Raw genomic sequence first — 144,179 nt, 5'->3', positions numbered from 1 at the left:
CAGATGAGAGAGAAAGCAATGGTCATGAAATATGATTAATGGAAACAATTCTTCAAAAGGTCTGGAGCAGATGCACCGAATGGGAGATGGATTTAATGATCTCTGTTCTTCAGTACAGTATATGTGTATATGAAATGGGAAAGTGTATGACTGAGAGAGTGACAGTATGATGGAAAGGCATGACTGGTGATGACAGTCTGAGCAAGAGCTGTCAGAGAAAAAAACTCACATCACAGGAAATTTGGTTTTGTGTTTTCGATGGCCAAAACTGATATGTTATATATTGAAGCTGCTGATAACACATATATTATATACTATGATGTATATACACTGTATGTGCAATAGGAAAAGACTGGAAAGACAGGCATAGCAACAAGATAATATGTTCCCTATGATTATTAACATGTTTAGTGCAAAGAGAGCATTGTACGGTTAATGTCTGTAATCACTGTAATATTTGGTATGCTTAGGGTCCAAATGTGCACATTAATGCAGTTTGGCATTACATGATGCAACTAGATCAGATGTAGCACCTGGATCTGTATCAGTCCCAGATCACCATTGATTGAATTGTGGCATTTATACAATTACTTTATGTTACTGAAATCCTTCCTTCTTTTAAGCCAGAGTGGAATAAATAAGAGCTCTTTTTGAAGCTTTACGGGTGTTAAATACATGATGTGCAGTACAGTTGAAAATACAATGGAATAGACTAGCGTGAAGTTCTTACCCTGGGACTGCTGAGAGGACTGGAGGACAGACCTGTGGACGCTCCACTGACTGAGCGAGACCTTTTTGAAGGCAGCAGACAGTAACAATCAATAAGACTCATCAAGCTGAATGAGAAGCTTTATGTGTAACGATAAAAAAAGATATTCTGTAGTTTATAAGTTTAGCTTGTCACACCAAAATATCATGCTTAACCTTGTATGTACTTGGCTACTGGCCTTAATTTGGACCAATTAAAAAAACGTCATGATGTGTCAGTGTTGGTTGGTACCTCTGGCTGTGTGCATTAGTGTCCAGTGCCCTGCGAGGTGGGGTGGGAGACCCCTGTTCTGTGACACTGAGGACCTCCAGGCTCTTCCTCTCTGGACGACAGCGTCCGTGACGTGTCAACATAGGGGAGTCCACGCGCTTCCTGGGTGGGTCTTGGAGGACAAAAATGAATATTTCAAAACATTAAAAGCAAAGTTCAAAGGACTAATGTAAGATTTGCTCTCATAATTAAGATTTTTGTTCTGCTGTTGTTGGGTTAGACCATCAAAAAGGTTAACTGTCTTCACCGATGTCATTTCTAGGTGGCAGATCCTCGTCCTCACAACTGGGGTATCGCTCCTTTCTGTCCAACAGGAGGTAGTAGATCATCTTTTCCTGGTTCTCCCTGCAGTAATACACAAAAAACAAAGCTTATAAAGAGAAAGAGAACATACAAAAATACTCTGCGGTGGCTGGCAGAACTGGAGAACAAGTGGGAGAACACTTCAAATCATCAAATGTTTATATTTTTGTCAAATGGCATTGGTGGAGGCTTTTCAGGTTCGTCACAAATCTCCTAGTTGGCAGCATCCATGTGTTAATAATGGCAAAAACTGTAATTGTTGTTCCAGTCAGATCATACAATAAGTAAGGTTTGATAAATTGTTCCTAAATAAGGTGAATGAGAGACACTAAACGTATGCTTTGTTTCCTTATTATCTGTATAGTGCACTATATTCATCCACTGTCATTTGAGTATCCAGATTCTGAGTGCCCTCAAAAATACCACCATGGGAAAAAAGTAGCGTCCATGGATGTGCAGTACTTTCTGCTAACAATGCAATATGCTGTATTTTATAAATGAAAATGGTCCAACTCAGTCTAAAGAATCAAGAGTCTTAAAATCTTACTGCTCACTAATGAGTAAACTATTGTCTCAAGAGTTGTCAATGATTTTGGACACAGTGTTAGACTTTGTTCAAAGTTGTCAAGTCAAGTTGACATTTTGTTTATCTTTGTTAGCTAGCTATTTAGCCCTCAAGGCAATTAAGCAAAGTTTGGGGGTTTATTTTGCTAACCTTAACGAAAGTCAAGCACAATTTGACTTGGGGGTCAGGCCAACAAACTGTACATACCACACAGACATACTGTCACCTTGACATGGCAAAAATGTTAGCAAACAGTTGACTATTAACACATCCAGCAGATACGTAGCAACAACAGCATTCTTTTGGCGTCGTGCTATCTCAGGACCCATTGGTTATTGTCTGATTTAGCTTCTAGGGGTAACGGCTAATGTTTCATGGCTTATCCAGGCCAAGACTTCCTCTTTAATGGAGTTGGAGTTGAGAACCTTTGTTCAAGGTATTTACTTGACAAACATTTGGAGGTGGTTTAGGTCCAGATGGCATTTCAGCCAGTGTGTTCCACCAATGTCTTTCACTCGCTATAAATGGACTGTTTACCTGCATCAAACCAAACCATGGTCCTATAGAAATCTACATTTAAAGTGTCACGCATGATCTTGCCCCTTGCCTTCAGATTCTGCCTTCATATGTCTTTAAGGGATTAGAAGTTGTGTTTCTCACCAACCGATGAATTTAAGTACAATATTCTCTCTGTTTCCTTTTAGGGCTGGTGATCGTTAAAAAAATTACAATTCCAGTACCAATCCAAGTACCCCTCAATTGACAATGAAACCAATTGAGTACTTCATTCGATACCCATCATTGTTTTATCCGGCATAACAGGCGTGTAGTGTAGAGTGTTTAGGTTTGCAGGTATTGTTTAACAGGAGATGTTACAATACAACTTGATATCGATTTATTTCGGTTGATACCTTAAAATGTATCAAGTACTGGTACCCAGCCTTAGTCTCTACCACCTCCTAAAGGAAATATCTTTTTTGCTGCTAAGTGCTCCACTACTTTATGTTCACTAGCTAGTTATTAACTTTGTCTGTTGTTTTGTGTTGGGAAACTACTGAAAACAGCTGCCTGCCGTGGCTGGTAAAGGGTTTAATGAGAGTTGTGAAACTCAGTCAGACAGGAAGGAGCAACCGCTGTTGCATTGTGGGCAGAGAAGAGGCCACATCAGTGTTGTAGAGAGAGGGGAGGAGTGGAGAAAGCAAGAGAGATAGATAAAGGAGACCTTGTTTATTTTGTTGCTCTTGTTCCTGACATGTCAAGCAGATTAATGATGAAAGTAATTGACTGTCAATGAGACAAAAAGAACACTGTGAGAGAAAGAAAGAGAAATTACCTGCACACACTATTATGCAATTGGTTTTTTTCAGCATACATACAAGCAGAGCTGTGTGTGCAAATGTTCTTGTGTTTATATTTGTAATTCTTTCATTTGTCTTTTCATATTTAACCATTTTGACCATTTTAACATTGATGTATTGCAACTGGAAAACAAAGTGGAAATGTTTTGGTTGTATTTACTCACTCCTCACTTGTAAGGTCCTGTGTGAGTTTGACCCGGTCTCTGAAGCACCCTAAAGAGTACATGCTTTCCAGGACGTCAGGGTCCAGCTCGGTTAAGGACAGGATCCTCTTCAAACACACCCGGCGAGGGGGCGGCTGCTCTGGGCAAGGCTCATTACGACCACCCCTAATAGGAAAACATCAGTGTATGTAGTTAGCATATAAAAAAACTTCTCAACATTTACAGCACTGAAAGACAATGGGTCATTACACAAGTTTAATGTCTAGACTCTAGAGAAAGATCATTTCTCACAGTCTGACATTATGGTATATGGTATGGTATTATGGTACAACGTTGTTGCTGACCCTGTTTTAACATATTTGACTCCCATGAAGAATCCTCTCAACCAGAATAAAAGTACAATTCTAGTAATAACATTGCAAACTTGTCACTTTAAACATAAAAATGACCATAACCAAATTACAGCCTTTAGTTATTTTCACTTTAGTGCAAACTCATACTGGAGGATGAGCCATGGTAAGCCAAGTATTTTGGACTAAAATACACAACAAACCAAGGTGGTGATTTCACAAAGTAATGCAGGTAACTCAAGACTTTTTTTTCTTTTTTTAAAAAACTTTAATAACAATGAAAACACAAGGTTAACCGCTGATTAAAACTTGGTATAATCCATGCTTTGAGGCTTGGAATTACTTTTTGTCTCTGTACTTTCACTTTTAAGATAGAAGTGACTATCAAATCTAGCAGCACTGTTAGTCTAACTCATAACATACTGTATGTGCAGTACAGTATCCACCCTGTTGAGTGTTATAATATTGATTAACCAACAATGGAGAGAGGATGACATAGTTAAAGTGAGAGTGTGACATTGGAGAATAATGCATAAGGGTTTTATGGGTATGATACACATTAGTACCTACATTTACAATAAATTCAGTTCATGCCATTACTAAAATTGTGTCACGGTCACAACTTCACTGTGTCATTATATTATGTCATGGTTGTTTACTTTCAACTCAAAATGAGCAAGGCTGAAGTAGAGAAATTACAGGAAATAGAGAGGATTTTTTTCTTGATGTAAAACTGTTATCACTCTGTTGATATCAGTATAGATAGCTGTAGCATTTTGAAGTAATTGCTGGGTGGAGAAGCGAAAGTGCAGAAGCCAGGGAGATAGAAGGGAAGAAAAAAAAGTTAGATAAATGAATGTACTTACTGGTACCAGTTGTGTTTCTGTATTGCTTCTAGCTGTAAGCGACACAAATAGAAGATGATATCAAAGCACTGATCAAAACATGTCCTCTAATTTTTACAACCATTTTAACCCTTTTGAAAGATACATCTGCCGCTCAATTGGATTCTGTGTAAAGTCCTGACTCAAACTAGTATTTTTTCTCCTGCAAGGCTAAATCCACTGAGTCAGCATTGCACTTAGACTCATAATTCTAAATTTAGCTGCCCTTTTTCACAGTGATGGTCAGAAAGTCACAAATGTGTTTCAGGAATTATCCTGTCTCAGTGTTTTAATAGTCTCTATGAACCATGCACTATGCTTTTGTTTGGGATTCTATTACAGCTTTAAAGTCCTAAGCAGTCCTACATGTCTCTCCTACATCTACATCTAGTGGACATTGCTTTACAACATTGTAACTCTGTAAAAGTCCCCTTTCTGCATTAGGACTACATACAGTGGCAGCCATTGCATCAATACTGCACAGTATCTCTTGGGGCGGGTGGGGTAATGGAGCAGCTGCGGTTCTGCGGGCATGCAAAACGTAAAAAAGTGGGCCTGCTGTGCTGTGAACGCTGTACAAGTACATCTGCAGAGAGGAAACTAGCGAGAGCTTTGCAGGAGACGCTCCAACATTCTGGTTTCCGATATGAATATCATGAAAAGGGGTGAAAAGTGCAGATGTGCTGTGTTAAGAATATATTTCTGTGCTGGACTGAACTCTGCCTTCTTGCGTGGTAGGCGGTTTCCATGGAGGCAACTAGCAGACAGGCAGAGACAGAGAGAGACAGTCTGACCTGGTTTCAGGCTCCATTAATCAACAGCTCATCAGACGAATCCACAGCTTTGATTAAATCTGCTGTGTTGTAGCTGAAAGACTAACTGACCAGACTTTCTCTCTTCATCGCCGTCTTTATTTTACAGCACATTGCGGACCGCATTATCACCCTTCCCTCTGTCTCTCTGCATCGTAGCCAGGGGTTCATTTCCACCCCACATGCCTGCTTTATCCTGGCTTCAATGCATGACCCAAGTGCAGTAGAATTTCCTCTAGCTCTCCATTCATTCACTCACTCATTTATTCATTCACTATCCTCTAACTCTCTTTCTCAACTGCCAGGTTCTTTTCAAGCTTTGCTTTCGGGGTAGACAGCTGGCATTTAGGTGAAAAGGAAGAGAGGACTTTGACTCTTTCACCCTAAGTGCCTATATCCTTCTTTCCAACCACTGATAAAGCCACTTGTCCATTCTTTTCAAATTGTACATACATACATATACTATGCTTTCTACATCTTGCATTCCACCAGTCTTTTTTTCATTTTAAAATCCTAACTTTTGTTTGAGGGTGCAAATATAAACTGACAGCTGACTGCTTTCCTGCCTTTAAGCAATACCTTCAACCCACCCCTCTGCTCTGTTCTTTCTGCCTTCCTCATTTCTCCTCCTCCCTCTGTAAGGTCTTGCGTCAGGGTGAATTTCTGTCACATCTTGAAGCAGAGCCTGGGGCTGGGTCTTTTCTTTTTGTTTTTCCTGCCTTCTAAATGCCTGTTTCATGCTTCATGCACTATAGAAACTCATCTAGTTTAATGTGAGCAGCAACAATTGACCATTTGCTCAAGCTAGCTTACTTACTGTTGCCACACCTTTCCGTTCATGCGGTTTATAATAACAGTGGCACATTTACTGACCAAATTTGTAGTTATTTTTGAAGCAAAGGGTCCATTTTAAGCGGCAAAGGTCAATTTCACCGGCTAAAATAACAACTGTCACTGATGCTATCCGCAGAAGCTAATTACAGTTAACATTAGCTCCATGGCTGGTTGAAAACACTGTCTCCAGCTGACTTATTAATGTTTCCAGCTCACTTGTTTTCAAAGGAGAACACTGTAAAAAGGTCATAAATATTTACCCCATGGCTATAGTATGTGCTAATAGACTGAAGTTAAAGTGGCAAAAAGTAATTCTTACCAGTTCATGATGGAACTGAAGAGACTATTGTTCATGTCTTGCAGCGTAGAACTAGTCAAAAATGTAAGACCTGTAAGATGATTCAGTCCAAACCCTGTCTGACTGATTAGCATAATTATTTTGGCATTCTTTTATTTTTAAAAGCTACAGTATATTTCTACTTTAAAAGGCTTTTAAGATGAGGGTGAACCGCTGTGTTTGCGTAACGTAACGCTATCATGGGGTAACGCTGGTTGGAATAGTGTAAACTTCCTGAAATCTAATAAAGAGCAGTGGATGCTAACATCCAGAACTGGTGCTAGAAAAGGGCAGCACTAGTGGAAATACTATTTGGTCTTAGATCTAATAACGGACAGTTACTACTGTGCTGTAGGTTAGAGCTGAAAAACACACTATTAATCTTTGCACTCTAACTCCTGTGTGTTTAGTTTCGGAAAGGCTGAAGAAGACACCATGCTCCAAACTCCATATAACTCTTTACAGCTCTCTTTATAAGTTATTATTTCTCTTAGGTCTACTACAACCCCATCCACACTGATTTGGCATGTGGACAAATCTCAAGCTTGACAGGCCTGCCAGTTGCTAAGCTATGATTGGATCAATCACTTTTCGTAGGAAGGGTCCTTTGAATGGTTATGTTCAGGGTCCGCTATGAAGAAGAAGAAATATACCTCCAATAAATATGTTTGAGTGTAATTTTTTCACTTGTTCAATCAAGTAATACTGAAACAATCAGCTCAACATAAGCAGACATTGATTTTTCCAGTGACCTCTTTGATGAAAGCCATATCTCGTCAGTGCACTGTGCTGTGTTGACACTACTGTAGTAGAGATGTGTATCTCATCAGCTTCTACCGGGTTTCTACTTGGTGTTCAATTAATGTGTAAAAACATACATCCACATACAATTAGGGACAATTTTATGATTTCAAATTAATACAAATGTATCTCTATAACAGGAAAAAGCTAAAACAGCTAACAAAATGATACCCATAAATGTATAAATTATGGTACCCATAAATTCAAATTATTGTTTTTAAGATGCCCATTTTTGCCCATAGTCCCTCCCTCCTCACCGTGAGTCTCTTGTCAGGGTTGACTTCTATCATTCCTTTGAGCAGTGCTTGGCAGTCTGGAGGTATAAAGTGTGGCATGTGGAACACCCCGCTCTTCACTTTCTCTAAAAGCTGCCGCAGGTTGTCGTGGTCAAAGGGCAAAGCACCCTGGGAAGATTGAAAGAAAAATAGTTTTAAAGGATAGAGGTAAAGAGATAAAACATGGTTGGTATATGAGGATCAAAAAGAGACACAAAGAGTTGAAAAGAGTGTAGGCGGTTTTGTCATTTATCCTAACAGAACCATGTAACCTCCTCCAATGAATGTAGTACCCTGTGGTGTTTACTTGTAAACAACAAGTTAGTGTTTTTCACCATTCATCATCTTTCCCTTAGGTCTGACATCTGTTTTGATTTTGCTAGCTAGCAGTCACAGTGTTACCTGAATTTTGAAGGAATATTACAACGTTTTTTTTTTCTAGCATGCTACAAACACCAAATTGTCAATTAATGGAAACTGTGAAACCATTAACAGTCATTTATTATGTCACTCATGTTGAGCACAGTAGAAATATACAAACAAAACAGTGACCCACTCATCACAACATTGCTCCATGGCGCCACTAGTGGTCAAACATTTCACAGGGTACCAGATTTAATGCTGATAAATTGACAGACTGACTTAAGAGAAAAGTGTGTATGAGGTTCAAAGTGAATAATGTTCATTGTGAAATTAATCATGGGAATCGAAGGGCAGAGAGGAAAGTGACTAAAAACTGAAGGAAAAAGAGAAAAGAATAAAAGAAAGGATGAAGTTCAGAAGAGACCAGTGAGAAGCAGAGTGGATCTTCTTACCACAAGAAGAGCAAAGAGGATGACTCCACAACTCCAAACATCTGCCCTGCGACCATCATACTTTTCACCCTGAAACACAATGACCCATTGTCATTAGACATGCACAAACACACATACATACACTGAGAGGGAAGTAACTTACCCTTATGACCTCTGGGCAAGCATAATGTGGAGATCTAACAAAAAAAAGAAAGAAAGAAAGAACAAAATTATTTAAAGATTTAACCAGATACAAACACAAAGAGGAGGTGGTGAGTTCATGTATTGTGTTTGCTGACTCATGGAAAAAATACTCCAGCCCGAGTGCACACAATCTGAGAACACCTGCTCTTTTCCAGAGAATAGATTGAATAGGTGAATCCAGGTGAAAGCTACAATCCCTTACTAATTTTATCTGTTAAATCCACATCCCTCCTGATGGGCAGATGGTGTAAAAAATGCTTTTAATGAAAACAGCCACCGATTATGTAAAAAGAAGCACAATAGAGCTTTGAGAGGATGTTCCTGGTGGTTTTGTATATATCACTAAAGTCTAAGTGCTCAAGCCATTTAAATACTAAAAACCACTAGAAAGATTATTTTAGGAATGTACATATCCTCTTTATAGAGCATTTACAATACAGTTCAGTTCAGGTACAGTTCAGTACCTGACTAAAGAGCATTAATAATGAGAATACAAATCAAGGGTTCAAGGTTCAAGATACCCTTGAACCTTGAGTTGTATACATACAAAAACACGTTTAGCCCCAAAGAACATTTTTTTGAACCCTGTTCTCACCCGCAACTGGTTTCCAGCAGGCTGTCTCCTACTTGCAGTGAGGCCATGCCAAAGTCTGCTATCCTGATGTTGTTCTTCTCATCCAAGAGAAGATTCTCTGGCTTCAGATCTCTGTGACTGAACACACACAAACACACACACACACACTCAATCAAAGTACCAGTCTTTTTTTTCCCAGACCATAAACAGTAGCTAAAACTTGGTACACTGTGCATGGAAAATTCTTGACTGAATAGGAGATGTGCTATTTGTTAAAGCAGATCCCATCATTGTTTCAATGTACATATGGGAATTTGAATTGAACAGCTGTGAACCAATCCTTTAAACTTATCTGATGTCATCATTTAAATACAAGTTTGAGGCCCAAAGAGGTAAAATGATCCAACACTTCACCCCCCTTGCCCATATCCCCTAGATTTATCATATAATAAAGGACTGGACTAAACATGCTAAGTAAGTGATTAAAAAACATTTACTTTTGACATCTGAAGTACAATTTGCTGGTAGTACTTCTACTTCACTAGGGTTTTGAATACATTTTCTTACACTGGAGTGTTTTTACATCATTGCTTTGGTACTTCGACTAGTCATTTCTGTCTAACATGGTTTTTCCACAATAAAGTTCAAGTACCCCCTTAAAAATCCATAAAATGACTCTAAAATGTATCTAATCCTCCGCCCTCACTACAAAGTCTAGAATCTATGAATATATAAATGTTTCTGTTTCAAAAGTTTAACTGTTGGACATAAGATGCCTCTAACTTCACTGTGAAGTCCATTTTCAGTGTTTGAGCACTGGAGGCTTCAAGTTTCCACATCACACTTGTGCAAGTTTCATGTTGGATCACAATAGGCTCCAAACATGTCACACTCATAAGTAAACACCGTAAACTCAGATTTAAGGTGAGCATAGAGTAACTTCACACTTTTACCAGATGTATGGTAACCCTCCTGTTGTCTTCCTGTTGACTGTGCAATGTTTATTCTCCTGGGTCAAAATTGACCCGTATGGTATAAATTCACCCATTTCTGTGTTAGACCTTTTAAGCCAACTTCATTCCAACTTCTTACCACAGGTTTTACATATATTTTTTGGAAACTATGGTCAAAAAGAAGAAAAACACATTTTTGAGTGGAAGGAACAGATTAAACCAGCTTTTATAGTCTTTGAGTGGTAAGGTATTTGCTTGTCAGTATGCATAACAATGTCATCTACCAATATGTTAACTCGCTTCTCACAGACCATATAGAGTGATTGTGGCAGAAGTCGAGGGCGGAGATAATTTGTCTGAAGAACTTCCTGGCCTCTTTGGGAGTCAGTCGGCCCTTCTTCACCAGGTAGTCGAATAACTCTCCGCCAGACACATGCTCCAACACCAGGTACCTGAGGGACATAAGGCAGAGAGGTCAGAGTAATGAAAACAGGTGAAGACAAGGAAGGATCCTTGGAAACTAAAATGTGTTTAAAAATAACCGCCATCAAAATCCATACACACAAGTCACAGATACTTCTTCCATACATGGAAGCTCATACACGCTCAGGCACACACAGCATATCTTCAATGTCATATAGTTATCCATCTCTGTTTTCTCTTACAGAACCTGTTTCTTCCCTTTCAGATTCAAGGTTGTTTCTGCTCTGGCAGAGATCCAGAGGCAGAGAGGGAAGATTAAAAAAAAAAAGTCAGCGGAAAAGGCGAAAGATGAAGAGATACTCACAGGTATTTGTTATTCTCATAGACATCATGCAGCTTCAGAACGTGAGGGTGCTCTATTAGTTTAAGAATAGCTATTTCTCTCTCCACCTGGATAGACAGAGAGAGGGCCGAAGGATGGAGGGAGAGGTGTGGAGAAAGGTTAAAAGAGAGGGAGAGAGAGAGAAAAGAAGAAGAGGGAGGTTAAAAAAGATGGAGATTGAAATGTCAGAGGGACGTACAAGATAAATATGATGTGAGGGAAAGAGAACGAGAGAGGAAGCATTTATAAAGACAGTGGAAGTTAGCAGCAGGAGGAAACTGTATGCAAGTATTCATTTCAAGGTTGAGGTGCTAAAGCTGGGCAACATGAGAAGTAATAGTTGTAGACAGAGAGGAGACAGGGTCAGCATTTAGTAAATAAGTACATCATTTTGATGACAAAGTGCATTTTAAAATGAATGTTAAAGAAGATGAAAGATTATTATAACATTCAACGCTCTCACTGTCAGTTTATCATGTAAAAGATTCAGGATGAGTTAGCTAGCTAGCTAACGCTTACTGTCTTGACTTGTACAGTAGGAGTTAGCTAGCAAGCTGAACTATAGGCTTGCTCTTCTAACAAACCTAAGAGCAGGTCATCCACTAAAATCAGTGGTTTGATTCTCGGCTCCTCCAGTCCACATGTAAAAATGTCCAAATTGCTATCGATAGCTGCGCGAGCACTCTTTGTGCTAGCTTGCCACCATTGGTGTGTGGGTGTGTGTGTGAATGCGGTTTGATGTAAAAGTGCTTTAAGTGGTCGGAAGACTATAAAGAAGCTATAAGTGCAGTCCATTTACCATTTAAAGCTGCACTAATCAACACTCTATATCAACAATGAACCCAATGACAATGTAATGTAAACAGTGTTGCTCCGAGTGGTGAACCTACAGGTTTCCCTCCACTCTACTGAGTGTGTTAGCATCATTCAGCTCACTGTTTTGGCTCTTTACTGTTTTGATTGAGTCTTTCTGCTCTCATTAGCCTCGCCTCCAGAGGAAGCAGGAAGCTAGTTTCAACAAAAAAATCTCTGATAAACCAACTGTGTAACCATCTATTAGTAGGAGGACAAAGTTAGCAACTAGCTATATGTGGAGTATTTAGGAGCAAAACACCAATTTATTTCCATTTAGAGTTCAGTAGTGACCAAAACAGAACTAAAAGTACAGTGAGTACTGGGCTAACGTTTGCTAGGTGACAGGAAATAGACTCACAGAAAATAGGAGATTGTTTTATTTGACGGGAAAGTGAGGCATCGTACCGATGTGAGCGGGAAATATAGGAGAGGATAAAAAGTGTGCAGAAACTGTTACATTTCTTCTGTGTCATGTTGCAGCCATGGAGCTATTTCAGTTCCCTGTAGTTGAACGTGCGTTAGCTCGCCTTCCCAGCTTACGCTAAAAGACAGAAGTCCATCAATGCAGATACTGGTGTTCAACACAGAGAGTGGATAATGGGCAACTTTCCAATATAAACCTGAGAACACTGGTGGCATATGCAGGAGGTGAAGGGTGTTTTTTTGTTTTTGGTGCGAAAGATTTTTATTTTTATTTTTCAAATTTATCACACGCCTGTCATCTGGGCAAAGAAAGAAAGTTCTACATTTTACTAACTTAGTCAAAAACAGTTGTACAAATGTATGTTTGAGCTGCCAGATCTGACCTGACCCTTTCAAAGATTGTAGAAAGTATCAGTAATACTAATAAGAGATATTTTTGAGTAACACAAATGATGCCATTCTTTGTGCATCAAGTTTCCCTTCTTCAACATGCTGCATTTGAGTTTTAAAAAAGACAGAAAGCTGCGAGTAATCAGCCACAACACCAACATGAAAAAGCTATTTAAATTCTCTTTTCACTTCACGGTGTTTCAGCTGCAGTAGCTTTCATCGGAGGGCATAATTAGCAAAATGAAATCATGTCTATTGTTCAGTATACAGAAGCAGTGCCCACACACTCTGCAGTTCCAACTTACAACGCACTGCCGGGCTTTTCTTGACAAAAATAAAGACTCTATTTCTGCTGCCATCTCTGCAGGTCGGAGAGTGCGAGCCTGAACTCTGTAGCCTCCACAGTGGCAGTTAAGTAGACAGATGAGGTAAGTTTTGTACCTTCATTAAGACTGATTCGGAGAGTTTCTCTCTGTTGACAATCTTTATGGCCACCTTCTGCCCGGTTATACAGTGGACACCCAATTTCACCAGTCCTGAGAAATAGACAGAAATAGCCAGAGAGAGAAAGACAGTGTTTGGACGTCATAAATCATCATGTAGTGTGAAAACAGGAAGGAAGTGTCATAAGTGACACATAATGTCATAAATTATTCAAATTTTTACTGATATTGTCACAATCACTGATCAAAGCTCACACAAAGACAGACAGGACAATGTGTGAAGAGGCCTGCTGTGACATATTATACCAAATACTCAGAATAAATCTACATATCATCTGATGAATTTAAGGAAACCCTGTAAGAAGATTGAAAGGGAATAGAAATGGAAGATAAGAAGATTTAAAAAGATTAAAGCATGAGCTCTGAATATCATAAGAATGTCAAAGTGATTCTGAATGAACGAGTAACACCCTGGGATCAGCTGATGCACCTTGCAGACGTCCTATCTGCCTCGCTACAAGACTCCAGGTAATTTAGGAGGTTCCTACCTGTCTGTCCCTTCCCGAGGGTCTTCTCCAGCCGGTAAGGCCCCACATACTGGTTGGACTGGCCCACCGTCAGCTCTTTGCTGCTCATCTTTCAAGAGATGAAATTATATTCCTGATATAAGGCAGATCAAGATAGCGGTCGGTCCTGCTCGGTGCGTAATGCCGTAACGCACATCACAGGCGGCTGTACGGCGGTGGAGAGGAGAGGAGAGGAGGACTGATCGTGATCTAAAGCCGGGCCCTGCAGGCTACTCCCATGCACTTGTTTGTCATGCGGTCAGGCAGCTGCCTAAACCTGCGTGCAGGGAGTGAGAACCGGCCTGAATCCCACTCTGTAAGGCCTATAAGTCTTTTTTTTTCTTCCACTATTGGGTTGTGTCTCTTTTACTACAGCAGAGAAAGCAGCATCATTCAGAGGGAAGGTAGAAAACGTGGAGAGGACGTGTGAGGTTTGACCGGTGCCAAGTGATGGGAGATGTCCAGAATGATGCGAATAATCGCCGTCAGTCAAATGAAACCCACCCCTTGCTATAAATAACAGTAGTTTAAAGCTGATTGATCCTGTTTTTTTAGCTTATGCAGCTGGCCAAAAGTGGAGCAGAACAGAAAAATCTCGTTCAGACCTGGACAGGAAGGCTACATTTGCCACAGATTGATTTCTGTAAGTGCAGAGTCTCAAATATCCCAAGTCAGAATGCCCTGATTGAATCCATTCTCTGATCGATATCAGGGACCCCCCTCCCTCCCCTCCTAACGTCCAAAAAACAATTTCATAATCCTCACAATCACGCTCATTCCCCTTTCCGTCTCAAGTCCGGCCTCGTTTGGTCAGGATCTGCTTTTCTGTGCAGATGCGGCGTTGTCCAGATAATAATCTATTATCACAACAGCATCAGCAAGAAGAATGGGTTTTCCAATATCCGGTGCACACTTTGGCTCACCCCCTCCCCGGCCCTGCATCAGGAAACAGAGGAAGAAGGGGGAGAGCATCAAAGAGGCAAACAGCCGCGGGCAGGCCGGGCCAGACAGGCAGAACGCCCCACGGTCAGGACAGCTGCGGTGAGGTGCGCTCGGTGCGCCGGAGGAGGATCAGCGCTCAGCCCGGTGATTAATCCTGTTTCTAGAAACAAGCATCCTCAGCTGGCCTGGTGGCAGCCGACTCCCCGCCTCTCCTCCCCTCTTCCCCCCTCCCTCCCTCTCTGCCTCTCTGTCTCTCTTTCTCTCTCCCTGGCCGGCTATGCTCATGATATCACCGCATCTCCTCCCTCAGCCGGCTGCTGCACAAATAACAAAACAAAATAAGCACACACACAAAAAATCAGCCAAAAAAATCAACAGAAACCGCCTCGTAGAAGACACTCTTTCAGGGTGTCAAGAAGTTGCACCGCATCCACAGAGCTGCCCACCATTCACGGGATGGTCTCCTCCACTCCGCCGCCCGTAGGTAATATCCCCGTCTCTCTTTCTCTTCTCCCCCCCACCACCACCTCTCTCATTCCTCCTCCTCCTCTCCTGCTTCCTTCTCTTCATCCGATACGGTCAGCATCAGCATCCGGGTTCCGCTCCCCTCCCCTCCCATATGTCTCTCTCTCGCCCCCACCCTTTTTCTTTTCTTTTTTTTGTTGTTGTTTAACCACAGCAAAGTTACATCTATATTATATTATGTGCAACAACTGTGGAAAAAATGTCATATAGAGATCATACAGAGTTAAACATCACAATTTAAACCCTTGCATGTAAAAATAAGTCCCCCTCCATTCGAAACTGTGTTTTGTTCATTGTTGGATGTTTGAGCTTCAGTGTGCATTATGCAGTGTGATGTGGAACACTGAATGAGGGAGAAGGACAAGATGTGACATTAAGATTTTAAATGTAACTGAACTTTTTTAAATTTGTATTTTATATAGTATGTGTCCTTAAACATGTCTGGAGGGTATCCTTCATATAAATGATGACAATAACATAAATAGGAATGTTACAGAAATACCAGGTAAAAAGTATAACAGACCACAAAAGAAACACAGCATAATTTAGTGTTATCATTGGAGTATATGGGGATATTATTGTGTTTTTAAGACTAAATATATTTTCTGAGGGAGAATCATGAAAAACGCATCACAAAGTCTCTGCAGATGTTCAGACTTTCCATTATTTTAAAGACCCCCTCCAGACATGTTTTAATGTAGATGAAAACACTCTGCTTTGAATAATACTTTGTGACTAATATCAAAAAACCTTGTTATTATCCTTAAAATTACATCTCATGCTCCTCTTTCATTAAAAATTCAGAATCTATGAATATACAAACCATTTTAGTTTCAGAAGTTTAACTGTCGGACAGAAAAGTTTTATGCTTCTCTCTAAAGTCCATTCTCAGTGTTTGAGGCTTCAAGTTTCCACGGCATACTTGTGTGAGTTGCATACTGGACAATGACTGGCTCCAAGCTAGTCGTTATGTCACAAATCACTAACCTAAGTACACACCTTAAACTCAGACTTAAAGGTGAGCACAGAGAAACATTCCACTTTGAGCAGTTAAATGTGAAAACAGTCCTTGCATGCCAAACTCTGCACATGCATCAAGCTGTTAGTGAAGTAACAAGAAAAAAATGTAAAAGTCAAGCCAAAATTGACGAGTCCTGAGAGTGTTTCAGCATCTAGGTTTTAATCACTGAGCATACTAATGTACTTTAATGTACTCCTTCAAATATCACAATATATTGTCATATCATGATATGACGATATGTTGATATGATATCTTGTTGTCTTTTGATCCAAAATCGATAAGATGATATCTCATCTCATATCATGACATCAATATAATATTGATATAGTTTTTTGTCAGCTGTTTCCGCAGTCAAACTCAATTAAAACACTTTTTAGGACCACAGTCCACTGTTTGTACAGTATACATAAAAAAACACTTGATTTTGTTGTTTCATTTTTAAGTCTCTGTTCTATATTTGTCCTTGTTTAATATATTTGTGACATGATGTTAATACCAGGAGAGGGATGTTTAGAGGGCAGGTTAGATGTCAATATGTGTTCTGCCTGAAGATGCAAGGGGTGAATGTGGTAATACCTTCAGAGATTTTTTTTTTTTTTAAATTGCTCTTTCAATAAAAAAATCTAATAAAAAATACAACCAGAAAAAAAAGCTCTTTGTTGATGAAAAAGCCGCTGACCCCTGAGTCAGTACATAATGTGCACCAGCAAAACCTCTGGCTGCTGCATCACTGTATGCTGTGATTAAGGTTCACATTGTGATATCTGCATGACGTTGACTCACAAATCTTAATCCCCTTTAATCTTAATCTCTTGATGCAGTCAGGTTGATGTAGCTCAGATTATCTAATAGTGCTGCGTGTTAGTGTGTGTATGCACAAGTCCGTGCGTGAGAGTCCATCTCTGTGTGATTGACTGACGGTGTTCCACAAGGACAAAGCGGAAAATAGAGGAAAGAGAAGAAAATAAAAATAGCTTTGTATAACAGAAATATAGTTTTCTGCTTAATTTGACGACAGAGGAGTAAAATGCACTTCAAAACCTCTATTCATACACATTCAACATTCAAAAATGCTTCACAGTTGTAATAATGAATGTCAGACTTTTCATTATTGTAGATATATACCATATCATATTAAAATTTCAGTTTTCCATCATTAAAGTTAGTGCAGCTGCTCGTGCAGGTACATTTTCTTACCACAGGGTGGTGCTGTTACTGTTGCGTTATGCTACTGCGTGTGCTGCCATTTTCTTTACACTGCAGTAGTCTTTTCTTACCACAGGATGGTGATGTAGTGGTTGAAGTTTACAGTTACAATAAGGCTTGTTTAGTCTGTAGGTGTTGCAAGAAAACAGTTGGCAAATAATGTGCGTTTGCTTCTTTACTTGTGTCAACTCATTCACAGCTTCATTAACATGCCGCTGCTCTACTGCAGCTGTGACACAAAAACAGATGAGTCTGCATTATACTGTACACTGTCTCAACTGTATTAGACACAGGTGTTCTACATACTTCAAGAAGAAGAATCTTAATATAATGAGTACTACATGGAATAAGAGCTCCCTGAACGTTGCAAATAAAAGTAAAGGGAGCTTTGATTCAGTGCAGGTAGTTAAATGTATCCAGCACTTATCCCACTGAGGTTTTATGGATGTGCTACTCTATTTCATATAAGGTGCAAATTACCAGTGAAGAAGCTGGTGGAAATGAATCACTGTTACTATAATATAACAAGAATAGAGTGCAAGGGAGTGTTAATTTTTTAAGATTATTTTAAGGGGATTCTTTGCTTTTGAAATTCAATTCAATTCAAAACTTTATTAAGGACACAGCTCATGGGGGGTTCATATCACAATAAAATACAAAGGAATATAAAAGAGAGAAAAAAAATAAGTTGGCAGACAATATCTAAGAAAGACATTCCACACCGATCAGACATGTGCATTCAGGCAACAACGTCAATGGTTCCACAGTCTAGAAGAGAACCTGGCAGAACTCAGCTCAGGGTTAGTTAAAGTCCAAATAATACCGTTAGTAGACTCAGATCATCTGCATATACCTCTATATATAAGATTTTGTACTACAGCAGAGCAGGTAGGTACACCAACATTAACAAACATTTGGAACACTCATATATTTCACCTCTAATTTAAAAAAGGACCAACCAAACCTGGCAACTGAACAGTAAAAATACTGCCTCTTACTTACTTATCTTCTCACACTTCATGATGATCTAGTGCCTCCTGAACAACTGCATTAAATTAATAACGCTGCGCCTTATTCACAGCAGACACTTTGTCTTGTCATCGCAGGAGAAGCACAGGTGGAACTAATAACATTAACGATGGCCACAGTTACAGCGGTAAATAATAACTAAACAAAAGTTGTGCTGTCAGGGCTGTGTGCAGCACAATAGACTTACAGTATTCATCGACAAAGTCATGAGGAAATGCTTCAGGGTTTCATTTTTCCTGCTTTTCCTAATAACATTCATTTTGAACTGTTTTTTGAACTTTTTTGAACTGTTATTTGTTATTAATGCAACTCTTGAGCATTTGGCTTTTTACAGTCTAAGATCTGCCTACTTAGAATAAAAACCAAGTTGAGAATAATAATATATCTAGTCAACACATTTTACTACATTGTTTCAAACAAGAAGCATTGGAAAACAAAAGACACAGATAGATCATATAAGATTAAAATAAACTTACTTACTTCTATGAATACACAAAATCTTTGAAATATCAATATCAGATCTTTTCTTTTTCTCCTGCATGTGAAACATTAAAACATGTCTAAACAATACAAGTAGATACTGTAGATGGTGTTACTTTTTCTCTACTTCCTCTAATGTCATGAGTACCCATTACTATTTGAGACCACAGATTTTACATACAGTACCAGGAAATGAATAACTCTATCATGACTCATATAACTGAATGTGCACCAAAAATATTAAACATATGTAGTATAAAGATAATACAAGCTAATGAAATATGCTTAGAAGAGAAATTAAGGAAACAACACTGCAGGTGTTCAGGGTGCTCAACAGACTGATAGATCACGATACACTATAATAATAATACACACTTCATTAACAACATCACTCACTTGTTACATTAATAATCAGTCTTGCGTACAGAATATTAATTAAGTAAAAAGCACAGAGGCACAGACAGCATAATTTACTTCAACTATCTAAAGTAAATGTCTTGTGCGACTGATTGGCATCTGACCGTATCTTGTCATTACATATTAATACAGTGTTACTTTACTGGTGCGTTAAGAGCATTTAAATGTAAGTAGCATTTTAATGTCTTACACCAAATGCAAGACACAGCAGACTAGGCAGGCTGAACTGAAAACCAAGACTTAAATATTAACTGAACTAATAACTGGATGTGGAACAGGTGACTAGACAAGGGCAGACTAGGAGTTGATTGGTTGGGAGGACAACAGGGACAGGGCAGGGCTGATGAGACTGATACAGGACAGGTGTAGAGGGCAGGCTGGGGGGAAAAACACTGAGGGCAAAGGCAAGGTTAACAAACATGTTGCATAGAAGGGCAGGTGTGGAGGGGGAAATGGGATGTGCATGAACACAGAAGGGAAACACAGAACAAACCAGAAAACACACTGTTACACAACCAAAATGTAAATAAGCAAAACCAAATGACCACAGGGACTAATCCACATAAGTAGAAAGTAACACTAAAAACCATGAACAAACACAAAAAGTCCAAATCCCACAAGCCCATGACAGGTTTAGGTATGAATAAGTGACAGCAGCTCTCATATTTTGGATCTATTGTTTAAAAGATCTTGTCATATAACAGGAAGATTATAGTTTAAATCTATTGATGAGAAAAAATGAAACACAGAAAGGGGCTCATAATGGGTTTTTTTGCAATATTGTTTTGCTGTTTCTACTGTGTATTACATTATATGCAATGTACAAGAGACTAGAATTATACTTTTTTTTAAAAACATGCATTAACATAAACAAAGATTGAAGTGAAGCAGGGCTCTTTAGATGAAAGTCAGAGCTGCTCTCAGTTTCTAGACCACCTCCAGAGTCAGTGAGCCTCCACCTTAAAATTGCAATAAGATCCTAGCATTATGTTATACTTAATATGTAATTAGTACATCTTACAAGTAGGTAACTTTTGATCATAAAGAAAGTATGTTGTAGAAATAATCAAATATTTCTATTTTTCCTCTGTGGTCACGCTCTAATGAGATGTAGATATTATTGCTGCTGGTTCATTTTCAAGATTACTTGTTATTATGTTGGACATACATTTCATCACTTCCAAAACCATTAGAAATGGTTCAGTGTGAACTGAGTGATTTCCCTTCTTACTTCCAGCCAACAATCTTCCAATTAATGATTGACCCTATTATGAAACTGCCCAAACTGAACTAACAAGACCAAAGTGTCCAATAGTTAACTTTCTGACTGACCTACTTTAACTGAATGCACACCAAATAAATCCCATACTAATGAATTAATGACAAATCATGTTGTTGCAGTAATGGATTAATCAAATTATGCAATTTAAAGTAATACACTCCGAATATCAAGTGTATGCGTTTTCATTTTTGCTGTTTCATTATTTTCTGCAAATTGCTCAATGACAGTGTATGAGTGTATGTATGTGTACTTATACTATTGGTGGAGAAAAACTTGAGTTATCTTCTAATTAACATTTAAAAAGCTACTGGTGACTTTAAATTGAAGTTACAGAGACTGTAAGGTGTTTAAAGCCCTGACACTAAGATGAAAGCACTCATGCTTTTCCTTCTCTCATCTCCTTGAACTGTCACAACACAGAAAGTTCCACTGAAGCTTTCTCCTATTTCTGCCAAAATAAATTAGGTTTTGAATTTGAAACTTCTGCAGATCATAGAAACATCCCAGCTGGTGGGATGGAATATTTACAAAAGTTTTACATATTTTGTAAGAAGATGATATGGTTTATATGCTGCTTTTTTCTGTAAAGTAATCTTTGAAATGTAGCTTAAAATGTCTGAAAAGTAGAAAATGTGTTATTCCACCAATGAATCCTGGTAATGGGTGTGTCAGCGTTTAATAGAAAAACACAGTAAATAAAATCACTGGAAAATCAACGGAAACCGAAATGTTTTTATCAGCTGTTATTGCTATCAATGGCTAACCTGGCTAAAACTGTTTTGTTTTTTTACTCCTAAATTGAAATGATTCAAACTCAAGTCACGCCATTCCCAGCTATTTATAGCTTTTTTTTAAAGCAATGCTAAATGGCAATGCTAATGCACTGAAGTTTAGTAGGTGTTCACCTAACTTAGTTGATCATGTTAGTGCTAATTAGCACTAAACACAAAAGTGCAGCTGATAGGAAAGTTTTTTGGAAATATTTGGTTAAAAGTTAAAGATGGAAAGGTAAAGAGGATGAAGCTTTCTTTTTCTGTTCTTCCCACAACTTTCTAACAATCAATTGCAAAACAATATTTTTGGTCCTTAATTTAAAGATTGAGACTAAAATGACTTTTTGACAAGTCAAAGAATTATTAACATAGTATTTTTAGAGAGAAGTTGATGCTTTTTGAACGGGAGTTTATTGGAGCCAAGGATTTTTTTGGAGCCAGCATATAGCAGCCATTGGTGACATTGACCTCAGCATTAAGCTATGGTTGTTGCCACTTGGTGTTGCCATTCAAAAACAGATATACACATGGTCGAATATACCTTGCTTGAAAAAAGATGATCTTGTTTAGTAGCTTTGGCCAAATGATCTTGACGACATGGTCTTTGAGTCTGGGCTGGAAAAGTGTCATTTTGCTTTATAGAGACTGCACTTTTTAAATGTTTTAATAGACAAGTCATCTTCAAGGTCAGTCTGTAGCAAGTAACTGAAAGTTCCATTAATCTATTTTCATATCAACAGTGAACCAAATGACTATGTGGAATGGAAAAAGCATCATTTTCCCTAACTCTACAGTTCCCTTTTCAGCGTCTGTTTAGCTCATTGTTTCGGTTGTATATACCACAAACTTGGCTTTCATCAAACCTTATTTCTAGCAGCAGCAAGTATTTGTGAAAGCATGTTCAGAGGTGAGATAGGTTATATACAAATATACTGTATATTTAATATTAGATTACAGCATTATAATATCATAGAATCATAAGAATCATATTGTGTTTGTTCGGGAAGTGGGATTATTATTAGTATAGATTTTATTTGTGATAACTTTCCACCTAACTCAACCCCCCAACCTAACCCTTGCCCCCAACCCTAACCTTAACCATCACATGTAAATGCCTAACCTTAACCATTACCCTAAACTGAACCTAAACCCAATTATAACCTTAACCTTAAAACCAAGTCAACCTACTCAAATTGGATCTCACAATGATAGCCATACAAGTACATACACAGACACACAGACACACCAACACACACACACACACACACACACACAGACACTGTCATGCCTCTCCTTGCCCTTTGCCCTTTAGGATCTTCTCTGCAGGGTCATAAATACTGTATCCCCTCACCAGTGGAATCTTTCTCAGGCATTCAGCCAGACGCCCCTGTGAAGTGGTTGGATGGTATATCTGACTGCCACACGTGTTGCCATGTACAGCATTGAACAGGATGTGGGTGTGTAAATGATTGATTGATGCTACCAATTCTGTTGGTCAACAGTAGTCCTCTAAAGATAAGCTTAAAAATTAAGTGTTTAATTGTAGTAAGCCTATAGGGTGACCTTGCGAGCAGTACATATGTGCATATATGTGTGTGTGTGTGTGTGTGTGTGTGTGTGTGTGTGTGTGTGTGTGTATGTGTGTGTTGGGATGTAGAACATATGGTTTGTTCTGTCGCATGTTGATACCAGGAGAACATTCCTGGAAACATAGCGAACCTGTTTACACAGGGCACAAATTCTGTGTGTTACATCACATGTGGACACCATGATGGTCATATTGTGTTGTAGTGCAGTTCGTTAAAATTATGCAATGCAACTACAAAATGACCTAATACCCAATGAGTGTTGAAGGTGAAGCTCCCTCTTGTGTTCACTTCTGGATACAGTGTTCAAAAATGACTAACTCCTAACTAAATCCTAACTAAAACTGCTTGGAAATAAATATTTAGTGTACACTGTAACGCTCACTGGATGGATATATTTCATTTTCTATTTTAAGAACACTTATATATGTATATGATTATATAATGTCTTAAATTAACAACACCTCAACATCCAAACCTCAACAGCAGGACTCTGAGTGAAAGCAGAGGACAGGCTCATCTAGGAATGTGTGGGTGTGACAAGAAGAAGAGTTGAATTTACCCTCTAGAGACGGATTAGAGAAGCAAAACCGACAGCTGACAATGCTGATGTCTACTTGCGAGTCTGTGTGATGTGTGTGTGTGTGTGTGTGTGTGTTTGTGTGACCACAAGCCTTATCTTGACCACGCTGTGCAGGACCAATCACCTTTCACTTGGTTTCTCAAGGCAGTGTTTAGTGTTTAACCTGAATACCTCTCGGGAGTGTTTCTGTTGATGCATGTTGTGGAATTTACCTCATTCCACAACTTACTACTAACAGATTTGTGAGCAATGTGTCTGCTCACCAAAACACATTTTAACTTGTGGAAAGTATATTTTAACCATATGCTGTCGTGGGATTGAATTAGCAAGATGAGAAACTTTTTTCAACTTTAACAGTCTTTCAAAGTGCTCAGAAAAGCGGGAATTTGAACACTTACAAATTCCACCTCCAACTACTGCTGAAGATCTTATGATATTAACATAAAGACACAGACCAATGAAAACTTGATGAAAACTGCTGAAAACTCACAATCTTCATAATTTACTTTGACATAAATGTGCACCTCCTAATGTAGTACTGACAGTCATGGTAGCTGAAATTAAACCGGTATAGCCATTAAGTAATTATACTGGACAGAAATAATAGGTTCTGCAACTTTTACTGAACCTGCAGATATATTCATCTTCTAGTCTGTTCATGATGATATATCAGTAGTAAAAACCCCAACGTTAATATCAACTTCTCCATCACACTCCTTAAAAATGTGCAAGAAGACATGTCTGACCATGTCTGTACATGTTTCTCTTCTACCAAATTAGAAATACATGATTATGTATCAATTTTAAAGCTGTATTCTACTCAGCAGGCCCAAATATCACAATTCTTTAAAAGATTCAACCTTATCAAGTGTCTTTATCTATGTTATGTGCTCATGTTGAAAAGTATGTGGTGTATCTTTAACAGATTTTATTAAAATCTCTAATATCGATGGATGAACTATCAAAATAGACACGCTACAATTAACATGAGAGAGGAATGCAACTGAAATAAAACTAATAGGAACTGAAATGGCAATACAGTAATGTGCTAATCAGGGACCTTTGGAAAATATGGACGGTGGGTTTTGTTCCAGAGCCAAGCTAGCTGTTTCCCTCTCTTTCCAGTCGTTATGCTAAAGCTAAGCTAACTAGCTGCTGGCTCCAGCTACATATTTAGCGTACAGACATGAAAGTTATATCAATCTTCTCATCTGACTCTTGGCAAGAAAATAAATAAGTGTATTTTTCTCAAAATTTTTAACTATTCCTGTAATTTACCGTTTAGGTGTTCGTGCTCTTATCCACTTATGAAACTTCTAATTTTAAACAGGAAGTATGAGTGTAAAAGGAAATGAATGAGTCACATTTCATTTCACTCATGGGAATAATAATGTGTACTTTTCCTAGAAACAGCAAAACAATAAAAAAAATCACAATTTATTTTTATATGAATTATTTTATACTTTTATTTCCATTTATAAGTATTCATCTCAAGTCGACAATTTACATTACAGCCCATCGGCTCTCTGGAATTGTCTACAAGTCGATGTACTGTAAGTCAGCCATAGAGGGAGGGGGAGGGAATGGCGGTAAGACTGAGGGACACCAGATAAGGCTAAAACAGAGGGGAGGACAGGGGAAGGAAACTGTGGTTACTGCCACCAGATCCCAAATTGAGCCCGAATCAACACAATGTTAGTCACACCATGATCATCATCATCAACATAATCATCATCATCATCGTCGTTGTCATCATTCAGTCCAGTGCTGTTGTGCAGAAGGGAATGCTGGGAACTTGGAGGACTCAGTGCAGTGGACCTAGAAGAGAGGAGAAAGAGGTGAGATATAAGAAGGAAAGGACAATGAGATTTTAGGGTCAATCTACACTTTTTTTTGCTTGTAAGTGTTCTTGTTATCTCAGTGCTGTCAACACGATAACCCACAGACCCTAACCTTAACCCTCTAACCCCCTAAGCCTAACCCTGAGAAATGTTTTTAATGGAACTACTTCCTAATGAAGTTTTTCAGCGACTAATAAATCAAAAGCAAATGAAACCAAAATCTTTTTAGGTGTACCAACCCTTTAAAAATGCTCATTTTTGACTTGACACAGGTGTTACATTAACAACGCTCTATTGAAGTGACCCAGTAAGTCATGACAGCGTGACAGTGAGCTAGAAAACACCTTGAAACTGAAGCAGCTAAATGGAATTCAGCCGCCTTTCATTTTAATATTGCCACCTTTTCTTTTTCCTATGGTGACACACATCGAGATTTCACTCAGTCACAGAAACATCCTCTTTTCTATGCTGCAGTATTTTATTTTTACCCCAACCCAAAGCGCTCATTGCTGACTATGAATGAATCACCAAATTATGTTACCGTGCTCACATTTTGAGGTTGTAGGGGGGCGACTCCTCATGACGTCCCCTCAGCTGCGCTCTTCACACAAGCAGCGAAGGCCTCCATCAGATCTTTGCAGCCCTCGGCTCCCTTCTCTGCCACACTGGAAGAAAGATATGGGACCAATTAGATCGCAGTCCATTTTTCAAACCTCACAATTCCCCAAAAAAATGGCTGTTGCATTGTCACATTTCAATGTCACCTTCTCAAACAAATATGCACGTGACTTGGAAGAGATAACAGAGAGTGGAATGATAGAGAGAGAAAGAGAGAGATGGATTTAGTCTGGCTTTTGTTAGCAGTAGTGGACTGGACTAAGTCCCAGTTTAACTAATGCTGTTGACAAAACAGATGCTTGTTTCATGTGCCAACAGATTTTAATTGAAGTAAACGGCAAAATTGGAGTAAAAGCAGTCAGTCTGCGTCATGTTAAAGTAAGATGGACGGGGTTAAATGAATGAGGGAATGTGTAAAGGATCACTTCATGAAGTTTGATCCCGTCGACTTATCATTTTAACAGGAAATCAAACATACGCATTGAAATGTTGCAAGGACTCACTGTGCAGCTGATACATGCAAATAACAATGAAATATATTGGCTGACAAAGAAAGAAAATGAAACAAAAAGGAATGAAAGGGAAGAAGAGAGAGAGAGAGAGAGAGAGAGAGAGAGACAGAGAGAGAGAGAGAGAGAGAGAGAGAGAGAGAGAGAGAGAGAGAGAGAGAGAGAGAGAGAGAGAGAGAGAGAGAGAGAGAGAGAGAGACTGCAAGCTGAGAGATTATTTCAGGCTCCCATGCAGGAGCAAACACAGCAGCCGACACTGCCACACAACATTAGGGTGATGGAGCGAAAGGGAGGAGGGGGGAGCGAGGGAGGGAGGGAGGGAAGGAGAGAAAGAGAGAGAGGGGGCAGAGGGAGGAGTGAGGAGGAATACAGAGAGCCCATCTGTTTGGTAGGACACCAGAATGGGAGGTTGCGTGATAATGCGGAGATGACAAGACACAGAGGTAATAAAAGGGTGAACCCATATAGGAGGAGGAGGAGGAGGAGGAGGAGGAGGGGTTTCCTGTTACATGAATGTAAAGCCACCCATTGGCTCCTCCTATCACTTTATGTTGTCTACACATCCCTCTCTTCTGCTTTCCCTCTAATTCATCCTCAGTGTATCAAAAAAGCATGTTTCCTAAATATCTATCCTGACTTTTATCAAATATCTAGAGGTCATACATTAATCAATAAATCAATCCAACATTATTTATACAGCAGCTTTCATACAGGTTCATGTAGTTTAAAGTGCTACATAGCTGATTGACAAGCTGATAATAAGAGAACAAGTGACACCATAAATAAAAAGGAATAGAAATAACGAAGGAACAAATTACAAAGAAAGAGAAAAAATTGAGACCGAAACACTCAAAAATAAAAGTAATGTTTAAAATGTTTAAATAAATGTAAAATTAATAAGAGAAAAATAATAATAATAATAAAAAACTGATGAAAGGACGAGGCTGGTCTTTTTGGTCCTGCATACATCACAAAAATATAGAATAATATCAGCATTATCCCTTTAAATTATAATGCCTTAGAATTTTATGAGCTCAAATCCTATTTGCAAACAATGCATGTATGTAATTTGTAATTTGTAATATTGCTATCAGCCTTACTGTTGGCTGTTCACTCTCCTACAAGTGCATCTCAACATGAGGTGTGTTAAGTTCCCTCTGATGCAAACTGAACACTTGCTATGTTAAATGCATTCTCAGGCAGACAGATAAAACAACCCATGCTATTTTATCACTGTGGTTAGTTAAAATTTAATCAAATCCAAACATTTTTCATCTTTAAATATACAAGGAGTAATAAAACTCCTTACTCACACAACTACTCGGCTTGTGTGCAGCTTGAGAACAGATTGCAGTTGCTCCTGACAAAAGGCAGATTATTAACTGACTACTGGAGTGTAGTGTGTGTGTGTGTGTGTTAAAGAAAGAGTCAATGGGTGCTGATGGGCAAACATCAGTGCTGCATAAAAGTGTAACCCTGAGGGCCTGCAGTCAGATAATCCTGCCATGGCACAGCAGCACCCGGCTACCACAGTTTCAATTTCAATCCCAAGAGCAGCTGACTGATCCAAAGGAAAATGCCATTCTAATGCCATGTAGAACTTTTATTATGCAACACTGAAAACAGAAGCCCCTTCCTCAGCATATTCAAGTATAAAAATAGAGGAAGTGAGATCTGCAGAGACACATAAAGCTCTGAATTGGGGCTCTATTCAGATTCAGGCTTCCAAATTAATCCAATTTCACGTTTTAATGACATTTAAAAATAAATATCAGCCCCTATTTGTACTCATATGTGTATTGTGTGCACACAGTGGAGGGGGGGGGGGCTACACAGAGCATCCGTGCAGGGTGATCACATGTTCAAGTGGAGGAGGGGGGGCAATGACATCACCACCAGCGCAGCCTCACACGGTCTCCTGAGAGAAGGCACGACGACTCCAGAGCGAGGTCACGTTACAGGGTCATAGGGGCAAAACTGGGTTGTCATGGCAACTCAGGGCATGACCATTTTTAGGTGCATCCACATGGAACGCTTACAGTTACAGAAGCTTCAGAAAGAAATGTTATAAAGTTATTTGTATATTGACTATCACACACTAGTCGCATCCTGACGCAGTGATGCAGCATGTTCAAGTCTGACTGATGGGTGCTCAGGCTTTGGGTGCAGAGTGACGTCGCCCTGTCTCGGACACAATCAGGAAATGATGGTTGAATTATTTAGGCTGTTGGCTGGAGTCTGTCCTCAGGGACAAACATGCATAATAGATCACTGAGCAGGTGCGGCAGTGAAAGATGATGTAGGCGCCAAACATTAGTCAAAAGATTGTGATTAAAGCTGAGTGTGCAATGTTATTATCGGGTGGGGAGCTGAGGGTACCTCGGCGCACAGGAGTCAGTATAGTCTCATCTTCTTAGAACAGTGGTTCCCAATTGTTTTGGAAGGTGCGATCAATCCATAAAAGGACTGATTTGCTTTCATAATTTGAATAATTTGTGAAATGCCTGAATGTGCAAAATTTCACGCAGCAGGAATGTTCTGCTTACCTTCTTCTGCTTTCTCAGCCTGTTAATGATCTCTTGGCTCTCACATTTAACTTCTGACTCCCTGTGGGGACCCCTGACCTCAGTTTGGGAACCAATATTAGGAAACACAGAGGTTGCCTGGGGCAAAGTCTACCTTTGCCCCAGTTTATGCTTCTCATGCATTTCCATTACATTTCAGCTACAGAGCTAAGAGTTTAAAGTAAGGAGTATATATATATATGTATATAACTGTTGATCCAAATGTCAAATAACACTAATTGTTGTTCTAAAGGTTTTTCATAATCCTTAAAGACTGTTTAAACTATTTGTCTATGTGCTGTGATAAAATAGATGTTTAATCTGTTTTCTACTTTGCCACCACATTTCCTATTTTTCTATCCAAGTATCCGCAAATAACAAATCCTTTCTCATTTGTTACTTTATTAGTGTTACTTAGTATGAAAATATGTAATAACACAATGTAAAGTCAGTATAGACAAATATAACAGATGATAAAATGTGTGTTTGATACCATGTTTAGGAAAAAGTGAAGAATCTAGAGAAGAAGAGAAGAAGTTGAAAGATCACCTGGTATTTATTAATCCTCTGCTTTGCTCTGTGATTCAAATGTGACAGTAATACACTGAGAGGCACCAACTAGGGTAGGTTTCCTCTAAGGACATCTGGTTGAACTGGAGATTCTTGCAGTTACAAGAATAGCTTGCAGTTATCAGCATTTGTTAACCAGCCTGAAGGCACATCCAATAGAAGATTTGTCGTCTGACAAGATTCTTCATGTGACACAGAAGTGCAGAAGAATAAAATAAACTATAACTACTAAGCTTGTTTAATACGAGGATTCATGATAGGTGGTTCAGTATTGGGGAGGTTTGAGGAGGAGGGGGCACACTGGTGCCAGTTTGACACAACTACAGTACAGCACTCAGATTACTGACTTCTGCTGAGTCACCAAATTCCATAATGAAAACCAGGGCTGTTTCCACTCGCAAGCATGTATAGTACATGTCTACACATACAACCGCAGGCAATCATTAACATAGAGACAGAGTGCATGTGTGTATATGTGTGTGTGTGTGTGTGTGTATCTATGAAGGGCAAAGGACGGCGGTAAGTATGTTTATGTTAAACTCATGAAAGAGCCTGCAGTGTTTAAGTTTATGGCTTTAGTGCCAGTGAACATGTTAGCTATAGAGGTTTGAACATGGTAAATATTAGCAAATAACTAAATGTTCACCAAGTCACATATTATCAGCACGGGCGCTATGGATCTATCTGTGTGTGAGAGTGTGTGTGTATTGATTGTCCTGATTGACTGCAAAAAAAAAAAAAAAAATCATCCTGTAAAAGCATTTCTGTCTGTAATCGAGTCCTAAAAATCATATTTTCTTAAAATAAGTGAAAGAAAACAGCATGTGCAGCAAGAATGTTTAAACCTGTTTTCAATAGAAGACAGAATTTACTACAAACCAGTAAAAGTAAGTCAGGTCCCTGCATTAGAGTAAATACAAATGAAAGTATAGAAGATAATGAAACACATTTATTGGACTATTCAAGCCATACAGTTCTAGTGTTTTTCCAGCAGCTGGAGGCACAGAATTATTCATCACTACACGTAACCAGAAACCTTAATTACTAGTGCTAGAGGATTAAACACATAACTAATGTAAAAGGTAAGACAGGTTTATATAATGCACATGCATTGACATACTCATAGCCTGTTGCTTAGGACTTCTCTTTTGTGTGACTTTGCTTGTATGACCTTGACAAGGTCATGACTGCTGAAACAAAACCTGTAAAAATGTAACAAAAAAACAAAAAAAAACCCAAAAAGTGAAATGTATATATTTATATTTAAAACCTGTAGAAGTAGAAAAACTCAAAATCTGACTTTTGGGCAAGTATTTAGAGATGTTTATGACCACTACATGAAGGCCTAAATCCAATATGGCCGCCTTCATATGACTCTGAATGTAAGGCAGTGTGTCTCCTCATTCGGCTGGTTGAAGTGGGTGTCAAGAACAGTAACGTGATCTATAGTAAGGAACATGTCATGGTATCCAGCACATACAGTCTCACCCGAACATACCTCTATCCATGACTTTTAAAAGCCGCTGCCTATAAATATATACAGAAGTTCTCGTATTCATTACCCAGGCAGCCATGTTAAACCTACAGCTGTGTTGGAGCGTGGCTTGGTTGGAGTAAAATGGAAGGTTCAGCCAGGCCATGAACATGTTCTTGAAACAGCAGCTCATCGGTAGAACAGTTTTGCAGTTGGTAACACGTAAGAGCATTCATCCCAAACCTAATTATAGGATATAAATAATTAGAAAACCTGGATCCAAATGTTGCCCTTTCATAATGATCACCATACCTTCAAGCCAACATGTCCCCCAACTTCTTAATCGATGAAGAACTGTTAGCTTGACCAGCAGATTGTAAATATGTTCATTTGAATGGCACTTAAGATGGCAGTGCCCAAAGCAGAGGTCTATGTTAATGAGAGTTTACTCAGGTTTGATCTCAAGCCTGTGGGACAAGGATCCAGAGCGAGCAAGGTTAAGTATCTGATTGTCAACTGCGAGGGGCTCTAGTGACATTTACAGCTTAACATGTGTGACCCTGTTTGCTTGTGCTAGTGCCACCTGGCTTTTCACCTTTCAAAGTCATGGGTTCTGGTTATGCTGACACCAACTCTTGGTGAAAAGACCCATATACAGTACAGTAATCACCTGAAACCATATGTTGCATGAGTGACAGAACACCTTACTTTCAAACACCCTATAGAGTACTGACCTTCGCTAGATCTCCCACTATAGACCTGCTTGCACTTTTACAAGCTGCAATAAATGGCATCTCTTTCCATGCCTCTGCTGGGACTGAGAAGAAGAACAATGTGGTAGTACCTTCCAAACAAGAGCACCTAAAGTTATTTACCAGTGATGGATCAGATATATTCATAGAACCTTAACATAAAGCTGTCACAGAAAGATCCATTTAGACATTCTTATCCAAAACTGACCACCAAGTCGGTCAATTCAAATTTACTAAAAGGAGTAAAACTTTTCCAGAAGATTAGCCAATCACCCACGCCTTACCCTGCCCACCCACCCTCCCTCCTTCACCTCAACCTGCTGTCTTATCTAAAAGCTTCACACATCCACCCACACTTTATCATGACCCAACAGTCTGGCTGGAACATGCTTTTACTACCAAAAACAAAAAGTGTTTATCTTTCACAATTCTAATGAACAAAAAAAGGCCCAATTATGAAACTCCCCAAGCGTTCAAGACTGTAAAGATGCTAACAAATTGCTTATGATAATCCTTTTGATTAGAGCTCAAATTCCCAGCCTGTTAAAATGGACTCGATAGGAGGTGCGGAAGGGTGGATGGTCACTGTCTGTAGAGAGTCTAGCAAAGTGTTGTGTCACTGAGCTGCACACACACACACACACACACACACACAGCAGTAATCCATGTTGTTCTGTGTCTGCTGAGAATGTAAGCAACAAAAGCCCAAACCCAAAAATATCCTTGAGCTGGTGTCCCTGACCGTTGACACAGCAAGATGCAAGAAGTGACAGAGGGGACAACGGAACGAGCTATAGCGCAAGGTTTTCTGGGAAGGGAAGGGTAGTGACGCAAGCAGATTCCCAGCCTCCATCCATGCGTACAGACTAGCATCAAACATCACCCCGCTGCCACATATCGTTAACCCCCAAATCACTCTCCCCTACATTGGGTACCCAAAGTTTTCATAACCTTTACCCCTGCACCCTGCAAACATGTCGAATTCGGTTATATTTCAACATGCAAGAATTCAGATTCCATTCATTCTCCCTTGGCGACTTTCAGCGCCAACCCCAGTGTCCTCTGATGAGACTCCATTTTAGCATGGCGCATTTTAGGATGCTGCCGTTGTCCTTCAAATTAATCGCTAACCCCTCCCTGTTAGCCCTGTGCATTGTTAAATCAGCTCAAAATTTCTTGCAGTTTCTGCACCAACCTTGGATGCAATGCTTGCTTTCTTTTCGTCTCTTGGATATCTCGTTAGTTAATAATTAAGCACATTGCAAACGACTGAAATATTTGGGTTTTGGTTCAGGGCCTATCTACCTTCAGATGATCCCTGAACACAGAGCAGGAGACAAGGTTGAATGTTTGAACGAAAGCTTTTAAGCCAGAGAAGACACATTTAAAGGTGGACCAATGGTTGCAAGATCTTGGCGGCATTAAAAAGGACTGTTCTTGAAAGTTATGCAAAAGAAGAAGAAACACATTATGCCTTTTTCTTTTGCACATCTTTTTGCACATGCACATCATCACCTACCATTTGTCCAGGTCAGCCTTGATGCTGGCGCAAGCAGCGGGGACGGGGGCCTCAGCAGGGGCAGCGGCGGTCTCGGAGTCCGACATGTCTGTGGTGGTGCTGCTGTGTGGGTTGAGGGTGCGTGTCCTGTCCTGTTCCTGTCCTCCAAACGCCTATGGATCCAAGCGCCACCAACAGAGAGAGACAGAGACAGTGCAAAATGAGAGAGAGTTGGTGAAAGGGGAGGGCGCAAAGGAGGAGGTGGGAGGAGATAAAACATGTGACAGGGCAGTACACGTGTGTACACAGAGGTTGGGGGTGGGAGGGGAGGGGGACACAAAGGTGAAAGGGCAGTGACCCAAACTGAAGTTCAGAGGTAAAAGATTGGGAAACACATTCCAGTGGATGCAAGTTGGAAGGACAGAGGAGATATAGTAAGAGGTGAGGTTCTCTAGATGTTGGGTTCATTATGAGGTTTGATGCTCCTAGTGCTGTTACAATGACAGGGGTTCCTGGTTCCTTCACAACTATACAACTCAGACAAAGAGACGTTAGTTTAAAACTAAAGTCACTGAGACATGTGGTTAATGCCAACCTGTATTTCTACATATCAAACACTGGATGTGTCAATAGGAGCGGGAAAGACTCACACTGGCTTCACAGCCCATACGCAATGAGATGAAAGGAACTAACTGCTCTGTGTGTGTGTGTGTGTGTGTGTGTGTGTGTGTGTGTGTGTGTGTGTGTGTGTCAGTGGGCTGAAGCAAAATAGTAGTGGAAGCCAATCCTTCAACATGACCTGTCCATTGACTTCTGCCATCTAGTGGCAGCTTTGTGCTACAGATTTACACATCTTGCTAGTCCTGAAGTCTCTGTCACAGCACATGGCAGCTAGCTTCAAAGATCAGGAAATGTAATTCTACAAATGCTCAGCAACAGCAGAATCATGATTTTGTGCTAAAAAAAAAAAAAAAAGTCTTTCTTAACTGACTTTTATAATAAGTGAATTTTTGATATGTTGCATTTATTCAACATTGTGAAGAGTGGGAGCATTGGCCACATTCAGCCATATGTCCATATGTCATTGAACAAACCCAAAGTTTTTCCAAGGTCACAGAATAGTTTGGACACCAACAGCTGCAGGAATGTGATTTTTGGCTTAGTTTTTTTGGGGGGTGAAAATTGGCAACATTTTCTGCTAAAGCCCCAATATCTACTAGATCTTTAATCCTGATTCAACACTACCAATTGAGAACATGTGTGGAATGCTGATGGCCTCCAAACTGAACAGTTTTCAGTGTTTCATAACTTTAGTGGATAATCAATCAGATTTAACGTTTGGTGGCCCCTTTTTAACACAATATCAATGCTTTGTGCACCACATATAGCAACCTAAGATTTAGATTCAGATGGCTGGCTCTGTGGAGTGACCTCTGCTCACCTTGACTTGCAGAATACTTGCATTTTGTTCTGCAAACAAAGCTAAAGTGTGCATGGCTGGGGTTTTTGATGTGAGTAAACCGAGCTAATTATGACTGTAGATCATTCATTATCATGCATGTTACCCACACTTGAGTAATGTTACATCTGTCACTGCACAGACGTTATGTAACAATCTGCACCTGAGTGCTGCGCTATGCTGCTCTGGCTCTTTGTGCAAATTAACGATTAACTCCTTCACAGTGTTTGCATTGTGAAATTAAACTCTGATGAGGCACACATTTATTCGCTCCCCTTATAAAGACGCAAATCTCTTTTAAAGCAAACAATCTAAAGTATTTTAACTATCCTCACCTTGCGTGTCTCACCTGATCCGTGTTTATCAGCAGCTTTTTGTGACTTGTGACCATTGCCCCCTAAAGTCTAAAAATTGTACACAAGCCTATGAATTATGGGATATGCAGTCCTGAGTGAAAATACCTGCGTGACTCAAAGGGTTGTAGCCAAAGCAAAAAGAACCAACTGCAACTTAGAGTCAATCTTTTTTTTTGTGTGTGTGAAATCAATTGTTACTTTTTCATATCTGCGTGAAAAGCAGTAAACTTTGACTGGATGGCCTCTGCTCTTTCCTAAAATAGCAGCTCATTCATATTCCAAAAAGAGAGAGACAAAAGTGTGCAGTGTGTAAATTGCATTAGCATCAAATGTCAACCAATTAAGTCTGGGTGGAAAAACCTCTTCTTCTCACTTCCTCTTGCAGAAATAATGCTTAGTCATGCATAAATTCTCTGGCATGAGGACAAAAAATAAAAGTAAGAAAAACAGGTACAAATTATAACACAATGGCAACATGAAAAACAAATGTACTGTTAAAGTAATGTATATGTGTGATAAATGTTGTTATAAAGTTCTATACTATTTATCAAAGTACATGGTGTTCAAATCATGCTGGTTGAATGGAAATAGAAGATATCAAAGAAAAAAAGCTTCTGTGTGAAGCATATAGAAATGTGCTTCAATGGGAAGCCCATTCCTCACCTCATTGTTAGTCCATATGCACCAGGACAAGAAGGAACACCATGTACTTTAGGTAGCACAAGTGGTTTCCTGTGCAGAAACCCAACATATGAGACTGAATTCATCAAACAATCATTCATTCCTACCTATCTGCAGATGGGACGTCTTGGTCCTGAGTTAGACAGCTCAAAAGTGACTCTAAGTGTGTGAAGGAATCACCAGAAAATGCCAAAGGGGGGACCAGCGTGCTGCAACTGTTCTGTAGTGAATGTGATCTCACTGAAAGGGGGTGTGTTGCTGTGGTTGCATGCATGTGCGTGTGCATGTATGTTGCTGAGAGAGCTGTAGGGGGGAGGGGTGGGATTGGTGGCCTGGGTGGGGGTGGGGGTTAGAGACAGAAAAAAAGGAGAAAAAAAGAAATGCAGGGAAGTTTGAGCCAGGAGAGCAACAGTCTACAAAAGAAGACACTCCTGTTTAAAATTCCATGAGGGTTGAAACAGAGCTAAAGAGGGGCAACATGTGAAACACTGATGTCGGCTTGGCTGCAGTCCACTGCAGCAAGGTTGACATCTCAGACCATAAAACTGTGAAATATGGCTCCTGTGGTGCTCACAGTCTTTGCACACAGTCTTTTTCTTCATTCCAGCCTTCACTTCCTTCTTATCTCTGTCTCTTACGTGAATGTTCCTTTGCTGATATGCATAAACCCCCCAGGGGTCAACGCTGACTAAGTAACACTGTATACATGTTCAAACACCCAAAATACACACACCCTCATTTTTGCTCTGTGAGAGAAAGCCGGCACCATCCAACTGTTTTCCTGTCAACAAGTGTATATTTACTTGCAGAAACTGGTGGAACTTGGAAAAAAATGTGTGTGTTTGTATGTCTTTGTGTGTGTTCCGGGACACTGCCATTACAGGAGGTGGTACCTCACTTGTCATAGAATCAGAGGAGAATTCAAAGTCAGTCTGTAGGGTATATGCATGGGAGGCCTGCTGCGCATGTGCATGCTACTGGCACATGTGTACATTGCATGATGTGAGATGTGAGATAGATGAAAGGGAGGAGGCAGTACAGCACGGGAGGGCTGTTTAAAGCTAAGTGTCATGAGTGGTATATAGCACATGGGTGATCTCATGGCTCCTGAAGAAGAAAGTGTCCCTGTAAGGCAGAGGGCTCCTACAGTTTATTCTACAATGAAGGAATGTAAAACAGGTTTCTTGTAAAGGTAAAAGGGTTAGGGTTAGAAAGGTTAGGGTTAAAAAATAATGAATTTAAAGGATTCCCAAATATTTGTTTTCAACATTTTTTTCCCCCAATTTACTTCCAATGTTGCCCTGTTCACATCCATGTTTGCTAACTTGGAGAATTTTTCTTCACAATACCAACACTAGCATTCAACTATACAGCAGTTGTTGGTCTTATGAAGGTAGGATTTGAGGGGGAAGTACAGACATACTGTTGAGGACACTGTTAGGGCCAACACTAAGGAGATGGTTGTGGAATTTGGGAGGAAAAGGTCAAAACCTGTTCCATTTACCATTCAGGATACTGAGGTGGAACTGGTGTCCAGTTACAGATCCCTTGGAGTGCAGCTCAACAACAGGCTGGACTGGAAGATCCATATGGGCGGAGGCAAGGGTCAAAATCAATCAATCAATCAATCAATACTTATTTATATAGCGCCCAATCACAACAAAAGTTACTTCAAGGCACTTTTCACACATAGAAGGTCTAGATCATACCCTTTAATTTTAATTCAAAGGGACCCAGAATTCCCCCATGAGCAAGTATCTATCTATCTATCTATCTGGCAAAAGTTGACTCATGTCAAATACATGCACATTGAGTACATTTAGTTGTTAAAAACTGCACAAAAATTCTTGTGCAGTCCACCTGGTGGAAGCCAAATCAACAAGGTGTCATGGCTAACTTGTTTACACATCCGTCAGTCACAGAGAAATGTTTGGAATTGTGTTCCTGACACCTGGAATCATCAGGTAGAGAGTTCAGAGAAATATGTGTCATTTTAGTTGCTAAATGTTCACCAGCTAGTCACTAACAGCATGTGACATTTGATCTTTGCTGAAATGACACTAAAAATGACACACTATGAAATTGGTGAGAGTAAAGTTGCAGCCAGGCAGCCAAACAACTAAATTGAAATTCACCATATAGCTCCTTAAAACTGACAGGAGATGCAGACTAGAGTGATCATTACAGCAGTGGTATATGAGAGACTGACACCGCTGGCCTACTATTTACCACTGTGTCATATCAATGACTAAATCACTTGCCACCTTTAACACAGACACAGGGACCCCTGGACCCCGGCCCCTGTTATGCTGTGCTATAAAATTCAACCCCTTGCAAGAAACACAGAGGTTATATGGTTATATGACTTGACATGGTAGACCACGTTACATTTTCAGGACAGCTGATATTCTGGCTCAGAAAGCTATTGTTTTTGACCTATATGTTTAAAGGATTTTGTGTTGAGAAGATTATTATATTATTTATACTCTTTAAAACTCTTCTAAAGACTGTAAATAACCAATGTTCTTCATTTCAACTCTCTTAACAAAGAATTCAGATGTGAGGTAGTTTGTCCCCCTTTGTTTGGTTGTGACATTAGTGCTAGCAGTAATTTTAGTACTTTCCATGTGGCATAATAATTCTCTCCAGGTTCATCACAACCATCGATTATAGCTGCTTTCACTACAGAAAAGATGACACAGAACCATTTTTGAAACTTGAGAAAGGACATAGAAAGTATCATTATTTTTAATGGTTGACATATCTTAACCTAACTTAACATACCTTAACAGGAAGACTAAGTTAATATAGTTTCTTGTTTAGCCAACCTATTGAGCACAGAGCAAAACATAATTTAACCTAAGATGAATTTAAAATACTTGATATAATTCAAAAATTATTTATTATTCTAAAACATTAAAATTGTAGCCAGGATCAAAACGATCAAATATGCACCATAAAGGTTTAATATTTTGTAAAACTTGCTCACAGCCCAGGGAAGCAGTTTGTCTTGATTGCATTCTCTGTTTCCTCCTTGTCTTCCTCCATTTTCCTTGTTAAGTCTTTGCATTGTCATGTTGGAGCTGCCACTCCACAACTGTCCACCAGATATCCCCATTGAGTTACTGCCTCTGTCCATTAACCTATCTGTCACCTGCCCAACAGACCTTTACACATTTTGTTTAACCAGAAGAACTAAAAGAGAAATAAATATATGTGTACATGTACTTGTATCAGAATTGTAGGGCTATTTTTGTCCTGACACAATACATGGAAATTTAAAGTAATTAAAAGAAATCCCCATTCATGTGAGAAGCTACAATATCACATTAACATGTACAGTGCCATCTGTATAATAATAACTTCTAGAGCTTTGATTGTCAACTGGCGGAGCGATGAGCGAGTAGGACGCACTCTCCTGTAGCTCTTGCAGATTTTAAGTTTAAAACTCCATTTCAACAAAGCCATACGGACGAAACTTTGGGAAATTTATCCAGTAACAGTTTGAGAACTTTCATACGAGATCAGGCACGTCGAAAATGCCGAGAAAAACTAATCCGAGACACGACCTGGACGAGGAGACGGGCCCGCATGAAGCCTCGGGCTCAGCTATCGAGACGAAAGCCGGTGAGAGCGCCCAGCAGGCGGATAGCAACGAGGTGCTAAAGGCCATAACATCACTCCACACAGAGCTGGCGCGTGTGAAGTCGGACATTTGCAACAAGATCGAGGCGGAGATTTCGGAGGTAAAGTACACCTTAAGAGGGGAAATAGCGGCGCTGAGAACCGATAATGACACAGCAATATCGGCGCTTAGTACCCAAATGGGCGCGCAAGACCAAGCTCTGAAGGAGCTAGCCGATGCTGCTAACGACACTTCAGACACATTACAAGAGCTAGAAAACAAAGTTAAGAAACTCTCTGGGCAAGTTGAAGCACTATCAGAGAAATGCCTTGACCTGGAAGGCCGTTCGAAACGACAGAATCTGAGAATGGCCGGAATTAAAGAAGGGAGTGAAAATGGTCAAAAGCCGAGAGAGTTTGTGGCTCAGCTGCTAAAGGAGGTGTTAAACCTTACAGAGGCACCAGTCATAGACCGAGCCCATAGAGCCGTGAGGAAACGACCTGACAACGGTGAACCCCCTCGGCACTTTATTGCAAGGCTGCATTACTGCCACGCTTATGAAGATATAATGCAGAAGGCGATGTCCATCAGAGATCTAATGTACCAGGGCCAGCGGATACAGATCTTCAGAGACCTGCCACCTGAAGTCGCAAGACGCCGAGCTGCCTTCACCCCAGCCAGAAAGATACTACGTGACAAACCCGGGGTCAAGTTCGGACTCCTGTATCCTGCCAAGCTACGGGTGACACACAACGGGTCAGAGAGGCTCTTCACGGATCCAGAAGAAGCGCGCCAATACGCAACCCGCCATTTCGGGCCATCAGAGTGAGGTGATGGTGAGACTACAACAAGGGTCCAGATATGTGTAAATCTCATTCCTTGAGATGAACTGAATCTGAGGACTTCAACAGGTGACCAGAAATCACGGCGATTGCCGGCGTTTTGTTTACATTTAAAGCCACGATTAATGTTATTAGTCTTAGTGTGCTATAAGATATCCCTTTCACATTTTGGTTTAATAAGCTGAGACTAATATATATATATATATATATATTTTCTTTTACTGAGCTGGCAACAGGGTTAGAACCTCTCCTCACTCTATTTGGTGCCGTTTATAAAACTCTTCACGTACATTCAACTCGGCATCAGGAGAGGAACAAAATACTGTGTCCTAAGATTCTCTGTTCATCATTTGAATATGAATATTCCCAGTTATCGTTAGAATCAATATAATCACAGTTTATTAAGGCTTTTGATTGTTTACATAACTGCTGAGCTACACAGTTACTGTATGAGTAGGATAAAGATTAAGAACAGGTTTTTTGATAAGAGTTGGGGAGATGGGACCTCTTGGGAAGAGGCCTGTTTACACTCCCAGGTTTTTGACTGTAGGTTGACCCGTTGGGAGACGGGCTTTTTCTTTTTGCTGGGGCTTTTCTTTACGGAGCACATTGGGACAAGGGCAGGGTGGGCAAAAGTGCTACTTAGAATAAAATACACAGAAATAGAGACGCCATGTCAGAGATCACAGGTGAAGCAGATGTGCCATCATAGCTACACATACTGACATAGCAGGGGGAGACATGAGAATAGGGGGAAGTCTAACATTTTGCTCATGGAATGTAAATGGAATTAATGAACCGATAAAACGAGGGAAGGTACTATCTCATTTGAGACAGATCCGAGCGGATGTGATTTTTTTGCAGGAGACACATCTGAAAAATGAAGCACACAATAAAATTAGAGCCAGTTGGATAAACCAAGTATACCATTCCAAATTTAATGCCAAGGCAAGGGGAGCAGCCATAATAATCCGTAAAAATGTTCCCTTTTTGCATAAATCTACCTTAGCTGACAAAGATGGGAGATTCATCATGGTCGCAGGAGAGATACACTCCATACCAATCACATTACTGAACGTGTATGGACCAAATTGGGATGACCCAGAATTTTTTAGAAAGACTTTTAGTATGATCCCAGACATCTCAAGCACGAATCTCATTATCGGTGGGGATTTCAATCTGGTTTTAGATACCTATCTGGACAAATCATCAAATCAAAGATCACCTCAATCCAATGCTTCCAATTTTCTGAATTCATTTATTAAAAATACCAATTTGGTAGATGTGTGGAGAACCTTGAATGCATCCGGTAGAGAATATTCGTTTCATTCTCGAGCACATAATGTGTACTCCAGAATCGATTTTTTTCTGTTAGACAGCAAACTTCTATCTGGGGTGAATAATGTTAAATATCACAATATAATAATCTCAGATCATTGCCCGGTTTCTGTCTCACTGCAGCTGCTTGAGCTGAGAAGAAACTTTAGATCCTGGAGGCTTGATCCGCAGTTGCTAACAAGGAAAGGATTCTGTGAATATTTGGAGACTCACATAGCAATATTTTTTGAAACAAATGATAAAGATGACATCTCCCCAGTTCTTTTGTGGGAATCTTTCAAAGCATATATAAGAGGATGCATTATTTCCTATCAGTCCTCACAAAAGAAACGCAACAATCGAAAACAGACAGACTTAGAGGAGCAGATACGAAAACTAGATGCAGAAAATGCTGCTCGGCCCTCTGCAGAGAAACACAATAAAATCTCAGCCCTTAAATACCAGCTCAATACACTTCTGTCTGAAAAAATTTCTAAAGCTTTTACTTTTACTAAACAGACTTTTTTTGAATTTGGGGATAAACCTCATAAGCTGTTGGCTAGGCAATTGCGGAAAAGGGAAAGTGATAGAGCTATTCATAAGATAAGTTCAGGAACTGGCACCCCTGTCACATCACAAAACGATGTTAATAACGCATTTCGCCATTATTATGAGGCTTTATACAGCTCCCAGGCACATGCTCCTGAGACCATGAAACAGTTCCTAAATACATGTCAATTACCAACACTGTCAGAGAGTGAGCAGAATTCCTTAGGAATGGAAATTACAGAGGGAGATATAAAGAAAACAATTAATTCCCTAAAGAATGGAAAGAGCCCGGGACCAGACGGGATATGTAATGAGTTCTATAAAAAATTTGGTAATAAACTATCCCCATTTCTTCTCAGGATGTATAAAAAATCCTTGGAGGATGGCAAATTACCATCAACACTGAACGAGGCTACAATAACACTTATCCCAAAGAAGGGGAAGGACTTGGAGCAGGTGGGCTCATATAGACCAGTGTCACTACTGAATTCTGATTTGAAAATCTTGGCTAAAACTCTGGCTTCGAGACTCAGCCCTCTTGTAACCAAGCTGATACATCCGGATCAGACCGGGTTTATCCCAGGCAGGCACTTATTTCATAATGTTAGACGCCTACTTAATATTCTGCACTCCCCTCGGCATCCAAAAGAAGATCTTTTCATTCTGAGTTTGGATGCCGAAAAGGCTTTTGATTGTGTAGAATTCCCATATTTATATGCTGTATTAGAAAAATTTGGACTTGGAACAAGATTTATCTCATGGATAAAATTACTTTACTCCAATCCCACTGCTAGAGTTCTCACTAATCAGACAATGTCAGAGACAATTAACCTACATAGAGGCACTAGACAAGGGTGCCCTCTTAGCCCCTTATTGTTTGCACTAGCACTGGAGCCATTAGCGGAGACCATTCGTACAAATAGAGAAATCCATGGTTATGACACAGAGTACACAACAAATAAAATATCGCTTTATGCGGATGACATTTTGACCTTTATTACGGAGCCACAAACTTCAATGCCTGTTTTATTGGAGACAATTGATTTATTTAGTTCGTTCTCTGGATACAGAGTGAACTGGACAAAAAGTGAGCTGATGCCAGTGCGATGCAGTGACCCAGGTGCATTAGAACAAACTCCATTCAGACTGGCACAGGAGAAATTCACATACTTGGGGTTAGAAATTACAAAGAAATATAGTAAATTATTCGACGCTAATTATATGGCTATATTAAATAAGTTTAAAAACAAACTGGAGTTCTGGAAAACCCTCCCTATTTCCTTGATAGGTAGAGTGAATGCAGTCAAAATGGTCTGTCTCCCTCAGTTACTATACCTCTTTCAAAACTTACCCATCTTCCTTAGTAAAACCTACTTTAAAAAACTGGATTCTATGATTCTTTCATTTATTTGGAATTACAAAACACATAGGATTAGAAAGGGGCATCTTTGCAAGAGCAAAACAAATGGTGGGCTGGCCCTCCCGGATTTTGTCAGGTACTATTGGGCAGCAAATATCCGATGCATCTCCTACTGGCTAGACGAAACAGTTTTGCTCGCCAGCTGGCTGGACATAGAGCGAGAGGATTGTTTTCCATATTCGATTGGTGCTATTGTGATGTCTCCCATCCATCTTAAAAAATCATACTATAGTTACAACCCAATTATACATAGCACTATTCAAATCTGGAGGCAAATATCAAAACAACTCAAACTTAGGAAACTATCCTTTACACTTCCAATAGCAGCAAACCCATCATTCACCCCTTCTATTATAAATGGAGGCTTTGATAGATGGAAAGAATTTGGACTGTACAGTGTAGGTGACCTGTACATAGGTGGTTCATTTGCATCATTTCAACAACTACAGGAGAATTATGGTCTGTCAAAAAGTGATTTTTTTAGATATCTTCAAGCCAGACATTTTGTAAGGACACATTTGGACCATTTTGAAAATGCTACCCCTGACAAGCTAGACAGATGTCTTAGAGATTGCACGACGGAGAGGAATGCAGTTTCAGCTATATACGACTCACTTCAGGAGCTAGATCAGGTGAATACGGCATACATAAAAGAAGGCTGGGAAAAAGAATTGGGTATGACGATAGCGGAGGATATATGGAAGGGAAGCCTGAGATATATCAACACTTGCTCCCTAAATGCTAGACACTGTCTGATCCAGTTTAAGACCCTGCATAGGCTGCATTACTCAAGAGTAAAATTACATAGAATATTCCCAGAAATATCACCCATCTGTGGAAAATGTAACCAAGAGGAGGCAAATCTACTTCATAGCTACACACTATGCCCCAAACTAGAGCATTTCTGGACAGCGGTGTTTTCATTTTTCTCAAAAGTCTTCAAGACTACATTACAACCAGATCCTCTCTTGGTTATACTAGGGACATCAGGGAACATTGGGAACCTGCAGATTACACAGCGCCGCCTTTTATCCTATGGTCTCCTCTGTGGGAAAAAACTTGTTCTCCTCCACTGGAAAAAAACGGAGACACCTACTTTCAAGGAATGGTTAACGGCACTGACTGACACATTGCACCTTGAAAGGATTCGTTATTCTCTTAGTGGTAGGTTGGAAGACTTCAAAAAGATGTGGCAACCGATTATTTCTTTCTTGAACCAGGATGTAGGACAACCTGAGTAGTACTGGGTGGGTGGGATGGGGTGGGTCAGGGAGGGAGGTATTATTATTTATTTATTTCAATAATGTATTTACTTAATTTTGTATATTTTTTATTTTGTTTTTTTGATTTTTCTCCCATCTATTTTTTTTTATTTTTTATTTTTATTTATTTATTTCTTTTTTCTTTTTCTTTCAATTATTTACTTGTTCGTAGGACGCCTTTGTCACTTATATTACAAAATATTGAAGCATTGCATAAACCAAGATGGATGTACTGTATATTTGATATACTATCTGCTTCACAATAAAAACATTTGAAACTGATTGTCAACTGGTGGGTCGCGACCCAAAAGTGGGTCACAGACCTGTTCTGGATGGGTTGCAGACTGCTGGTCAAAAATAAATCGATAATATTCAATTAGTGTAAAAAAGCAAAGTCTTATTGAGAGATCTTCTTTATTTCCATCTGTAAAATAAATCCACTCTGATCCTGATCCACTTCTACGACATCTGGAAGTTGAATCTTTTATTGATAAGCAAAGACAGTTAGCAAAATAAAACACAAATCTAGATATAACCTCTTAATGTTGCTCTCAGAGTGCACCAGAATTATGCATTTGACTTAAAAATCTAAAACGTTTTCTTCTGGGAAGCAGGGAGCCATGTGGGGGTTGAAGTCAGACAGAAATAGGATCAACAAGTTTTTAAAAAAAGGCAGCATCCATCATTGGTTTGCCTCCTGACTTACAAGAGGTGGTCATGGAGAAGAGAGTATGCAGGAAACTCAGTAGCATCCTGATCAATAAGGACCATCCATTGTACAGTGTTTTTAGTGAACTGAAGAACTCCTTTAGGGCCAGATTAGTGATGCCGAAGGTGCTCTTCAGAAAGATTTAGAAGGTCCTTTATACCTGGTGCAGTGAGGTTTTTTAATTGTTTGATTGTTTGAGTGATGCTGATGTGGTGCTTTGCACTTATCTTGTACTGACTGAGTCTGTATGTTTCCTTGCTGTATATTGGCTGTCTTTGTGAGAAGGTGACATTTAATTTCCCTTCAAAGGGATTAATAAAGTACCTCTTACCGTATCTTATCTTCCCCCCGGACCTCCTTAGAGGATCAGACTGAGATGCCACCAATATAGTCTCTCAAAATTCTGTGGGAAACACTGCATGCAGTTGTCATGTTCTTCCTCAGTTTCTTAATAATGTAATCTGAAATGCACTTTGTACATTTGTATTTATGTAAACAATTAAAAAATAATAAATAACAAATAAAAGATGACATATGTGTGTTTTGAAAGCTACTTTTTAACAATACATTTGCTTGGTTTGAATTCTATAAAGGTGGGTCACGCTTAATGACCCTGGGAAATGTGGGAAATGTGGGTCCATAAATATATATACATATTTCACATATTTATATATGTTACTGTAATGAAGCCCCCCAACCAAAGCATTTCACATGACTGCACTTGTATAACCAGAGTGAAAACAAACACCTTGAATCTTGAAACACAACAATAAATGACATGCCGTTCAGGGTACTACAGGGTCATGGTGAGAGCTACTGCTACTTGTGAAGACAGTTGTATATTGTCTTATGTGTGGTAACTATACCTCATCATACTAGATTTTGTATTCATATGAACATATCTTGTCTCTTTGTTCAACTTATTTGAGCTTTTTTGACCTTTTAGTTTAAGAATGCATGAAGCGGATGGGGCAAGTACGATATGAAAAGGTCAGCTGAGTTTTCGGCTTAAACGGTCATCAGTAATTTAACCATCAAATGATGCTGTGATTGAATTAAGACACGTGTCAGAGTCTTACAAAACACTGTGTGAACATCACTGTTTTTATTCATCCACCTAATTAAGATCGAGAAGGAGCTTTTTCCATCCACACACACACACACACACACACACACACACACACACACACACACACCTACACCTACACCTACACACACACACACCTACACACACACACACACACACACACACACACACACACACACACACACACACACCTGACTGCTCCCTGTTGAATCCATTCAAATCTCCTTGACTATGTTTCTCATTATGAACTGGACCAAACAAGTTCCAAACAATTAATGCACACTCAGCCTTCTGATGCATAACCAGAGTGCTGAAGCAAAGGAACTATAAAACAGAGGCAAAATGGGGAAGAGAAAGAAACACCAACAAGGAAAACAAAGGAAGGCTAGAAACTAGGAGACAAAAGAAAAGAAAAATGGCTCACAGAGGAACCAATGGCAGCAAACTCTTCATGACAGGTGAGATGAGTTTGGTTTATCATTTTTTTCTGTCTATGTCAGGATTTAAAAATGGGAAGTTATATCTATTGTTTTGTGTTTGATCTACACAACACCATCTATTACATTACATATAGAGCAATGTATCTATTTTTAAGATGTTAATACATTTCTATGGAAAATTGTAATGAAAGTATTTAAGAAGAATTTAATTAGTTCTGCTGCTCAAATCCAAGACGTTAAGCATTGTGTACACACTATAGCAAGACTGATACATTACCAGAGTCAAATACTCTTTTCTAGTAACATCCTTACTATTCACCAAAAGTGAAAGTGAATTCTACTTTTAGTCATCATTCATTCATTCACTGAATCCTGCTGGACTTCAGCATGGAGGATGATTCAAACACGATGTCTTGAAGGAGGGTATAAAAATGCTGAGATATCATGTTGCATTGATATCAGGGTGGAAATCCAACTGTAGTTACAGCTGCTCACTAGATTGGGCAAACCAATTTTACTGTTATGGTATATGTTAACAAATAAATAATTTCTTGTCTAATGTAAAAGTAATATTCTAATTGCTGCGTAAGGAATAACACCTAATTTAGTTAGCAGGGTGTTGCAACATGGGTGATATGGCTTTACAAATATAGCTGACTAGACTGATTTGGGGGGGTCACTTTTCCATTCTTCATAGTGTTGTACATGGTGGCAGTGTGTGGTGCCATCCCCATCACCGACCTGCTGGACAGAGCCTCTCAGCAGTCTGACAAACTCCACTCCCTCAGCACAATACTTACCCAAGAGCTGGTGAGTAAGTGTTGTGTAATGCTTTACTGTAATGCTCTTGTCTTCCCGACTGCCTTGAGTTGGCAAGCCTCTGAAATTCTAAGAATTGCGTGGGATTGCTTGCTTTCATTTTGAATGAATTTGGGATAGCTGGAATAAAATAGTCCATGGAATAAATAAAGCAATTAATATGATTTTTTTAAGATGTAAGATTTTGTTAAACTCTTAAATGTTCATCGCCATGGTAGACCATGCCAGTGGTTTTAAGCTTTTATATAATTTCCAACATTCAGCTACTGGTTTCCATTCATTTATGCATCAACAAGCAGAACTGTTATGTTTTCCATCAAAGGGAAATGTTTGTCAGTTATTTTTTAGTTAATTATGAATGTACAGTACAGTAATAGTCATACTCTGCCCCCTCCCCCAGGACTCTCATTTCCCTCCTATAGGCCGGGTGATCATGCCCCGCCCTGCAATGTGCCACACTTCCTCTCTTGAGACACCCACTGACAAGGACCAAGCTCTTCAAGTGTCAGTAAGTGACTGTCACTTACAAAAACTTACAAAAATCTTTCTGATGTGATGTCCTTGCCTTTACTTCTCCGATCTACTATTTACCTCTTCCACTTCCTTTTTATCTATTTCTCTGAGCACTACTGTCAAATGTCATATCAGATCTCCTATCCTGTGGAAGTCAGGTGTCTCATCAGTGCAATGTTCCTGACTATTTTATCCCCCTAAAAGAGGAGTTCCCCCCACAAATACTAATGTTGGCCATTATCTAAACATTGTATCAGTTGGTACCAGACTGACATTTCAATGACTACAAACTAATGAGCTAAAAGAGAAATTAAAATAATCATAATCATATATCTTGTAAACCCATCATTTGGATTGTAAATCTGAAAATGTGTGTGTTGCATGGAAGCTAAAGCAGTGATCTTTTAATGTTTTATAACTTTCCAGCCTTTTTGGAATTTACTTGGTTCAATTTATAATAAATAAAATGAATTTGTATTTATTGGTAAACGGATGAATATAGATACAATTTGTAAAGAGAAAGTGCTATCTTTTAAGAAATCTGTGAGATGTGCTGACCTCTGCTGGTAAAAAATTTGAATTGCAGCATTTTTAGATACTATATCTGACACACTGTATTTTCACAGACTGCAATCCAATCCAATAGCTAAAATACCACCTCTGTAACGCTTGGCACTCCTGAAATCTTCCTGTTTCCTTTCTTTTTCTCACTGACACTTTCTTCTTTTCATCTCTTGTATTTTTTTTAACTTCTTCCCTAGGAAGCAAACCTAATGTCACTGGCTCGTTCCTTGCTCCAAGCCTGGATGGACCCATTGGCAGTCCTCTCGACTTCCGCTCACACTCTGCCTCACCCATCCCGGAACAGCCTATTCAACAAGGTCCAGGAGCTGCAGGAGCACTCCAAGAACCTGGGAGATGGCCTGAACATACTATCGGGCAAGGTCTGCAAGGGTGGGATGAAAAACACATTAAAATGTTTTGCTTTTTTACTCATTAAATCACTTTTCCTGCCTCCATTCTCTTCTAGATGGATCCAATGGCTCAGACCATCTCCTTCCTACCCTACAGAGGAGGCAACATCGGCCAGGACAAGATATCTAAATTGACCAACTTCCAATTCCTTTTGTCCTGCTTCCGTCGGGACTCTCACAAAATTGATAGCTTCCTGAAGGTCCTACGCTGCCGGGCAGCAAAGATGCAACCCCACATGTGCTGAAGAGCCAGCCAGCCAGCTTGACTCTGAGGGGACATGTTTCTCAAAGCTTATGTTGCCTAGTATAGAATAGCATGGGAATCTACAGCTAGTACACTTATTGCTATAGGATTGTAGGCATTATGAGCATTAAGAAGGTAAAGATAGGCAGGAGTTACAGTCACCCCCAGGAAATCATATTTTTGTCTGAAATAACCAAACACTGACTATAAACAGATTATCAATGAGTACATAGGTGCAAAAATATAAGGTGAAAAACATTAAAAAGGGTTTTAACCCTTTTAACCCTTAGTGAGGAAAGGTTTCTATTGGAATTTTGGAGGAATTTGGTTTAGTTCTTATTTCTTCCTTACTGACTTAAAAGTTAGAGTTTGAAACTGATTGATACATTTCAAGTAGAGGTTTGTTCCAATAAGCATTGCTAAAGGGTCCTCAGTCATTCTTGATTAAGGATAGCGCATGTCTAAACTGTACACTTCCCCAGATGTTTTCAGATGGTCTGGCGTTACAACCTGACCATAATGTGGACACACACTGCGGTTATTTGGTATGTTATCTGTGACTCCTTGTCATGCTCTCCTTCTACTAAAGCAGAATCCTCTCAAAGCCAAGCTTCCAAATGTGCATAGTTTGACTTTGAGGACCCAACTGGGGTATAATAAACTAAATCTAGACTAAACTAAACTAAACTAAACTGAAATCAAAATCAAAATTAATTTTATTCATATTGTTCATCACTTAACTGCAAATTTTGTAATTCCCTATTGTACCACCAGCCTCTCTTCAAGTCATTCTTTGCACAGGGATACAGGGCTTCACTGGAGAAGCATTTTCTCTGCCTACCTAATGCTTGTCTAATGGCAAATTGCAGCATTTGCACTTTGATTCAATGGCACTTTCTTAAAAGCAATTTTTGAATTTAATGCCTATCAACAGAAATGTTTTCTTTAAAATATATAAATAAAAATGATCTAACGCACAGTAAAAACCTTTGTATCTGTTTATTTAATACATGTGTAGTAATTGAGCAGATTTCCTGCTAAAACTGACCTGGTCACACTGAACCTCCTGGTAGTTTTTTGTCAGTGTTGTGCTACAGCAACAAACTACCGTGCGACTACCAGGATGTATCTTTCCTCTGTGGCTCAGGAAGGAAACACAAAAGGAAAAAAAAAAAAAAGTAAGTAAGTAATCGCTTCAACCAATGACAACAATTAACAGTACAACCACACAGTACATCCTTCTCAGACTGTTTCATTTCAGAGGTCTTAAGAGGTGTGTAGAATCTACTAATGTAATACTGTTCATGTAATAACTGCCAATAGCCTAATCATTTTTTACAAATTTAATGTAATAAAAGTCAATAATGTAATAACATTTCCAAACGAATAATGTATTACCTTTTTTGCGCATAATGTAATAAGTTATTTCATTATTGGCTGGGTTACAAGAGGCATAAAAATATTACTGGAGCTGATAATGTAATAATATAGTAATATCACCTTATTCAAATTTTATGTACTGGTAATCAAGTGCAATGCTTCCATGACACTTACTCTTACTTTCAAATAGTTGCTCAAACACACACACACACACACACACACACACACACACACACACACACACACACACACACACACACACACACACACACACCTACTTTGTTTCTAGGAATTATGACTACTTATTTGTGGTAGATGAAATCGACAACTTTGAAGTTGCTTTGTCTTGAAATACAAAGACCATCATTTCTTTTCATGAGAAATGTCATGTACTTATATCACTGTCTCAACCACACTATTATAGCTCTTCATCTCTCTCTCTCTCTCTAACAAACCTAACTCCTGAAATGTTTCATGAAAATGTATTACCATCAGAATCCTTGCCCTATTTACATCCTTGACTATTTGAAAACAGCCATGATAAGCTTAACAATGAGCATGGAAATGAAGCAAATGATATCTAGTTTATTCTCAAAACCTGTTGTTGGCTATTTTTAAACTAAATTGGTTGAATAACTCCTGATTTGATTGCATTGTCTCACCTCTGAAACCATATCCACATTCCTATGTAAGAATTTTCCTTCTTTTCCTTTTAATGATCTTGGTACCACTCAGATTTATCTTGGCTGACCCACATTGGGAACCACAGCCCTGCCTCCCCCAAAAAAGCCAGGACCGGCCCTGGCTGTGGGTTCGCCTTTCCCCAACACTGAGCAGCTGAGTGTTGAGTCGCTGTAGAAGCAGAGCTGCTTTCACTCTGTCAGTCTGGTAAACCAACACCTGTCAGCCACATTCAACCTCTTCCTCCTCTTCCTCCCTCCGTCTGCGAGGTGTTAGCCGGGGTTTTTTTTTCTCGGGTATGAAGAATAAATACACCCAACAGGTGAAGATCACGACTCTGAACCGACTCGACATGTCGAACTTCGACGTTTCTCTCCAGCAGCTCAATGATCTGTTGACGGACGAGAGCGGCTTCTACAGCTGGCCGACCAAACACTTCCATGAGGTTTACCCCAGGATCTACGTCGGCAATGCGTGAGTCATTGTTGTCATTTCCATAACCCTTCACACCCCCCTCCCTACACCTTTCCATTTTAATAAAGTCAATATTTTCAGGTCACTCCCTCATTAACACCCATTAAATCTGATTATTTTCTCCCTAATTTGACCAAAATACAACATGATTTAGTCACCCCTTGCACTTTTAATGATCCTCATATATTATATCATGAGGCAGAGGCTTTTGTTTAATTTTTGAAAAGGTGGAGGTATTTCATGAAGAGGAAAATGGAGCAGAGGTAAGGAGGCAGGGCTGGCATGGAGGATGGAGGAGTTGAAAATAGATCATGTGTCTAACCTGAAAGTCCTCTGTTGAATTCTAATATCCAGAGAGGCGTGCTCCACATTTCAATCTCTACGATTAAACATTACTCACTTGTCTGTGTTTGTCTCTGTTAACACTGGATGAGTCATTATGTCTGTACACACAAATACACACACATACACACATAGGCCTGTTATGTGTCCAGGTATTTATTGTAACACAAGGAAACAGATTGAGGTAAATTCACATATTTACACCGATATTCCTTGATGATGGAATAGAAGCATTCTGTGTACATTTTGTATATGCCATATTTTGAAATATAGACAGTGAGCCTGTGCTAAGAAGCAGGAATAGTTTTTTTTTTAGTTTTTTTTTAGAAAACCTGTATTTGCTTTCTTGCATGGAGTTAGGTGAGAAGATCTATACCACTCTCATGTCTGTGCAGTAAATATGAAGCCAGTTAGATGAGCTTAGAAATACCTGAAGTTTGGGAAACAGTAAGCTTGGGTTTGTCCAAAGGCAACAAAATCCACTTACCAGCACTGCTAAAGCTCACTTATTAACATGGTTCAATTTGGACTATTTTTTTGCCAAGCATACCTCGGACTCTAATGCTTCGATTCTGACCATTCTCATCACATTATGGAAGTGCATTAATCTTTAATTTTAACCTATAAACTGATATTGACTGATAAATTGTCAAAGAACTCACATTAGATTATTAGTAGGGCTGGAAATGACTTAACTGTCAATGCAAGACCATCAATAAGTATATCCCATGGTGACGATGGTGTCACTACACAGATAGCACCACTCTGTTTCGTGATCACGTAATCACAGGACAGTCAGGTATGATGTCATAGCTATGTAATTATTAAGGAACAAAGCTCATAACTTCCTATTTTATTTGCCTAATTTTCTAGAATAGGAACAAAGTGATTAATATGCATTATAATGTCTATTAACTATAAATGGGTTGTTGCTAAGCACCGTAGATTTATCATTGCAAATTCTCAGTCATTTTTCCACACAGCAGAAGTAACCAAATGCAGGATTCTTATTTTTAGCCGATGAGCATTTATTTTGTTCGTTGAACTGACAACTTGATTGAAAACTTAAAATCCTTCTCCAGCTGACTTTTTAATGTTTTCAGGAGACAAAAGAAAAGGATTTGAGTCCGAGGAGTAAACTGACCCAACCCAAATAAAAAGCAGGTCAGAGCTGCTGTTGTTACACAACACTTTGATTCCCAAGAAGTGGATGTTTCAATCTTAAACAGGTATTTTTGTAGTTTAACCAATCCCACATAATAATAATAATAATAATAATAAGCTAATGACAGGCTGTTGCTCCCTTATTTTTGGAAATAATACTAGGCTACTAAAGTACGTAGTAATCTTGCTGGACACGCTAACATTCGTGGTTCACGTTAGAGCTGATAACACACAATTAGTTACTCGTTTGATAGAGTTTTGTATGTTTTGGCATGTAGAAGAATCCAAAGCTTAGTTAGGGTTGCCAAGTTTTGATTGGACCAATATTACCAACATTGACCATAAGTTTAAAGATTTCTAAAGAATATTTTAAAGATATATAAAGGAAACTCTACTTTGAATAATTATTTGTGTCTGATATGGATTTTCCTTTAAAAAAAAAAAAGGTTTAATGGAGCGCCCTTGTAGCAGAGTGATTACCACGCATGCCATAATACCCACAATGTCCCTGGTTCGAGTGTGGCAAGGGAGCTTTGTTGCACTTCATACCCATTTCTCTCTCTCCCCTTGTTTCCTGGACACAGGATGTCTCCTACTTTACTAAAAAGTCCATTGTCAGTGTTTGTGCACAGGAAGTTTAAGGGCATTTCACACCTATTGTTTGTTTTCTTTCTAAATCAGTGGTTGAGTCGCTACTTTGTGGCATTTTGCGTTTGGGTTAGTTTGTTTTATTCTACCGGGTTAGCTTTCCAAAATGGATCGGTGTTGTAGAATTCTCCGACTCCCCTCTGCGTGAACAAGCTACTCATGATCTCCGCTTTTGTTTGAATATGTTATTATCTTTCTAACCGGATCGATACCACCTCTTCAACAAGGTCTTGGTTTGGTTGTGTTGGTCCTCAACCGAGTACAATTTCTGCTTTCACACCTTCCCAAAGGAACCACACCAAGGGGGAAAGCGCACTAAAATTCCATTTAATTGAACTCAACCAGGCAGGTGTGAATGCCCTAAGTTTCATACTGGACCAGGATTGGCTTCCAAATTAGTTGTGATGTCAAATATCCTGCTTGTAGGCCCGCCTCTTACAGTCAGTTTTTTAAAAAGCATGAAGAAACGATGAACGTGAAAACAAACATCCATCATTCTGCAAAATGAAGCTCAAACATCCAACTGCAGGAAAAAGAAGTGAAACACATTTTGAGTGAACAGAGACTTTAAATGACAGATAGAGAACATTGGGAGTAATACCTCCTGAAGGTGCTTGTTAGCATTTATTGTGTAATACGGAGAATCTCCTCCACAATGCTTTGTTTTGTCACAACCGCAGGTCTTTCATATGAGCTCACATACAGTATTGAGGAAAATGTATCAGAGGCTTTCAAGCAAATGTGTGGTTTAAATTTTAAATGATCTGAACTAAAAGCTTTATAAAGGAAACTCTTATGTACTTTTTGTCCGAGTACAGTGAGTCATCGGGGTGTATTTCAGGAGAGAAAACCTCTCAAGTGCCTCCTTTATTCAGCCTGCCCTCCTAAAAGGAGTCATAATGGACAAGGCAGATACACTAGTGTCTGTTATGGAGAGAAAATGTCCTCACAAATAGGGAGACACAAATGCATACATGCAGCTCTGTGAGGCTCGGTGGAGACAGCATGCACCCACACATCTCTCCGGGTTTGTGTTTTGATGTATCTGTCCTGGTTCCCCTGTGTAGTCTGAAAGCCTGGCAGGACTTTTTTTTTTTGCCTGGAGGCGTGATGTTGCCTTCAATATTTGCTCCAGTGTGCTTCAACTCTTTATTTTTAGCTCCCTATCTTTAAAATGCAGGAGGTGCCAAGTGGTACAGCAGTCCCAGAGGTTCACAGTGAAAAGCAGCAGATCTGTGCTCGAAACAGCAGCGCTTTTGTATGTCACAAAGAGAGGAAAGGGGGAAGGGAAAATTAGCATTATATTTCAAAGTGTTTCATCAAACTTAATACTGGCCTCAGTTGTGTTATGTAATATACTCAGTAGTCAGGACAAGAAACATAGACAATTGCCAAAAAAAGTCTAGAGAAGGCGTAGGAACAGAGTGTAAAACAATCTGGCAAGTGATTGATGCAACCAAGCAGGTATATATATTATGTGGATAATGGGTAATGAAGGTCAGGTGTGCAGAAGACCTGCTAATGCGTGAAATTCAACAGCTGTGGATGTAACAAAATGTAACATTAATTAACATACTGTACTTGGCCAATGAAGATGATTCTGACTCTGATTCTGAAAGTCAGAAAGACCACCACTGGTCCAGACTGAAATATAACAGCTGTTGGATGACATTCATGGTCCCCAGAGGATGAATGCTAAAATCTCTGGTTTTCCCCCCAGCTTTTCCTCTAGTTCCACCATGAGGTTTACATTTGTGGTTTAATATCTTAACTAAGTAATATCTGATTGACTCTGGCTGCATATTTGGGTTGTATATAGTAGCATTTTGATAGTTGGTTGTAAGTTGGTTGTAAGTTGTGAGTTAATTGTTTTGAGTTATGAAAAGGGGTTGGACCATACAAGTGTATACTTCTTCCTACACCTTTTCGAACAGGCAATATTTATTTCTGATGTTTATTTACATTGTTTATTGAGTGATTGCTGTTTATTTTATGTCATTGTTCTTTTGTTTTACTGAAATAATCAAACTATTGGATGGATTGTCATAATGAACAGTAATAACCTCAATTTATAATCTAGCGCCATCATCTGGTCCAACAATTTATGTTTTATGACCAAATACCTTCAAAACTAATGGCAGCTATTGACTGGTGTTTAATGCTAATTAGTAGCATGTTAACATTGTTGATGATGGTAGCTTTGCTATTGTGAGCATGTTAGTATTTAGTTGTTGAACCTCCCTGCCCTACTCTCCCCTCAAAGCTGCTCAGGAACCTGTTTGCTCTCTAATTTGACAGCTGCTCAGCTTTTAACATGCAGCTCCTCACCAGGAGGCCAAATCATTTGTCTCTTTAGATTTGTTGCTGCTATTGTTCTGTTGAACATTTTGAACAATAGAATTTAGCAGGATCACCTCCAGAGCTATGGAGCAAAATGTAGTCTGGTTTTAATCCAACATTAGAAAGATTAGACTGTATTGTCTTATATCATGCTAACATCAGCAGCATGTTTGAAATAAACTTGTATGTGTTTGTTTTCTCACCCTGGTGCAGATTTGTGGCGACAAACGCCATGCGTCTGAAGCGTCTGGGCATCACTCACATCCTGAATGCCGCAGAGGGGAACTCCTACATGCATGTCAACACCAACGCTGAGTTCTACGCTGGTACAGGCATCATCTACCATGGCGTGCCAGCCAGCGACACTGACCACTTTGACATTAGTGTTTTCTTCGAAGAGGGAGCGGATTTCATTGAGAAAGCACTGGCATACAAAAATGGAAAAGGTCAGAGGGAGGAAGAGAGCAGAAACTGAAACACAGTGCTGTTTGTTTTTTGATACTACATTTTCACACTTTATGATAAACTGTTACTTGTGTAAGATAATGCACTGAAACTTCAAATTTTTATAAAGGCTGTTGATTTAACGTTTGCTTTGTCTTTCTAAAGTTTAACTCATTTAATTCAATTGAATTCAGTTCATTTCAGAGTTTTTCTTTCTTTATTGAACAGAGTATACCAACAACTGGTCATTCCAGTTCATTTAATTAAATAAAAGATATATGCATATAAAGAAAACATAATAGTTGCAATAATAAAAAAAGATAAAAGAGCAAGTAGTTGCATCCATTCCTCAATGTGCACGTCCTGAGTGGAGACTGTAGAAGCGTGCAGCACCACTTAATTGGAATTAAAAGTAAATGACTCTGTCCATAAAAAAATATATATATATGTGTGTGCGTGTGTGTGTATATTTTTGTATAAACGATGAATCAAGTGACTGCATGTAATGTGAAAAGGTTTGCTCCTAGGGACAAACCACACTTTAGTCAGCTGTTTCAGCTCTACAGAATTTTTTAGCCTATGTTAGTTTATTGTTTTGCTTTTCTGGCCCTCTCATCAATCTTAATTGTTTCCAGCTATTGCAGAGAGCTGTCTCCAGTAAAAAAGTCCAGATAAACCTGCTGTAGGCGACATTTTCAGTGCAAAGTTGGCAACTTTATGGTAAACATGTGGAGCATTTAACAGCTAAAGAGCCAGAGTTGGTGGAAACTGAAACTGAGCTGAAAGGAGGGTAAATACTGGAAGTGACTTGAAGAACAACTTCAAAAGAATTCCATGTTGCTACATACTATATGTAAATAACCAAAATGTTAGCCATAATAACTCGACAAAGTCATAATATGACAAGTTTTCCCAGGTTTTTCCACTGTCCCTGAAGTGGCCAAAGAATCAAATGACCAATAAATCTTGCTTGGAAGTGCTGCAACTGGTTTTTATTTGGTTGCAATTTACAACCTCACCACTAGATGCCACTAAATCCGACACACTTCACCTTTAAACTCAAATGTTACATTTTTAAACAGCAGTTCTGATTTTGAGTTGTTTTTTCTTCCACAGGTAAAGTGTACGTTCACTGCAGGGAAGGCTACAGCCGCTCGCCTTCGTTAGTCATCGCCTACCTGATGCTTCGCCAGAACATGGACGTCCACACCGCTCTGGCCATGGTGCGGCAGAAACGAGAGATTGGACCCAACGACGGCTTTCTGCGACAGCTCTGCTGGCTCAACCAGAGGCTGGCTGCCGAGGGAAGGTTTTGGAACAAGTGAGGCGGAAAAGAGAGAGAAGTTAACACTGTCTATGAGAGGAGAAATCTCTTCTTTGAGAGCTAAAGTATGCTTAACTGCATGTCACTCTCTTTCACTTATTCGACAGCTTTAACGGGCCACAGATGTGTGAGGGAATGTTCTGGAAGTGATGAAAAATGAAAGAGTTTAACTCTTAGACTAAAGCTGACAGCACTGAGTGTATCTACACTACATGATTATACATATTACATCTTTGACACACAATATTTTAATCTTTGTGTTCAGGCTATCTACAAGATAATTCAATGTAAAGTGTAAAATCCAGGTACACTGTATTCACTGAGTGTGTTTACTTGCTCTCACTTTATCTTCCAGTAGTTCAGCTTTAACTGACAGTGAAGAATTACTGATCATATTTGTCTTGTCTTATATAGTTTTGTGTGTTTTCCTGCTACCCACTCACTCAGAGACTAACATCCAAGTATAAAGGGAATGTTAACATACATAACACTATACTCATTGTGGGAAATGGTTAAAAACATCAGTAACTGGTGTGATACTGTCATCGCCTTTTCTCACCCAGCCTTTTCTCTCTCCCTCTTGGCTTCATGCCCCTTTGTCTCCTGCAAACACTGCCAAAAATCTCTTAGTCCTAGCCTCTCCCAAAGGGGACCTCTAGTGGACAATGTGATTTTATTCCTATTTAGTCAAATTTTCAGGATGTTGTTTCTTAAGATCATGATATTTAGAGGATGATATAACATATTTTCAACGTAACATCCCCCTATATATGTTTTAGAAAGTCAAAACCTATATTGTACTCATGTAGAATCCTGCCTCAGAAGTATTTCTTTGTCAAAATGTGTCTTGTTGTTAAGGTGCTTTATAGGAAGTAATTAAGCTGGTCTGATATTATAGGAACAGCAAAGGAACTAGTAACATTTTGGGTAACTAATGTGCTTATTTGCTCTCCTGCCTGATAGATAAGACTGGCACCGCTCTCATATTTGTATGCTAAATTTGAAGCCATTTCTTAGGTTAGCATAAAGACTGGAAACTGGGAAACAGCTGGATTTATCTTGTGAGGCAGTTGGATTTGTGAGATCAAATGTTACAAGATCATTCAAGAATCTACCTTTCAAGTTTTCAAGTTATATATTTCAAGCTAATCAGCGTCCTGTGAGGATTGTTGTGTGATCTCGTGAAACCAGCTGCCTCACAAGGTAAGATGGTTATAGACAGATGAACTGGTTATATCTTAGCATAGTAACTCCTGTAACCTCTAAGCTTCAGTTGTTGTACAATTTAGCTTTAGTGTACAGATGTGAGTGGTATCAGTCGTACTCAATCTAACCATCTGCAAGAAATGTAATATTTCCCAAGATCAAAAAGTATTCGTTTATTGTCGACCTTAGCAGATCTTCGGAGAGTCTCACTTTCGTACATGGAGCAACTCTTGAAAACATAAAGATTGTTGCGCAAAAGCCAAAATTTGCTTGGACCTCTTCTCTTTCAGTATACATCCTGTCAGGTTGCTGAGGATCATCTCCAACTTTATTCCAGTGCGCGAAACCACTCAAGTCTCTGATTGTAACTAAAACACTGCCAGAATGTGAAGTATGCTTGCCAGTAATTTAGTGGTGCAGTGTGTAGAATTTAGTGGCATCTAGTGGAAAGGACTTGGCAGGAATAAAAATATAATATATACAAGTATGTCTTAATCAGAATTGTCATGTATTTGTTACTAGGATGGGCCCTTTACATTTACATAGGGAGTGGGTCCTTTTCCTTGGAGCCTGCCATGTTTCTACAGTAGCCTAGAACAAATACAACAAACACTGGCTCTAGTTTTGTAGTTTCCATAGATTCTTATACATGCTTGGAAAGGGAAGTGGAGGTGTTATCAGCTATTTGCAATCTGAAACCTCACCACTAGATGCCACTACACACTGGTCCTTTAAGCATTATTGGATTACTGAGTCAACACCTTTTGCACATTAGCGTTTTTATGTGTCCGTGTTTTGTCTGAGTAAATGCAGTTTTATATTGTACAGCAGCATGCACTGTAATGCCAAAGTGTTGTTTCCAAATCTTTGCTAGCACAGCTGTGTATCTGTGTGTATCTATCGAGTCACAACGTGTGTTATTTGTCACAATGTGCTTTATGGAAACCTGTGACTTGTGAATCATCATGTGCATGACTGAGTAGGACGTGGTGTAACTGGTCATGTCAGTAGGCTTTCATAGGGTCTCACAGATTGTGATACTGCTCATATGAACTGCACTTTTTCTAATGACACAGGTGATTGTTGTTGCTCTCTTTTCATACATTCAGTAATAAACTGTGAAAATGACATGGCTGAGTTTCTTATTACAAACTATTGATTACTGAGGTGAAGCCTATTCTAGAGTTAGTACAGTCAGTTACAGACAAGCTATTGTTGACTGTTGTCCTTTCTCATGTGGTTTCACTAGTTTCCTCCTGTAACTCTGATGATGTAAACACTTCATACCACAGTCAGTGGTAGATTCCTGGTTAGTAACTCACTTTGTCCTCTGGAGGGAGCAATAGCACACTGTAATTGTAACTATCCCATTAGCATCACACTATTAAATATATTACAATGTATATACTGGAGGAGCTTTCTAAAGCCTAAGGAAATAACCTTTATCATGACCTGATGGTTTGAGCACAGGGACCACAATTCTACACACAGTTACAAGCCTAGGTGTATACTAGGCAATGGAAGCCTAATGAAATATACCAATGAGTTGCATTACAGGAAGTGTTTTTAGAGAAAAGTCAGTCACTGTTGGATCAATACTGACTACTTTTTAAGCTTCAGTTCAGGTAAGTTCAGCTAAGTTCAGAACTAAACTGTTGGAGTGCCATTTTATAACACATTTAATAAAACTTGTAATAATAATAAAAAATACAGTTGAATAAATTAATAATTTATTACAGTTTTCAAATCAATGTAAAATCTGAATAAATTACTAATTTATTTTGTCCTGACTCATCCTGTCTTGTCACTTACCAAACATATTGATGATGAAAATAAATGAATAATTTATAATTATAGTACTGATTCATACTTAATGCGTAGTCATAGAAAGTACATTAATGGAAATGAGTTAAAATGATCCAAAATGTAAAGTAGATCTTCTCTTTTAATAAAATATGAGCCTATGATACACAGGCAACTGACTGTAATTACATTTGAGTTCAGCACAGTTCAGTTTTGATCACTGCAACTTCATTCAATGTGATAAATGGTGTTAGTTTTCAGAGTTGCCACTAGAGTGCAGGTTTGGTCTGACTGCGACACTAAAATAGAATCATAAAACATCAATTCTTAAGTCCTAACCACGACTCAGCATGTTTGTCATGATTATATATTCATTTTAAAATCTTTAAAAAGATTTATGTAGTGTTTATTATATTCACTGTGGATTACAGATTATATTACCAAAAACAATAAAAAACAAATAGATTTTATGATTCAGTATACCACAACCACAAACTAAACTAGAAATTTCTGAACTGAAAATAATTTCCCATGCATGCTAAATATATGAATATGATGTTTGTCTTCTGATTTATATTAAAGTGCAAGGAAAACTTTTTACAACTTACCATCCTCAACATGTAGGTGGTTCACCATCAAAATAAAACAAACGCCACTTGCTAGTAATCTTCCACCACTCGATTGCTTTTAATAGGCACCTCCTCTTCTCTTATTTGACGTGTGTGTGTGTGTGTGTGTGTGTGTGTGTGTGTGTGTGTGTGTGTGTGTGTGTGTGTGTGCATTCCACAGGTTTTGGAGGCTGAGCTCCGTGGTGGGGCCTCTCACCCTCCCTGATGTTTTCTTTCCTCTATGTCTTTTTATGTCTTGTTTTCCCTCTCATCTATGTTCATGCTCTCTCTCAAACATAGTCCCTACAATACTGCTGTAAAGACGACCTCATTATGCCAACTTTGCTTTTTTACAATGGACCAAACAAAGTCAGCATAATGCTGCCCTAGTGTATGATCTTAGATACCATACCAGTGTTCTAGAATCAATATTTTTTATCCTAGGATAGGCAAAGTCATGATCTGCCTTACTCTGATATTCTCACCCTAACCAATTCCTATCCTCATGCCTAAACCTAAACAGCCCAACCAATGAAGGCAACAAATACCAATGAATATAGAGTAGGCCATGACTTTGTCATCCTAGAAAATAAAATTGGTGATGGAATCAGAGGTTTGATGTAAAGCATCAGCGTCTAGTGTGATGTGTCGGGCAGGGACATGCTGCATCTGAAATTCCATACTAGCATGCTATTTAGTACACTAAAACAGTATATGAGATTTTTTAGTATGTCTGAAATATCCCATTATGCAATGCAGTAGAGACAACAACAACATGGCAATTGCAGAGAGCAACCAAGGTAGCTCTGGCGTAACATTCATGGACATTTTTGTCTTGGTTACCATAGGTTAGCTGCTAACCGTTTTTTCAGAATGTTTAAATCCCCCGGTGGTAGGTTGCACACATTACACAACCAAAATGTCACACCTCATGCCAGCTGTCACTTTTATACAGATGTCAGTTCTACTCTGTGACTACCTCTGCCACCGGCTTAGCTTAGCAGTAGAATAACAATGCAGCCCCCCTCCCCCCAACACACACACACACACACACACATTTCATGTTCATACATTTTATCCTGAACGGTGAGGCGGAATAACGCCGCAACATTCCCGCCTTGAACAGGCTGTGTAAAAGGGGCCTCTGTCTCTGTCTGTATCCTGGTTTGATACACGGAGTTGCTGCAATGACACGTCTGTGAGGAGAGGAGGGCAACACTCTTACATAACACAAGTCTGCATGAATGAATCCATGGGGGTGGAGCAGCCATGTGCTTTCAAGTGTGTGTGTGTGTTTATTTGGGGTGAGTCAGGTTTATGTGAGTGCAGTGGAGTGTAGTGAGCACCGAACTCGAACACTGTGTGCGTAGAGCAGATGACCAAATAAAGAAATCCGTCGCAAACCAACGTCATACATATCCTCAATATGTGAATCATTTCATTTGTAACTCGTAAATCTATTTTCAGTCTCTTAAATTAATCTGTCCTGCCGAAGGGTCAGTCATTACAAACTCGAACATTCTTCAAACCCAACAGAACTCAATTTTAATTAGTAATGGGGAACAAAAAAGTTTCAAAACATGACAAATATGTCAGGATGAATATTGGCAAAATGTAAATATCACATACTTATACTTCATATTTTGAATGCATAGGTTTGTTCACACTGAGCAGTATGGATACATGCAGTGCACTATGAGTACCCAGATGGTGCACTCAAAACTGCCAAAAAGTTGAATGTGTAACAACAGCTTGGACACTTGAATTCCCCTCAATTGTCGCAATCTTGGCTACGTACCTGTTGTCAAAGTGGAAATGGCGGCTGAGGACTTTGTAACTACGGTAAACATTACTGCATTATACAAATGTAAATTATACATGTTTTTTTGCACTACGCACCACCATACTGTTGTCACATATAAGCCATCAGTAGGTTTCTTGGGGTAATTTAGGTAGTGATTTGGTACCATGAAAGATACTGCGAAAGCTAACCCTAGCTTGCTAATGCCAGCTTGCTAAATATCTAACTGTCATTTCCAGTAAGTACGCAACATCTGTGTTTGATTTGAGACAACACAAACTGTTGAAATTTGTGCACCACAGAAGTAAGTACATAGTGTACACAGTATATTACACAGGAGTGTACTAACAGAAATTTGTGATTTGAGACACAGTGACAGTCTTGGGTTTGAGTTTCTCACAGTGTCAGCACTGCTTTCAATAAAGACTTGAAACCAGCTAACACAGAATGACACTGTCAGAGTGTGAGTTCAATATTTTGTGAAATATGCTTATTCACTTGCTTGCAGAGAGTTTGATGAGAATATTGATACCAATCTCATGTTTGTATGGTAAATATGTGGCTACAGCTGGCAGTGTAGTAGTTTAGCTTAGCACAAAGACTGGAACAGCTAGCCTGGCTCTGCCTGCTGCACATCTAAAGCTCACTAACATATTACATCTTGTTTCCAGACAAATCTGTTCAAAAAACAAAGTGAATAAAAAATACATGTTAGCTTTTCAGTGGGGATTTTGTGCTCTTCTGTTTCTTGGCTGGGAGCAGTGACTGTCAGTTTACATGCTGGCCTGCAGGAAAGTGGCTGGGCATATTTCCCCAACTATCAAGGGGAAACAAGGGTTAAAAATGTATCTTTGTAGCGTTATTTATCATTTAAACAGACAATGGATTTGGTTCTAAAAATAGATTTCTACCTCAGAATATATAGATCTCTTTAACAAACTAATATGATGATGATGAAATTTGTTATGTAATGAAATCACATGTGCTCCAGTCAGCAACATGCTTTTATGATGCATGCATACGAGAGAAAGCAGCATGTATGGGGCTTTTTCTTAGAAGTGGAAACATCCAAATTACAAGGGATGTCAGTGAATATGAGCATCATCAAAATACACTGTTCTATTTTTAGATTTTTTGCTGGAAGCACTTTTCCCTTAGTTGAGGGGAAAAATCTGTAATGGATGTCCCGGTCTGTCAATCTGTGTGTGTGTGTGTGTGTGTGTGTGTGTGTGTGTGTCTATCTCTAGCTTTGTCACACACAGACACACACACACCACGCCAGTCAGCTGCATGTCTGCTATGTACCAGCTGTGCCCTTCTGTGTTTTTGGAGGGGGGGCTGTGAAGGACTTTGGATTGGTGGAGAGCAAAGCTGCTCACTGTTACATCATCTCCTCCACAGCAAACCTAAAACCAATTTGACATCAACTGGCTCTCATGAGTCTCAGGGTTGGTAATAATTTAGTAGGATGTTTCCAGATTTAGCAAAAGTGCACCATAGATACAGATTGTGCAAGTGTAATGTGATAATATGGAACAGTGTTTTTAGTAATATCTCACCATGCTTCAATATTCTTTCAATTTCACTACACAGGATGATTGTTTGAACAGAATTCTCCTCTTCCTCGTCACACTCGTGTAGAGCATGGTTGACAGTTGATGACTGTCTGTGCTGCTGATGGAAAAGGAGATCCAGCTGCCGTGGGACTTGAGTCTCCCTACATCGCTTCCATTTAATTGCACCGTCAGACATGAATGACTGTAGGCGGGACACCAGTCGAGAGCAGAACCAATCAAAAACACTTAATTTCTCATGCCATGTCAAGTCAAACGCTTTCATGGAAAAACTCTTGGAAATTTAGCTCGTGCTCGAGTAGTTCATGTAGGGTTTCTGTCATTGCTCTGTCCAAAAAGGCAAAATAGATATTTTAGCTTTGTGACCACGTTGTACTTTATTTGTCAGTAAAATCTAAATACTTCATTTATAAATCAAAGACTGAATTCAACAAATTAAAAGTGCAGTCTGTATAATTTGTAGTGGCATCTAGTGGAATGGACAAGGCAGAAATGGAATATAATTTTCACAAGTATGTTTTAATCAGTATATAATCACCAGAAACTAAGAATCCTGTTTTCGTTACCTTAAAATGAGTCCTTTATATCTACGTAGGGAGTGGGTGCTCCTTCATGGATCCACCATGTTTCTACAGTGGCCCAGGCCAGAACAGGCAAAACAAACACTGGCCTTTCGCGTATTTGGAAGTTTGGTCATGACATTACATTTCCCTACATCCTTGGAAAAGGAGGGTGATGGGTATTTAAGTGTTCAACCTCACCACTAGATACTATTCACTGCACCTTTAAGTGTTTGATAGTATACCTATAAGGCTAATGCATTAAGTTTTATACTTATAAGCCCAAAATTTAGCATACTCTGAGCACCAAAAAATACACTGTTTAAGCAAAGTATACCGTCACCTCTGTACACATACTTTTGTTTGGTCTGGGATTGTTTTTTGTGGTTTTGGATTAAGCCTCTTAGCTCCAGTGAAGGGAAATCTTAATGCTGCAGCATTCAATGATATTTTAGACAAGAGTGTGCTTCTAACCTTGTGGAAACAGTGTTTGTCCCTTTCCTGTGTTACTGTGATAAAAGGCTTTTAAATCGTGCCTTTTTGGATAGGATAGCCTTTTTTTTTTTTAAGCAAATCCACATTAGAGAAATAGAACATTATTTTTGCATTAACATCAGACTAGGGCTGGGTATCGTTTAAAAAATGACGATACCAGTCCAAATTCAAGTACCCTTAAAATGATACCGATACCAACTGAGTATTTGATTAGATACCCATTCCACATTTTGTGCACTTGTTTTATCCGGTGTAACAGGTGTGTAGTGTAGCCACACTTTAGAGCGTTTAGGTTGCATCCCGGCTGCTTAACTGCTAAGCATGCTAACTCAAATTGACCGCGACTTCACCACCACAGATGGGTTGTAGCTGCTGTGGCAATGGGCCAATCACATGTTGCATTAAATTGAAGAACGCTTATGTTGATTTGCTGTGAGAAAGTCCATACAAATACTCATATTTTCTAACTCTGGGTGCAAAAAGGATAGATTGCAGGTATTGCTTGATGGGAGACGTTTCAGTACTACTTGGTATCGATTTATTTCGGTCAATACCTTAAAAGGTATTGAGTACTGATACCCAGTCCTACATTAGGCAACCAGTTCCTTGCTTTAGCTGCAACATTATTTGTTCTGTAGATGACATTAAACCCATCCAAAAGTAAAATCCACTTTAATGAGTGACAACACAGAGCTCTCAGTTCATTTTAATCATGGGGTAACTTTTTAGTTTTTGTGTGTGTGTCAGAGTTAGGCTAGAAAGAAACAAAGTAGGCAAATTGATATCAAATAATTTTATAATGCTGAAAATGAATGTCACATAGCCACAAACACAAACAGCTTTGAGTTCGAGATGCCATTCTCTGATTGTGCCATGAATGATTTGTCACAGAAAAACAAGACAAGAACAACAGCCGTGCCCATTTGAAACCCACAACCAGCATTATCATATACCATCAAAAAAACTCTCAAGTGATGGGAGGGGTGGGGGAGGGGCGCTTCAACCCACATCTCATTCAGCTTTACATTCAACACTGTGCTGTGCCAAAGAAATGATGGCTGATTGACAAACAGGAAATAGCCTTTCTGCTTGTACAGGGCCTCACATGATGTCTTTCAGATACAGTAATTAGGCCGGGCTGCATGGTACTGCATAAAAGTCACTGCTGAGTGGAGTGAAAACAAGAGAGGACATTTTCATCTTGGGAATCGAAGTCCGGGATTCAGGATCTGAAACCTTTATTTTTCAAGGCACAATTTACTGGCCTGTACTGAAGCACGTTGGACACAAATAGAAGTGTGTAATTGCATATTTGCATGTGAGGAGAACAAGGCCCAAAGAGGATCTTTTCAAAACTTTTCTTTAGAGGGCAGGAGCACAATTTTTTAGATGATTGTTTGCTACTGCAGACCATTTTTGAGTGTAATTTCGGCTTGCGTTTAAATGTTTCATTCTCCTCGAGTAGCATCCCAACTTTTGTCCGGATGAAGCTTCAGTCCTCTCTTGGTTTATCAGGGCAGAACACACGTAGAGAAGGAACACAGTATCTCAAAGAACAGCTTCATATTTCATGCTATCAGTTCCTTATAGACATAAAAAAGTAAGTGCAGTCACCTTTTTAGAGCCACAACATTGTCACAATGATGTATCTTTAAAACCTGAACAGATTCTGTACAAATATGAGCAAATGTATCCATCCTCTACGACGCATTGAAGTTTGTAGAATTTCAGTCTAGCTTTCACTTCAGAGACTAGGGCTCCACATTTTGCCAATCAATGGTGATTCTCCTTGCTTGACTCCCTCTCCTTGACTCTGGAGCAAAGCAGTACAATGAGGTATGAATAGTTGTATAAATCTCTGTATTTTATTTAATTTTTTTTGGTTTCCATTTTGTCATTTTTTTCTTTATGAATGGTGAGGCTTTTTCCCATCAAAAGCAATGTTTTTGTCGCAACATCGAGATTAATATATGGCAGATTTATACATCACACAATGAGCCCTGGTCTAAGCTCAGTAGAATTTGGAGCAGTCTCAGAGCTAAGATTAGTATGTGGGCATTTTTTTCTTTTTTTTTTAATTGACCCAGATCAGGAGTAAAAGCAACTGCCCAGCTTAGCAAGTGATACAGCCCAAGCAACTGTGGAAAACAGGATTCAGGTTCATTCACTTTCAGTTCAACTAACCCTAGAAGTGGATTATGGCTTTGGCAATACCTTAGCTTACAACTAGCTACTTACAGCAGCTCTTTTGAAATATTTGCACCACAATAATAGGTATTAACTGGATGTTTTTATTAATTGTACATCAGTATTAAATGAAAATAAACTTGAAATGTGGAAGTACACCCTATTTTGTTGGGGTATGGCCCATTGGTCCACCTTATTCGGTATTAGCATATATGTGCTAACTAAAGGTTTGGGGTACTATATTTTAACTTAACATAGGTGACTAGTATTATGCTAAAGTGACAAAATGATAAGTTAAAGACAGATTGTGGTTTCTTGTTCACTGGAAGGAAACAAAGTCTTCCTGAAAATCGTGTTCTTAGAAGTGCTAATAGCTTGGTTGTGGGAGCAGATATGATGAAGCGTTCCTAACCAGTTAATTAGTTAGTCAGTTACAACTAATCATATCCTATACACTGAATAATAAATAGACATTAAACTCCAAAGAGAGTGACCATAATTAGTTTTCTTTATAAACTAACAATTTAAGTAAAGATATCTCAACAGCTAGTTGGCTAGCTTGTTACATTAAGATGGATGTGGTGGAGTTAGCTTTGGTGGAAAAAAGGCGGGAAACAGATATCCAGGCTTCAAAACTTGAGAATTGGTTTTCAATAAGTTCTGAAAAATCTACAATATGAATCAAAACCAATGTCGATTTTCTCTAAAAGGTCTGAATAACACAATTAATCTGCAATTATGTAATATAGCATATAATGCTAGCATAAACTGCTTGACTGTGGTGCAACTCTCATGAGTTACATGTAGCCTACTGATGTAACCAATGGGCCTGTTCCAGACAAGTACTTACATAGTGTTTTGTTATGAATGTATAACACATTTAATTACAAATTTTAACATCAGAATAAGGAAAAACAAACAAAAAAACAAAAAAGTTTAAGTCCTAACTCAGAAATATGTATCCCAGAATTGGATAGCAGACATTTTTTCAATCAGCTGAACTGAATGTGAATTGAACCTCGACCCTTGTATGACATTTAAGCACAAGCTACCACTGCACCAACAATGGTCTGAAAGTGCAAACAGCCATTTTCTCACAGTAAAGCATCAACACACATAGACAGACATTCACTTACCAAGAAAATCGGATGCAAATTAATAACGACATAAAAGAATAATCATACAAAACATTTTTTTTCCTCCAATCCAAAACAGTCACTTCATTTCTTGCTTTACATTGCTCAGGGGTTTCAGTCCTCACACCACGAGTATTTTTTTAATAAACATATTATATTAAAAAAAAGAGGACTCATCAGTAGCAGTGTGTCACACGATCATGGGTTTTTAACTTGCCTGCAAACTCATCCATCCTAGAATAAGCAGAACAACGAACACTTGGTGCACAACGAAAGCAAACATCAACAACATCAAAAACAACATGTGTGGGACTTCACACCATGTCTTTAATGGTACAATTTTCAATTAATTTACATTCCACGTGTGGACATATTCCTGCAGGGATTGTCGTCTTTCTCCACCAAAGAGCTAGCATGAGTTGGGATTGGTTTATGTGAGTGTGTTCGTGTGTGGGGGAGGAGGGGGAAACACTAAGAGGACACAAAGAGTGAAATAAATAGAGAGGGGACTGGGATGGGGGATGTAAATTAGGTACAAGATGGAAAATGGAGATGCAAGGATGGGGGAAAGACAGACATGAAGAGAGAAAGAGAGAGAAAGAAAGAGAGACAGGATGTTTTCCCTGGGTAAGTAATAAAAATAGTGAACGTAGTTATTCATGGAGTTGTATGAAAGTTAAACTGCTTCAGAGTAGTTGTTATAGATTTGTGCCGGGCTGCAGTGGCAGAGTTTGGCATCAGAATTTCACATTTTAGTTTATTGTAAACGTAACATTAAACTTAACCCTAAGTTTTAATATGAAAGAGAGAGAGCAAGAGAGAGACAGAGAGTTAAAGAACAATTCTGTGGTCACTGTGCAAAAAAGACTTTTCTGGCTATTTTTGCAGCTTGGCTAGGAAGTGATACAGGGTAGAAATACAGAGCACAGCTTCCTTGAGGCAGCTCTGGAGAGCCTTGACTTTGCTGCTTTTGTCCAACAAATGCTTTTAATGACACCAGGAAACGTGACAAGTTGTTTTTTTTGACTGTGTGGGAGGCGTTTTCATTCGGCTTTGCCTGCAAATTACTTTGTATACCACCACCCAGGCAATGTTCAGACACACAGAGCATTATATTTTGTAATATTATGAATTTAGGAAAGTGTCATGGCTCTTCACATCATAAAAGTTAGAGTAAGTTCTCCGTGTCAGTTTGTTGCAGCCTCTCAAGATGTTAGTCATGCTGAAAACACACTATTATGTGCCTGGTTTCCTTGTCACTATGACAACCAAGGTTATATATGTAGGAATTGAGTATACTCCAAACCCAAATTCAGTCTAATCAATTAAATATGACACTGTTTAAAATATTTAAAGAGCTTGTCAGATTTGCCTGCTGTCTGAACATTATTATAGGAATGGCTTTTTGGTCAGGAGGATGGTCTGTCTCTCTGCTATGCTGGTGCAACTGATCATGGCTGAAGGCAGTGTGCTCTGTGGTGCTGGTGTGGTTTTTTTTTGTCTTTAAAGAGGACGAGGGGGTTGGGGGGGTTCTCCAGTGATCATTTGGCTGAAAGAGAGAGAAGTAGAGATATAGAGAGACGGATAGACAGACAGATAGAGAGAGGCTGTGCTGCCGGCTCAAATCTAAATCTCAATTCATGACGCTATGTGGATCAGCACTGATCTCATCTTTGTAGTCCCAAAAGCGGGAGATAAAGGAAAAGAGAGACATAGTCCTGGTTAAGGTACTGTTTCTGTGCTGAGCTTGAAAAAGGTGGGTAAACTCTGAAGGTTAATTGGTGATCACAACAAGGCAAACATAAGCATCGTAAAATAATCACGACGCCTATAGACTCAACTGATGCATAATATTTTACAAATATACATACAGACAGGTGGGTGAACTGCTTTCTGACGAGTCCACCCTCTGCTACATGACAAGTCACACAGATTCATGATCTGATTTGAGCAGGCAGCATCAATTCAGCCACTGATAGCTCTAATGCCACATACAACAACTGTCACATTTATTTCATATATATATATCTATCTATAAATATATGTTTCTATATACTGTATCATGTTTATTTGTATTAGCGGCCTCTGTGAGGCACATGAACATGTCAGAATTTCTAAGTCTGTGTTTCCTTGACTGAGCCCCCCCGGGTTGCAGCACGGCTTGCGTTCACAGTGATAGTGAGCAGAGTACGGTACGAACACAGCAGGCCGGGTGTGAAACTTGTACTGCTTGATCATCCTATTGCTGTGTGTGTGTGTGTGAGCTTGTGTATATCCCTGTATAATCAGCGCATATGGTTCAATTTAAATACCCTGCAAACATCGATTAGTAACACTGAGAGTGGCGACGCCAGAAAAAGGCCATGACACAGTCACTTGTTGGTTTCAACAGGTAATCCAGACATGAGATAACGGAGATAGCGGTGTGTGTGGTTTGATGTGCGTGTGTGTGTGTGCTCTCACAGCGACGGACTGAGAATATTAAGACTGCTAAAGACAGGCAGGAAAAAGAAAGATGTCATAGGAGGAGGAGGAGGGGATAAAGGAATAGGTTGAGGGGCTACTAAAGGATACAGACATTGTGGTTTTAGTGCAACAGAAAAAAACCTGATAGTTATTTGTAGTGGATGGCAATTTGGGATATGGTTGGTGGAGCTTATTTCAGCAGTGTTGAATTTATAAGTGAAAGTTTCTGGGATCGGACGGTCGCTCAGAAGGCCTTTTTAAAAATGGCTCCGTGTCCATTTCTGGAGCGACGGCGAGGGAAGGATCTGGAGAAAACAGGGTCCTTTTTTTTTGTGTGGCGGTTCACTATTGGCTTGGCCCAAGTCACATCGATACCCGCCACAGTCGTCCACACGTGCCGTTTCCCTCCTCTCGGCCGGGATGAAACCGTATCCACAGGCGAATACTGCTGACTCACTTGCTGTTTATTTCGCATACCTCCCAGTCACCACCACAAGAGTCTGTTGGCATGATGCGATCAGGCCAAAATGGCTTCCGCTGGAGTCCCAGCTTCCAGCTGTCATTGTCCCACCCGACAGCTTCCTTTAGGTTCAGTCGGCATTGTCACAAAGTCACCCCTGCCCTCAGTGTCATTTCAGGTTCCTAAATAAAAACAGAATCCAAAGTGACTGTTGGTCCCACATGGCGTGTGATAAAAATGACTTCTGCCATGTCAGCTGTCAAACGTTGATCTGTAGTGTGAACGAGCTGCTGCACGGTTGGTGAAGCGGCACACTCAACAGGTCCACGATGGCAACTCCTTTGTATTCTGTGTGTAATTATATGTTTGTATTTATATATGTGTGCATGCGTTTGAGTGTGTTTCAGACGGAGGGGCAGCTGCACTGAGATGAGAGGTGAGGTAGAATCTGTCGGTTTCAGGCGGGATTTGAGATAGGTAGAGGAGGCGTGACGGGGAGGAGGAGAAGGAGGAGGGGGGCTTGCAGAGGTAAGTGACAACATCCCCTCCCAACACCACCACCACCACTACCAGTGCTCAACCTATCACAAGACAAGTAGAGACGTGAGGAGGCGGAGCTACGGTACGTTTGACAGGGTGGGGCACACATACACGCATGCGGCCACAGGAAGTGTGGTGGTGCAGCCCAGTGGTTATTAGGGAGGAGGAACAAAACAACTGAGGTAACACATTAAAAAAAACTATTGAGTGGGTGTGTGTAATATGCATGTGTGTGTGAGGTAATGACAACAGGAGGTATGTGTCGGAGAGGTATTCTAGCAATATATAGTATAATATATTCATATACTGTATGTGAGTACTCTAGAGTACCCTATATTACTTGCCAGTGTTCACCAGTTACATGATGCATCCGTTTTCCATTCATATTTATGTATGTCATAATTAGTTTATTTTAACTAGGTTTTTATTTAAGAGTGTGACCTAGCTACTTTCTTTTAACTACACTAAATGACACTGTTCAATAATTAATCTTTTGAAAGTAGTGGAAACACTTCCTGTGCAGCCTATAACTACAATACACTTTATAAACCCCACAATTCTTCAGTATCATAACAATATGATTAGTATGAAAAGTTATAAGATGCTATGAATAAAACAGTGCTTTCTTTAAACTTAATGAAAGAAGGGTTGTAGCCATCTAATGCTTTTCTGACATCGTACAGTCTATGTAAAGTACAGTTAGAGTATGCTAATAACTACCGTTAGCAAACACACATAGATTAATCTGACAGCAAAGCCACTGAAGTAAATGTAAAAATGGCAGTAGTTGTCATGCTAACCTACTAGCAATGACAATGTTAAACTTATAGTGAAAACTAACTGTGGACGCTAACATTATTGTCAACACTTATGTGGAAGTGGTGAACTTGTTAGCAAACATTTGCTCATATTACGGAGCAACGTTAGCCACCTTGTGGCTACTTTTACCCCAGTAACTGAGATAAATAGCTAAACGCTCCACTAAGTTCACCAGCTAGTCACTAATTGTGACTTTCGTTTTTGTACAGATTAAACAAACAAAATCTATGAATTTGTTAGCTTAAAAAGTGTTTCCTCTTATTTCCAGTCTTTGTGCTAAGACAAGCTAACCAATTGGCAGCTTCATATTAACCGCACAGACATAAATGTGGTATGGCTCTTCTTATTTAACTGTTGGAATGAGAGCAAAAGATCCAACCTATTCCAACCAAGCATTTACTGTATAATTTAACATAACATAGTGTCTAACACAAGCCTCATCATCAAAGCTATCAATGCTATCTTACTGCGGCCACAACAGAAAGCACCTTGATGTTCATAGCATCTTATAACCCATTATAATTATACATATGATGTCTTTTAATTTAAGTTAGAAGACATTGTGATGCAGAAAAAATGTGCAGCAACTGTTTTTTTTGTATAGCCCAATATTACAAATTACACATTTGCCTGAGGGGGCTTTACAGTCTGTACAGCAATAGCTGTCCCTAGACCCTCAATTTAAATAAAAAAAAACTCCTTAAAAAACGGAGAAAATAAAATTTAAAAAATTGAGAAAATAATGGAAGAAACCGCTGGAAGAGCAATAGAGGAGGGTTTCCTCTCCCGCGATGGACAGTCATGTAATAGATGCTGTCTGTACAGAATAGAACACAATTAATTTGTAATATATATAGGGCTGTCAGCGTTAACGCGTTAATCGCGATTAGATTAATGCGATCCATAACGCGTTTTTTTTTTAATCACATTTTAATTTTGCAATCCTTTTTGTCCCTTCTACTCACCCGTAGACGGTTCCTCTAGCTGTAGCGCTATGCTTTGAAGTGGCCTCCTGCAGTAAACCTACCGCGGTGATGGAAAGCAAACACGGCTTGTTTAACTTTAAAAAACTTCGAGACGGTTCAGTTGACAAGTCAAAAGTAAAATGCAACCTGTGTCAAACGGAGTTTAACTACCACCGGAGTGCGTCGAGTTTGAGTTAGCACCTCCAGGTGCAGCCAAGCGAGCCTCAGCTCCACCAAAGGACCATTTTGGAGTGTGGGAGTCGCAGCAGAGCCGTGATTGATTCCCAGTTAAGACACTCTGCTTTACATTATGGGCTTAAAACTGCCTTGAAATGTAAAATAACAGGATTTTGAAACATGCAATTCAAAATGCGATTAATCGCGATTAACTATGGAAATCCTGCGATTAATCGTGATTAAAAAATATCGTTTGACAGCCCTAAATATGTATGAAGAATGTGATGGAGAGGTGCCAGAACAGAACACCTCCATCACCTTGTCTTAAACAACACATTATAGTTACAGGCTTCAAACAAAGTGTTCCCACTGTAAATTCTCCCAACACTAGCAGAGAAGTATGTAGGTAGCTGAAGACTTCATAGTTCTATGTTTTCTCATTAGACTAAGAAACACCCACACAATACATGAGGAAATACATTGTCCAAGCTATGAGGTAAAAAGTGTAGGGGTGTTTTTTTGTGCAGGTGTGTGTGTATGTGTGTGTGTGTCTCTGTGTGTACGTGAGACAGAGAGAGAGAGATAAGAGAGGTCAGTACGTGAGGGAGGTAGGTTGACGAAACATTCTTCACAGGGCCTCGGCAGACTGAGGGTTGGGCTGCACGCGCACATGGAGGACGTAGTTCGCAGTTAAGGAGATGCAAGGGAGGTGTGTCTATGTGTGTGGTCTGTGTGTATGGTTTCTGAGGAGCTAATTGTTAGGCCCCACAAAAAACACAACAACCAAAAACTACACATTTGTGAAGTTAGAGGTGGATGTAGGGGAGTGGAGTATAGACATGACCAAGCCCCTCAGTGTGCATTAATGTAGGAACAGAGTACAGCTGTTTGTCCACACCTGTGTCAGGGGAATCAGAAGGCCCGTACAGGTGTCAAGAGACTTGTGTTTGCATATAGATACACTGTAGGTGGACTCTTTGAATACCTATACATGTAGTGTGCGTGTGTTGGTGTGTGTACCTTCAAAATGTCAGTGTGTTTCTCTCAAGTAATGATGTGTGTGTGCTGGTGGCAGGTGGTGGGTTTTGTAGGTGGCTGATTTTTAAAAAAGGAGACAAAAATAAAATGTTCACAGGGCGCGTTCCCACTGAAAAAAGAAACTTTTCCAACTTCCCCGCACATGTCCTCGTCTGTCAAAGCCACCCCTTTTTTTTCTCCTTCTGTGTCCAGGGTTCTCTTAGAAGGGGTTGCCTTGGTTGGTTTCGAAGTCGCTTCAAAGTCACACTTCCTGGTCCTCGAAGACCTCTAGGAAGAGCGGGGGAAAGAGTTCGTTGGGACACTCCACCTTCATGTGGAGGAAGCGGCTGGCGTGGCAAGCTCCGATCATACGCAGGTCTGTCACCTTCATCAGCAGCTTGGGCCAGAAGTGGGGAATGTTGTGCTTGCGGTAGTTGATGTAGTGCTCGAACGCCAGCAGGTAGGCCTCTTGACACTGCTCGATCTTCTTCACGCTGGTCAACCCTGAGCGGTCTTGGGTGATAAATGAGAGAAAAAGACATATGGTCTCCACTGAGGAACAGAATAAACATTTAAATCAATACATCAACATTTTGGGAAATTACATTTCTTGATAAGAGGATCGATAATTATTGTGACAGGCCTAGTGGTATCAATCTTGTCTAACTCTGCAAGAAAGTAAAGAATTTCCCAAAATGTTAAACTATTCCTTTAAGGGTTGGCATCTAGGGAGTGTATTAGCCTCAAACAGTAAAGGAATGCTAATAGATCTGGCTTTATTTAGTGAAAGCTGGTCTGTTACTTAGCTGGACTGACCCCAATCCTGCAGCAGCTGTGGATATCTTTAGTAATTCTTTAAGGAGTAATCTCTAAAATGATTGAGTGGTCACCACTTGCGCTACAACTTGCATATCAAGGTTGACATGGCCTGCCAATCACACAGTGTTGGCGGTCAGTCATTCCTTTGTCAGGTGATATAAAAATCATATTTTTAGGGCCCAAGCACTACCAGTGCGAAGGCCCTATTGTATCTGTAGAAATTATTATGTATTATTTTTCACTGTGTACTCGGCCATGTTGTCTATCACTGTCACTGCTTGCCTTAAGTACACAGTTCTTGTCCTTTCCTTGTCCTCCCACTGTTCAGTCCAAAACCAAACTGTTTGCACGACAGGATTAGACAAGATTATTCTCATTCAGGTAATTAAAGTCCCAGTGAAATGGAAGTTAGAGAGTCTTTGGCTTCTGTACTATGAAGTATTTCCCAGTGAGCAGTGTACAGAGGGGATTTAAATTACCGGTAAATATTTTGCACTTGATTGTACTGCTAAAAAAGTGGGTAGGGCTTTCAGAGTTTAGTGTGATACAGAGGACTGTTGGTTCCATACATGGCAATGTGTGGTTTTATATGACCAGTGTCTCTCATCGGACATTTGAAACTGTTGAAACTGACTGACAAAACGCCATCCTTAACTTTCCATAACACAACCTTTCATAAGGTCTTTCACAAGACCCTTCCCATCTGTTAAATACCCACATCTGTCAAACTAACCCACAGTTTCTGCAGGTTTTCTCTTAAACATCTGTAACCTCCGAGCCCAACATGAAACAATTTATTTTCTAACTTGTTAAACTCTTCCGGAAACTTAAGAAAATTATACAGCTGTTATCGCAGTCTGAGTGGTTCTCCTTGTGACTGGTATAAAATGATTTGGATGTGTTAAATTGTTCCTCTTTGGTGTAGCGAGACACACAGCTCCTTGTTCTGACAGAGAATATGACACCGCTGTAAAGAGCAGACAAACTACTTGGCATGTTTATGTGAAAAGGTAAGAAGTGAATTCTGCTTTGAACTCAGAGGCAGGAAAGCCTTCGTTCGTTATATTATTTATATGTCAGTTATTGAATATTTTACTAGTTTTTGCAAGGATCCATTACTCCAAGCTGGAGGAAAACTCTACTGTAAAGACGTTGGGTGAGAATAGAGATCATTCTTTTATCCTTCACCTGAACTCATGAGCAGCACGGCCTGCATCAGCGCCACCTCCGAGTCGTCCAGGTTAAACTGGGAGAGGCTCTTGCCCAAATCGAAGATGGCGTCCGACACCACGCCCAGCCCTCCGTTTTTCAGCTGCTCGCGCTTCACCGCCATCTCGCCGTTTAGCGTGAGTGTCTCGCTCTCCGGGTCGTAGCGTACGGCGGCGCGCAGCGACATGATCTCCATGCAGCAGCCCTTCAGCAAGATTATCTGGTCTTCACATGGCAGCTGAGAATACACCGTAAAATTAAGTGTTAAAATGATTGAATCAACTTATTTAATTTAGATTATGTTTTTTTAATTGACAGCCATGCTAACTGATTGAACATTAAGCCCTCAGCACATGGCAAAACTGAAGAAAAATCTAAAACATAGAGTATGGGATATGGGATCATAGCTTTGATTCAACCCCTAACATAATTATCTTAGAGTGCTTCCCTGCAAAGAAAGGGTTATCATTTGCTATTCACAACAAATCCCCAACCACACTTTATATAACCGGGAAGCCCCTACAATATACATGACTGCACTCAGTTGGAACACAGACGAGGGCACACGCACGCACACACACACACAAACACACACACACACACACACACACACACACGCATACAGATCATATCCCTTGAGAGCAAAGCAATATCCATGAGTGGTGAGTCATCACTTATCCAGACAGAGCGATGGGGAAAGTGGTTGATTATTATTGGGTGTCCTCATGGTTTGACTAGCAGTAGGACAAATGTTGTGGACAGAGGAAGTAACCAATCAAGCGACCTCGTTCAGGTTAACAAGCTCATTAATCGACTAACAGAATTACGAGTCTGGGATTAACGAGAACATGCTGTCAGGCGCTGCTTACCATGTGCACTATATTTACTTTCTGCCTTTTATTTTTACAATAGAGTGCCTTATCATTTTAACACAGTGGAATGAATGTGTGTAGAATTTCAGGGATATGCAAATTATAGATATGAGACACTACTCTAGTTAAGTGTCTCAGTTTTACTGCTATATATAAAATAAACCATGGACCGATAGGGTTTTAATTTAAAAAATAGAGTTTGCTTTATATGATAGAGCACAACACTAACTTTACCAGGGATGAAGTAATAATCTGAAATAAAACTGCCTGTTAACTATGCACTATTCCCAATGCAATTACTCAACCTGAACCAGATTAAAAATGATGAATGATGAAAAATGCCTTTTTAACCCTTTTAGATCACATCCCTGCTCATATTGTGCACCTGTGTAATACAGAGAAATCCATTTCTTTGTATTTGTATATTATATCAAAATCCAATCAGGTTTTCCTTCCTGTAAAACTAAATATGATGCGCTTACATAAACTTAAACCAACAAACTTTAACCAATGATATCATTACCTCCTACCCTCCAGTCTCTAACATTTAGCAGCACAGGGGTAAGATGCATGATGACATGTCCACTTTTCAACACTCAAATTAAATTCCAAATATTTGCTGCCTGTCTATCCTTCTTCACATGGAAATATGTCATGATGCTAAAGTTAGATGCTCTCAAAATGCTTCTTAATTTAGACTTAAATATAAAATTGACTGTTTCCCAAGCCTTGGCACCCTTAGTTACTGTTGCTACAGTCAAGCTTTGCCTTCTGCACAGCACATATGCACTTTACAATGATAATGTCATTTCTTAGTCATATTGCTGGCAGAAATGCTTATTGTTGTTAGTAGATTTGATGAGATAGCTCCTGCCAGGTAGCTAATTAAGGTAATGTTAGCTTTAACGTTAGCATGGTTTCAAACATTATCTTCAGTAAACTTGTTAAAGAGGTCTGAAATATGCACTTGATAACTTCATACATGATAGTAGTTAGCAAGTTACTTCTAGTTGTATGACATAACGTTAGCATGTAGTATGAAGTATAAGGAAAACTAAGATATTAGAGTCTAACATAAAACTGTTTATCTGCGTAGCTTACATACTTGGATAAGGCAGAGAGTGGTTAGATTTATGTTTACGTTACATTACCCAAGATGATGTAACGCTGGGTAAGCTAGTTAGCTGGACATGCAACATTTGCAGCTAATGTTAGAACATATAACAACACTCTTTAATTCATTCCTTACACTTTGTGTTTTTGGTTTTGGAAGGACTAAAAATAATACAAGACACCACCCTCCAAAACTCTTCAGATACTACAGCCCAAGGCACACTGCTTGGGCATGTGCAGAAATACAAAACTCAGCTATTTTTGAATGCCAAGCTTTGATTGGAGGGGTTCAATTTCAACTTTTGTCATGCTATAGTTCAGGGGAAGTTATGTGTTTTACATGTCGGACACAGTTGTGCCAACTTTAGGATTGAGTGCCCACAGACGCCACCCATGCCAAAAACGTATACACTAATGATACTGTGAGGCACTGTGTGTAAAAAGGTCCATATGTTTCTTCAAACTACCACGTACTGAGGCTGATGATAGACTGCATGGAACACACAAAAAAGTTTGAGAGTACATGCAATATGGAATACACATGCTCTTTCACTCATTATCCAGACTAAACATACTGCAAACACATAAGCAAGAGACCTTACTAAATAAGCACACACACACACACACACACACACACGACTGAACCTACCTCAGAGAACATGGGTAGTTTCTTGGCAAAGTCGACAACGCGTGTGATGGCGGGGGTCATGATCTTGGTGAATTCACTGAAGGCTTCCAGGTCGACCTTGTCTCTGTCAGAAGTGGGCATCATTGGACCCTGCCCAATATCATCTGACTAGAAAGACAAGACACCACATGAGTAACATTATCTTTCATTAGTTAAAGGTTACAAGGAAACACTAAAATTTGTGGAATAAAGTTTGTAAATAAATTGACCTTTGAGCTTGGACTCATTTTTTTGTTGAAGACAGTTCCAAACAATTGCCATAAATGGTGTTGCAGTGATGTGAACACAAATGAAATAAACAAATTGAAATACTGTGCTTTTAAACAGTCAGTCAGTTATAAACTTGAAACATACCACAGAATATTGACTAATGGCATGAGTCTGGAGGCAAATTAAAAGCCACTGGTCAATAAAAGATGGTACAGACAGTAGGAAATGAAGCAGAGTTAATTAATTAATTCAAATTCTTGTCTGAGAATGCAAAGATAGTTAGATAGATAAGCCACGTGCAGGAACATGTACACGCATGGTGAGTTTAGAAGTTGGTAGAAATGGTAATATATGATATGAAAGGAAGTATCTTCTTGAGAGCCAAAGTGAAACCAAAACAGAGCCTAGTTCTGTTCCAGGGTACCCAAAGAAATCCTGATTCCTAATCCCATTGACTTTTGTAATGATGCAAAAAAGTAAAACTAAAAGCCTTGAAACATTGCCTGACTCAATAGTATGATATGTGGTCTATAGCATATGCTTAGGTAATTAAGAACATATCTAATACCATTGACTCTTTATGTTCTGTTTAACCGCCTTTAAGGAACATTTCCCATAATCCCAAAACCATTGCAGGTTAAACGGTCTAATCTGCTCAGTCAAACAGAACTGGATACTGGAGGTAATAAAGTCCTAGACGGTCAGAGTACAATTGGTGCAGAACACGCAAAGTAACCTCATCCAATTAGAGCAACTTCTCAGTCCTACACCTGATTTAGAACCAGGGTGAGCTGAGGTAAGAGGTTATCTAATTAACTGGGAGGATGTATCCAACAGTGCACGTTTCCATTCATAGCTACACAGCTGATGTCTATATCCTGTTGTGATGAAATGGAAACTTGAATGAGATCTCAACTATAAAGAGACTGCAGTTGGTAACTTTGAGGAGAGAGAGGACTTAGCATCAAATTTGAAGAAGTACAACTGTCAGATCCCTCCCCCTCCCTCTCCACTGCACTCCTGCCCTGCCTCCAAAGTACCTGACCGAGCTGAGGAGGAAGGGGAGGGGCCTGTGAGGAGGAATGGGGAGGGGGCTGTGTGCGTGAGCAGTGATTGACAGCTGTCAGACACTCCATCAGACACAATCCTGGCTCTAATTGGTTGTTTTTGTCCGGTCGCGGTGGATTCTGGCAATTTGCAGTAGGAGCAGTAGGCGGGGCTAAATTAACCTGTTTTGTTTTTTTTTACAGATTACTAGTTTCATGTAATGCTGTCTTTACATAGTGACAGTCTTAGCAAATATGACAAATAGTTACTTTTATAAGACCTACCAACAGCAGCTTTAATCACCACTTGAATTTCTTAAGAGGAAACAACTCTAAAATCTTCTTATGTTTAATGGTGATATTAATATTTAGAAGATTACGGATTATGTACCACCTCTAAAATGTTGGTTTCAATACATAATAGCCAAACCAAGTATAATATAGTGAAGTTGCTGTACAGCAGAATGTACCATTGTTTGGGCCTTTTCTCTTGGGCGTCCTTGTCCTGGTTGTACAACCCAAGTGGTTTTTCAGCAGACCTTCAAAAACTAAATTTAACAGTAAACCCCTTCTTTGCCTGTGAATGGTTGCCTGGTAACTGATTGTCATCTGACCTTTGTTTCAAGGTAACCATCGGCAGTGTTGACACGTGCATCACAGATCGCACGGGACGGAACACAGAGAAAGTTGCTTATTAAAAAAAAAGAGTGCTGTCGAACCGAGTTCTTTTAGAAATGAAAAGAAATCCTTTTCTTTCATGTTTCAGTTGGATTTTTGAAGTGGAAACAACTTTCAACATACCCTGGGCGGAACATTTTGGAATAATGAGCTACATGAAAGATGGAATGAGTGTGCTGTGTGAGCACTACAAGTAATTAGTGAAAATCAAAATGATGAGTGAATGATGAAGGCTTACATGTTGAAATCTCAGAGAGCAGCCTGATTCTGATTCCCTTTATAGTGTTCATTACACTTTCATGAATTAGATGCCATACTTTCTCCTAGTGAAGATGCAGTGACTTAAAGTGCAGTCCTTTCATCAAACTTTAAAAATAACTACTATAAATTGTTTCAATGAGTATTTCATAATGGAAAGTGATAAGACTTTTCTGGTTTAAAAACAAACGGGTTACAGACCAGCAGGTTTTAAATATTTCATACAAATGATACAAAGAAGACACAAGGTTTTAAGTGGGGGGGGCATCAATCTTTGGATGACGTTATAGGCTATTTTCATGCCAACTTCCTTTCAATCTCAGCCTAGCTTACCATTGTTGTACAACTAAAATATGGTAAGAAATGGATTCCCCCCCTTTCATCACTTTAAAATCAAGATGGTAGCAGCTTTCTTTTCTTTAGCACAGTGGTCTGCCAACAAGTAGCTAAGAAGGTTTGACTCAAAAGGAGTGTTCTGGGTCTGGATGACATTGTTGTTTCTGTGTTCCATGTCTCTGTGTTTCTATGTGTGCTTATGTCCCTCTACAGCTGTCCTGCATCAGCGTAGTTAGCCCTGCCCTGCTCCCAGTGTTTCCCTCAGTCATTCCACTCCTTTCCTGTTCTCCTGTTTTGTCACCTGTTCCCCATTGCTTACTTAGTTTAGATCAGTGGCCACCAACCCTGCTCCTGGAAAGCTCTTGCCCTGCATGTTTTAGGTATCTTCCCCACTCTAACACACCTGATTCTAATTATAAGCTCGTTATCAAGCAGCTGAAGTTTGTCAAGGGTTAGGCTTGAGGCTTGATAATGAGTGGGAAGATACCTAAAACATGCAGGGTAACAACTCTCCAGGAGCAGGGTTGGAGACCACTGTTTCTAGATAGTATCTTAATCCTGTGTTTCAGTTCAGTCTTGTTGGATCATTAGTTCTGCACTTCTGTATCCTGTACCTGAGATTTATTCAGTTCCTGTTGTTTGTGAAAGAATGAAATAAGTCAATGTCACTATGAAGCTACAACACTGTGCCTGTTCAATATGTACTTCAAACTTACCAAAAACTTGCGCTTCTGTTTCCAGCTGGAGCCCTGGGCGTTGGTGTTTCGGTGGGCATCGGTTACCATCCTGATCAGCTCCCACTCCGCACTGTCCGGCTCCGGCCTCACCTGCAGCGTCCGCACCATCTCCTCCCTCTTCCTTTTTTCTCTATTCTCCTCGATGAGACGCCGCTTGGCCACGCGCTTCGACTCGTCCAGCACCACTGATGGGTGAGGGGGTCAGGGTGGGGATTACATATAAGAGAGCATTCGGGTGAGTTCATACACAAGGGGGGATGGATACATCAGAGGTTGTCAGCTCTTTAATAACAAGCATCATATTTTCTATTAGCTTTTAAAATGGTATTTCTGTTTATCTCTGTGTATTTGTGCTGATCATAAAGGTACATTTTGTGTGTTTTGTTGCATGGTTGTCTGTTCTTGTTCTGGAGGGGGATTAAATGTTGGAGTTCATGTAGTTCCCATAATTAAATTGTTGCCTGTTCTGTTGCTTAATGTGTGCTTAATACTATTATGTTATGGCCATCTGGAACAATATAAACACTTTTGCCTTTGGATGTGTTCTCATTATGTTCTAGCATGACGATGATCTAAGAGTCTTCAGTCATGCTAGCTCTGCTCTGTGAGATACAGATGTGCTTTGAGCTAAATGCTCATACTCACAAGGCTGTGACTAATGAAGATAAAGTTAAAGTGAAATAGCTGTGTGTGAAATTTGGGAAAACCAGTTTAGATGGGGGAGTGTGAGTGGACGTTATATGTTGGGGAACCTTTGACATAAAGGACCCTGCTGGCCACAATGGAGGTTGTCAGTTTTTCAACTGTGAACAGCAGGGCGCTTTGTTTTCTAAATGTACATTTTCCCACTGTAACAAATATTAAATGACACGGCTAATAGTCATGTATGCACTGTGACTGGATGACTCATTCAGTGAGTGCTAAAGCTTTGTTTATACTCGTATGAGACATGGGCGTCCACAGATGGCGCGCAAACTATGAGCATGCACAGAGGCATTATGCTCAATGCATTGTTTGTCGTGAAATACACAGTGATGTCAATTTTGGCGTGCACACTGTGTCGGGCATAAACCTAGCTTAATATATCACAGAGCTCTGCTGTTTCAGTACCTGATTGCTACTTACTTTGTACACATTTAACATCAACAAAAATGAATCACCTGAATTGGCGTCACATTTTTTTAGCAGGAACACACTACATGTGAATTTCAGTGTATTTGGTCCTGATGTGACAATAAGAGAGGAGGTAAATGTACTGGATAATCAACATCCACAGAGTTGAAGCTGAAGGACCTTCAAAACATTATTAGAATTATTAATAATTAGTAGCAGAAGGACTTTTTTATTCAATGGTTGGAGCTCTTATTCATGTTGGTAAAGGAACAAAATAAATCTAACAAACCAAAGGCTTTTTTGTGTTGTTTAATGCTAAATGTAAACAACAGATTGCACACAAGGCTGTGTTCATGATACTCAGCAGCAGTGCTGAATCTCTCTACATACGCCACAAAAATCGGATGGAATACATTTTGTTGTCATATATATTTTGTTATTAGTTGTGTACAGTATATTCTTCGTTATCTTTCCATGATGGCTACAGATATGGTTGCAGGGAAATCTGTCATGTTGCTAAAAAGCCTTTTTTTCAGGGTGACTAGGATGCAAAAGTGTGTGTGTGTGTGTGTGTGTGTGTGTACATGTCATGTTCTTTATCTACATCGTAAGTTATTTTTATTCATTAGCCAGGCCTCCACTGTAACAAATCACAGCACATAGATATAAAGAAACAGCTGCTGCTACAGTAAATAACACTCAAGTAATTTAATTGTGCAGCGTGGTGGAAGTAAATGTTGTGAATGTGTGTTTTCATCAAGTATCCAGAGGAAAGGAAACCATTTCCTTTATCCACAGGGTACTAAATTAATATCACCCCCATATGTAATGAGATTATGTTGTTATTTTTCCCTCTAAGTGTTTGAAGAGCACTAGAAGTTAAATATATTTCTGTTCTGTGCTTGACATGTGTTTTGAGCAGTTGCATAGTGACAGCAGCAGCCATAACTGTGTGGCTCTCTTTGTAAATACCAGTAGTGAATGATAAGAATACATGAGCTTATAATAACTCACAGTCCATGGCCATGCCCACAGCGATGCACTTTTTAAAGCGGCACAGCTGGCACTGGTTGCGGGTGATTTTGTCAATGATGCAGCAGCCCTCATATTTACAAGAGTAAGCTGGATGGAGGTTCTTCTGGATGGTCCTGCGGAAGAAACCCTGTTGGAAAGGAAAGGGAAATGGAGGAAAGAGAAGGGGGGAGAAGGAAAAAGAAAGGAAATGGAGCAAAAGTGCACAGAGACAGAAAGGACATTCAGCGACAGAGGGAAATGTGCAACTCCATAACCTCAAAATTAAATCCACCAATTAAATGTCCTTGTGTTTTGACTGGCATCAAACAAGTGTATTAAATGGGTCACATCACATGGCAGGCTGGTGATTGCATAGCAGGATCCTGCCAAGAATGGTCCAGTAATGAAATAATGGCATGACTGAACGTCTCTCTGTAAACACTTTTGTATAAGACAGCAGGGGAGCCGTGAGATTAGAAACATACTGCAGAGGTGCTTCATATGAAGATGATTCTTAAGCAGACAAGAATCAAACAGGATTTTGAAATTTTGAAAAATCTTTAAAATAAAGTTCATACCAGGCAAAAAAAACCCCAAAACACACATGGTCACCTCCCATGACATCAATAATACGATCAATACAAAATACACCTTTTGTAGATATACAGTATCTCACAGAAGTGAGTACACCCCTCACATTTTTGCAAATATTTCATTATATCTTTTCATGGGGCAACACTATAGAAATGAAACTTTGATACAATTTAACAGTAAATCCATAAGCTATACAAGCTGTACACGCATATCAAAGTTTCATTTCTATAGTGTTGTCCCATGAAAAGATATAATAAAATATTTGCAAAAAAGTGAGGGGTGTACTCACTTTTGTGAGATACTGTAGATTGTATCCCTGATGCATGTCTCTGTCAATCTCTGCTTTTTAACATCATTGCAGGATTTCAGTGTGTGTCATTTTTCATGGAATAGCTAAATTCATTTTAAGATACCCTGGATAGGCTGTTCATCAGGATACCAATCACCCACACCTGCCATATAGAATAATATATATAAAAATAATCCAGTTCAATTTTGCTCAGTATCAAACATGAATTGTGTATTCTTCATTGTGTATTGTAGTTTTTAAGACTGTACCAATATTTTTGTCAGCCTATTTATATCACCATATAGCCAAAGGTGTATTTTCAAATTTCTAGGCAGCTGTTGGCTTCAGTTCAAGAAAGCATGTCAGTAAAATACATTTTCAGAGTCTTGAAGCCTGCTGAGATAGATAATCCGGAACACAACTTCTCGACACTCATCTGACATCTGAATGGCTACTGAACAGCGTGGAAAATAGCCATCGGGAAATCCATCACAGACAGGGAGAAATAAGCGTATATGGACAGCTTAACAGCAGTATCGGTGTGAATTTAATAGCTCTTCTACTAAAGCGCTTGCTGTCTGGGGGCCGGCTTTCAAGTCTCAGATGTCAGAATGTCCGTCAAACACATGGTTGGTTCTCTATAAACAAGTTCCAGTCGACCAGAAGCCGCAAAACATTCAGCCCATCTCATTTAAAGGCCACTGTATGCCTTAAAACAGACTCAGGGATGAAGCAGCAAATGGAAGTGGAAACTGGATCTGTTCCATTCTATACACCAGATTAACAGGGGCACATGCCCGAGTCTTTTCTTCAAAGGACACTCCTTTGTCCTGACCTCAGTCCGTATCTCTGTCGTATTGACTCGTTTTGCAGTAGTTCTGCTTGGCTGAGTTGGTGTACAATAGTTCTGCACAACTTCCTTTCTCTTGCCAAGTGATTAAACAAAAATTTGAACTTGGCAGCACTTTGTTTAGCTGCCCGGCCCTGCAGAGCTGGGCACGCTGTTTGACAAGTGACGCCAGAAGCTCCAACAGAAATTGACCCTTTTATTCCATTTCTTTAACTATTTTATAAACACACCTTTTGTTGTTGTTTTTTTTTTATTTTATCTTTTGGGAGATAAAGATATCTAGTGTCAGAAGTTACTGTTTAGTCTCCTTTCCGTACTTGCTGGACTGGTAGCTGGCTGACTGGATGTTGGTCAACGCCTGGTCATTAAAATGAATGCTCTGGAGGACACAATCTGGGTGCTTTGTGGGGGGAACTATCGAGATGCACGAAGAGGATCACGAAAACGCACTTCCCTATTGTGAAAACCCCTCTACTGTGATCCTGTGACATGCATGATTGGGAAAGGCCAAAACCTCTTCCACAACATATTGTTCTGAGCCATAGCAGAAAATCAGCAGAGGTAAGCATCACAGGGGTAGCCCCCTTGTCCCAATAAACCCCAGCCCATGTGACTGTGTAATAAGTATAATATCTTGAGTGAGCAGGACTTTGCGCTGGTGGACGATCATTGAGACTCTCCATGGACACCTGAGCTCTTAGAGCTGGCACATGGCCAACGTGGGGAGTCAGGTCAGACTACTGCTGCCCCCAGTGTTGCTGTTTGAGCTGGCATTGCTGCCAGGCTGCTGCTGTGATTGGTTCTGGTCCAACGGCTGTCAATGTTTCTGTTGCCACTGGTGCAGCTGGTGCCGATGTGGCTGGTCCTGACCCGGAGACTACTGTTGTTTTTGCTGCTGATGCTGTTACCACTAGTTCTGCTGCTGATTCAATTTCTGTCACGGGTGATGCTGATGGCGCTGCTACAGTATCTGACAGGACTGAACCTAATAACATCAAAACATAGCTGAGGTTTGTGGAGAAAGAGATCCTCAAGTTACTGGAGTGACAGACATGGCCAAGGTTGACCATCTGGAGAGCAGCAGGGGCTCGTGATCCTGCCATTATGTTTTGGGCAAGGGCTGATGAGTACGATACGCAAGGTTGTAGCAGTCTGACTGCTCTATTAACCATGAAAAGATCCTCATAACTGGGGATCCTGATTTGATTACTGATATCATCTCAGACTGCAAGGCTACGGAATGTAAGTAACTTTTGCACACTTTTGATTTTACACAGCATATTGTTGGGCCAATCCAAAACTGTCTCCACACGCTACATTCACTGGTCTCTGCTTCTAGATCTATTATTAATAAATCCCAAATACAAAGATGTCTGAAGTTCTGAGGAATATTTCTGTACCTCATTGGACTTGTAGCTCGCTGTCTCTTTGCCAACTGTGTTCTTGGCACAAAGGTAACATTTCTACTTTGCCACATGGATAATTGCAATCAGATGCAAAACAAGAGCAAATTGCAATTACCTGCAAAACTGTATGGGCATGTTTGCGCTGTAATATCATTAGCGCAATATCTTGAATCGGACCTTGAGATGGAGCAGATAGCGGTTGCACGTGATGTGCAATTCATTGAGCTATCAAAGTCAATACGTAGGTTGTCAGTTACCTCAGAAAGAAGACAGACCTTCCCACAGTTGTTTGTATTACAAAGTAAATGACACCATAGTTACTGATATAATTAAATGACAATATGGCCCGATCATGGATCATACATCTATTTGGTGTTACTGTGCGCCTATCATGTAAATAAAAATCAACACCTACAGCAGGGCTCCCATTAACCTCAGATGTCACACGCAAATAATAAGAAGTATGAGAAAAGGTGAAAAGCTTATTTTGGCATATGGTGAACACTGAATCAACACAGCAAAACAAAGCAGCAAAACATTGTCTTTTTGCCAAAAAGGCAACTGAAAGGAAATCTATTTGAGGAGGTTCAAGTATCACAGGCCAAAATCTGATTTGTGTGTTGAACCAAAAATCTCTGATTTATAAATGAGATCAAGTCAATTTCTGACCAATATATTTTGTTGCTGTAGCCCACAAAAACAGACTACCACCACACCTTTAATGTTTTTCCCATAACAAACTCGACTGTGGCATTTAGTGCAAATTCCTGATTAAGTAAAGGTTGATCATTGCAAATCAACAAATTCCATTCGAGTGAATACAAAACACTGTTGTCGAACCATTTAATTGGTTAATTCGATGAGGAAAATTAAGTTAGCTACAACAATGCATGAAGCCAAAGTTCAGTCAGGAAAACTACCTTTTTATATCCTTGCCCTCTGTGATTTATGCTTTTGTACCCCGCAACTCAGTCAGATGACTGTGGACTTTCCAGTCTGATTCAGCTACTGACTCTTCAATCTTCATGCTGCTGTCACGCTTGACATAATTCCCTTTTGGGCCGCTGTCTGCTGTCATTTCAGTACTGTAACTTACTGACTACCTCCAACTAAAGTCAGGGACCACACAGATTGTGATCCAGCTCACATCCATCCATCCATCCATCCATCCGTCAGAAGCTCAGTCTTTTCTAATCTTAATCACTGTTCAAAATTCACAGTCATTTGTGGTTCCATAATTTCAGACAGGGATAGATTCAACTGATTTCTCCTATCTATTGTCTGGCAGATTTTGTTATAGCTAGCAAGCTAATTAAGCTAACATTAGCTTCATGAGTTGTTTGAAGGCTAAATTTCTTGTTTCAAGTCTCATGTTTTAAAACAAGAACCCTGTAGAAAGAGTCTTAATTATGCACTTATTAGCTACATACAATTTCTATACAATAATGTGCTGAAAGCTAAAGCTAAATGTATTCTACCTAAAAAATCAGCATCCTCATTGCAGTGTAGAGCTAGTTAGTCCTCAAATTAAAAATATAAGGAAAAATAACCCATACTGACCTGTTTAGCTGCTTAACTTAAATACTTGGACAAGCATTGTTTGTATTTGTAACACAGTATGTTTTACTTTTAACATTAAAAGAGAAAAGGCTTTTTAGGTTTGAGTACTAACCATTGTGTTTAGTGGTTAGTTGTCAAAGCCATCTGGCCTGACAAGTTTTGCTGGGGTTGTTGGAATGTTAACTTCCCCAAATTCAATCAAGAACAGAGTCGTTAACATTAGCCTAACGTTAGCTTAAACTTTGATATCGTAACATCAGTGACTTCCATACAGTGATACTACAGAGTGAATGTATTAGCTGTGAGCTGAGATGGAAAAAATAGCTATTCAAACTTGTAACTGTAATATCTCTCTTCAAGATGCGGAAAATTTCAAAGAAATAGACATTTTTGACAATCCCTACCTATGATTGGGTATCATTAAAAACAATGACGATACCAGTACCAATCCAAGTACCCTTAGAGCGATATCAATACCAACTGAGTACTTCATTCGATAGCCACCATGGGGATAGAAGCATAAAATTGTGACTTCACCACCACAGACGGGTTGTAGCTGCTGTTGCAGTGGGCCAATCACATGTTGCATTGAATCGAAGAATGCTTGGGTTGATTGGCTGTGAGCAAGTCCATACAGATACTCATATTTTCTAGCTCTGAGTGCAAAAACGATCGATTGCAGGTATTGTTTGACAAGAGATGTTTTGATACTATTACATTCTGACCAGCCCTAGCCATGATTGGACAATATCTATTCTGGGCAGGAGTTGAGCAAGTTAATTAATCTCTCATCACTTGTTCCCTATCGTGTGGAAGAATTTAATAAGTGGGAGATGTTCATTTTACCTTGCAACCCTCGCAGGTGATGCAGCGGTAGTGGTAGCCAGTCGCCTTGTCCCCACACACCACACATGGCTCATCCTTCTCCAGGTAGCTGGGGATGTACCCTGGAACAGAGACGCTAAGAGCTATAGGAGAGGAGGAGGAGGAGGTTGAAGAGGAAGACAAGATGGAATGAGAGAGGAGTAAACATCAAGGGAAGGGAGTATGGGCAGACGGTGAGGGTGATGTACAGGGTGTTCGGGGGGGGGGGGATTGAGGGATGAGATGAGTGGGTGGGGATGAGGAGGTGAGGAGTAGAGAAAAAGAGGGAGGAGGGGGGGCTTAGTGTTATCACAGGAGGCCTCAATGAAGCTCCTGTGCATAGCGGCCCCAAGAGACTTTGAAACAGGATGGAACATATAAGACTGGCAGTCTTTTCTGCACACATGGACCTGGTATCATGCCAGCTTATGAGGTTTATTATCCCAGAATTCATGAAATATGCTTTTCATCTTGACTGCTTCTTCTTTTATTTACTTTATTCCTTCCCTAATGAAATCGTACCCTTAGCCTCTTCATTATTTTATCTCACACTCATTATGAATGAAGCTTTCTTCAGATCTCTAACCTCTAAGCTGTCATGTTGTTGCACAAGGACTGACAGTCATCTGAGCATGCTCAGACAGGGTGTCCTCCTCCACTACACTGCACACCTTAAAGTTCTTAAGGAACACAGACATGCATTTGTATACCTCTTAAACCCCTCTCCTCCACCCATACACACACACAATTTGTCGCACACATGAGCCAACCACCCACTCACAGTTAGTCACAATCGCACAAACAAACACACACCTTAAGGTTTCTGGAAAGCACTCAGGGGGAAGATTTTATGTGAGTGGATTTGACATCTTATTATACTACTGAAGCCATATGAAAAAAGTAGATCCTGAGCAAGACATGTGAAACCATTTGCAACTGTCTGCCATCATCACATGCTTTCTCTAAGAACAAATGGAGGCAGCTTGGCTTGTAAGTACTCCCCAGAACACTCACATTCATTTAAAAGTGACTTAGGTGAAAGGTGTAACATGTGAAAGTCTTTCATTTAAACTCCTACACATGCAGAGTTAATAATAAAAACTATTTTTAAAGTTTTGACTTACAATGCTCCTCTATCCTCCTCCTCCTATATTTAAACTCCTATATTTAAAAGAGTGCCTGGTTAAGAGTTCTAGTGCCAGTTTCTTATAACTTGACCCACATTTGTATACTGTTAATTGTAACTGAAGGAAACTGTGAAACGACACAACTGAGATTATTTTTCATCACGGCAGATGTATGTTAAATTCTCGTGTCTGGTTCCGCTCCAAGCTGCGGTTGCATGTGATTTATCGTGTGATCACTTGAGAGCTGCTCTTCTTTTACACTTCGCTGGAGGCTAGTGTGTGTGTGTGTGTGTGTGTGTTTGTGTGTGTGTGTGTGTGTGTGTGTGTGTGTGTTTTTCTTCTCACAAATATGTTGTTGTTTTCACTAATAGAATAGAGATGTTTTAATCTTAAATTGGTTCTTTTGATACACAGCAAAAAACTGCCTCACCATCAAACCTAAAAACAACTGCTATCACTTTAAAATGATTGTTGTGTGGAAGTCATGTAATTATATTGAAAGCATAAACATACCTGTGTTTACTTGGTTAAAAAATGTTGACTGTACCTTTTTAATTAATTTTTTTTCCATCTTTGATTAACCATACTGGATAAGTCACAATTGTTAATATTGTATGACTAGTCAAAATGTCTCCTAATTGGAGTTTAAAACTAATTTTGGTACCAAATTTGTCCAGTTTGGTTGTTCAGTTCTGTTCCTTATGAATCTCATCTACCTCTGTACTTAAACACACCTTATAAGCTCAGGCTTTGGTGAGTAGGTGAGCCAATTTATATCCAACAAAGCCTCTGAAGGAGAAATATAAAATGTTGAGGAGGAGATTATCATAGTAATGACACTTGGGACACCATTTGAAGCCCAGGGGGAGCCAGCTACAAAGTGATGGGCTACACTGAACACTGGCCAAATCCTCCAGCAACATCAAAAGACCGAGCGTCCTACAAATAACCTGTGTGGAACTGGGCTTGCTCGGGTCTTAGCGGTGAGAGAAAAACACAGAGGTGAAGACAGATAAATAGAAATCTCTTACCAGACATACTCTTCACCGAACATTGGCTGTTCTTCCTCTTTCTCTTTGGCACATCTGGCCACCTGCGGAGGGGACGAGAGGGAGAAGATGAGGGCAGGAAGAGAGAGAGGAAGACAGGAAGAGATCAATGTTACAATGTGGAAATAGATAGATAAATGTATAAATAATGTGATAAAACACTATTTATTTGCTACTTAACATTTAATTTCAGTCTCTGAAACTACGTGGAAGAAGAAGAAGAAGAAAAAACTTAAACATTAAAGCCGACAAGATCACTTAAGCGATAAACTGATAATCAAAATTGACTCATTTCAGCACTCACTGTCAAGCATCACGATATCAATACATCCCACTTAAACTTAAAGGTACAGCAGCACAACAGGCTGTAAACACAGTACTGACAGATCATATATAAGATTGTTATGGCACGTTAGCAAATCTGTTTACACGCCCAATACACACGGACCAAAATTAGCATTTAAATCATTTGGAGTCATGCTTCTGATCACTTGATGAGCATCTGTTTTGGTGCCCGATAGCTGTTCACTAGCTAGTGGCTAACTTTAAGATTAAAAGAGAGCAAAATTTGCAGCCTGAAAACCAAAATAATGCCCTAAAAGACACTAAAATGCTACATAGAGCTAGGCCTGTCATGATAACTGCTTTTGTTGGATGATATATTGTCTTAGAAATAATCGTGATAAATGATATTGTCATTTGAAGATCACTTTATACCACTGATATGATGATAATATAATAGCATAATAATGCAAGGGGGTGGGGGTGCTGTCAGGACAGTTATTTACCTTTAATTCCATATAATATTTTCCATATTTCTGAGAGTACGTTTGATGTGATGCATATCTGTCCGGTGGCCAGTTTGATCTAAACAGTTCTCTGTGATGCTAATAGTGTTGGAACTATTGATGGCTAGTACATGACTGACTGCTTACAGACTGTCTCAGTTTAACTGCTAAACTTTCCACATTAACAAGTGAAATAATTGAATAAGTGAAAATCTCCTATATAAAAATAAAGGGAATGAGCTTGTGTTGGACTGCTTGTGCCTTTAAGTTTGCTTGGGTGAAGATAAGACTCTTTTTGAGCGGCTTAACTGCGAGAGTTTTACAATATTATACATAAATATGACCCTGTTTTCTTTGTGAATATCTTTGTGGATTCATTTGGCTTTGTTCTATATGTATATATAGATATGTATATGTAATTAAAGGCTAGTACACCTAGTACTTTCAGTGTCTATTCGGATTACTGAGGAACTAAACGAATCATACCACCAATGCTTCACATGCATGGATAAACACATGTATGTACGTACTCTACAAATATGTACACCACACACACACACACACACACACACATACTGCAGGATATAAATAATTCCTTCACTCATCTTTCCCCTCATCCTATCTTTTTTTATAATTCTCGATCCTTCCTCTTTTCTCACTCTCACAGGATCGAGTCTGCATCTGCTCCTGGCAGCAGATTTGGATTACCGTCCTCTCTCTCTTTTCCTCTTTTTTTTCTGTCTATCCCAATGTCTGGCTGTTTGCTCCACACCCCTCCCATTCTCAATTTTCCCCTTTCTCCCCCACAAACTCTCTCTCACTCTCTTTTTCTCTTTCTACCCCTCCCACTTTAGCTACTGCCTATTTCTTTCTGCCGGCTCTATCAACTTTCTGTCTTTCCTCCCAGTCATTTCTGCTTTCTCCTTCTTCTCCTCTGCCACATCCCTCTCCTCCTCTACCCAAAACTTTTATCAGCAGTATTAGGTAACATCAGTACCACCATCCTCTCACCCCTCCCTCTCTCTCTGTAGCTGTCAAATCCACTCTCCTCTTCCAACTACCAAAAAAAAAAAGAAAAATCCTCTGACGTCTCTTTCTCAGTTCTTGCTGCTCTTCACGCTTCAGCAAACTTATTAATTTTATTGCTGTGCACATGTTCAGGCAGCAACACGGTGGGAAACCGTCTACTCTGGCTGCCGATCAATGTGAGGTGAAAGAACAGAAAAACCCATATGAATATTTCTGCATCAATTAAAATGAAAATTAGTGTTTGTGTTGACAGATTTACAGTATGTCCAGCATATGTTCAAACAACTTGAGGGAGGGCAGGTAAAAATTATCTTCAGGAAGTCTAGTGTCCATTTTTTGAAACCCTTTAAAAATAAGTTTCAAAGCAAAGCAGAAATACAGTGAGTATTATTAGTTACTGTAGTATCAGTGTAATGAATACTCTAATACTACAATCTACAGTGATAAAAAGTACACATCTAAATAAAACAGCAATGGTGCTTTTCCACTATACAGTTCTAGCACTACTGGGCTCAACTCGGTACCAGGAACGACCTTTTCCATTACTTCATAGTACCTACTCAACGTGGACGGGGTCGTCATAGCACGGCTTTGCAAAACTGCCGTGCTTTAGTTTTATACGTGACACAAACAAACAATGGAGGACATGGAGGCGGTAGTGTACTTGCTGCTCGGCCTGTGCCTTTTGTCATACACAAAGCAAGAGAAGAGAGCTGAATCGCTCTATCAATTTAAAAATGCCTGGTTTGATTCTTGAGTGGGACGGCTCATGACTCTTCCACTGATGATACTCTGACTGACACTCTGTTGATGTCACATTTAGTATCGGCTTGGCTTGCTTGGAACCTCCCCAGAGCACGTTCTAAAAAAGTACCAGGTACTATCCGTAAAAAAAAACAAGCAAAAACAAATGGAGTCGAGTCGAGTATAGCCGAGTAGTGCTAGAACTTTATAGTGGAAAAGTGCAACAAGTGACGATGTAGAACTTAAAGCGGTATTAACTCATTGTTGGCCACTTGGGGGCAGCAGAACCAGCGAAAAAAGACTGAGAAGTGAAATTGTCGGCTAAAAACAATGATGACACACAGCAACACTTAGCCTGGGTATACCCATGCTCTCATTCCAGCGAGATTTAGCACACAATCTACTGCTGCTTCGAACAGTTGCTGCAACTCCATGGTCGCCATGCTGGATTTAAACAGAGTCGCTCTGCGGTTGTTATCTTCTGGAGTCTGCCTCTCCGTTCTTTGATTGGTTCCCTCTTTCAGGCGAAAATGTTGTCTTGGTGGCCATGCTAACTTTCTGAGCGAAGTAGAATCTTGCTGGAATGAGAGCATGGGTATACCCAGACTAGTGTTAGCTAGGCTAAGCAACACTATCATAGTGTTATAATTTACCTGACATGTCTAAGTTTCTCTCATTCACTCTCATTGAAGCTCTGTTTTAGATATTCAATTCCTGAAGGAAATAAAAGGCTCTATTCTGTTCACTAGCTAGTTGCCAACTTCGTCTGCTACTTGTAGCTGAGCAGCTAACGTCACGAGAGTTTATCATTTAACACTTTTGAAACAACGGCTCTTTGATTTCAGACATACAAAAGTAGGCTTCTCATTTCTGGTCAGCAACCGTTGCTTTAGCCAGCTGAAATGACAATTGTCACTGGTAGACTTTTTAACAAGCTGGAGCTAATTAAGCTAACATTAGCTTCGTGAGTTGGTTGAAAACAGCGTCTATGGCTGTCTTTAATGTTTTCAGGGTTACTACTGCAGGTAGTAAGCTAGTTTGCCAGACAAGCTAATGTTTGAAGCTTAAGTTAGTAGATAACCATACTGAATAAAGAAAAAGGATCAACTATACATGAAAAGATGCCTATATAACTTTAATTATAAAAACACATCAGTTCATATTGGAAATGGTAGCATATCCCATATGGTAGCATTAAAAAGACATTGTGGAAGACTGTGATGCAAGCTGCTACAAGGCTCTGAATGGTGATATAATTACAGTAACATATGACAATGCTATGGTTACAAAGACAGACACAGGAACCACTCTATGGCTCCGTCCTGAGGGCATCAGCTGAACGATCATCAGCAGGAAGATGCTGTGTTGTGGTGGGCGTTTCAATAAATAGGAGGTTTGTTGTTTACTTGATGACTTCTTGGAATCACTGACCTCCATTATAGCAACTGATATCTCCCTCACAATGACAAAAGACAACAAAGAAGAAGGCACATTCACATCAGCTGATAGCCAGGCTTCAGGCTGCTTCTAAACAAATAAGGCATCACACTCATTTGAACACAATGTACTACTTTGGGGGACTTCCCTACAAATTACTTTAGTGACAAGAATGACAGCAACAAATAAGTTTATGAAAAGTACTTGAAGAATCATGTGGATAACTAGATGATTTGTTTTATTTGAGAAGGGCAGGCATTTTATTAGATAAAAGTAATTTAATCATTTGGAAATCTAATTTGTGGACTACTAATAAATATTTCTAAAACAGTGGGGGACGATAATGCAAACAGAAATAGAGGCTTCTTAAATGCACTTACCACACACAGGCAGTTCAATTTCATACCTCATCTGTTGTAAATGTGTTGCAAGCGGTGGTACACACGTGCACTCACACACACAGAAATAGATTCAAACAAATACACCAACCTGTTGATGCAGTACGGCTGTAAGATATGCATGTTGTTCCCTTTGCAGTAATTTCAGAAGCAGAGCAGAAGCAGAAACCCAGCAGCTCTTTTTTTGCTGTTTCAGCCTCCTGGCAGTCAGTAGACTTTAGTGAGTTACATGTGTCCCATTCAGCCTGGTTTACATGATATCAGACGGCTGTCACTCACAGCAGATGACTACAGTCTGAGTGTGGCTAACAGCTTTCGTTGATGTATAAACCTCCGAGAGGAGATCCTTAAATCTCTGGCCACCCGTACGGTAAACTGCCCTCCTGGTGACCTGTACGCTCAAGTCGATCCCACTCAAAGTACACTAGAGCCTCAAGCTGTAGCTGTTAGCTGAGATGTCTGAGGCAATAGTCGCTCTCTGCCTCAGACTGGCTGCTGGGAGGAACGGCTACTCTGTTTATTTCCAACTCCCCCCTCCCTCTTTCTCTCCCTCTGCCTTCCAGTTGCTCTCGTCCAGCCTCCCTTGCCATCCCCTTGTCTCCCTCCCTCTCTCTCCCTTCTGTGTGTGTATGTGTGCGAGTGTTTTTCAGCATGTGTTGTTCCTCACCACGTGACATGCTCACTATCATCACAATACACCTCACCATTCTCCGGTCTACCTTGCACAAAGGTAAATGTTAGGTTGGATCAGACAGTGGGATGAACTCTTGTGGTTGAGCTTAGGTTAAGGTTAGAATTTTGCAAATTGTCCCTCCGGCTGATCCAATATAGCACCAACCTTTGTACATCGCCCCTCACTCACTCTCTATCTCTCTATCACTTCCTGTCCCTCGATTTACTTCTCTCTTCCTAACTAACTTGCCTGTCTTCTTCCTCCAGTCTTTTGCTGTCCTCTATCTGTCTCTTGTCACCTGTCATCCATGCTGGTATTTTTATACTTGACTCTTGTCACTTTTCTTCCTTCATATCCTCTTTACTTTCTCCCCCTCCCTTCTATTTTGCTCTTTTCATTTTGTACCCCAGGAGAAAACAAAGCAAAAAAAAAGAAAAAGAAAAGGCTTTGCTTCTCTACATTCAAACTCACTTAAGCCTTAATGCTAACTTGGTTACATAACAGCAGGCTGATGCAGTCTCCCCAGTACAGCTGAGTGAAGTCTTATGAGGACACAGAGATGCTTGATAACTCATCAGTTGAATTAGATTGCACTGTGATCTCTTTTTGCTCCAGGCGTAATCATAACTAGTTATTTATGGAGCTTTTTTTCCCTCCTATTTTTATTAAAGAGCGTGTTCTTTCAATTTGAGAACACTATTTATTGATTTCACCTTCAAGTTTTGCAATTCTTTTCCTCAAACTCTGCCCCTGCACTCAAATAGCCCCAGCCTCCATGTAGATTTGCTCTGCTTCTCCTCAAACAAACCCAGTCTCACATCAAAATGTGTGATAGCAACACTGGTCCACAGCACAAAACGCATTAGTTTCACAACAATGGTTCTGAAATTGGGAGATTCTGTCTACTCTAACAAACATAATGACAAACACTCTTTTTATTCTCAATAGAAAATGCTATATTTTAAGATAGTTTCAGCATTAAGAGTGAGAAATGTGCATTATATTTTCATAATCTTCATTCAGTAAATATTTCTGATGTCTAATTTGTCAGTTATTACAAAGATTCTTGCAGTCATTCCATTGTTGCTATGGCGGTTGCTATTGTCGATGCTATTGCTGAAACCATATACTCGCATGCAGTTTGAATCATTCTCTTTGTGTTGTGTAGTAATCTGAGCCGTTTTATATATTATTTGTGTTATTTTATGTAACTGTTCGATTTGTTTTAGAGCGCCACAGGTATGAATTGAATTTGAAATCCAGATTTGGCTGACTGGAGCATCCGCTGCCTGGGACTATTTTCCTCACTGTCAAAGTGTTAAGGTTGTCTTTTAGCTGAACATTTCTCAATATAAAAACACAAAACTGTCCTTGATAACTCAACAGTACGACTCCAACAGTAGGTTAATGTTAAGGCCATCAGTATTAATTCTTTCCCTGACAATTCTGAGAAATACTGTAAGGTTTTTTTTTCTGGTCAAGTTTTGATATGGAACATTCGATTACTTTTTTGGGTTGCCTGCTGTCAAATTGCCTCTGATTGTCCAACCTGAAACCAAACAAGACTATCTCTGTTAAGAAAAGGTGTTTTATTGCCTGTGATTGTAAAATATGACATTTAATTTGATCTTTCCAAGAATATGTGGCTGTCTTCCTTGAAGCATAGAGTCTTCCTCAAATGAAACTGAGCCATGTCATCGATAGTGTGTGTTTGTGTGTGCATGTGCATCACATCCCCTACCATGGTCATATAAATAGGATGAAGAACCCTAACCCTATTACTATCAATCCGCAAATAGGTTTTAAAATTTAAATTTTATTTAAACATTACTTTTATTTCATTGTTATTATTATAATGACCATACTTTTATCTTCTGAACTTTAATCCTTCCATGTTAGGTTAGGGTTTTCGCAGCAAACACCAAGACACATTCTTTGTATGCTCGCATTGGCTAAAAAAACAGATTCTAATTGAATGGACTATGTCATGCTAACATTAAATACCAAAACCAAGAATCATAAAGATACAAAAAATCACTAAGGTTGTGTAAATAGTAGTCTATGCATACATCTGCATTTGATGACTTTTCAAACCCTAACCCCTTACCCTTACCTAACACTTCAGGCATTCCTTGTCTTTTGATGTCTTTTGGAATAAAAACAGTTAATATACTGTACCAGTGTCTGTATTTTTTACTTTAATAGCTACATATAATAGTAGCCATATAGCACAATGGTCACTAGGCGGTATACTGGTGGAGAAAACAACGTCACTTTCATGACTCAGAAACGCGAGTCTAGTGGATTGTCAAAGTCAAGGACCTCAAGTATGTTTTTTATTAGAATGGTGCTATTATTTCCTACTTCAATATTTCTTCAAACGCCTATAAAATCCCTTTTAGCTGCTAGAGAACATTTAACATGAAGTACTCAAGCAAGAAGTGTTTAGTTTCATTAGCTTAACACTGATCAAAGGAGTGGCCAAGAAGAGGCCATTGGACTCAATGGCCTTAATGACTGTTCAATGGAAACTCAATGACTGTTCTTCTACTGGAGGAATTACTACTTTGGAAAACACATTAACCTGCAGTTTTCAAGAGGTAAACATGGTAGATGTTTTGAAACATAAGAAACAAAGAGAAATCTTTCTAAAATATAATAAAATACAAAAAACTTAGCCTATGGATACTCTCCTGTCTGTAATATAAGCCTGTTTGAAATCTGCTTCTCTCTGCAATTTAATACATTCATTCTCAAATGTTTGACAATCTTTGTACATAGTTTGCACCAATTACACTGAGGACAGGCAGAGCAGAATCCTACGGAGACAGTTCCCATAATGAAAACCCCGGAAATAACCTGAGATGTGATGGAGGTCAGCCACCAACAATGAATGACATTAAGTAACAAATACAATCACTGTTTAAATAGATAGCTAAATAGTGTACCAGCCTATCAAACATTTATATGCAACTACAAGGCGAGAAGGGACATGAGGACAACAGTTGGAGCAGCAGGACTGCAACGTGAGCGCTTCAGGGGTATTATTCACAAGACACAAATTCCTCAATGAAGAAGGAGTGGAACGATGAGCCAAAACTCAATCTTTTCAATATGATTTGGGGTGAAGAGTGCAGTTGTAGGTGAGGAAAGCTTGGCGTAAACAAAGTGACTTTTGTAGTTGTTAATCCTTTTGGCATTAGATTTGGTCAAAAGTTCATCCTCTCTAATGTTTATTGCTTCCAAATAAAGGTTCTTCAATCGTTAAATAATGTTATCTGACATTCACAGCTCAATAATGAAGAAAGAAAAGATGAACAAATATTTTTTTCCCTCTTAAAATGATTTGTCAAGAATTGTTTCAGAGAAAATGTCACTTTTATACAAAGGATGAACATTTCCTTTTGGATTCATCTTCTCTCTTCTTTTTGTCTCCTTTCATTCCACTCCTTTATTTCCTCCCCTCACTTCCACTAATGTCGCTACCATTATACTAACAATGTCACCCTTTTGTCAAGCCTTGACTGAGCACTGACAGTTTTAGAAACACCTCAAGGTAAATTCCACAGCGTCAGCTATCTGTCAGATGCTTCAGAGTTAAAAAGTAGAAAATCACGTTGCTGCTATTAGGCACAATGGGTAACCAGTTGGTTGCAGGGTGTCACAAACTAATTGACCATGTCATCTGTAGTCATGTGTAAGAGTTCAAAAGCTTTCATGGCTGTGGTGAGTCATTAGCTTAAAAATGGGGTCTGACCTCAGTTACTTTGAAAGGCTTCATCAAAATTTTGAGCATGAGAAATCCATTTCCTGCTGTCTGTCTTTATTGATCTTTTGCTATTCCTTTCATTGCATATCTTTTAAAACCTGACTTATTAGTATGTATTGTTGTTAAGTACTCTATATTGTGTTGTGACATTATTTTATTGGTAGATGTGTACTTTATTAGCCTATTACTAATGTTATGTACCATGAATTGTATAATCTATATAATTACATTTTCATTTTAGATTGCCTTTGTAACACCCAGTAAGAGAAATCAGTTGAAATCAGCCTATTAAGATAATTTTGGCTAATTTACAGTTCTTTTTTCTGTTGAGCAAATGATATACACACATATACAGATATAATATTTTGTAGTACGTGTTGGCACGCTAGTGTAGCAAAATGCTACTGTATAGCCTTTTTTTCCCTAGAAGTCAAAGGCAGCCACACTGAATGGATACAGTTGTATTAGTATGTAAGTATAATCGTAATAGTAATATAGGTCTGCAAGCACTTTAAATGAATGGCAAATATACATAGTCCAATATTGAATGTTGACGTTGTGTTATTTTTGCTAAGGGTCCTTTATAAATAGGAGTTTTGTTCAGACTTTAGTTTTTCTGTGACCGTTACGTTCTCTTTTTTGACAGGACTCTCATGTATGTATGCTAAATATGAAGCTACCATGAACAGCCGGTTAGCTTAGACTTGAAACGGGAGGAAACTCTATCGAAATGGTTAGGTCTCACTTTTAAATTTAGTTAGGTTTTTTGCATGGATAAAACAAACACAATATAAAGTGTTAAATAAAGAGCTTTAGAGGTGGTGGTAGGTAAACTTTGTTACCTTTGGACACAGCACAGCTAGCTGTCTTCGTGCTTAATTAAGTAAACCAACTTTTCACATTTACGATACATGAGAGCTATATCAATCTTCTCATCAAATTCTCAACATGAAAGCTAACTATTCCTTTAAGAATATAGGGTTTTTATAATATTTCTTTGAGCTTGAATGTGCACTTTCATATCACAGCTCAAGAGGTCTAAGTTGGCTAACTGTAGCTTTAACAGCTTTTATGTTTTTGCTGAGTATCACTGAAGAATTGTAGAAATCTTACTTGCTTACTTTTAATTTATTTTATTTTATTATGTTTTTCAGGCATTTTTGTCTTTATTCGAGAGTCCATGGCATAGGGGCGTACAGTAAACCGGGAGAGAGAGGGGAATGACATGCAGCAAAGGTCCCTTGCCGGAGTTGAATCAGGGATGCTGCGATTATCACGCGGTAACCACTTGGCAACCAAAGCACTCCACTTATTCTTAATTTTAAGCAAATAATGTTTGAACTCTTTAGTTGGTTATGTAGAGCATTGTAATTTTAAGCCAGGACTTATGAGGGAACCACAGCAAGCACAGCACTGAAGTTGGGAGCTGAGGACAGCCAAAAAAAAGTCAGCCACAGAACACTAGCGAAGAAAAAATTGTATACTATTTCTGTTCGTCAAGGTACATAAGAAAAGTTATCAAATAGACATTAAGAGTACAACACTTGCATGAAGCCGTCCACCATTGCTGTTATTGTCATTGTCTCAGTTGTAAATGCCATGGATGAAGGAATGTGACCACCAGTGGCCGTCTGCAGGCCTTGTGGTATACTCTTCTGGAACATATCCACTCATGATATTCTAAATGGCAAAGCTGTAGAACTTCCTGAGACTGCTTAAACCAAACTCCCTGATAGACTCACAGCTATGCCTTCTTAACCACAGTTCCTGAGTGTAGATCCGATGACAGGCTCAGACTTAGAAACGCTGACTCTCTTTTTCTGCCTCTGTTAATGAAATAAATGCTCGCCTGTAATCCACCAGCACCTGCTTGGTTTTGGGAGAGGTTATCTGCCTGACACCGCTGCGACAGATCTCTTTACATCTGCTCTACGGGCCGACACTCTGCCGCTGGAGATCAAGTCAACAACTGTTTCACAGTGACGCTGCAGGCATGTGTGGCCTCGCTCGCAGTCATGTGTCCAAACACAGGACATCGAGTACTCAAGAAGCCAACAAGACGGATTTACGTAGACATTTTTTTAAGTTGATTATGTTCAAAGAGTACACAGGCTCTCATGTGATGGATAACTCTCACGCTTCAATTAAATGGCATCCTGGCATTAAATTTAATTGGGGAGAAACCCTGCCTGCAACCATGACAATGTTATAACATACTGTTGTTTAGTCACATGAAGTCAGCTGGGGTGCAGAGTGAGTTCATATGTGTCTGTAGGAATGGTGGGAAGTCATGTGTGGTCATGTGATTAGGTGTTGAAAATTGCGCACAAAGGCCTCTCTAAATATTATCAGTGGTGTGAGCTGTTCTCTCCGCGAGGTGGGGTTAAAAGCACAATGTAGAGACAAGGTATAGTGTGGGTTTGTGTCATCAATGTCCCAGTAGAGGCTTCTGTCAAAAATCATGGATTGGTGGACTTTCAAGGTTGTGTTTTACAGTTCTGGGAACTCTGAGAACACAGAGAATTAGCTTTGTCACCCATCATTTTGAAATCATATCAAGAACATCAGTTATCTCATTGGATGCACATAGTTTCAATTTTGACCTTTCTGATTATTGAGCGCAGCAGCAAGTTGGAAAATCAGAGAGTTATATAATGCCCCAAGGTAACCCTGCCACAGTGTTTGGTGTCTTTGTTCTCATCATAGGGATGAGTATGAGGGATGCCTCATGATATCCTGACAAAAAGTGACAAGAAGTTTTATGGCCTCTCCTACCTAGTTTGACCATTTCTACAACATGTTCTGTGAGTACTCTATCAAGCACAAAACAGGGTGAAAAGGTGAAGTTGATCTTGAGCTTCATCTTCTCGATCACCATCATCATGAATGTCAGGGAAGTCAGAAAAGTCTACAAGTTAAGATTGGTCGTGTAAGTCGCGTATGTTCTCTGCAAAGTCCCTTGACCAAGTCACTGCATAATTGTATGTCACTGTGGTTGTCTGTTCTGGCACAGTGGCCATCTCAAAAGACATAAATATTTTGTTGTCTGATCCAGACATAAGCCACAACTACTGATTAATTTTGTCATTTGTAATGGTGAAACATTTATATAATTAATTATAGACTTAATTTGTAGGACATTAGGCCATTTACTACTATATTGTGGTTTTATTTCAAACACAGACAAAAACAGATTTGTCATAATCTAAAGATATCCAATCCAAAACAACGAACAATTCTAAGAAACAAACACCTGTCTGTCTTGAATAAAAGGAACATCAGGAAATATCTAATTACATCTCAGTATAAAAAGCTCCCACTACTTCCTTCATTGTTTGCCTGTCACACAGGTCAAAATGGCCAAGGTGAATTAGTACACGGCTGTTTGCTTGTGTTGTTTCAGCTAATGAACTCACTGTACTACAGAGGGGTTACTTGAGGATAAGGCTTTACTACCAGAGGAAGAATGGCCTTTTGAAAGTGTGTAGAGGAGGGATAAGACCTCTTTGTGCATTTTACCTACAGAGCCATTCTGTTGCTGGTAAAGTCATCCGTTTTTATAGGAAATATACATAACTGGCGAAGTGAGCATTCTCGCAAATAAAATGCTTCCCTTTCAAATGCCTGTACATACAGATAATGACGTTAAGTGACTTTTTTAATATAAAACAATTATGGTGTTGCTGCACGAAATCTTAATGTTGACAATGCTAATGCTAATTAGCAGGCATAATGTTTACAGTGTTCACCATCTTATGCTGTGTGTCAAATCATATAGTTCTGTTAGTACACTCCTTTGTAGTGCACTGTGTGCACTATGTACTATGTGCTATCGCACATTTACCGGAAATGATGAATAGCTAGTTAGCAAACTAGTCTTAGCATTCACATTATCAAATCATTACAGACTGCTAAATTAACCCAAGAAACTGATGGCTTATGTGACAACAGTATAGTGATGCTTAGTGCAAAAAACATATGTAACTTACATTTGAATAATGTGGCGATATTCACCATAGTTATAACTTCCTTGGCTGCCATTTCCTGTTTGAAAAGTGGTCCCTCCCCTTCTCATATAAAGCCAAGATGGTGACCGTTGATACAGAGAAGTGTTCATAGTTACACACTCAACTTTTTGACTGCTTTGAGTGCACCATCTGGGTACTTAGAGTGCACTGTATTTTCCCATACTTCTCAGTGTTAGTAAGGAAGTATGACATTGGGGACACTCCATTAGTTTAGTTTGTTAGCATGCTAGTGTTTGCTAATTAGCACTAAACACAAAATATGGCTGAGGCTGCTTTAGTCATAAATCAAGGTACAGGAAAACAATCCTTCCAACAGTTGTTGAGGTATGTAAAGACTTTAAACTTATATTTTGTTAGTACCAAAGGGAAATCAAAATGTTACAGCAGCCAAACATGAGGTAAAAAATGTAGAATAAACAAATATAGGCTAATCCAAGGCTAAATTAAAATAACTAAATAAACTATCTCAGATAAAAAATAAATATAACAGAAAATGTAGAATGGTCAGGTAGACATAAGGAATATCTAACCTAATCTTTATTTCTTTAGCTTTTACATAAATCTCATAAAAAGAGCATAATCTAGTCATTTGATAACTTAATCAAAAAGTCAAAATTAAACTTCCGTATACTAACTGATGTCTAATTAGCTCTTTGCAGGCCGGTGTCTGTACTTGTCCAAAGATTGTTTGATAGAGAAGGAGGCACCACTCTGTGACTTCATTCAATGATTGTGAGACAAGTATTTTTGCAGTATTATACAATCATTTATATAAGTCAGACTATAATAATAACTATAAATAATTTCCATTATTTGGGGGAATTAGGTCATGAAAACTAAAAGAGGACGTGTATCAACAAGAAGGCTACACTTGTTATTTCAATGTAATAATTATTTAATATCTTCTACCATTCTGTTATGTACACATGTACTACAGGGGATTTAATAAGGGACTCCAAAGGATTCAACTGATATTGGATTTATAATCAATAAAAAGCATCAAACCTCACTACTATAAAAAACTATTTTAATTCAGATGAATTAATTGAAGTTACCATTGGGAAATAAGCCTGGATCAAAGATTGGGCCCTTCAGCAATGTCCTCTCCCCCCACTCTGATGACTCAGTGATGCCCAGACACCAACGATTAGTATTCTGCATCACAAATGGCTACAAAGGGATATCCTAGCACAAAAATACTCATTTGCTATTTAAAATAAAGCTCTTACAAACACTTTAACACACATTAACATATTAATGCTAACACACACACGCGCGCAGACACACACAAACAATCCCTCTATTTAGATGTTAATTGAATTGCAGTAGTCGAAGCCAACTGTCTCCTGTGATATTCAGAGGCTTCACACTGCTAATTCTGACGCACACACACACACACACAGAGAGAGAGAGAGACACACACACACACACACACACACAGAGAGACACACACACGCACGCACGCACGCACACACACACACACACACACACACACACACACACACACACACACACACACAAATAGTTACCCACACACACAGACACAAAATTCTATTTCAGCATCCCACATTCAGCTTCAGGCTATGTGAAGTTTTGCATCAGTGTGTGTGTGTGTGTGTGTGTGTGTGTGTATGTATGTGTGCGCGCGCCTCTATCCAGAATGCTGTGTGACTCTGAAATCACAGAGGGGAGGGGTCAGGGCATGAGGCAGCGCTCGCAATAACACGTGCATGCTTAGTGACACAGTGAGAAACACACACACACACGCACATGCGCACAAAGACAAAGCGACAATCCCCTGTTGATGTCACATACTGAGGCGTCCTGAGCTGTCCTCTGCTTTCTGTGGCTCCATCTGCCTTCATTGCTCCTAATCCAGCTCTCTCCACTACACTAATCCACACTCGCGCACACACACACACACACACACACACACACACACATACACCTATAGCTGCATAACATGTGCATACACACAGAAACACACATTTCTGCTGGCAGAAAAACAAATGAGCAACAACTTGGAATGAGCTTTAGTGCACTAATTAAACACACATCCCCCCTCCAAAATCTGTACAAACAACTGAAGCCCTACATACACACTTTTCCTAGATATGAGCAGCATCACCATCATTATCAACTATATTCACATGAAGTAAAAGGATTCAATGAGGAACTGTCAGCTTCCTCAAGGCCTGAGATAAATATGAAAGTATCACTACACTTAAATCATTCTTTATTAGAATGAAGTCAGTAAGTGTGATTATATTAATTCTATCTATCTCTATTGGGATGTTGTTCTATTTGTGGTGCGTGTAACAGTTAAGTGAAGGATTTGTAATCTTCAGGGACAACATGTGCTAAATGCACAACAACACAACACATCTCAGTTTAGTGTATTAGCACGCTTACATTAGCTCATTTCAACTAAACAGGATCTACAGCAGAGGATGATGGGAGAATGTCATTACTTTTGAAGGTATTTGGTCGTGACCTAAAGTTTTGGGGACATAAAAAAGTGAATATAATGATTATTGTGATAGTGAAAAAGCCAAGGCATCAGCTAGGTCTGTCACAATAACTTTTTTAATTGGATGATATATTGTCTCAGAAATAATTGTGATACACAATATTATTGTCATTTGAGGATAATTTTATACCATTAATATAATGCCAATATAATAGTATAATAATACAGTACAAGGGGGGCGATTCATCGTCTGAGAAACATAAATGTCATCTTAAATCCATCAGATAGTTCTACCTGTTTTAAAGTCCTTAGTCATTAGCTGCCTGTCAGTTCCCATATTCACTTTCATTCTTTCTCTTGTTTTTAAAGCACTTTACAGTCTTGCATCAGTCTACACGTCTCACATGTGTACAGTCTGTGAACCAGTACAGCCCCTCAGCTCCTCTGACATGAGTGTGTTAGTTGTTCCAAATGCATGACTGAAACCTCTGGTGAGGCAGCTTTTAGCTTTTCTGCTGTGAGCTGCTAGAACAGTAAAGCCTGAGGATCTGACAGCAGCTGTAAGTGTTGAAATCTTTAAACAAGAAGTGAAAAGCTGCCTATTCAGCCTGCCTTCTGATGGACAATGATTTACAGACATTAGTTACTTTATTTTATTCACTTTTTAAAAATCCTATTCATGTTGTAAAATTGGGTTTTGATTTGATTATTATTGATATAATTCCATATTTATTTCTCTTTGTTTTATGTATTTTATCTAGTTTTTAATGACATTTTTATTTCGCTCTATTTACTTTATCATTACTATTATTATTGTCTATTTTATTTGATTACAATTTAATCATTTGTATTTCTTGTGTGTACTAGTTTCAAATTGTTTCAGTGTTTATTGTCTACACTTGTTCGTATTCTGTCAAATTTTAAGGCACATTTTTACAGTGTGGTAAAAACATACTTGCCAAAGTACAAAACTAACCAGAATCCACCACACAGTGCATGACCAGTATAGATCAATGATGGAATCAGAATTTAGATTATTTACTGAAGTAACAGTAGCAAAACTGCACTATAAAAAGATTCAATTATAAATAAAATGACTATATTTTACATAAATACAGAGGTATTAACAGCAAAATCATATCAAAGACATGTATGTTAGGGTTAATACTGGCAAATAAAGACCTGGCATAATTAAGAATTAAGGAAAATAAATGTATGTATTGTTTGACATATTCTAGGACAGAATATGGACTGTGTCCTTTTCCTGGAGGTGAACACAATCAGAGTGATGCATGGTCACAGGATGGATAACGTGGGATTTAACTCGCTTGGTGTTTGTGTTCCTCGTCTTCATCGCCTCTGAACTCAGTCTGTGAATTTATTAAATGAAGCGGTGACATGGTTGTGTGTGTGTGTGTGTGTGTGTGTGTGTGTGGAGCGGAGAGAGCACAGATGGCAGCGTGACGGAGTGTTCTGCCTTCCAGTTTACCTCCCAAAACTCCCTGATGTCCTGTCCTGTCCATCCCAGCATCCCTTCATCCATCCATCCCTCCCTCCATCCCTCCCTCCATCCATCCAGACAGACAGCACAGACTGCAGTTTTCTTCTAATATATATGTAAAATAGTTCCTAGAACTTGTCCATAATTCTACAGAGAGTGTTGTATGTTATGAAGTATGTCATGAATTGCTTGTGTCAAGACTCAAAGTATATGAGTTTGTAGGGTTGTTGTTGTGAGGTTTTGATGCACTTCTGCATCGATGTACACTTTCATCAATCTATCCATCCATCCATGCCTGCAGCTATTCTTTCATCTACCAGTTCTGTCAAATCCAGCATTAATCTCTGCTTTTCCTTTCATGTTTACATCAAAGATGGACACACACACACACACACACACACACACACACACACACAGACAGATGTACAGTCCATCACATTTCGGTCTGACACACACTCCTCTCTCTCTGTCTCTCTCTCTCTCTCTCTCTCTCTCTCTCTCTCTCTCTCTCTCTCTCTCTCTCTGTCTCTCTCACCCTTTCTCATCTCCCTCTGATGAGTTGCTATCCTGCTTGTTGGACAGTGGTTCCATTCAGCCTCAGCCCCGTCAAGCAGCCAATCACAGGACAATGAGGCGGACCCCGACCTCGCCAGCCTGCTCAGCATTCGCCGGCAGACACTTCAATAGACAGCCATCTGAAAATCTGAGCAGCCGTTGGCTGGGAGGAGCACGGTGGGCGGGACATCAGTGGAGGCAAAAGAAAGCTGGGGATAGACAATAAGGAATAGACATTAATCATTTCATTATAAAAACATTACTACAATGCAACCATGTACATGTTCTGTGTTTACATGTCGTCTACTTCTTAATTGTGTTGTATGATTTTGACACACTGTTTGTGTTCAGTACAATGTGTCTATTTAATCATGATGTCACATGCTTAGACTTCAGGTCAAAGGGTCGACAACAGCTTGACAGGATGACATTATGGAGGATATATTTTTACTTTTCAGACTTTTAAGTGTGTTTGTGATGAATTAGAATCTCATGGAACATTCGTTATGGTTCCATTTTTACTCAGACGTCTTGAGTTTAGATCCATTGATACGTGAACAAAAAATACGATCATCTCAAGCCCACCAACAAAGAGACAGGAGCTAAAATGGTTTCACACAGAAGCTGAACTGAGGGGCTGTTTAAAGGGTCAATATAAGATAAATATATACAGTATTAAACTCTAAATCATGGAAAAAATATTCTAGTAGAAAATATAGCTAAAAATATAGACCTGAAAATATGCATAACATGTCCCTTGTATGCCCCAAATATGAAGAATTGAATCTAGCTTTCATTAGATTAGTTTGATTTTTGCAGTCTTTTAAGCTTTTGTTAGACTGATCACTCAACTTTTTTAGTTCTAACCCTAACCCAATTTGGAGCATAACTGTTTTTTATTCCACATTTATTAATCTGTATCTAACATCTTGTGAATAAAATGTAAACTGAGACAGACAACTGACAACAGGGGCATTAAACATCGTTTTTGTGGCTCCCATGTGGCTGATGTAATATTTTTCAAGTAGCATGTCAGTCAATATGGGACCTTATATGTCACACATGTATTTAAACAGCAACAACATGGCATACAAGCCTACATCAGCCTGTACTGTACTGTTCATATGTGAGGTCTGAATGTAGCAGTGAACTTTAGTCACAAAGAGAGGAATAAAACAGAAGAAAAAAAACAGCCATTAACATTCTGGAGTACAGGTTACCCTAAATTCCTTTCAGAGGACTTGTAAGTAGCTTATGGTAAATTAGATTTGGCTGTCGTCTGTTTCTCCTAATAGATCCAGGATTGTAGTGGTGAACGGATCACAACACTGAAACTGTGCTGGGAGCACAGAGGCTGTATTGTGAAAGCAGATGAGCCTCTGTGAAGTCTGTATTAAACATCTAACGAGGGAATTAAAGAATGAACCGGGTTCAAAGGGTCAGAGTGTTGTACCTGGAGGTTGAATGTGATTAGACCTTTGTGTCACTTGTAGATCAGACTGTGTCAAAAAGTTCTCTTAATGTCAACTGATGAAATTCTTCTCAATGAAAACCATCAAGCATGCTGGACTACTTTACCCACCTGAAGTACTTTGTATATGTCCATGTATGTGTGTATGTGCATAGATATCAAATACAAGTCATCATATGAAAGTGCAATGAATGTGTGTTTGCATACTAGGAAAAATAGTTCTATTTTCTAGCTCTGGGGGCAAAAAGGATTGACTGCAGGTATTGTTTGATGGGAGACATTTCGATACGACTTGGTATTGATTTATTTTTGTTGATACCTTAAAGGTAAGAGTACCGATACCCAGCCCTAATGTTCACTGAAGAGGTACAACAGACAAAGCTGTAATGATGAACATTGTATAGTGATAACAGAGCTTGAGTAACGTTATTGCTTCACACAAACAAGTAACTACAGCAGGGGTTGGTGTTGGGCTGGATGGTGTGAGTTTATTCATTCATTCTTCAGTCTATATTGGATGCATAAAAGCAAATAGAAATTCTTTAGTATGTGTTAAGAAAAGCCATCTGGGTTGGTTTCATGTTTATGTTTTAGAGAAAGAAAAAAACAGCATAACAGAGACGGTTGTCTGTTTGCTGATTTTCATATCAACAAGTTGATCATATGATTCATATTTGTTGATCTGATTTCCATGTGAAGCAGATCAGCCTGACTGAATACTGATCCACTATTCTGTGGCTGTAGAGCTTCTAGCTTAACTAACTGATTTCTGTCCCTCTAGAAATAAAAAGGCAAGTTTATTCAGCTTTTATACTCAATACAGCTAAACTGCAGCGTACGCAGTGAGATATTCCATCGTTAACATATAGCAATAAGACCTAACAAATAATTATGATATATCCTCTGTTAACACACTTCCTTTGTATCATAAATTGAACCTTCATTTTCCAGGGAGATCATACCTGGTGACAGAACTGCAAAGTGAAAGTGAAACCAATCCAACCAATGGTGCCACTCTTCTATAACCACAACACTGTGCAATCAACATTTACTTCATAATGATAAGTTGTCTACTTCCATTTTAAATGGTACACATAAATAATAAAATAATAATACTTGTATTTACTTGTGACAAATACATATATTCAAATGATTTATACCTACACTTACATATGTTCTTACATTTCTTTATTCCTGTGTGTCTGTGTATGTGGGTTAATGAGGCAGGCAGAACCACTTCAATACTTAATTAGCACACAGGCAGATAAATATGGAACTAAATAAATATATAAATACATCTAACTTTGTAATGTATGTCACAACATCTTTATAAAGTCGGCTAAACATCAGCTACAATAAGCTGCTGCTCATATCAGACCAAATACCAGTAATATCTTTTATATAACAACCTCCCCAGCTATAGCCATTCAAAACATGTACATTCTTTAAATTCCTCCTAGTATATTCATGTTCATTGTTACTGGTTCCTGTGCACATCTGTGTAAATCCAAACAAGAGGTTCACAGGATGCACAACACTCCACCATTATGACCTCAGTATAATGGACTATTGGTATTATACATACTAATACTGCAGGTGATACTACTGTGTTTACCACTACTACAGAATGACTGTTGATTGGTTTTTATGGCTCATGGTGATACTTTTATTTTGGGGGTAAAAGTAAAGTAAGTAAAGTAAGTGCACCCCTGCTAAAAGCCTCCTTGTCTTCTGCTCAGCTGAATATTTTGGATGTTATTAACATTTCAATGTTTTTCTGAAGATCATGCTGTCTTGATTATTGGTTATTATTAGCTGTGTCATGTCTGTGTAACGGCAGGGTTCAGAGTGGATTATCCTGCTAACACCATGGACACTTGCCAGAGAGTAAAACATTACTGGCTATTCAAAGCTATGAGCAACAGTTGTGAGTTTGGAAAGTAACAGCGTGTGTTTCAGGAGAATCTTCAAGATCTGTCAACTCAATACAGCTGTAAATTTCAACTACAAAGACACCTCTTCATGTATAAATAAAACCTACAAATTCATCCCATGTCAGGCCCACCTCTATCATATGAGCAATATTACTATGTGAGGAGCCCAGAGTGCCAGATGAGGGCACCAGAGTCCCCACAACACTGGTGGTTTGGAAGTGAAATTGACCTGAGCTGACCTGCTTCCTGGTTACACGCTGTCCTCTCACCACTGAAAACTGCAATCGATTTGCTTATGTAGAGTGTCTGATACATGTTAAGATTGATTTCATACACTAAGTACAGACACATTTATGCATAAGCATTATTCACACTGCTATGGTTCAGAATCAGTGTTGATGCATTGACTGAAGTTTGATATAACTGATCAGACACGGTGGGGTTTATATGCAAGGTCACAATCACTGAAAATGACTTTAATAACTTAACCTTCTAGAACTTTTTGTATAATCAGGAGTGATACTTCAATACTGTGGTCCTCTGTAATTCACAGGCTAAATATAATTTGTAGGAAACTATTTTTGTTTTATACTTTAAAGCTGAGCCCAACCGACACTTGATTTTTGGGGACGATACTGCTATTAAGAAGTTAAAAAATATATCAGCCGATAATCTTATACATACAGAATATATACATGAACACATATTTTTCAGCATTTATCTCTCAAATGAGACACTGCAATTATGTGGCATGCACAGTGCTACCAAGGCGTTCATCTTTAACTTTTATCTTGCAGGACTTCCCAAAGTTCAAGGTGACAAATGACTTGTTATGTTCGACTAACTGTCCAAAACTGAGAGATATCTACTTTATAATGATACAAAATGGGGAAAAGTGGCATAGATTCAAATGAGAGAAGCTAGATCTACAGAATATTTGACGTGTTTGCAAAATAGATTACTTAAACAATCAATGATCAAAATGTGGGTGATCTTCTGATGTCAAACAGTGCAACATTGTGGCTCTGTTATGAGACAATGTTTTATAGAGGAGCGCCACTTCTTCAGATGGGACAGTAGATGGCATCAGAGAGTGAGAGATCAGACATACACACAACCCTGTGAGACTCTTCCGAACCTATAACAGTCCAACTGTACCTGCACATGTACACACAAACCCAACAACAACTAAAATATATCATATTCTACATTTCCAGCTAGAACTGGGACCTCTACAGCCAAGATCAGTTTTAGTTGGTTTTATTCTCTCCAAACTGTTTTGAGATGAGAAGATCACTTAAAGAACAATGACACAGAAAAAATATATTCTTGTAGAACATAGGTAGGATGTGCAGAGAAACATTATATTAAACATGCTCAAATTCAAACTTATTAAACACACACACCCACACACACACACGCATACTTGTTCCTATTTAACCAAATACACACCTCAGTCTTGGTGAAACTACTCTGTTCTCTCTGACACACATACACGTGTACATTAAATCAACACAGACATTCAAACTAAAGGTCACTATCCATGTGTGTGTTTTCAGCTACACACACACACACACACACACACACACACACACACACACTGTACTTCCCTATCCTAACCCTAACCGTTACATCTGTGAAGATTCTCGGTCATCCAGATCATGGTTATCCAAGAAAGGGTTGAATCAAGGACAACATGACTTGTTTGTAGATACTTGAAGACGTTTCACCTCTTATTCAATGGGCTTCTTCACTTTTGACTTGCTGGGGGGGTGGAGGGGGTCCAAAGTATTTAACCTCTGTGGCCTCATCAAGGTCATCGATGCATTGTAGATGAAGGATAAGTGATATCGCAGATTTCGTCTTCTGTTGAGAGATGCTTTCTCTACGTTGACATAGATCACCTCCTTCACTCCCCTTCCAAATGATTAATCCTTCCTGTTCAAAATATGTACACTGTCCTCGAACGAGTGTCACTTGTCTTTCAGGTGTAGGTAAACTGTTGAGTCTTGACCTGAAACCCTCCTGTGTTGAGTCACACGTTGGTTGAATGGTTGTTTAGTTTCCCTCGATATACAAGGCTGTACATGCCTCGCTGTAATGGACTGCACACACTAGACTGCTGTTCTTGTGTTTGGGTGTGCAGTCTTTCCGGTGGACTAGTTTCTGTCTGGTCACACACACACACACGTGCACAGTTGTAAACATCATATGGGGCCAAGGGTCAGTGACGACACACCGATCGATGTACTGTGCACATACAGACAGATGAGTACATACACTTCACTGTGCTGAGTACGTGCTGGTTTGACTGGAAATAACACTCAGCAATTAGGAAATTATACATGACAGTTATAAAACACACACACACACACACACACACACACACACACACACACACACACACACACACACATGTTTCTATTTAATCATCAAACACACACCTCAGTCTTGGCGAAATATTATCTATCTGTGACACGTACACATGTACAATAAAACAATATAATACAGACAAACTAATGGACAGATGTGTGTGTGGGGCACACACACACACACACACACACACACACACACACACACACACACACACACACACACACACACACACACACACACACACACACATACACACACACACTTCCAGTCTGTCTCAGAGTACAAAGGCCTTGGATGGTGTCCAAGCTGATTAGATGGAAAGAAGCACAGCATGATCACAGATGACTGTCTGTTTCCTCCCTCTCTAACTCCTTCTCTCTCTCTCTCTCTCTCTCTCTCTCTCTCTCTCTCTATCTCTCTCTCTCTCCCTGTCTGTCTCTCTCTCTCCACTTTCTACCCATTAAATCACTCCCTCGTTCTCTATAATGACTCTCAAGGCAGAGCAGAAGAAACACACAACACTCCGCACACACAACAAGAGGTGTAGCGGCTCAAAGGGCCCTATTTTCGAGGTAGCGCTCCCACTGTTTGAGCGCTGCCATGAGAATCTGTGTGGTATTCTGGTGACCAGCACAGAGATCAGAGTGAACACAGGTGGGAGGTTCATTCAGATTAAACAGTGCAAAGACAGTTGTTGTATTTTTGGTTGAAATTAAGTTGTGGACGTTGTAGCAATGCCAATCAACAAAATCAAACTAAATACTTGATGCCGCAATAACGGATTAATGCTTAAGATATGAATAAGTTATAGCGATGAAACACCCTCCAACCAAAACTGGCACCAAAAGTAACATTTTAGTATGAAAGTCAGTATGAAAGTCAGTAAATCAGTCTGCAGTTATCTGTAAATGAATGTGGGTGATTCTTATGAGCTGTATGAGAACTTTCTCCTTCAGTTCATTAAATCCCGCCTGCACCTGAAGGCAGCAGGACTGATATGTTAATAAATCTGCTGCCACGGAGACACTGCACAGATCACAGTGCTGTTACACAAAGCTGTTCACTGTGTTTAGCTTCATTAAATCAGCTGATGACACCAGGATGCTACAGTATAAACACACACACACACACACACACACACACACACATCTACACAGATCAAACTGATAGGTTATAACTCCATATTCTGCTTTTTTATAAAGGAGATGTCAGGTTACCATGGCTCCCCAGCCTCCTTTTCAAAAATTAGTGTCTCGATGTTTGATTTTTGAAAGGCACTGCAGTGCGGAGAGAGCCTTTAGGGCTCTAAAAGGTGATAGGTCTTGGGTATACTTTTAGGACTCTAAAAGGTGATTGGTCTTACTGTAGGTGTACCTTTAGTGCTCTTAAAGGTGATAGGTCTTGGGTGTACCTTTAGGATTCTAAATGGTGATAGGTCTTGGGTGTACCTTTAGGGCTCTAAAAGGGAATCTGAAAAATCCTGTTTCTGATTTCAAGCACTCTCAATACAATTTGTGTACACGTTCTTGGTCAATACACCTGCTGAGGTATTAAAATCCACAGAACTACTATTCTTTCACCAATAAGCAGGGTTTCTGTTACAAAGGAAGGTAACCTCTTCCACACACTATACCCACACCTAACTAATCGAAGCATCTGCACACTTGTATCAGCTGCAAATGATTTCATCTCCAGGTCCATTTAGTAACTCTTCAGCAGCTTTTGATCATATCACACAATCTTACCTGCAGATTAAGCTTCCACAGTTGTCATGGCATTGTAGTTATTTAGATTTCCAGGTTTTCTGAGGTCCTCCAAGAGTTCTCATCTGCCCATCTTAGCTTTTTTGATCATGTGATATGACTGAAAGCTCTAAAACAGCTGCTACATTAACAGGTGAGCTGTTTCCAACATTTAAAATGAACTTTGCATTGTCTATTGTCCAATGTCTTTTTTGGGTAATATATTATTGGGTTCCAAATATAATAGAAAGGTAGTGTGCACTGGAGACACCTCCATGTTCAAACAACAACCAACTCAATCACTCTTTGCTCTGACAGCTGCAGACACGGTAACAATCTGCTGGTTAGCATATTGTAACAGCTGACATTTGGAAGCTTCGCAGTTCACTGAGTGCATGTTCAACATTCGCAGGCCTCGTATTGATATCCCCTGGTGGTTATGACTACTACTGTATGCGGTCCGTATTAGCTGATCTTGGCTGAAGATGCCACGCAGAGGCCTGAATCTATCAGCTGCTGCATGATATCTCTCGCTCAGATCTGTCAGATCAGGAAGGCTGGAAGCGGGACTTAGCTGGGGCCAGACCGGGGCAAAACGATTAGGATGTTCTTGGTTAAGATGATTTAAGTGTAAACCAGTTAATGACTGAAGCTCTGGCCTGTTTCTTTAAACAGACCTGGGTCACAGAATACAGTGCAGTACTTTGAATGGTTTGTTTTGGCCTTCTTGAAAAGCCTCATTTTATACGGTACCATTTTAAACTGTTTAAACACCTGAGAGCAAAAGGCAGGTACACTATCTGCAACACCAACCCACACATACACACCCACACACACACAAACACACACACAGAATGACACTAATTCTCACTTCTATGAACCCTTGGCTGTTTTCTACCAAGAATACACTCTATTTGTTCACAGTTACAGTCTGAGCTGTGCCATATACCATCACTGTCAGGATTAGTTAGGCTTCTCAGAAATGCCACCTATTTTTAAAACGTCAGAAGAAACTGTTACGAGTATATGAAGCTTCCGGACGTACTGATTAACACAGTATTTCAGGAGTGAGACGACTGTTTAGAAAATCCTCCACTGAGTAAATTGCATCCGTCTGGTTCACCTCGGCAGGTGACACTGATTGATTCTGTGAGTTATATTAAAGTCGAGAGCGTGGAAGTTACATTTCAAACCAAGCTGCATCAGTAAAATTGCCTTCCATCATCTTGAAAATATTTCAAAAATTAATTGTTTTTTATCTCAGTTGGACTCCAGAACACTTGTCCATGCAGAACAGATAACTGTAATGCTCTTGTAGTCACTGGTCTCAATGAGAGAATCATCTAGCTCATTCAAACTGCAGCTGCCGTGTCCTGATAGCGACCTAAAGCTTTAAAGATCCTCCTCCAGAACAAGAAGAAAAACACTTTTTGAGTAGAAGGGGACTTTCTAAAAAGCCATGAATGGTCTGGTTCTACATATCAGACACGCTTAAAGTTTACCGACCAGGAAGATCTATCTGGTCACAAGATTGCTGTTTCCTCCAAACCCCCGGGAGTACAATCAAAAACTGGTGACTGGTGTTTATGCATCTAAAACAGTAAATTCTTACATTCATTTCATCTCTGTTAGATGACTACAGTGCTCAATGTTCAACAAAACCCAACTCAGCTGATTCAATAGACTCATAACCATACAGGGTCAACAGGAGGTCACATCAAACCACTTTTATAATCATTTCTGTGACTGCCAATTAGTCTTAGACTGGATTTAAAACATTTTCATAATCAAGAAGCTAGCTCTTAAATATATAGCTGACCTCTTGACCTCCCATGAGCCTGAATACAACCTGGGATCCTCTGTTAGTCATTCCTCAGTCAAAGCTAAAGACTTAGGTGACCAGGCCTTTTCTGCTCACTACACTCATTATTTTAGACATGTTCTTTATTGATTTTATTATTGGTTTCTTTTGACATATTTTATCATTTTATTACAATATGTCATTATTTCTATTGGTAGCTTATGCTTTAATTTCCTTTAAAGCACTTTTAACTTGCAGTTTGAAAGGCATCATTATCGTAAAGCTTGAAACATACTATCTGCTGAATTAGTGTTCACATTAACACTGTCTTCTTTTAAAAATAAACTGAATACATTTAATTTATTTTTACTTCTACTGTTTTATTCCTCTGTTAAGCACTTCTATGATATTTTGATATAAAAATCAACTTGAAACTTTCAATGTTGGGAAGAAAGAAATCATTCTAAGCTTGTAGAGATTGGGAGAGGTCCCGGACATGTTTTAGCCAGCAGAGTCTGAGCTCTGAGCTGAAGTTAGTTGAAGGTTAGATATTGAACAGCTAGACTTGTATCAGTCACTTTGCACGTTTTGCATCAGTGGTTGCGGTCAGACAAAGTTTATCTAAAGTAGAGCTTTCTCATCCTTTGAGTTTGCTCGGTTGTCATGGAGCTGGTGAGGGAGGGCTTCTATATTTATTAATGTTTTGGTGATGTTAAAGGATGGATTCACAATTTTTAAAGATCATTGTAATAGTTTTTTCTTGCTGTAATCATTCCTCCTGTTCATACCGACCATTAGAAGATCCCTTCATAATGCACTTACAATGTAAATGATAGGGGACAAATCCACCGTCCTCCCTATCCAAGTTTATCCGAAGCTAATGTGAAGTTGTTTCAAAATTACAGTCTTTTTAGTGCCAAAGTTTCTTTTTTTGTTACTATATTTCCACCACAGCTCAACAGGGGAACACAAAGAGGGAATTTAATGCTAAAAAGACTATAAGTGTGGCAGATAGCCATTTGATATGAATACCAATTTAGCCATTAAGTCAAAATCATCTAATTATGAGACAGGATCTGAAGTTTATCCTCAACAGATGTCATAGATACAGCTGGCTTTAGAAAGAATTCAGTTGATTCCAGAAGTCCTGTATGACGTGTGTGCCTGCTGGATTGACTGAATTATGAGACTGAGGCGAAGGGGTGCAATTTCTGATTCCAAATGCGTCAATTGTGTGGTACTGAAATGAAGCATTGTGCTGAGAACCGCAGTTGAGACAGACAGAGGATCAGAGGAAGGAGCTGCGGGTCAGTCGGAATTATTACGCCTGTCGACCTTTTCATTGCTTTCGTCTTTTGCTGATCTCTCTCTTCACCTGCTGGAATTACCGCAGCCCTTCTGACATTTGGTTTCAAGAAAAAGTGTGCTCTGAAACAGTTCGTCCAACTTTTTTTTAATATATTGGAAACTGACAGAAATGGAAAAGAAGGGAAACTTAATCCTCCTCTCCTCATTTCAGCCTCTGCTCTGCCCTTTCTTGCGCTCTTCCGTTTTCATTTTCTTCATCCTTGTTCTTTCCTATCCTCGTTTCTGCTCTGTGCCAGCGGTGTCGTGTCCTCCTCCGCTGCTCCTCTTTCATTCTTTTATTTACAGCAATCATCTGCTCTGTGTGTTCATTGTTTTCCCCGCTCTCATTGACTATGTATGGCTGCTGTTTCTCTGCCAGCGACTAATTACCGGCCGTTGGGAAAGAGAGAGTGTGTGTGAATGTGTGTGTGTGGGTGCTTGCATGGGTGCATTTTTCAGCAAGGGTGCATATATAAGTGTATTTATGTGACTTTATGGGTCTGTGGGTGTCTGCTAGAACACAGCTGTGTATGTGTTAATGCATGTATGCATGTCCCTGTGGTTTACATCTATCTCAGCAGCTACAAAAACTTGTTTACAACCTCCTTTTTTTTTCTTTTTTTTTTAAATCTGTGTTTACGCGAACTAAAACTTCCCCTTCTTTCACCCCAAGTCTCAACAAAATCAATAAGTAGTCTTCATGAATAAGAAATGAAAAGCTTCCATATTCTTATGACTTGATAAACTTCACTACGCTTTCTCAGGACTGCTGCTGCCCACACGCACATGAGGGCTGTCGAGGGTGCTGACCCTGGTCCTGATTCTAATCTTAGCTGGTGGGTGGATTCGCTCCACCCATCAACTCATCCACCCAGATTTAAATGAATGTAATTTAGAAGAATGTAGTGTTTAATGTAGAGAATGATCTGAGATTGAGTGAGTGAGTTTTGGGGTGAAAAGTCCTGTTATCATATCCTCAATGAGTTGCACTGTTGTCAATTACTGAGTCTATAAATACCTCAAACTTGACTTTCTGTGACCAAAACTTATATATTTAGATATTTAGTTTAAATTACTATAAAACAGCATTTGAAAAGCTTAAACTAGCAAACAAATGGCTCAATTGTTTCATAAAAGACTCGAAATGTTCAACTGATTATCAAAATTGTTTCTAAAATAGTTGTTTCCTTTGCCAAAAATCAACTTTCAATCTCAGTTTCTAAGCCATGGATGAAGGAGAAGAACGGAAAATATGAACATCTATATTTCCATGACAACCAAGTAACTCCATCTGTGGAGGAAGACAATGTGATAGGACATAAATCTCCGGAGCAGCTACTGAATAGACCGATTGTGAATTAATTTTGACTGTTGGCTCACTATAACGGAATGAATCATCTAACTGTATGTGACGGCCCCAGAGCCTTGGTACTGTGTATAGTCTGTGTCTGTTGCAGGTCCTTGGCTGGGCGGAGCCAGGGTGCCAGGTGATGAGCTCATTGGGAACACCTGGCCAGTGTTCCCCAAGTTATTTAAGCCGCCTGCCCAGATGATCTGTGTGCTGGTCTCTTCAGCCAACACCACCCTCAGTCTGTTTTTGTTGTGTTTCTTTATCTTGTTTTAACATTGACAACATGCACCACATATTTCTCTCTGCTTTCCTACACCTCCAGACACTACTGATACTGACTTCCACACCTCATCTTAGTTGTTTTTGCTAGTCTTCTTTAATAAAAGTTAATTGTTTGATTTTCAGTCCGTGTACATCTCCCTCTTTTGTTGCGGCCTGGAGCCGGTCGTAACACTGTATCAACGCTGGTTTATGCTATATCAATATTTCCTTTGAAAAGATGCACAGTGTAAGTAGTGCCAAGACCAGATCTGATTCATCACATTTGATGTACTTAGAATATGACTGCATATGATATATAATTAATTTAAAGCTTAAAATTTGTGTTTAAAGTCCGTGTAAAGTAAGAATAAATGTGTTCTGAGTTTGACATACCACAGAAAAGTGTGTTGTTTACCACCCTGCCAAATTTGAATGATTAAATCGCCAAATATGTGAAATTAGGCTTCAAAGTTGTGTAAAAATCTGCCTTTTTCTCTGCTCCCAAACACTGTGGGAGTGGCCGCCGAGTCAGCTGAAACCCCGCCCCCTGCCAAGTGTCACCTGTCAATCAAAATCACCACCTCTACCAGAAACATGGATGCTAGGTCTGAGAGCTTTCTGGTGCTAACTCAGCTGCTAGCTCGGCAGCTAACTCAGCGGCTAGCTTGGCGGCTAGCTCGGATGCTAGCTCGGCGGCTAACTCGGCTAACTGTAGACTGTAGTAGTGTGCCTGAATGTATTTATACCTCTACAGCAGCAGGGGCGGGTTTATGCCTCAGACCCGCCTACTAAATCCTGAACACAGAAATCTTGAAACACAGTTTGTGAAGCCTAGCTCCACAATTCAAATCTAAATGGTTGAAATGCTTTTTACACCTTTTTCGGAAATACATTTATGACCTATTTAATGTGTTTAGAAGAAAATGTCTGAATTCACTTTACACAGCCTATAAGAATGAACTTCATTACTCTCATAATCTCATTCATTGGTAACACAAGACTAAACATTCATGCTAACAGTTCCATGACACACAGCTGTGCTTTAAGCTAAGGGCTAACGTTTCAGTCTGCAAATGTTTCAGTAGTCATTCTCAACTTGCTATAAACTGATAAACTATAAAAAAAAGCTAATGAGCAATTTGCACTGTGTCACTGGGACAGGTGTGCTTTCTGTTCCCAGAGTCAAAACTAAACCTGGAGAAGCAGCGTTCAGTGTTTATGCTCCACATATCTAGAACAAACTCCCAGAAGACTGCAGGTCTACTGCAACTCTCACAGCTCAAGACTTTTCTGTTTGCGACTGCTTTTTATTCAATCCAAATGTTAGTGTTATCTCACACTGCACTGTAACATTTTAAATCTCTCTTTTTATCCGTCTTATTCTAATTTAGCTTCATTTAATTTCCAATTTAACACTTTTAATTGTATTTAAATGTGTTTCTATTTGTCATGTGTTGCTTTTTGTATTCTGTCTTGATGCAGTTTATGTTTTATGTAAAGCAATTTGAATTGCCTTGTTGCTTAAATGGGCTGTATAATTAATTTGCGTTGCCTATGATGTAATTTTTGTAGGGATCTGAACCAAATAAAGATGTTTTTCTTAGAACATGATGTGTAGGCCCGAACATCTTTAGAGCACCATATATAATCAATTTAAAATGTTACTTTGACACATTGTTGCCTTTAACAAAAATTGTGCCTTTTGCATTTGCGATATCGATAACATTTCGAGTAATTGTTCAGCCCTACTGACAATATCATCAAGATATCTGTCTCTCAGATTTCTGCCCCCATCCCAACACAATGGAGGTAAATGTAATTGAATTTGTGGTGCTCATAGGATTAAAAAATTAAACTACACTTACTTATTACCAAGGATAACCCAGAGAAAGGAAGCAAGGTAGAAAATGTGCTTATTTTGATCATTTGGTTGAACCGAGCCTTTAAATCCAGATGCTCTATGTATTGAAATTACCATCTGGATGTGTTTTGGGGGGCTCTTAACAGCTTCTTTTTAGTCTGTTAAAGTGAACCATGAACAAAAGTACAAGGCCGCATTGTAATTGCACACAGGTAAGTATGTGGACACAGGGAAGCAAACAAAGGTAACATTTGCATAAAGTCAAACAATAAAGAAACTGTCAAATAGAAATGAACAAACACTCTTCAGTCCTTACCTTGATGGTACTAACAAGTTCAAAAACACACAGGAAACATGAAAGCGAAGACTGACCTTCTGAATTCAAAGCTCTACATGCCCCCCCCCACCACCACCATCAACACCATCACCACCATCCTCCACCTCTCCCGTCTTTGTTTCCGTCCCTTCCATCCTCCCTGTCCTCTCCCCTCAGTAATGATCAGCCAGCATGGAGGGTTTGGCAAGAATACAAGTCTGCCGTGACCTTCCCTTCGCCTCTGCTCTCTGTTTACGTGAACGTGTTAGAATGACTCCCCCTCATCTGACCCGTCCACTGTTGATGTTATTCATTCAGCAGAAGCCGCGGCCCTGCTGCAGCTGCATAATTGACCCTGCTGCTGGAATTGTGTGGGAACAATCATAATCGGAGTCTTGCTGCCCGAAAACAATGCTGACACTATCTAACCGCTGTATTTACTTCCTTTCATGTAGTATAAATTCTACCTACATATATTCTTACATTGCGTCACGATGTATTGTAGAGCTTCTTTTCTCTGGGAGTTTCTGCTCAAGCTGGAAATATTTCCATGTATATAATTGGGGACACTTTTACAGTTTCACTTTGTTTTATGCATCTAAAATGAGGTTGTCTCTTTGTTCATTTATGTTGCCTTCAATTGCAACACTGCACTCACAGCTATATTAAGCTGTGTGCACAAAGTTGACCTTTTTATTTGCCCAATTGGCTGTAGATTGACAGGTAGACACTAATTGGGGTACAATAAACTACTATTATTATATATATCATTATTATAAATTGTGTTATTCTAACAAAATGATGCTACAGTTGAAAATCAATGTTCATATTCAATGAAAATTACCTTTTGGTGACTAAAACTAGTGTTGCATTCATTTAGTTTAGTTTGTGCTGTGAGGTCAGACATGTAAGTACAGCCTTATCCCAGTTTCAGTTCCCCATTAATTAAACAACTGTAGTTTTCTGGAGTGTCAGTGCATTATTAAACATAGACTGTATCTGGTTGCATTATGTTAGGCCCCTAGTGCACATACACTGAGAATGGATATTACAGCATTTGAAAAGAGCAATATTTACATATGTGTATATTGTGGATTTTTAATGAGAGTGAAAGAGTAGATGTCATTTTGAGGATGTTAACAGGGTAATTGTGTGGTAATTATATGTTAAAACCACATCAGACACAAATTATTCAAAGCAGAGTGTTTTTAAGTCTTTGAACATGTCTGGAGGGGGTCTTTACCATAAATATATGTAAATGAATAGTAATAGTTATTTGTCTGTTTGAAGGGCCTCATACTGTATTCTGCCCTCATTGCTTCCACAACCAAACCTGCTACACTCATGTCTCTTCCCTACTCTACATGTACCATAAATGAATCCTTCTCTGTGCCAGAAAGCTGGAAGACTTCTTGGTAACGCTTCTCTTTTTGCCAAATTACACAGCGCCTACCCTTCTTATGATTGAACTGCATCGCAAGTTTTGAAATAAATATAGCCGCAAGCAGCAATTTGCAGGTTTATACCTATTTGCGCTTGACGGAAGTAAGTAGCTTAATCGGTCCCAATTAAAGCCACCAGCAGGTTTCAGGCATCACAAAGCCGAGTAAAGTCACTTCAGCTAATTTATTCTATTTTAAAAGAGTCAGACCAATCACACACTTGTTTCATCATCATAAAGCCTGCAGCATTTCTATAATTACATACTCAAAGTTCCGCCATTCGTCCCACTTCATCGGATTCAAACGAAACTTGTTGTGTATGTTCAGGAGATGCACGATGTCTGCAGTAACTTTTATCAGAGTTGCTTGAAGGGATCTTGAATTAGCAAATATGTGATGATCACATCCCATGGTCACACCCACTAGCACCAATCAATTCTGGACAAATCAAAGTCTGTCCATCGTGTTAACAGAGACACATTTGTAGCACCTATCGGTCTGGCTCAAAATACTTTGGTAGACTTATTCCCAATCACAGACTGAAGTCATCTACCACAATTTATGATGATTGGACAAATGGTTAATGGGTTATGGCCACTATTTGCTAATCCCACCTGCTGATAATATATTTTGGTTGATGGAGGCTTTTCAATGTATCTTGATCCTTTACGATAGTAATGTGTATGCCAGTCCTCAAAGGCTGTATACCAAATTTGGTGTTGATAAAGTTAAAATCAAAAACATTTTATTCTTTTACTGTTTATACAAATTGGCAAAAGATCCCCCATGGCAGACTCTTATGGTTCAAACCCCTTTATTTTAATGAAGCCCACATCCATATAAGCCTGTAGCTCTATTTAAGAAAAATAGGGTCCTTCATTTTTTTTAAATTTCTTTATATGTCTTCTCAAGCTTCAACAAATACAACTGTCTCTAGTGGACCAATGGAAATAGTTGGTTTTTTTCAGAGGTTTTTTTTTCATGACAATTACTGATGCATCAAAGCTTTTATTTTCTATACATGATTTATTATGGTACAGTTCTTAGCCCACTGATATACAATAGGAATATCAGCAGATAAGATAAATAGACTGCAGCCTTTTTTTTTTAAAGTTAAGGAGGGAAATGGAGGAACAGTCTTTCATAATAGAAAAGTCTACAAAGAAGATCAAATGCCTCAGAGAAAAACAAGAAGAACTGGCTTTGGCAAGCAAAAGCCTGCAAAGGAAGACTTCCATCAAAACCATCAAAAAATGAAAGCTGAGCATCAAGAAGATTCTTGAAACTGTAAAATAAAAAGAATATCAGATCTGTGAGAGCTCAGAAAAATGCTGAATGCAGACAGCTGCCCCCTTAAAAGAAAAGGAAGGAAGCTGAGTAGATTGAAGACAAGTGGAGAACTAAACATGAAGCTCTAGAGAAAAGCTACCAGCAGGAGTTGGTCTCCAAGGAGAGAAGTTTCAAAGTGGAGCTCATGGACATGGAGCAGAGTTTCAAGAAAGAGCTCTCTGAATGAGGAGAACCTTAAACGTGAGCTCTCTGTGAAGCAAGAGACTTTCAAAATGAGCTCTGCAAGATGGACAGGACTTTGAAACTGGAGCTCAGCGAGAGGAAGCAGAGCTATGAAAAGAACCTCTGTCTCCATGAGGACACCTTTCAGAAAGGAACACCTCAAGATGGAACGGACTATCAGTGAGGCCATCTCTGCAAGGTCAGTTGGAGAGAAAGTTGGTCCAGTGTGAAGGAATGTGAGCCCAGAAAGAAGAGATGGTGACAGAAGAGATAAAAGCGTCTGATTTATTCAAAGCATCCAGCTGCAGGAGCTCGTCTTGGAAAAAGAAAAAGATGAAGAGGAGCTTCTAGAGGCATCGTCACAGTAGCAAAACTGAAATCTGCCATGGCATGATGGCTGCTGGTCTGGATTAATGTGGACAGCAGTAGATTTTCCTCTCTGACATCGCCACCACACACAACAACCCCATACTTCCTTTCTCCTTTCCTCTATCCTAACACCATACACCACAACCCCATACTTCCTATCCTCTATCCTAACACCACAATCCCATACTTCCTTTCCTCTATCCTAACACCACAATCCCATACTTCCTTTCCCCTTTCCTCTATTCCTCTATAACCTTTCTTTTCTCGATCCTACCAACATCCTTCCTGTTTCTTTCCCTGGGCCATAAGAACTATAAACAAACAATGATCTTGTGCAATACTCTTGACCGCTGCTTGCCTCTATCTATTTAATTCTATTTCTCTTATTAAGTGCATTATCATCCTACTATGTCATCTTTTTTGGCTGAGTGTGTGTCTTGTTTCTATCTGGTTGTCTTGTTTTTTAGTCTTAAAAGTACAAATGAAGTGGCACCTGTAATCTCATTATATGTTAATATACTAAGTGTGATGTTGAACTTTGAAAGCTCCAATGCACATACACTGAGTTTGAACTTTTTTAGTGAAGTAAGAGACATATTGTGTCTCCAACAGAATCTTCTTTTGAGTTCTGCTGGTGTGAATAAACAGTTATATGACCCTGAGCGCTCTGACCACAGAGCGATGGCGGTGAGGATAAAATATGTGACTATCCTTTTATAACCTCAGGTGCAGCCTTCCCTCCCCTAATCCTTTCCTTATATATGATCTGTAATTCCTCTTTCAGCTCCTCACCCATCCAATCTAATATTTGATATTATCAGTTTAAGTCATTCTGAAAATCCTATTGGTATTGGAATTGAGAAATAAACCCAAAGCAAACCTGAATCCCACCAGTTAATTAAAGTGCCTGCTAGAGTCTAGATGAATGTGAGTTTGTCTTTGATAACCTTTTGCTCTCTCTCTTGGCGAAGTTTTTAAACTACTCTCTGTCCTTAAATTTAGGTATATTGTATAAACCCAAAAATAACCGGTTTGGTCAAATATTTACCCATGTCAATCTGTTCTTCAGAAGTTGAATTAACTGTTTGAACTGTAGTCCTAATAATTAGCATCCAGGATTTCATGAACATTATGTCTTTGGCAGTTGTGTTAGCTAACATTACTGGTGCCTAGAAGGAAATAACCCTTTTACAGAATAAAATTAATCTACAATCCCACTGAGAATGACAAGCAGTAGCAAAACAGTTGTTTGCCTCATGTCCTTCTTACAATATGAGTTTCAGACATGCATTGACTTTTAGTTACTGTATTGCTGTAACTGGAATACTGCAACATGAATAATAACAGCACTGAGTGAGTAAATACTGGTTTTGCCTGAGGAATGTTAGAAAAAGTGAAGACACAGTAGACAGGTTTACACGAGGCTGCACTCAGTAACCTCTGTAAGGTCATGGTTAGTTACATGGTTCAAAATTGTGGCGTGTATTTCATGTGGGACAGCTCTATGTTTTTGTAATCTTCTGCCTCTTCCTCTGTTTTGCCGTCTTCCCATCAATACACCACCACACTTATTTACTCCTCTTCCTCTTTATCTTCCATGAGCAGGCAGTTTCCTCTGTTCATCGTCTACATGGATAGGTTAATACATGATAAGAAACTGCAATGATTCTGTTGCAGTCAAGCTTTATAAGTATGTTTCACAATATCCATACTCATGAATAGCACGTCATCTAACTTGAGAGGATTTGTGATTGGTTGATGTAAGATTTGAGAAAATCCCCTTTGTTGGTGATGTTCAAATTTCACCTAACAAGCAATTTACCAATTTTGAAGATCATATCAATGGTGGCTAAGGAATATATGTCTGAGAGAGATTTTGACAATGGAAAGGACTATTGTGCATGTGATGAATGACATACTGAAAGAATTCCTACATGATATGTAGAGTTCAACTATTCAGATGAGAAGAAACATAACGTTTTTTGATCGGCAAGACATTTTGCAATTGTAGACAATTGTGCTTATTGATTTGTATAGATGGGATTCTCATTCAAATCTGTTGTGAACAAGTGACCAGTGGTGAGGAGCTTCTTCTACATATTGTTTTGAAATATTATCATTTGAGAACAAGGCCAAAGAAACTGAGAAAAAATACTGTAAATAAACCAATAAATGAATAAATTGGTGCAAGGGTATAAGATTTGAACAATTAATGACCTGAGCGGGGGGGGGGGGGGGGGGGGGGGGGGGATGTCATCCCAAAGCTGTAGTGGGAAGTATGCCATTTCATACTGTGTTAGCTAAAATTTGACTTCAAAGAAAAGGTACAATAAGTGAAGAAATGGAGGAAAATCAATCCTTTCAGTGAAGCTTGAGAAGGTCCTTCCCCACCAACCCTTCCCCAAAGTGGGTCACTCGCCATGAAGTCCCACTCACAGCTGTGGAGGTCTCTCTCTGCATTCGATGCTAGCGTGCAAATAAACTGCTAAACTGCAGGAGGCAGTTGTCACTCACGACCTTACAAAGGAAACATCCATCACCATGGGTACTGACAGATGCTTTGCTCTCCCAGCTATTGAGTGAATTGGTGAACTGCATCACCAAACACTATGAGCTAATCATTCTAAGTCACTGAGTTCAACATAGAACTACCTGCACTGAGTAAGTAACAGCTGTTATATATTTGAATTTAGTTCCCAAACTGAGAATTATATTGGTATTCATGCAAATGTTAATCAAATATACAATTTAAAATACAACCAACCACTGTCAATGTGCACTAGTGTTTGCTTTCTCTTTTTGCTTTTATGACCCTCTTTTTATAATTGTGTATGGAAATATATGATCTAAATCTACATATTATTGTGTATAGTCTCCAAATCCCATTTGCACACCCTGCATATATGGTGCTCTAGATCGTAAACAGTTAACATCTGTCTGCTTGTAAATCTTTCAAAAGTGAATGGAAACAGCAGTTTTTTCAAGCTTGTGTTTTGGCTTTATCTTCAGTGGCTTGGTTCATTTTCACTCTGTGTATTTAAAAATCATGGTCAATGTTCAGTCCTGTTCTATCATTATCTTTCTGTCCCGGCTGCTCCAGTAACCTCGTTTCCCACAGGGATCGTTTAAAAGGTAATTTAGCAAATTGTTAATCGGAGTTGTACTATTGTAATGTGGGAGGACAGATCAAATTGTGCCATTACAATTACTGTGCTCTACATCTCACTACCTCCCAGACCTCACTACCACAGCTGATGTGGTCTTCTCTGCTTGCGTGTCAGTGAAACTTTAGGGCTTCAGAACTTTAACTAGTCTTGATTGTGGTTTTGATTTTGGTGGCCCTACAAAATGGTCCCCTAAAGTCAGGTTGTATATTTTTAATATGAAAATAAACTCAAAGTATACCTGCATCAAACCATGTTATAAATTAATTAAAATGTCATTAAGGAGCCAGTCGGATAATAAAATACGTCCTCAAGTTTGTGTGTGATGCTGCATCTCTCTAGTCTTTAACTGGGCTTTGATCCCTTATTAATAATCCTTCTATAAGCAAAGTGAACATGATGCATCAGAGCAGGGGGCCAAATGTCCAATCATTTACATTTGGCTCTTAATTTCATGTGTACATGTCTACTTATATTTCATCCAATCATTCTGCTATATATAATTAATGCAAATAGATTTTTCTTTTAAATATATATTTTAAAAGACGTAACTTGATTTCTCTTAACTAGAAATGAGCTGCCATTCACAGTAATAAAGACTAACTATGAAAGTGACAGCAAATGAAACAAAATATCATATTCTGTAGGGATATATATTTTTGATGATATATTTTTAATGTATAGTATGAGAACACTAACTAACTAACCTGAGCAGCAAGATAAAACAAAAGAGAAAACTGCCACCAAACCAAGCTGAGCCTTTGCAGTAATCGGGGTGGATTAGCCAGCTCAGGAAAATTAAAAGTATTGTTGAAGTAGTTTGTCATAATTTACAAGAAGAGACAGCAGCTACTTCTGACGGGAGATACAACAAAACCTGACATCTCCAACTATGCTATAAGCTGAGTTTGAACAGACAAAGTAAAGATGAGTAACAACAAGTTATACTGTTCTCCAAAAATCAAGTCCATGAATTTTATGGACCAACTAATGGATTAATTGAAAAAACAATCAACATTTATCGATAAGTCCAATGTAAACTACAAATGTTAGCATGTCTGGCTAATGTTAGCATGTCCAGCTACAGTAACTAGCTTATTACTTGCACTGTTAACTGTGCATTACTTCCAAAGCAAATCATAAACTCCCCTGTGTATTACTCCTCTTCTGTGTGGAAGCTGGTTCTTGATGTTATCAGTGTAAAATTAGCATTTAGGGCAATTTACACACCAGTAACTGACATTTGCCTTGGACATCCATGCAGTTTTTTCTTCAGACTTTTAGACTTCATTCATGTAACCATCAAGTTCACATTTCAGTCTTCTCTCACAGGTTTCTTGGTTTAAAATGAGTAAAGCTGGAAAAAGTGTTCAAACAACTCATGGCTAATGCTAAAGCTACAGCTAGTAAAATCTCCCAGCCAACAAATGTTATGTTCATAGAAATGAGAAGCCTCATTTGTCTGAAATAAAGAACCCATTGTTATAAAGAAAAACTAGGAATGTCACTGGTAAATCGGCCATGATAGGCATAACAATAAGCGAGGTGACCATTAACCTCAAACATATTTTTGGCATTTCTGTTCTCAAGTTATTTACTAGCTTACATATCTACTGGTAGTGGCATCTGTGATAAGATCAAATCAATGTACAGCAGTATCAGACTTATAGGTTTTAACAAAAGTTTACCGTCATTAAAATACTATTTGGTAATTGTCGCATTGTAAACCTGTGCATTAGCTATTGAAACAATTTTTTTTTAAAATAGACTCCTTCACAATATCCTTTGTTAAATGTGTGTTAAACATAAATGCTTGGTGTCTTTTAACTGTATAGTTTGCCCTTTGCAGACAGAAACTACAAGCAATAATGAAATGTGGTTTGCAGTAGGCTTGCACATTTATGTTCACATGCTAGGTGTATGTGTCTCTGCATGTTTGAATACACTGATGTCTGTGAATCATATATCATATGCCTATGAAAATATGACACTATGGATAGATCCGTGCTGTCTATATGTCAGTATGTGTACACAGTCTTCATAACGCCTATTACTTTGACTGAGAGCAGCAGGTTGTCATACATAAGGACATTGGATAATGGGGAACAGGCACATGTGACACTGAAGGAATCTACAGCCTGAAGATTGGCTAATAAATCCCTGAATAGTTGGATATAAACGGGAGCATCTCCTCTGAAAGAAAAGGGGCAGAGGGAAAGAGGTGCAGTAGAACCATGTCTTACAAAAACATTATAGTTTATCATTTAGACTAATGGCAGATTTGAAGTACAGATAAAGACAAAGATCTGTTTAATGTTCTCCAGTGATTGTGAAAGTTTTTGGAATATATTGCTCTTTTACTGAAAAAACTAAAAGAAAAACAGAACAAAACTGAATTTCTTGCCATAAAAGAAGTTTGAACAACACTTTTCACAGTGAATTCAATTGCTGCAATCAGTGGACTCACTCGTAGGGTTATGTGAATCTGTGTGGAGGTTTTGCATCAAGTTCAACTTTGGTGTGCAAAACAATAACAACATACCTCAGGGAAGTGAACAGAACAGTTAAGAGAAAATAGAGAAGCCTCAGGAGCTCTAGTGACAGACTACCTCTAGCCTGTACCTTCTCTTCAGGAAGAAATATACCAAATAATAAAGGAAAAGGAGGGAATGACAGCACTACACCAACAAGCCCTGTGGGTAGTCACTTTGTCACCAAGCTTCTGGAAATGGATATCCTGGAATTTCCTGGGATTTGTAGCTAAAACCTGCACAAATGATAGACATGCGTGGCTTTTGCAGGTCGGTGTACACAATCGCAGATCTCTCCAAAATTACAAAAGCTTACCTTCAGTTTTGACTCTTTCATTTATGTTGAGAAATCCTGTGAATCCAAGGACTAAGGTGATATATTACCTGTAAGTCATCATTTTAAAACCATGGAAAATCCTTAATGACAACATTTATACTATTGGGTTGAATTCCTGAGTATTTAACCCCAACTCATTTATGGCAAACAGCTTAAACAGCTGTGACTTTGATATACCTAACCTGTGTATCATGTTTAAGCCTTGAAATACTGTCCCCCCACATGAGTAAAACTGAATTTGAAGCCAGGACCAAAATGACTGCACTGGTTGCATACTGCATGAGAGTCTTGCTTTATTTACTGTATTGCAGCCCCTCTATAGGCTCTAACAGCTGACAGCATGGCCTCAGATCATGCTGACATACTGGACTGGAGCCTGCCAAGTACTTGATATCCATCCAAGTTTCACTCAGTCTGCCTGAAGGCAGGCCAAAAGCACATATGATGGAAGAAGTTGGTAGAAAAGAAAAAGAGCTAAACTGAAAGGGTAAGAGGGAATGAAGGGAACAATGAGGAGACTTAGGTTTGGGTACCAAAGTCATTACTTTTAAGGGTACCAAACAATTGCTGTGTGGCCCCAAAATGAGTCTCAAAACACAACTGCAGACCGAAACATCTCACACAAAGGCTTGGACATTGACAGAAGCACCAACCTACAGATACAAATAAACGAGACAGATCAGCTAGCAGATGGTTAGCATGGCTAGCATTGTTACCATAGTTGTGGCATGCTGTGTGTAGCCCACAGAGAATGTATATAAATAAGGTGTAGCCATGGTGTTTCCGGTTTAACAGCACTATGCTATGAAGGTGATAAATGGCACCAGTATCAGTTCAAATGTGAATGGTACCAAACCACAGACAGACTATAAGAGAAGGTGCGGAGGAGAGGATGTGAAAGAGAGAATGGCACAGGCACAGTAGAGAAGGCAACATAAAGGGGAGGTGAGAGGCAGGTGAGAATGAGAGACTGAAATAGAGTGACAGCAGCTGAAGGAAGGAGATGGAAAACACGAGTCAGAGAGAAAATGAGGATGGCAACTACAGAGAAAAAGAAAAGAACTGAATGTGGTCTGAATGTGCTATCTGAGTAGAAGACATGCTTGTGTTCATGCCGTGTGACTTCTTTGAAATGAACTGAGTAACTTCTCAGACAGACGGCAGGCTGACGATGAGGTCAAGGTTAAGGTCTACAACATACTTCTTGGCCTCATGTAGAGTATAATCCTCCTGGGGCAGATACAGGAAATAGTGATACGCCCATATTCCATTTAATTAATGCTCTGATCCAAAGTTAAAACTAAACAGAACTCCGAAGTAAGAAAATAGAGCCTGCATCAAAACACGGCCATAATAGTAGTGTTGCATAGTGCTTTTTATAATTGTTAGAGACAGGAACGACTGTAGCTTGAAAGGTTTAGGTTTGAACAGCCTTTAATCCACAGCACTAAAACCAAACCAAAACACTGAAGTTCAAAATAGAGTTTTCAGTCAATGGTAGAGTTTCACAGGTGCAGTACACCTGCATCATGTCACACAAATAGAAGTAAACAGACACTTGCTGTCAGCATGGGTCTGATTAAACGTAGCTTTGTGGTTGTTCAGGCAGAGTGCTGAAGAGGCAAGAGGGTCAGCAGTTTCTTATTCGCACTCAGTATCATTGGCTCATCGACGCATAATCTGCTACCAGCTGACTAGTTACATCCAATCACATTAGTACAAAGGTGCTAGGCAGCTTTTACAAACTGTCAGGTCTCACAGAATATTAAGTGTTGACATAATCCAGACAAGAATCTGGGGAACTATCTATTGTGGCTCGATCACTTATCTTTTTTTTTTTTTAATTTCATAGCTGAAGAAATCAGGATTTTAGTATTCCTTTCACATGTCCATCGAAAGTCAAACAGTATATCCAATTTTATTTAGCTGAAGACTTGCCCTGAAGACCTGTCAGCTGACAGGCTTCCAAATTTACCCTTCACTACTTGTTTGTCTTTGGGAGCAGCAAATTAAAGAATCTCCAACTGTCCTGATTAAGCTGAAAAAAAGTCGGAAGCATCCAACAGTGAATGTTAGATAGAAAGGTCAGGAGGGAACTACACAGTTAGGGTCTGATGTTTTGAGTGGGAAATACATCTATATATACCGTCAGCACAGCAGTGGTGAGAGACTTAATGTTGCTGAATAATGTGACACAAGGGAAGCAGGTAAACAGAGAACAGCAATTAGCAAACAGACTCTTTTGAAATGCTACACATAAAGGACAATGAGGAAAAACAGGCATTACCTAGAACACATGAAAATGTTAAATCACTGATAAAACTTAAATGGATGGCAAGGACTCACATACTCAAGAAGACACTCAAGACTAGGACTAAACAATCACAATGTGTCAGTTATCATCAAGAGGTCATTTGACATTATTACTATACTTCACCTTAATGCTCATCTTGTTAACAACAAGGTTATGTTAAAAAATGGCCCTACTAGATTTTTACCTTGTTGTGCAAGAGTAAAAGTCTAATCTTGGATGGGTTTCTTGCTGATGTACTGTAGGTACAACACAGTACAAGCCCTAATTTCCTTTGACATTTGCTTCAAGCTGCTCTGCCCGAGATCATCTGACCGAATAATGCATCAGACCTTTGTGCCCCATGAGATTTACTATGTTTCTAGGAGGGGGCACATCTACTGCTTTTTACTTGAAAAGGTCAGTGTCTGTTATTGAGGTTCAGTTTATGCTCTGCAAGGTTTCCACTGCATTTGCAGTCACTATAAGGTTCCATTATCTTCCCATTGCTAAGTAGAAGCACTTACAGGCTTTCCTTCAGCGCATTATAGTGAAGGCACACTGCCTCGCCCGAGATAAAGTGCCTCTGCTAACATCAGATTAAGTTATTCTACTATTCTATGAAACACAAGACACCGCAAAGAAAACACAAGACACCACAAAGGCCATGTGCTTAATCAGTCAGGTGACTGCTTAAACCACCATCTCATAACTAGATTATTAAGTAGATGAGACACAACACTTACCAGCTACACTTACCATTTTCCTTAGGGAAACCCTGACCTCCATGACCCAAACATGTTATAATGTTCATCTTTGTTAATAGCTTTCAGCTCAGAAGTATTATAAAAACAGATTAACTGTATGCTCTCTAGAAAGACAAGTCTTATGACACTAATAGTATGTTAGAATCAGAAATATTTATCTCAAGAGTCAGTTCTTTTTAAAGTTGTCTGATATTTTGTGACCTTCGAAGACTTCAAATTCCCTGAATTTTTAAGTTTGTCTCATTTTTATCTCCCACAACGTATAACTAAGCAGAGGGTCAGTATATTAAATGCTTTTCAGCAACAAAATTGTATTACTTTTTGTGCTACATGTAGTTACAGGCTTTGCATCGCTGCAGGGTCTTAATCCTTATTTATCCTACAACTTGCATTGCTTACAGCAACCAACGTCCCACCCAGGGATTATTAAGACTAATAGGGATTTAACGTTCGATTGCTTGTAATCTTACAATTTCTAGCTGCCAGTCACATATTAGTCTTTCATGAGCAATATTGATTGCACCTATCAGTCAAGCTCTGCTCAATTAATGTGGAGTTTTCATTGACATACTGACCAGCACTGGGATTACTGTCAGTGTGAATAGAAAATACAGTAATGTTCTGGATCTCAATGTGCAGAGGGAGCATTCTCAGTATTGTTTCTCTTGTTCTTTAGTGCATACATAAAAACAGGACAGTTGTTTGGTTTGTGCTGTGTTACATACACTGTTCTGGTTCTGTTTACAATGTATTTTTTGTTATCCTTCCTATTCTACTATCTGATACAGTTTTGTCTCTGCTTGCCATGTTGGTCTTGTTCATGTTTTGGTCTTGTTTGCCTTCTAGTGAGGTATTTTTAGTAGATCCTTCGCCATCCATTTCTTTGTTAAATCTCACAGCTATAAATGAATAATGACTTTCCTTTATGTGCAAAACAAGTGGTGTAGCATGTTGAGATATCAAAGCACCAACAGTGCCAGTGGCGCAGAAACATCATCAAGTTTGAATGGCTCTCCACCAGCAAATAAAATTGCCACATTTTCCATAGGTAATAAGAGGGGAAAGAAACTGTCAAATTAAAAGCATGAATATCTTTTCTTGTGTATTTAAAAACTGAATCAGCACAACATCTATGTAGCTTATACTAAAATGATGTTGGATGCTACAGTTCAGTTCAATTCAGACTGACTGTAACATTATATTATTCAACCCTGGCAGTGTTTGCCTATATGATAGCAACAGTGTACAAGTTCTTTATTTGCATCAAGCACAGTGTCAAGGCAGAACCACACCGCAACAATGACACAGTTGCTAACGAACGCAGCTGTTGTTTTAATTGGTCCATTGGTCAACTGATACAGTGCATAAAAGCTGCCTCCAATTTTAATTGTGCAGAGAGCAAAAACTAACCCTTATTATCAGGCTGACCTAGTTTAAAGCAGAGTTATATGCATGTTTTAAGAGTAGTGCTCTGGTCAAGAAGTGACAGGGAGGGAGAAGAAACAAGCGGGGGAGTGCTAATTAAGACGATTCCACGTTGCCCCATGTGCAATTACCAATTACATAGCTAACAACACTGGCTTCATTATAAAAGTACAACCCAAAGAAAAGAAAATAGTCTTCCGCACTACTGAGAAACAACACGGAGCTGCAGTGGTGTGTTGGAACTGAATAAAGCAAGACGATCAAATAGAAACCAGCTGTTTCATTACAAAGTTTTTATTTATTGAGGATTGTAAATATACAGCAAGGAGTAATATGTTTTTTTCTGTCTTGGCTTGGCCTCGCTGTGCTAGCTTATTTACTTTGTTTCTAGTCTTTATACTACGTTAAGCTAACTATTAACTGCTGGTTTTAAGTTATATTTACCATACAGACATGAGAGTGGTATCAATCTTTCCATTTAACTCTCTGCAAGGAAACTAAAACACTTTTCCCCAAAACTATTTGAAGTATTCATTTAAGAACTGGGCTAGAGTCAACTGGAAATTAGCATATTTTAGCATACAGCCTTGAAGCAATGGGGAAAATGCTAGCCTGGCCATGTAAATCTAACAAATCCACCTAGTGACATCTCTCAAGCTACAGTAAATCATGAATATGTCATATCTCATTCACTCATTCATATCAACACAAATGTAAAAACGGTGGCTTTAGGGGGAGTTGCTGGAACTTTTTCTTGAACACTGGCTGTTGTCAAAGAAAATAGTTCCACCATGTATCTCCCCCTAAAGCTACAATGTTGTCATTACTACATTTCTGTTTATGTAAAAAAAACAACAACACACAATATAAATTAGCTATGGAGATGCAGGTAGGTTTTCAACTCTGGATGTAGCCAAGCTAGCAGTTTTCCCATGCTTTATGCTAAGCTAGGCTAATCACCTCTTGGCCTCAGCTCAATACCTAACACATGTATTTAACATCAACCTGCCCTCAGGGACTAAAGACGGAAATTAGCCACTGCGTGTTTACATGTTAATGTTTTTGATTAATATGTCCCCATCTTCTTAAATACATAAATCTACAAATCTACACAGGCTTGAGAGTGCTATCAAACTTCTCGTCTCACTTTTTGAAAGAAGGCACATAAATCTGTTTTCCAAACTGCTGAACAGTTGTTCATGCCACAGGTGGCATATGTCTTAATGCTTGTCATGGACACAGGATGGAACAGTAGTTTATATCATTTTGATTCTCAGAGAGACATCCTCATGGTTTTGTTCATCTAATCTGTTCATAACCAAATTATCAGGACTTGATGAAAATGTGTACTTTCACATAGTGGGTCACTTTTGATTGATGTAAAGTCCACACACTGTAGCTCCCAATGCAGGTATCATTACATGGAATATCAAGAGTGATGTTTCTATTCTCCTGCTCTTCTTCAAACTAAATAAAGAATGTATAGTCGTCATCTTCTATAGATCAAGACCCAGGTCACCTGTCACATAACGTGTCAATCCATTTCTATATGTATTCAAGATGAGAACTATACATTCTTATTTTAGTCTGAAGAAGAGCAGGAGAATAGAAACATCAATCTTGATATTCCATTAAATGATACCTGCATTGGGAGCTATAGGGTGCAGCCTTTTTTCTGCCTTTACAGATTTAGTTTTTTGGTTTTTTATTCCTTATGTGCCTGTCTACCACACACATTTTTCAGTTTTGATTGATGCCAGGATCTTTCAATTTAATCATGAATGCATTAAAAGGTCAGATTGCTATAACTGCATGAAGAGTGTAGAGAAGATGAACCATTACATTGAACCTTTTGACACACCTGTGCTTATACAACATAACACTGGATGTCAAAAAAGCAACTGTGATTTGTTGGGTGGAAAAATCCTCACGGATCCCAGTATGTACTCAGTGGCATGAACACACCTACATGTACAGACGTTCACAAACACACACATACACACATACACACACACTCGGCATGATTGAAGGAATAGTCTCAGAGAGCCTACGAATGACTCATTCAATGCTCCAATATCATGTACCTGTAACACACACAACCACACACGCAGACACAGACACAGACACAGACACAGACACACACGCACACACACGCATACACACGCAGACACACATGCAGACACAGACACAGACACACACACACACTAGATAATGAGATCACATCCAGCTTTAGTCAGTCCTGTGTGCCCTTTAATGCAGCAGCAGAACAACCAGGCCACTTAGCAATATATATGTGACCACATACACACGCCTCTGAGCCATCTGATTGGTCCAGATAGCTTCTGTGCACTCTTAACACGGCTGAGGTGATGAGCCACACACACATACACACACACACACACACACACACACAGTGCTCATGCGCGTACTACAACACAGACATGCCAGTGATCTGATTGGCTGATGTGGGCTCTGCGTTCTATACATCACAGCGTATCTGAGCCACAGGTGGCAGGGGAAGGCTGTACGTTGCCGTGGCAACACGAGGCAGAGGGAGGGTACAAGTTATGACCCTATGATATGAGAAGACTATCAATGATGGAGAGTAATACATGTGTAACTCCCTCTGTATGCGTGAGGGAGGGGGGAGGACAGAGGGTGTCTGAGGTGAAGCTTGAACATTGTTGTTGTAGCGGGAGTCTCATCCATCTTTCTGTCATTCTCTCTCTCTTGCACTCTCCTCCATCTCTGCATTTCTTTATAATCTCTCTGTTACTGTATAAGCAGCATTTACACGGTTTTTTCTAGCATGCTTCCTCACGTTGTCAAAAAGACTAGGTCAAATCATAGCATATGGCTGGACTGTGTTTGAAATGCTACAGTTGCTTAATTTCAAACAACGGATACAGGAAGTGCCCCCAAGAAGTATGCTGAAGCCAATTTGACATCTGACCTTTTTCAATACCATGTACGCCAATTTTGGACTTGCATACTTCCTAGTTTGGACTTGGAAAGTTCATCTCAGAAGTACACATTTCCAAGGACTGGAGGGGGGAGTACGATTCAAACAATCTCAACACAAAGCTCCTCTAATATACTAAAAATACAAGCTGTTATGTAGCTTAATAAAACACAACTACATAGTGCTGTAAAATACAATTACAACAGTGTAGAGGCCTCAATACATAATTTGTCTTAGTGGCAGATGTCACTGCTTCTGAAAAGTACAAGCTGACCAGGGATTTGAAAAAGTATCAAGTGATGGCAGCAATACTTATAGATACTTCTTCACTTTAATGGGACTAAAATGAAATCATGCTCACCAGTGCTCAATCTGCACCTTATACTTCTATTTTCTTTGCCAAGTGACGAGACCATGTTGTTAATTGTTCAAAGGTTGTTTTTCAAGTGTTGGAGATGCAGACCACAGACTGGCTTTCTGGCTTACATGTGGGTGGTGCAGAAAAAAGCCTCCACCAGATGGAAACCCATGTGTTAAGAGTGGTGAGTTAATATATAGTTGCTTCAAAAATGGTTTCCACATCAACACAAGACTGTATTTGAAAATGCACATATAGCATATAGTCAAGAGAAGAGAGTTGCTCAATTTGGGTGTGTGATTTGATGCAAAGTGCTCCTCTGACTAAACATATTCCGTATTGTCCCATTAGGCTGCCAGAGTTAAATGCAACAATTGGTATTCAAACACATACCTGTAACATTGGTAGTGTTTCCATGCTCTTTATTAAAGTTAGCCCATCCTTTACATAATTTGAACTGTTTGGTGTAATTACAGTCCACAGATGTAAATATATCCACGTGACACTAAAAAAAAACCTGTCACTTTTTGAAGACAACTACAAGGGAAAGGTTAATTATACAGTAGTCAAATTGAACATGCCTGACAAGAATGACAGACTGCTAAAGGAACATACCCGTATTTCACCAACCCATCAGGGAACCGGAACCAATTTAATTTTGGTTCACAGTACCCATTCCTACTCCAAGCTACAACCATTAGACTTCACAGTGGATGGTGTTCAGTGGCATTTAATATCACTGACTCCACACATAGCACTTAATGTAGCGCCAAAATGTTCCACTTTGCTTCCATCACAGCAAAAACCTTTCTGCTGCAATTTTCTCCTACTTTACCACTCTAATATAATGACCAATTTTTGCACAGTCGCTTGGGGGCTGTTGAGTCATGAACGACTTAATCAGTTGCAACCCCTGTCGTCAGAGGCACAGTGTATTCCAGAGTAACCTTGATTTTGATTTGGTTTGGTTTGTGGACAAACTCCAGATTGAAGCTTTAAGATTGTAGATTCATTGCAGAGAGTCCCTCTTC

The 144,179-nt window shown here is 39.3% G+C and overlaps 4 protein-coding genes and 1 long non-coding RNA gene across 7 annotated transcripts in view; 2 read left to right on the top strand and 3 right to left on the bottom strand.

The window, feature by feature from the left end:
- brsk1b (BR serine/threonine kinase 1b) overlaps window positions 1-13,799 on the bottom strand; it is a 20,402-nt gene extending 6,603 nt beyond the window's left edge. The window contains exons 1-13 of the mRNA XM_053338109.1: window positions 13,712-13,799; window positions 13,162-13,256; window positions 11,035-11,120; window positions 10,559-10,699; window positions 9,316-9,432; window positions 8,680-8,713; window positions 8,538-8,606; window positions 7,705-7,851; window positions 4,646-4,677; window positions 3,430-3,594; window positions 1,287-1,384; window positions 1,001-1,151; window positions 731-791 (exon numbers count right to left, since the gene is read on the bottom strand). Coding sequence (XP_053194084.1) covers window positions 731-791; window positions 1,001-1,151; window positions 1,287-1,384; window positions 3,430-3,594; window positions 4,646-4,677; window positions 7,705-7,851; window positions 8,538-8,606; window positions 8,680-8,713; window positions 9,316-9,432; window positions 10,559-10,699; window positions 11,035-11,120; window positions 13,162-13,256; window positions 13,712-13,799 — 1,284 coding nt within the window. The remainder of the gene's footprint in view (window positions 1-730; window positions 792-1,000; window positions 1,152-1,286; window positions 1,385-3,429; window positions 3,595-4,645; window positions 4,678-7,704; window positions 7,852-8,537; window positions 8,607-8,679; window positions 8,714-9,315; window positions 9,433-10,558; window positions 10,700-11,034; window positions 11,121-13,161; window positions 13,257-13,711) is intronic.
- Window positions 13,800-25,009: 11,210 nt separating this feature from the next.
- On the bottom strand, window positions 25,010-35,233 carry LOC128379407 (uncharacterized). Of its 3 annotated transcripts, none has more exons than XR_008323392.1 (4): window positions 35,208-35,233; window positions 33,421-33,572; window positions 25,965-26,079; window positions 25,010-25,391 (listed from the first exon to the last, which is right to left on the bottom strand). It is a non-coding gene; the product is annotated as an uncharacterized LOC128379407 (long non-coding RNA). The 3 variants fall into 3 exon arrangements; XR_008323391.1 differs by having other exon boundaries at window positions 35,194-35,229; XR_008323390.1 differs by lacking the exon at window positions 35,208-35,233 and having other exon boundaries at window positions 33,421-33,608.
- Window positions 35,234-47,121: 11,888 nt separating this feature from the next.
- prl (prolactin) lies at window positions 47,122-49,697 on the top strand. Its single transcript, XM_053338103.1, has 5 exons — window positions 47,122-47,164; window positions 47,844-47,956; window positions 48,366-48,473; window positions 49,240-49,422; window positions 49,509-49,697. The coding sequence occupies exons 1-5, from the start codon at window positions 47,122-47,124 to the stop codon at window positions 49,695-49,697; spliced, it is 636 nt and encodes a 211-aa protein (XP_053194078.1).
- Window positions 49,698-52,040: 2,343 nt separating this feature from the next.
- On the top strand, window positions 52,041-58,550 carry LOC128378447 (dual specificity protein phosphatase 3-like). Its single transcript, XM_053337965.1, has 3 exons — window positions 52,041-52,231; window positions 56,939-57,171; window positions 58,286-58,550. The coding sequence occupies exons 1-3, from the start codon at window positions 52,056-52,058 to the stop codon at window positions 58,492-58,494; spliced, it is 618 nt and encodes a 205-aa protein (XP_053193940.1). The 5' UTR covers window positions 52,041-52,055; the 3' UTR covers window positions 58,495-58,550.
- Window positions 58,551-76,496: 17,946 nt separating this feature from the next.
- Window positions 76,497-111,621, bottom strand: LOC128378446 (thyroid hormone receptor alpha). The gene is made up of 8 exons (XM_053337964.1): window positions 111,512-111,621; window positions 94,122-94,183; window positions 91,946-92,067; window positions 86,401-86,548; window positions 84,253-84,458; window positions 80,970-81,116; window positions 78,315-78,573; window positions 76,497-76,820 (listed from the first exon to the last, which is right to left on the bottom strand). The coding sequence occupies exons 1-8, from the start codon at window positions 111,565-111,567 to the stop codon at window positions 76,570-76,572; spliced, it is 1,251 nt and encodes a 416-aa protein (XP_053193939.1). The 5' UTR covers window positions 111,568-111,621; the 3' UTR covers window positions 76,497-76,569.
- Window positions 111,622-144,179: the final 32,558 nt, after the last annotated feature.

Source organism: Scomber japonicus, chromosome 18 (assembly GCF_027409825.1).
Source record: "Scomber japonicus isolate fScoJap1 chromosome 18, fScoJap1.pri, whole genome shotgun sequence".
Taxonomy (NCBI): Eukaryota; Metazoa; Chordata; class Actinopteri; order Scombriformes; family Scombridae; genus Scomber; species Scomber japonicus.
The sequence above is the reverse complement of the archived record's forward strand: the minus strand, read 5'-3'. Positions and strand labels throughout refer to the sequence as shown.

Coding starts and splice junctions, on each gene's coding strand:
- prl (XM_053338103.1), top strand. CDS start 47,122: ATGGCTCACAGAGGAACCAATGGCAGCAAACTCTTCATGACAG. Junction 47,957..48,365: donor CAATACTTACCCAAGAGCTG/GTGAGTAAGTGT, acceptor CCCCTCCCCCAG/GACTCTCATTTCCCTCCTAT. Junction 49,423..49,508: donor TGAACATACTATCGGGCAAG/GTCTGCAAGGGT, acceptor ATTCTCTTCTAG/ATGGATCCAATGGCTCAGAC.
- LOC128378447 (XM_053337965.1), top strand. CDS start 52,056: ATGAAGAATAAATACACCCAACAGGTGAAGATCACGACTCTGAACCGA. Junction 52,232..56,938: donor AGGATCTACGTCGGCAATGC/GTGAGTCATTGT, acceptor ACCCTGGTGCAG/ATTTGTGGCGACAAACGCCA. Junction 57,172..58,285: donor GGCATACAAAAATGGAAAAG/GTCAGAGGGAGG, acceptor TTTCTTCCACAG/GTAAAGTGTACGTTCACTGC.
- LOC128378446 (XM_053337964.1), bottom strand. CDS start 111,567: ATGGAACCACTGTCCAACAAGCAGGATAGCAACTCATCAGAGGGAGAT. Junction 92,068..94,121: donor TTCGGTGAAGAGTATGTCTG/GTAAGAGATTTC, acceptor CCTCTCCTATAG/CTCTTAGCGTCTCTGTTCCA. Junction 78,574..80,969: donor AACTACCCATGTTCTCTGAG/GTAGGTTCAGTC, acceptor GTGTATTCTCAG/CTGCCATGTGAAGACCAGAT.